At 39.6% G+C, this 136,103-nt stretch overlaps 1 protein-coding gene across 1 annotated transcript; it reads right to left on the bottom strand.

The window, feature by feature from the left end:
- Positions 1 to 20,526: 20,526 nt before the first annotated feature.
- Positions 20,527 to 135,540, bottom strand: LOC148522686 (uncharacterized). Its single transcript, XM_088473891.1, is given in 10 exon segments — positions 20,527 to 20,579; positions 42,552 to 42,699; positions 44,479 to 44,544; positions 46,136 to 46,185; positions 46,188 to 46,197; positions 48,493 to 48,564; positions 51,942 to 52,035; positions 52,085 to 52,275; positions 56,337 to 56,402; positions 135,508 to 135,540. Coding segments are annotated over 10 exon segments (783 nt in total).
- Positions 135,541 to 136,103: the final 563 nt, after the last annotated feature.

The following is a 136,103-nucleotide window of genomic DNA, read 5'->3' as shown; positions in this document are numbered from 1 at the left end:
GTTTCCTTTGTGTAGTATGTTTCTTTGTGTAGTGTGTCCTTTGTGTAGTGTGTCTCCTCTGTGTAGTATGTATCTTTGTGTAGTGTGTATCCTTTGTGTAGTGTGTGTCCTTTTTGGAGTATGTATCTTTGTGTAGTGTGTCCTTTTTGTAGTGTGTGTCCTTTTTGTAGTATGTATCTCTGTGTAGTGTGTGTCCTTTGTGTAGTATGTCTCCTTTGTGTAGTATGTGCCCTTTGTGTAGTGTATCTCCATTGTGTAGTTTGTATCTTTGTGTAGTGTGTATCCTTTGTGTAGTGTGTGTAGTATGACTCCTTTGTGTAGTGTGCATGCTTTGTGTAGTATGTATCTTTGTGTAGTGTGTGTCCTTTGTATAGTATGTGCCCTTTCTCTAGTGTGTCTCCTTTGTGTAGGATGTGTCCTTTGCGTAGTGTGTATCCTTTGTGTAGTGTGTGTCCTTTGTGTAGTATGTATATTTGTGTAGTGTGTGTCCTTTGTGTACTATGTGCCCTTTGTGTAGTGTGTCTCCTTTGTGTAGGATGTGTTCTTTTTGTACTGTGTATCCTTTGTGTAGTGTGTGTCCTTTGTGTAGTATATATCTTTGTGTAGGATGTGTCCTTTGTGTAGTGTGTATCCTTTGTGTAGTGTGTCCTTTGTGTAGTGTGTGTCCTTTGTGTAGTGTGCCCTTTGTGTAGTGTGTCTCCTTTGTGTAGTATGTATCTTTGTGTGGTGTGTATCCTTTGTGTAGTGTGTGTCCTTTGTGTAGTATGTTTCTTTGTGTAGTGTGTCCTTTGTGTAGTGTGTCTCCTTTGTGTAGTATGTATCTTTGTGTAGGATGTGTCCTTTGTGTAGTGTGTATCCTTTGTGTAGTGTGTGTCCTTTGTGTAGTATGTGCCCTTTGTGTAGTGTGTCTCCTTTGTGTAGTATGTATCTTTGTGTAGTGTGTGCCCTTTGTGTAGTATGTCTCCTTTGTGTAGTGTGTGTCCTTTGTGTAGTGTGTATCCTTTGTGTAGTATGTGCCCTTTGTGTAGTGTCTCCTTTGTGTAGTATATATCTTTGTGTAGTGTGTATCCTTTGTGTAGTGTGTATCCTTTTTGTAGCGTGTACTTTGTGTAGTGTGTGTCCTTTGTGTAGTTTGTACTTTGTGTAGTATGTATCTTGGTGCAGTGTGTGTCCTTTGTGTAGTTTGTCTCCTTTGTGTAGTATGTATCTTTGTGTAGGATGTGTCCTTTGTGTAGTGTGTATTCTTTGTGTACTGTGTATCCTCTGTGTAGTGTGTGTCCTTTGTGTAGTATCTGTGTAGTGTTTGTCCTTTGTGTAGTGTATCTCATTTGTGTAATATGTATATTTGTGTAGGATGTGTCCTTTGTGTAGTGTGTATCCTTTGTGTAGTGTGTGTCCTTTGTGTAGTATGTATCTTTGTGTAGAGTGTGTAATTTGTGTAGTGTGCCCTTTGTGTAGTGTGTCTCCTTTGTGTAGTAAGTATCTTTGTGTAGGATGTGTCCTTTGTGTAGTGTGTATCCTTTATGTAGTATGTGCCATTTGTGTAGTTTGTGTCCTTTGTGTAGTGTGTTCTTTGTGTAATATATGCCCTTTGTGTAGTGTGTCTCCTTTGTGTAGTATGTATCTTTGTGTAGTGTGTGTCCTTTGTATAGTGTGTGTCCTTTGTGTGGTGTGTATCTTTGAGTAGTGTATGTTCTTTGTGTAGTATCTGCCCTTTGTGTAGTGTGTCTCCTTTGTGTAGTATGTATCTTTGTGTAGGATGTGTCCTTTGTGTAGTGTGTGTCCTTTGTGTAGTATGTATCTTTGTGTAGGATGTGTCCTTTTTGTAGTGTGTGTCCTTTGTGTAGTGTGTATCTTTTGTGTAGTGTGTCTCCTTTGTGTAGTATGTATCTTTGTGTAGGATGTGTCCATTGTGTAGTGTGTATCCTTTGTGTAGTGTGTGTCCTTTGTGTAGTGTGTGTCCTTTGTGTAGTGTGCCCTTTGTGTGGTGTGTCTCCTTTGTGTAGTATGTATCTTTGAGTAGTGTGTGTCCTTTGTGTAGTATGTATCTTTGTGTAGTGTGTCCTTTGTGTAGGATGTATCCTTTGTGTAGTGTGTAACTTTTGTGTAGTGTGTCTTTGTGTAATGTATCTTTTGTAGCGTGTATCCTTTGTGTAGTGTGTGTCCTTTGTGTAGTATATCTCCTTTGTGTAGTGTGTGTCCTTTGTGTAGTATGTATCTTTGTGTAGTGTATGTCCTTTGTGTATTGTGTCTCCTTTGTGTAGTATGTATCTTTGTGTAGGATGTGTCCTTTGTGTAGTGTGTCCTTTGTGTAGTATGTCTCCTTTGTGTAGTGTGTATCCTTTGTGTAGTGTGTCCTTTGTGTAGTATGTCTCCTTTGTGTAGTGTGTATCCTTTGTGTAGTGTGTCCTTTGTGTAGTATGTGCCCTTTTTGTAGTGTGTCTCCTTTGTGTAGTATGTGTCTTTGTGTAGTGTATGTCCTTTGTGTAGTATGTGCCATTTGTGTAATGTCACTCCTTTGTGTAGTATGTATCTTTGTATAATGTGTATCCTTTGTGTAGTAAGTGTCCTTTGTGTAGTATGTATTCTTTGTGTATTGTGTGTCCTTTGTGTAGTATGTCTCCTTTGTGTAGTGTGTGTCCTTTGTGTAGTATGTCTCCTATGTGTAGTGTGTCCTTTGTGTAGTGTGTTTCCTTTGTGTACTGTGTCTCCTCTGTGTAGTATTTTTCTTTGTGTAGTGTGTATCCTTTGTGTAGTGTGTGTCCTTTTTGTAGTATTTATCTTCGTGTAGTGTGTCCTTTTTGTAGTGTGTGTCATTTTTGTAGTGTGTGTCCTTTGTGTAGTATGTGCCCTTTGTGTAGTGTGTCACCTTTGTGTAGTATGTATCTCTGTGTAGTGTGTGTCCTTTGTGTAGTATATCTCTTTTGTGTAGTATGTGCCCTTTGTGTAGTGTATCTCCTTTGTGTAGTTTGTATCTTTGTGTAGTGTGTATCCTTTGTGTAGTGTGTGTAGTATGACTCCTTTGTGTAGTGTGCATCCTTTGTGTAGTATGTATCTTTGTGTAGTGTGTGTCCTTTGTGTAGTATGTACCATTTGTGTATTGTGTCTCCTTTGTGTAGTAGGTATCTTTGTGTTGTGTGCGTCCTTTGTGTAGTGTGCATCCTTTGTGTAGTGTGTATCCTTTGTGTAGTGTGTACTTTGTGTAGTATGTATCTTTGTGTAGTGTGTGTCCTTTGTGTAGTGTGCCCACTGTGCAGTGTGTCTCCTTTGTGTAGTGTGTATCCTTTGTGTAGTATGTATCTTTGTGTAGTGTGTGCCCTTTGTGTAGTATGTGCCCTTTGTGTAGTGTGTCTCCTTTGTGTAGGATGTGTCCTTTGTGTAGTGTGTGTCCTTTGTGTAGTGTGTGCTTTGTGTAGTATGAATCGTTGTGTGGTGTGTCTTTTGTGTAGTATGTGCCCTTTGTGTAATGTGTCTCCTTTGTGTAGTATGTATCTTTGTGTAGGATGTGTCCTTTGTGTAGTGTATCCTTTGTGTAGTGTGTGTCCTTTGTGTAGTAAGTTCCCTTTGTGTAGTGTGTCTCCTTTGTGTAGTATGTATCTTTGTATAGGATGTGTCCTTTGTGTAGTGTGTCCTTTGTATAGTGTGTCCTTTGTGTATTATGTATCTTTGTGTAGTGTGTGTCCTTTGTATAGTATGTGCCCTTTCTGTAGTGTGTCTCCTTTGTGTAGGATGTGTCCTTTGCGTAGTGTGTATCCTTTGTGTAGTGTGTGTCCTTTGTGTAGTATGTATATTTGTGTAGTGTGTGTCCTTTGTGTACTATGTGCCCTTTGTGTAGTGTGTCTCCTTTGTGTAGGATGTGTCCTTTTTGTACTGTGTATCCTTTGTGTAGTGTGTATCCTTTGTGTAGTGTGTGTCCTTTGTGTAGTATATATCTTTGTGTAGGATGTGTCCTTTGTGTAGTGTGTATCCTTTTTGTAGTGTGTCCTTTGTATAGTGTGTCCTTTGTGCCGTTTGTGTAATGTGTCTCCTTTGTGTAGTATGTATCTTTGTGTGGTGTGTATCCTTTGTGTAGTGTGTGTCCTTTGTGTAGTATGTTTCTTTGTGTACTGTGTCCTTTGTGTAGTGTGTATCCTTTGTGTAGTGTGTGTCCTTTGTATAGTATGTGCCCTTTGTGTAGTGTGTCTCCTTTGTGTAGTATGTTTCTTTGTGTAGTGTGTATCCTTTGTGTAGTGTGCGCCCTTTGTGTAGTATGTCTCCTTTGTGTAGTGTGTTCTTTGTGTAGTGTGTATCCTTTGTGTAGTATGTGCCCTTTGTGTAGTGTCTCCTTTGTGTATTATGTATCTTTATGTAGTGTGTATCCTTTGTGTAGTGTGTCCTTTGTGTAGGATGTGTCCTTTGTGTAGTGTGTGCCCTTTGTGTAGTATGTATCTTTATGTAGTGTGTGTCCTTTGTGTAGTTTGTCCTTTGTGTAGTATGTATCTTTGTGTAGTGTGTGTCCTTTGTGTAGTATGTATCTTTGTGTAGTGTGTCTCCTTTGAGTAGGATGTGTCCTTTGTGTAGTGTGTTTCCTTTGTGTATTGTGTTTCCTTTGTGAAGTGTGTATCCTTTGTGCAGTGTGTGTCCTTTCTGTAGTGTGTGTCCTTTGTGTATTATGTATCTTTGTGTAGTGTGTGTCCTTTGTGTAGTATGTCTCCTTTCTGTAGTGTGTGTCCTTTGTGTAGTTTGTGTTCTTTGTGTAGTATGTGCCCTTTGTGTAGTGTGTCTCCTTTGTGTAGTATGTATCTTTGTGTAGTGTGTATCCTTTGTGTAGTGTGTGCCCTTTGTGTAGTATGTCTCCTTTGTGTAGTGTGTATCCTTTGTGTAGTATGTGCCCTTTGTGTAGTGTCTCCTTTGTGTAGTATGTATCTTTGTGTAGTGTGTATCCTTTGTGTAGTGTGTATCCTTTTTGTAGCGTGTACTTTGTGTAGTGTGTGTCCTTTGTGTAGTGTGTACTTTGTGTAGTATGTATCTTTGTGTAGTGTGTGTCCTTTGTGTAGTTTGTCTCCTTTGTGTAGTATGTAACTTTGTGTAGGATGTGTCCTTTGTGTAGTGTGTATCCTTTGTGTACTGTGTATCCTCTGTGTAGTGTGTGTCCTTTGTGTTGTATCTGTGTAGTGCTTGTCCTTTGTGTAGTGTATCTCATTTGTGTAATATGTATATTTGTGTAGGATGTGTCCTTTGTGTAGTGTGTATCCTTTGTGTAGTGTGTGTCCTTTGTTTAGTATGTATCTTTGTTTGGTGTGTTTCCTTTGTGTAGTATGTTTCTTTGTGTAGTGTGTCCTTTGTGTAGTGTGTCTCCTCTGTGTAGTATGTATCTTTGTGTAGTTTGTGTCCTTTGTGTAGTATGTCTCCTTTGTGTAGTATGTGCCCTTTGTGTAGTGTATCTCCTTTGTGTAGTTTGTATCTTTGTGTAGTGTGTATCCTTTGTGTAGTGTGTGTAGTATGACTCCTTTGTGTAGTGTGCATCCTTTGTGTAGTATGTATCTTTGTGTAGTGTGTGTCCTTTGTGTAGTATGTACCATTTGTGTATTGTGTCTCCTTTGTGTAGTAGGTATCTTTGTGTTGTGTGCGTCCTTTGTGTAGTGTGCATCCTTTGTGTAGTGTGTATCCTTTGCGTAGTGTGTACTTTGTGTAGTATGTATCTTTGTGTAGTGTGTGTCCTTTGTGTAGTGTGCCCACTGTGCAGTGTGTCTCCTTTGTGTAGTGTGTATCCTTTGTGTAGTATGTATCTTTGTGTAGTGTGTGCCCTTTGTGTAGTATGTGCCCTTTGTGTAGTGTGTCTCCTTTGTGTAGGATGTGTCCTTTGTGTAGTGTGTGTCCTTTGTGTAGTGTGTGCTTTGTGTAGTATGAATTGTTGTGTGGTGTGTATTTTGTGTAGTATGTGCCCTTTGTGTAATGTGTCTCCTTTGTGTAGTATGTATCTTTGTGTAGGATGTGTCCTTTGTGTAGTGTGTGTCCTTTGTGTAGTAAGTTCCCTTTGTGTAGTGTGTCTCCTTTGTGTAGTATGTATCTTTGTATAGGATGTGTCCTTTGTGTAGTGTGTCCTTTGTATAGTGTGTCCTTTGTGTATTATGTATTTTTGTGTAGTGTGTGTCCTTTGTATAGTATGTGCCCTTTCTGTAGTGTGTCTCTTTTGTGTAGGATGTGTCCTTTGCGTAGTGTGTATCCTTTGTGTAGTGTGTGTCCTTTGTGTAGTATGTATATTTGTGTAGTGTGTGTCCTTTGTGTACTATGTGCCCTTTGTGTAGTGTGTCTCCTTTGTGTAGGATGTGTCCTTTTTGTACTGTGTATCCTTTGTGTAGTGTGTATCCTTTGTGTAGTGTGTGTCCTTTGTGTAGTATATATCTTTGTGTAGGATGTGTCCTTTGTGTAGTGTGTATCCTTTGTGTAGTGTGTCCTTTGTATAGTGTGTCCTTTGTGTAGTGTGCCGTTTGTGTAGTGTGTCTCCTTTGTGTAGTATGTATCTTTGTGTGGTGTGTATCCTTTGTGTAGTGTGTGTCCTTTGTGTAGTATGTTTCTTTGTGTACTGTGTCCTTTGTGTAGTGTGTATCCTTTGTGTAGTGTGTGTCCTTTGTATAGTATGTGCCCTTTGTGTAGTGTGTCTCCTTTGTGTAGTATGTTTCTTTGTGTAGTGTGTATCCTTTGTGTAGTGTGTATCCTTTGTGTAGTATGTGCCCTTTGTGTAGTGTCTCCTTTGTGTATTATGTATCTTTATGTAGTGTGTATCCTTTGTGTAGTGTGTCCTTTGTGTAGGATGTGTCCTTTGTGTAGTGTGTGCCCTTTGTGTAGTATGTATCTTTATGTAGTGTGTGTCCTTTGTGTAGTTTGTCCTTTGTGTAGTATGTATCTTTGTGTAGTGTGTGTCCTTTGTGTAGTATGTATCTTTGTGTAGTGTGTCTCCTTTGAGTAGGATGTGTCCTTTGTGTAGTCTGTTTCCTTTGTGTATTGTGTTTCCTTTGTGAAGTGTGTATCCTTTGTGCAGTGTGTGTCCTTTCTGTAGTGTGTGTCCTTTGTGTATTATGTATCTTTGTGTAGTGTGTGTCCTTTGTGTAGTATGTCTCCTTTCTGTAGTGTGTGTCCTTTGTGTAGTTTGTGTTCTTTGTGTAGTATGTGCCCTTTGTGTAGTGTGTCTCCTTTGTGTAGTATGTATCTTTGTGTAGTGTGTATCCTTTGTGTAGTGTGTGCCCTTTGTGTAGTATGTCTCCTTTGTGTAGTGTGTATCCTTTGTGTAGTATGTGCCCTTTGTGTAGTGTCTCCTTTGTGTAGTATGTATCTTTGTGTAGTGTGTATCCTTTGTGTAGTGTGTATCCTTTTTGTAGCGTGTACTTTGTGTAGTGTGTGTCCTTTGTGTAGTGTGTACTTTGTGTAGTATGTATCTTTGTGTAGTGTGTGTCCTTTGTGTAGTTTGTCTCCTTTGTGTAGTATGTAACTTTGTGTAGGATGTGTCCTTTGTGTAGTGTGTATCCTTTGTGTACTGTGTATCCTCTGTGTAGTGTGTGTCCTTTGTGTAATATCTGTGTAGTGCTTGTCCTTTGTGTAGTGTATCTCATTTGTGTAATATGTATATTTGTGTAGGATGTGTCCTTTGTGTAGTGTGTATCCTTTGTGTAGTGTGTGTCCTTTGTTTAGTATGTATCTTTGTTTGGTGTGTTTCCTTTGTGTAGTATGTTTCTTTGTGGAGTGTGTCCTTTGTGTAGTGTGTCTCCTCTGTGTAGTATGTATCTTTGTGTAGTGTGTATCCTTTGTGTAGTGTGTGTCCTTTTTGGAGTATGTATCTTTGTGTAGTGTGTCCTTTTTGTAGTGTGTGTCCTTTTTGTAGTATGTATCTCTGTGTAGTGTGTGTCCTTTGTGTAGTATGTCTCCTTTGTGTAGTATGTGCCCTTTGTGTAGTGTATCTCCATTGTGTAGTTTGTATCTTTGTGTAGTGTGTATCCTTTGTGTAGTGTGTGTAGTATGACTCCTTTGTGTAGTGTGCATGCTTTGTGTAGTATGTATCTTTGTGTAGTGTGTGTCCTTTGTATAGTATGTGCCCTTTCTGTAGTGTGTCTCCTTTGTGTAGGATGTGTCCTTTGCGTAGTGTGTATCCTTTGTGTAGTGTGTATCCTTTGTGTAGTATGTATATTTTGTGTAGTGTGTGTCCTTTGTGTACTATGTGCCCTTTGTGTAGTGTGTCTCCTTTGTGTAGGATGTGTTCTTTTTGTACTGTGTATCCTTTGTGTAGTGTGTGTCCTTTGTGTAGTATATATCTTTGTGTAGGATGTGTCCTTTGTGTAGTGTGTATCCTTTGTGTAGTGTGTCCTTTGTGTAGTGTGTGTCCTTTGTGTAGTGTGCCCTTTGTGTAGTGTGTCTCCTTTGTGTAGTATGTATCTTTGTGTGGTGTGTATCCTTTGTGTAGTATGTTTCTTTGTGTAGTGTGTCCTTTGTGTAGTGTGTCTCCTTTGTGTAGTATGTATCTTTGTGTAGGATGTGTCCTTTGTGTAGTGTGTATCATTTGTGTAGTGTGTCTCCTTTGTGTAGTATGTATCTTTGTGTAGGATGTGTCCTTTGTGTAGTGTGTATCCTTTGTGTAGTGTGTGTCCTTTGTGAAGTATGTGCCCTTTGTGTAGTGTGTCTCCTTTGTGTAGTATGTATCTTTGTGTAGTGTGTATCCTTTGTGTAGTGTGTGCCCTTTGTGTAGTATGTCTCCTTTGTGTAGTGTGTGTCCTTTGTGTAGTGTGTATCCTTTGTGTAGTATGTGCCCTTTGTGTAGTGTCTCCTTTGTGTAGTATATATCTTTGTGTAGTGTGTATCCTTTGTGTAGTGTGTATCCTTTTTGTAGCGTGTACTTTGTGTAGTGTGTGTCCTTTGTGTAGTGTGTACTTTGTGTAGTATGTATCTGTGTGCAGTGTGTGTCCTTTGTGTAGTTTGTCTCCTTTGTGTAGTATGTATCTTTGTGTAGGATGTGTCCTTTGTGTAGTGTGTATTCTTTGTGTACTGTGTATCCTCTGTGTAGTGTGTGTCCTTTGTGTAGTATCTGTGTAGTGTTTGTCCTTTGTGTAGTGTATCTCATTTGTGTAATATGTATATTTGTGTAGGATGTGTCCTTTGTGTAGTGTGTATCCTTTGTGTAGTGTGTGTCCTTTGTGTAGTATGTATCTTTGTGTAGAGTGTGTAATTTGTGTAGTGTGCCCTTTGTGTAGTGTGTCTCCTTTGTGTAGTAAGTATCTTTGTGTAGGATGTGTCCTTTGTGTAGTGTGTATCCTTTGTGTAGTGTCCTTTGTGTAGTGTGTGTCCTTTATGTAGTATGTGCCATTTGTGTAGTTTGTGTCCTTTGTGTAGTGTGTTCTTTGTGTAATATATGCCCTTTGTGTAGTGTGTCTCCTTTGTGTAGTATGTATCTTTGTGTAGTGTGTGTCCTTTGTATAGTGTGTGTCCTTTGTGTTGTGTGTATCTTTGAGTAGTGTATGTTCTTTGTGTAGTATCTGCCCTTTGTGTAGTGTGTCTCCTTTGTGTAGTATGTATCTTTGTGTAGGATGTGTCCTTTGTGTAGTGTGTGTCCTTTGTGTAGTATGTATCTTTGTGTAGGATGTGTCCTTTTTGTAGTGTGTGTCCTTTGTGTAGTGTGTATCTTTTGTGTAGTGTGTCTCCTTTGTGTAGTATGTATCTTTGTGTAGGATGTGTCCATTGTGTAGTGTGTATCCTTTGTGTAGTGTGTGTCCTTTGTGTAGTGTGTGTCCTTTGTGTAGTGTGCCCTTTGTGTGGTGTGTCTCCTTTGTGTAGTATGTATCTTTGAGTAGTGTGTGTCCTTTGTGTAGTATGTATCTTTGTGTAGTGTGTCCTTTGTGTATGATGTGTCCTTTGTGTAGTGTGTAACTTTTGTGTAGTGTGTCTTTGTGTAATGTATCTTTTGTAGTGTGTATCCTTTGTGTAGTGTGTGTCCTTTGTGTAGTATATCTCCTTTGTGTAGTGTGTGTCCTTTGTGTAGTATGTATCTTTGTGTAGGATGTGTCCTTTGTGTAGTGTGTCCTTTGTGTAGTATGTCTCCTTTGTGTAGTGTGTATCCTTTGTGTAGTGTGTCCTTTGTGTAGTATGTCTCCTTTGTGTAGTGTGTATCCTTTGTGTAGTGTGTCCTTTGTGTAGTATGTGCCCTTTTTGTAGTGTGTCTCCTTTGTGTAGTATGTATCTTTGTGTAGTGTATGTCCTTTGTGTAGTATGTGCCATTTGTGTAATGTCACTCCTTTGTGTAGTATGTATCTTTGTATAATGTGTATCCTTTGTGTAGTAAGTGTCCTTTGTGTAGTATGTCTTCTTTGTGTATTGTGTGTCCTTTGTGTAGTATGTCTCCTTTGTGTAGTGTGTGTCCTTTGTGTAGTATGTCTCCTTTGTGTAGTGTGTCGTTTGTGTAGTGTGTTTCCTTTGTGTACTGTGTCTCCTCTGTGTAGTATTTTTCTTTGTGTAGTGTGTATCCTTTGTGTAGTGTGTGTCCTTTCTGTAGTATTTATCTTCGTGTAATGTGTCCTTTTTGTAGTGTGTGTCATTTTTGTAGTGTGTGTCCTTTGTGTACTATGTGCCCTTTGTGTAGTGAGTCTCCTTTGTGTAGTATGTATCTCTGTGTAGTGTGTGTTCTTTGTGTAGTATGTCTCCTTTGTGTAGTATGTGCCCTTTGTGTAGTGTATCTCCTTTGTGTAGTTTGTATCTTTGTGTAGTGTGTATCCTTTGTGTAGTGTGTGTAGTATGACTCCTTTGTGTAGTGTGCATCCTTTGTGTAGTATGTATCTTTGTGTAGTGTGTGTCCTTTGTGTAGTATGTACCATTTGTGTATTGTGTCTCCTTTGTGTAGTAGGTATCTTTGTGTAGTGTGCGTCCTTTGTGTAGTGTGCATCCTTTGTGTAGTGTGTATCCTTTGCGTAGTGTGTACTTTGTGTAGTATGTATCTTTGTGTAGTGTGTGTCCTTTGTGTAGTGTGCCCACTGTGCAGTGTGTCTCCTTTGTGTAGTGTGTATCCTTTGTGTAGTATGTATCTTTGTGTAGTGTGTGCCCTTTGTGTAGTATGTGCCCTTTGTGTAGTGTGTCTCCTTTGTGTAGGATGTGTCCTTTGTGTAGTGTGTGTCCTTTGTGTAGTATGAATCGTTGTGTGGTGTGTCTTTTGTGTAGTATGTGCCCTTTGTGTAATGTGTCTCCTTTGTGTAGTATGTATCTTTGTGTAGGATGTGTCCTTTGTGTAGTGTATCCTTTGTGCAGTGTGTGTCCTTTGTGTAGTAAGTTCCCTTTGTGTAGTGTGTCTCCTTTGTGTAGTATGTATCTTTGTAGAGGATGTGTCCTTTGTGTAGTGTTTCCTTTGTATAGTGTGTCCTTTGTGTATTATGTATCTTTGTGTAGTGTGTGTCCTTTGTATAGTATGGGCCCTTTCTGTAGTGTGTCTCCTTTGTGTAGGATGTGTCCTTTGCGTAGTGTGTATCCTTTGTGTAGTGTGTGTCCTTTGTGTAGTATGTATATTTGTGTAGTGTGTGTCCTTTGTGTACTATGTGCCCTTTGTGTAGTGTGTCTCCTTTGTGTAGGATGTGTCCTTTTTGTACTGTGTATCCTTTGTGTAGTGTGTATACTTTGTGTAGTGTGTGTCCTTTGTGTAGTATATATCTTTGTGTAGGATGTGTCCTTTGTGTAGTGTGTATCCTTTGTGTAGTGTGTTCTTTGTGTAGTGTGTCCTTTGTGTAGTGTGCCGTTTGTGTAGTGTGTCTCCTTTGTGTAGTATGTATCTTTGTGTGGTGTGTATCCTTTGTGTAGTGTGTGTCCTTTGAGTAGTATGTTTCTTTGTGTACTGTGTCCTTTGTGTAGTGTGTATCCTTTGTGTAGTGTGTGTCCTTTGTATAGTATGTGCCCTTTGTGTAGTGGTTCTTCTTTGTGTAGTATGTTTCTTTGTGTAGTGTGTATCCTTTGTGTAGTGTGTGCCCTTTGTGTAGTATGTCTCCTTTGTGTAGTGTGTGTCCTTTGTGTAGTGTGTATCCTTTGTGTAGTATGTGCCCTTTGTGTAGTGTCTCCTTTGTGTATTATGTATCTTTATGTAGTGTGTATCCTTTGTGTAGTGTGTCCTTTGTGTAGGATGTGTCCTTTGTGTAGTGTGTGCCCTTTGTGTAGTATGTATCTTTATGTAGTGTGTGTCCTTTGTGTAGTTTGTCCTTTGTGTAGTATGTATCTTTGTGTAGTGTGTGTCCTTTGTGTAGTATGTATCTATGTGTAGTGTGTCTCCTTTGAGTAGGATGTGTCCTTTGTGTAGTGTGTTTCCTTTGTGTATTGTGTTTCCTTTGTGAAGTGTGTATCCTTTGTGCATTGTGTGTCCTTTCTGTAGTGTGTGTCCTTTGTGTATTATGTATCTTTGTGTAGTGTGTGTCCTTTGTGTAGTATGTCTCCTTTCTGTAGTGTGTGTCCTTTGTGTAGTTTGTGTTCTTTGTGTAGTATGTGCCCTTTGTGTAGAGTGTCTCCTTTGTGTAGTATGTATTTTTGTGTAGGATGTCCTTTGTGTAGTGTGTCTTTTGTATAGAATGTGCCATTTGTGTAGTGTGTCTCCTTTGTGTAGTACCTTTGCGGAGTGGGTATCCTTAGTGTAGTGTGTGTCCTTTGTGTAGTACGTCTCCTTTGTGTACTGTGTCTCTTTTGTGTAGTATGTATTTTTGTGTAGTGTATCCTTTGTGTACTGTGTCCTTTGTGTAGTGTGTGTCCTTTGTGTAGTATTTATCTTTCTGTAGTATGTCTCCTTTGTGTAGTATGTGCCCTTCGTGTAGTGTGTCTCCTTTGTGTAGTATGTATCTTTGTGTAGTGTGTGTCCTTTGTGTAGTGTGTATCCTCTGTGTAGCGTGTACTTTGTGTAGTGTGTGTCCTTTGTGTAGTGTGTATCCTTTGTGTAGTGTGTACATTGTGTAGTATGTATCTTTGTGTAGTGTGTGTCCTTTGTGTAGTATATATCTTTGTGTAGGATGTGTCCTTTTTGTAGTGTGTATCCTTTGTGTAGTGTGTCCTTTGTGTAGTGTGTGCCCTTTGAGTAGTGTGTCTCCTTTGTGTAGTATGTATCTTTGTGTAGGATGTGTCCTTTGTGTAGTGTGTATCCTTTGTGTAGTGTGGGTACTTTGGCCCTCATTCAGAGCCGCTCGTTAGCGGCAGTACGCTCGTTCCGAGCGATGTTTGCACATCTGCGCATGCGTACGGTTTTTAGTACGCATGCGCGAACCAGTCAGTGCGGCCGAAAATCGTTGGTACGCAATATAGCGAGTGCCTGCTATTTTGAGTGACAGAATGAGGCGTATGTGGGTGGTAACAGGGGAAGGTGCTTGAAAATGGGGAGTGGAGATCCGAACGCAGTCGTGCTTAAAGGTCAAAACGGGCGTTTTATGGGTGTGCATATTTAAAACAGCAGCGTCAGTGACCACGTCACTGGGTTATTTTATAGCCAGAACTGCTCGCAAATTTGTGGTAGCAAACACCAACCACAAGAATAGCGAGCAGTTCATACGCTGGTCGATGTACTCGATTAATCTAATAAATAGCGGACATGACGTAGGATGCGAGCGGCCAGGGGGCGTTTTTAACAAATAAACGAGCGTATGTTTTGCTCGCTCGTTCAGACTTAGAGGTGTGAACAGACTGCAATGTGCGTACGGATCATTTGAATAGCCACCCCTTGTTTTTAAACGAGCGACCACAAATAGCGAACGGCTCTGAATGAGGGCCTTTGTGCAGTATGTGCCCTTTGTGTAGTGTGTCTCCTTTGTGTAGTATGTATCTTTGTGTAGTGTGTATCCTTTGTGTAGTGTGTGTAGTATGACTCCTTTGTGTAGTGTGCATGCTTTGTGTAGTATGTATCTTTGTGTAGTGTGTGTCCTTTGTATAGTATGTGCCCTTTCTGTAGTGTGTCTTCTTTGTGTAGGATGTGTCCTTTGCGTAGTGTGTATCCTTTGTGTAGTGTGTGTCCTTTGTGTAGTATGTATATTTGTGTAGTGTGTGTCCTTTGTGTACTATGTGCCCTTTGTGTAGTGTGTCTCCTTTGTGTAGGATGTGTCCTTTTTGTACTGTGTATCCTTTGTGTAGTGTGTGTCCTTTGTGTAGTATATATCTTTGTGTAGGATGTGTCCTTTGTGTAGTGTGTATCCTTTGTGTAGTGTGTCCTTTGTGTAGTGTGTGTCCTTTATGTAGTGTGCCCTTTGTGTAGTGTGTCTCCTTTGTGTAGTATGTATCTTTGTGTGGTGTGTATCCTTTGTGTAGTGTGTGCCCTTTGTGTAGTATGTTTCTTTGTGTAGTGTGTCCTTTGTGTAGTGTGTGCCCTTTTTGTAGTGTGTCTCCTTTGTGTAGTATGTATCTTAGTGTAGGATGTGTCCTTTGTGTAGTGTGTATCCTTTGTGTAGTGTGTGTCCTTTGTGTAGTATGTGCCCTTTGTGTAGTGTGTCTCATTTGTGTAGTATGTATCTTTGTGTAGTGTGTATCCTTTGTGTAGTGTGTGCCCTTTGTGTAGTATGTCTCCTTTGTGTAGTGTGTATCCTTTGTGTAGTATGTGCCCTTTGTGTAGTGTCTCCTTTGTGTAGTATGTATCTTTGTGTAGTGTGTATCCTTTGTGTAGTGTGTATCCTTTTTGTAGCGTGTACTTTGTGTAGTGTGTGTCCTTTGTGTAGTGTGTACTTTGTGTAGTATGTATCTTTGTGTAGTGTGTGTCCTTTGTGTAGTTTGTCTCCTTTGTGTAGTATGTATCTTTGTGTAGGATGTGTCCTTTGTGCAGTGTGTATCCTTTGTGTACTGTGTATCCTCTGTGTAGTGTGTGTCCTTTGTGTAGTATCTGTGTAGTGCTTGTCCTTTGTGTAGTGTATCTCATTTGTGTAATATGTATATTTGTGTAGGATGTGTCCTTTGTGTAGTGTTTATCCTTTGTGTAGTGTGTGTCCTTTGTGTAGTGTGTATCCTTTTTGTAGCGTGTACTTTGTGTAGTGTGTCTCCTTTGTGTAGTATGTATCTTTGTGTAGGATGTGTCCTTTGTGTAGTGTGTATCCTTTGTGTAGTGTGTGTCCTTTGTGTAGTATGTGCCCTTTGTGTAGTGTGTCTCCTTTGTGTAGTATGTATCTTTGTGTAGTGTGTATCCTTTGTGTAGTGGGGGCCCTTTGTGTAGTATGTCTCCTTTGTGTAGTGTGTGTCCTTTGTGTAGTGTGTATCCTTTGTGTAGTATGTGCCCTTTGTGTAGTGTCTCCTTTGTGTAGTATATATCTTTGTGTAGTGTGTATCCTTTGTGTAGTGTGTATCCTTTTTGTAGCGTGTACTTTGTGTAGTGTGTGTCCTTTGTGTAGTGTGTACTTTGTGTATTATGTATCTTTGTGCAGTGTGTGTCCTTTGTGTAGTTTGTCTCCTTTGTGTAGTATGTATCTTTGTGTAGGATGTGTCCTCTGTGTAGTGTGTATTCTTTGTGTACTGTGTATCCTCTGTGTAGTGTGTGTCCTTTGTGTAGTATCTGTGTAGTGTTTGTCCTTTGTGTAGTGTATCTCATTTGTGTAATATGTATATTTGTGTAGGATGTGTCCTTTGTGAAGTGTGTATCCTTTGTGTAGTGTGTGTCCTTTGTGTAGTATGTATCTTTGTGTAGAGTGTGTAATTTGTGTAGTGTGCCATTTGTGTAGTGTGTCTCCTTTGTGTAGTAAGTATCTTTGTGTAGGATGTGTCCTTTGTGTAGTGTGTATCCTTTGTGTAGTGTCCTTTGTGTAGTGTGTGTCCTTTATGTAGTATGTGCCATTTGTGTAGTTTGTGTCCTTTGTGTAGTGTGTTCTTTGTGTAATATATGCCCTTTGTGTAGTGTGTCTCCTTTGTGTAGTATGTATCTTTGTGTAGTGTGTGTCCTTTGTATAGTGTGTGTCCTTTGTGTGGTGTGTATCTTTGAGTAGTGTATGTTCTTTGTGTAGTATCTGCCCTTTGTGTAGTGTGTCTCCTTTGTGTAGTATGTATCTTTGTGTAGGATGTGTCCTTTGTGTAGTGTGTGTCCTTTGTGTAGTATGTATCTTTGTGTAGGATGTGTCCTTTTTGTAGTGTGTGTCCTTTGTGTAGTGTGTATCTTTTGTGTAGTGTGTCTCCTTTGTGTAGTATGTATCTTTGTGTAGGATGTGTCCATTGTGTAGTGTGTGTCCTTTGTGTAGTGTGTGTCCTTTGTGTAGTGTGTGTCCTTTGTGTAGTGTGCCCTTTGTGTGGTGTGTCTCCTTTGTGTAGTATGTATCTTTGAGTAGTGTGTGTCCTTTGTGTAGTATGTATCTTTGTGTAGTGTGTCCTTTGTGTAGGATGTGTCCTTTGGGTAGTGTGTAACTTTTGTGTAGTGTGTCTTTGTGTAATGTATCTTTTGTAGTGTGTATCCTTTGTGTAGTGTGTGTCCTTTGTGTAGTATATCTCCTTTGTGTAGTGTGTGTCCTTTGTGTAGTATGTATCTTTGTGTAGTGTTTGTCCTTTGTGTATTGTGTCTCCTTTGTGTAGTATGTATCTTTGTGTAGGATGTGTCCTTTGTGTAGTGTGTCCTTTGTGTAGTATGTCTCCTTTGTGTAGTGTGTATCCTTTGTGTAGTATGTCCTTTGTGTAGTATGTCTCCTTTGTGTAGTGTGTATCCTTTGTGTAGTGTGTCCTTTGTGTAGTATGTGCCCTTTTGTAGTGTGTCTCCTTTGTGTAGTATGTATCTTTGTGTAGTGTATGTCCTTTGTGTAGTATGTGCCATTTGTGTAATGTCACTCCTTTGTGTAGTATGTGTCTTTGTATAATGTGTATCCTTTGTGTAGTAAGTGTCCTTTGTGTAGTTTGTCTTCTTTGTGTATTGTGTGTCCTTTGTGTAGTATGTCTCCTTTGTGTAGTGTGTGTCCTTTGTGTAGTATGTCTCCTTTGTGTAGTGTGTCCTTTGTGTAGTGTGTTTCCTTTGTGTACTGTGTCTCCTCTGTGTAGTATTTTTCTTTGTGTAGTGTGTATCCTTTGTGTAGTGTGTGTCCTTTTTGTAGTATTTATCTTCGTGTAGTGTGTCCTTTTTGTAGTGTGTGTCATTTTTGTAGTGTGTGTCCTTTGTGTAGTATGCGCCCTTTGTGTAGTGTGTCTCCTTTGTGTAGTATGTATCTCTGTGTAGTGTGTGTCCTTTGTGTAGTATGTCTCCTTTGTGTAGTATGTGCCCTTTGTGTAGTGTATCTCCTTTGTGTAGTTTGTATCTTTGTGTAGTGTGTATCCTTTGTGTAGTGTGTGTAGTATGACTCCTTTGTGTAGTGTGCATCCTTTGTGTAGTATGTATCTTTGTGTAGTGTGTGTCCTTTGTGTAGTATGTACCATTTGTGTATTGTGTCTCCTTTGTGTAGTAGGTATCTTTGTGTAGTGTGCGTCCTTTGTGTAGTGTGCATCCTTTGTGTAGTGTGTATCCTTTGCGTAGTGTGTACTTTGTGTAGTATGTATCTTTGTGTAGTGTGTGTCCTTTGTGTAGTGTGCCCACTGTGCAGTGTGTCTCCTTTGTGTAGTGTGAATCCTTTGTGTAGTATGTATCTTTGTGTAGTGTGTGCCCTTTGTGTAGTATGTGCCCTTTGTGTAGTGTGTCTCCTTTGTGTAGGATGTGTCCTTTGTGTAGTGTGTGTCCTTTGTGTAGTGTGTGCTTTGTGTAGTATGAATCGTTGTGTGGTGTGTCTTTTGTGTAGTATGTGCCCTTTGTGTAATGTGTCTCCTTTGTGTAGTATGTATCTTTGTGTAGGATGTGTCCTTTGTGTAGTGTATCCTTTGTGTAGTGTGTGTCCTTTGTGTATTGTGTCTCCTTTGTGTAGTATGTATCTTTTGTGTAGTGTTTGTCCTTTGTGTATTGTGTCTCCTTTGTGTAGTATGTATCTTTGTGTAGGATGTGTCCTTTGTGTAGTGTGTCCTTTGTGTAGTATGTCTCCTTTGTGTAGTGTGTATCCTTTGTGTAGTATGTCCTTTGTGTAGTATGTCTCCTTTGTGTAGTGTGTATCCTTTGTGTAGTGTGTCCTTTGTGTAGTATGTGCCCTTTTGTAGTGTGTCTCCTTTGTGTAGTATGTATCTTTGTGTAGTGTATGTCCTTTGTGTAGTATGTGCCATTTGTGTAATGTCACTCCTTTGTGTAGTATGTGTCTTTGTATAATGTGTATCCTTTGTGTAGTAAGTGTCCTTTGTGTAGTTTGTCTTCTTTGTGTATTGTGTGTCCTTTGTGTAGTATGTCTCCTTTGTGTAGTGTGTGTCCTTTGTGTAGTATGTCTCCTTTGTGTAGTGTGTCCTTTGTGTAGTGTGTTTCCTTTGTGTACTGTGTCTCCTCTGTGTAGTATTTTTCTTTGTGTAGTGTGTATCCTTTGTGTAGTGTGTGTCCTTTTTGTAGTATTTATCTTCGTGTAGTGTGTCCTTTTTGTAGTGTGTGTCATTTTTGTAGTGTGTGTCCTTTGTGTAGTATGCGCCCTTTGTGTAGTGTGTCTCCTTTGTGTAGTATGTATCTCTGTGTAGTGTGTGTCCTTTGTGTAGTATGTCTCCTTTGTGTAGTATGTGCCCTTTGTGTAGTGTATCTCCTTTGTGTAGTTTGTATCTTTGTGTAGTGTGTATCCTTTGTGTAGTGTGTGTAGTATGACTCCTTTGTGTAGTGTGCATCCTTTGTGTAGTATGTATCTTTGTGTAGTGTGTGTCCTTTGTGTAGTATGTACCATTTGTGTATTGTGTCTCCTTTGTGTAGTAGGTATCTTTGTGTAGTGTGCGTCCTTTGTGTAGTGTGCATCCTTTGTGTAGTGTGTATCCTTTGCGTAGTGTGTACTTTGTGTAGTATGTATCTTTGTGTAGTGTGTGTCCTTTGTGTAGTGTGCCCACTGTGCAGTGTGTCTCCTTTGTGTAGTGTGAATCCTTTGTGTAGTATGTATCTTTGTGTAGTGTGTGCCCTTTGTGTAGTATGTGCCCTTTGTGTAGTGTGTCTCCTTTGTGTAGGATGTGTCCTTTGTGTAGTGTGTGTCCTTTGTGTAGTGTGTGCTTTGTGTAGTATGAATCGTTGTGTGGTGTGTCTTTTGTGTAGTATGTGCCCTTTGTGTAATGTGTCTCCTTTGTGTAGTATGTATCTTTGTGTAGGATGTGTCCTTTGTGTAGTGTATCCTTTGTGTAGTGTGTGTCCTTTGTGTAGTAAGTTCCCTTTGTGTAGTGTGTCTCCTTTGTGTAGTATGTATCTTTGTATAGGATGTGTCCTTTGTGTAGTGTGTCCTTTGTATAGTGTGTCCTTTGTGTATTATGTATCTTTGTGTAGTGTGTGTCCTTTGTATAGTATGTGCCCTTTCTGTAGTGTGTCTCCTTTGTGTAGGATGTGTCCTTTGCGTAGTGTGTATCCTTTGTGTAGTGTGTGTCCTTTGTGTAGTATGTATATTTGTGTAGTGTGTGTCCTTTGTGTACTATGTGCCCTTTGTGTAGTGTGTCTCCTTTGTGTAGGATGTGTCCTTTTTGTACTGTGTATCCTTTGTGTAGTGTGTATCCTTTGTGTAGTGTGTGTCCTTTGTGTAGTATATATCTTTGTGTAGGATGTGTCCTTTGTGTAGTGTGTATCCTTTGTGTAGTGTGTCCTTTGTGTAGTGTGTCCTTTGTGTAGTGTGCCGTTTGTGTAGTGTGTCTCCTTTGTGTAGTATGTATCTTTGTGTGGTGTGTATCCTTTGTGTAGTGTGTGTCCTTTGTGTAGTATGTTTCTTTGTGAACTGTGTCCTTTGTGTGGTGTGTATCCTTTGTGTAGTGTGTGTCCATTGTATAGTATGTGCCCTTTGTGTAGTATGTCTCCTTTGTGTAGTGTGTGTCCTTTGTGTAGTGTGTATCCTTTGTGTAGTATGTTTCTTTGTGTAGTGTGTATCCTTTGTGTAGTGTGTGCCCTTTGTGTAGTATGTCTCCTTTGTGTAGTGTGTGTCCTTTGTGTAGTGTGTATCCTTTGTGTAGTATGTGCCCTTTGTGTAGTGTCTCCTTTGTGTATTATGTATCTTTATGTAGTGTGTATCCTTTGTGTAGTGTGTCCTTTGTGTAGGATGTGTCCTTTGTGTAGTGTGTGCCCTTTGTGTAATATGTATCTTTATGTAGTGTGTGTCCTTTGTGTAGTTTGTCCTTTGTGTAGTATGTATCTTTGTGTAGTGTGTGTCCTTTGTGAAGTATGTATCTTTGTGTAGTGTGTCTCCTTTGAGTAGGATGTGTCCTTTGTGTAGTGTGTTTCCTTTGTGTATTGTGTTTCCTTTGTGAAGTGTGTATCCTTTGTGCAGTGTGTGTCCTTTCTGTAGTGTGTGTCCTTTGTGTATTATGTATCTTTGTGTAGTGTGTGTCCTTTGTGTAGTATGTCTCCTTTCTGTAGTGTGTGTCCTTTGTGTAGTTTGTGTTCTTTGTGTAGTATGTGCCCTTTGTGTAGAGTTTCTCCTTTGTGTAGTATGTATTTTTGTGTAGGATGTCCTTTGTGTAGTGTGTCTTTTGTATAGAATGTGCCATTTGTGTAGTGTGTCTCCTTTGTGTAGTACCTTTGCGGAGTGGGTATCCTTAGTGTAGTGTGTGTCCTTTGTGTAGTACGTCTCCTTTGTGTACTGTGTCTCCTTTGTGGAGTATGTATTTTTGTGTAGTGTATCCTTTGTGTACTGTATCCTTTGTTTAGTGTGTGTCCTTTGTGTAGTATTTATCTTTCTGTAGTATGTCTCCTTTGTGTAGTATGTGCCCTTCGTTTAGTGTGTCTCCTTTGTGTAGTATGTATCTTTGTGTAGTGTGTGTCCTTTGTGTAGTGTGTATCCTCTGTGTAGCATGTACTTTGTGTAGTGTGTGTCCTTTGTGTAGTGTGTATCCTTTGTGTAGTGTGTACATTGTGTAGTATGTATCTTTGTGTAGTGTGTGTCCTTTGTGTAGTGTGTCTCCTTTGTGTAGTATATATCTTTGTGTAGGATGTGTCCTTTTTGTAGTGTGTATCCTTTGTGTAGTGTGTATCCTCTGTGTAGTGTGTGTCCTTTGTGTAGTATGTATCTGTGTAGTGTTTGTCCTTTGTGTAGTGTATCTCATTTGTGTAATATGTATCTTTGTGTAGGATGTGTCCTTTGTGTAGTATGTATCTTTGTGTAGAGTGTGTCATTTGTGTAGTGTGCCCTTTGTGTAGTGTGTCTCCTTTGTGTAGTATGTATCTTTGTGTAGGATGTGTCCTTTGTGTAGTGTGTATCCTTTGTGTAGTGTGTGTCCTTTGTGTAGCATGTATCTTTGTGTAGTGTGTGCCCTTTGTGTAGTGTGTCTCCTTTCTGTAGTATGTATCTTTGTGTGGTGTGTATCCTTTGTGTAGTGTGTGTCCTTTGTGTAGTATGTTTCTTTGAGTAGTGTGTCCTTTGTGTAGTATGTCTCCTCTGTGTAGTATGTATCTTTGTGTAGTGTGTATCCTTTGTGTAGTATGTGTCCTTTTTGTAGTATGTATCTTTGTGTAGTGTGTCCTTTTTGTAGTGTGTGTCCTTTGTGTAGTGTGTCTCCTTTGTGTAGTATGTATCTCTGTGTAGTGTGTGTCCTTTGTGTAGCATGTATCTTTGTGTAGTGTGTGCCCTTTGTGTAGTGTGTCTCCTTTGTGTAGTATGCATCTTTGTGTGGTGTGTATCCTTTGTGTAGTGTGTGTCCTTTGTGTAGTATGTTTCTTTGAGTAGAGTGTCCTTTGTGTAGTGTGTCTCCTCTGTGTAGTATGTACCTTTGTGTGGTGTGTATCCTTTGTGTAGTGTGTGTCCTTTGTGTAGTATGTTTCTTTGTGTAGTGTGTCCTTTGTGTAGTGTGTGCCCTTTGAGTAGTGTGTCTCCTTTGTGTAGTATGTATCTTTGTGTAGGATGTGTCCTTTGTGTAGTGTGTATCCTTTTTGTAATATGGGTACTTTGTGCAGTATGTGCCCTTTGTGTATTGTGTCTCCTTTGTGTAGTATGTATCTTTGTGTAGTGTGTATCCTTTGTGTAGTGTGTGTAGTATGACTCCTTTGTGTAGTGTGCATGCTTTGTGTAGTATGTATCTTTGTGTAGTGTGTGTCCTTTGTATAGTATGTGCCCTTTCTGTAGTGTGTCTTCTTTGTGTAGGATGTGTCCTTTGCGTAGTGTGTATCCTTTGTGTAGTGTGTGTCCTTTGTGTAGTATGTATATTTGTGTAGTGTGTGTCCTTTGTGTACTATGTGCCCTTTGTGTAGTGTGTCTCCTTTGTGTAGGATGTGTCCTTTTTGTACTGTGTATCCTTTGTGTAGTGTGTGTCCTTTGTGTAGTATATATCTTTGTGTAGGATGTGTCCTTTGTGTAGTGTGTATCCTTTGTGTAGTGTGTCCTTTGTGTAGTGTGTGTCCTTTGTGTAGTGTGCCCTTTGTGTAATGTGTCTCCTTTGTGTAGTATGTATCTTTGTGTGGTGTGTATCCTTTGTGTAGTGTGTGCCCTTTGTGTAGTATGTTTCTTTGTGTAGTGTGTCCTTTGTGTAGTGTGTGCCCTTTGTGTAGTGTGTCTCCTTTGTGTAGTATGTATCTTAGTGTAGGATGTGTCCTTTGTGTAGTGTGTATCCTTTGTGTAGTGTGTGTCCTTTGTGTAGTATGTGCCCTTTGTGTAGTGTGTCTCCTTTGTGTAGTATGTATCTTTGTGTAGTGTGTATCCTTTGTGTAGTGTGTGCCCTTTGTGTAGTATGTCTCCTTTGTGTAGTGTGTATCCTTTGTGTAGTATGTGCCCTTTGTGTAGTGTCTCCTTTGTGTAGTATGTATCTTTGTGTAGTGTGTATCCTTTGTGTAGTGTGTATCCTTTTTGTAGCGTGTACTTTGTGTAGTGTGTGTCCTTTGTGTAGTGTGTACTTTGTGTAGTATGTATCTTTGTGTAGTGTGTGTCCTTTGTGTAGTTTGTCTCCTTTGTGTAGTATGTATCTTTGTGTAGGATGTGTCCTTTGTGCAGTGTGTATCCTTTGTGTACTGTGTATCCTCTGTGTAGTGTGTGTCCTTTGTGTAGTATCTGTGTAGTGCTTGTCCTTTGTGTAGTGTATCTCATTTGTGTAATATGTATATTTGTGTAGGATGTGTCCTTTGTGTAGTGTGTATCCTTTGTGTAGTGTGTGTCCTTTGTTTAGTATGTATCTTTGTGTGGTGTGTATCCTTTGTGTAGTATGTTTCTTTGTGTAGTGTGTCCTTTGTGTAGTGTGTCTCCTCTGTGTAGTATGTTTCTTTGTGTAGTGTGTATCCTTTGTGTAGTGTGTGTCCTTTTTGGAGTATGTATCTTTGTGTAGTGTGTCCTTTTTGTAGTGTGTGTCCTTTTTGTAGTATGTATCTCTGTGTAGTGTGTGTCCTTTGTGTAGTATGTCTCCTTTGTGTAGTATGTGCCCTTTGTGTAGTGTATCTCCATTGTGTAGTTTGTATCTTTGTGTAGTGGGTATCCTTTGTGTAGTGTGTGTAGTATGACTCCTTTGTGTAGTGTGCATGCTTTGTGTAGTATGTATCTTTGTGTAGTGTGTGTCCTTTGTATAGTATGTGCCCTTTCTGTAGTGTGTCTCCTTTGTGTAGGATGTGTCCTTTGCGTAGTGTGTATCCTTTGTGTAGTGTGTGTCCTTTGTGTAGTATGTATATTTGTGTAGTGTGTGTCCTTTGTGTACTATGTGCCCTTTGTGTAGTGTGTCTCCTTTGTGTAGGATGTGTTCTTTTTGTACTGTGTATCCTTTGTGTAGTGTGTGTCCTTTGTGTAGTATATATCTTTGTGTAGAATGTGTCCTTTGTGTAGTGTGTATCCTTTGTGTAGTGTGTCCTTTGTGTAGTGTGTGTCCTTTGTGTAGTGTGCCCTTTGTGTAGTGTGTCTCCTTTGTGTAGTATGTATCTTTGTGTGGTGTGTATCCTTTGTGTAGTGTGTGTCCTTTGTGTAGTATGTTTCTTTGTGTAGTGTGTCCTTTGTGTAGTGTGTCTCCTTTGTGTAGTATGTATCTTTGTGTAGGATGTGTCCTTTGTGTAGTGTGTATCCTTTGTGTAGTGTGTGTCCTTTGTGTAGTATGTGCCCTTTGTGTAGTGTGTCTCCTTTGTGTAGTATGTATCTTTGTGTAGTGTGTATCCTTTGTGTAGTGTGTGCCCTTTGTGTAGTATGTCTCCTTTGTGTAGTGTGTGTCCTTTGTGTAGTGTGTATCCTTTGTGTAGTATGTGCCCTTTGTGTAGTCTCCTTTGTGTAGTATATATCTTTGTGTAGTGTGTATCCTTTGTGTAGTGTGTATCCTTTTTGTAGCGTGTACTTTGTGTAGTGTGTGTCCTTTGTGTAGTGTGTACTTTGTGTAGTATGTATCTTTGTGCAGTGTGTGTCCTTTGTGTAGTTTGTCTCCTTTGTGTAGTATGTATCTTTGTGTAGGATGTGTCCTTTGTGTAGTGTGTATTCTTTGTGTACTGTGTATCCTCTGTGTAGTGTGTGTCCTTTGTGTAGTATCTGTGTAGTGTTTGTCCTTTGTGTAGTGTATCTCATTTGTGTAATATGTATATTTGTGTAGGATGTGTCCTTTGTGTAGTGTGTATCCTTTGTGTAGTGTGTGTCCTTTGTGTAGTATGTATCTTTGTGTAGAGTGTGTAATTTGTGTAGTGTGCCCTTTGTGTAGTGTGTCTCCTTTGTGTAGTAAGTATCTTTGTGTAGGATGTGTCCTTTGTGTAGTGTGTATCCTTTGTGTAGTGTCCTTTGTGTAGTGTTTGTCCTTTATGTAGTATGTGCCATTTGTGTAGTTTGTGTCCTTTGTGTAGTGTGTTCTTTGTGTAATATATGCCCTTTGTGTAGTGTGTCTCCTTTGTGTAGTATGTATCTTTGTGTAGTGTGTGTCCTTTGTATAGGGTGTGTCCTTTGTGTGGTGTGTATCTTTGAGTAGTGTATGTTCTTTGTGTAGTATCTGCCCTTTGTGTAGTGTGTCTCCTTTGTGTAGTATGTATCTTTGTGTAGGATGTGTCCTTTGTGTAGTGTGTGTCCTTTGTGTAGTATGTATCTTTGTGTAGGATGTGTCTTTTTGTAGTGTGTGTCCTTTGTGTAGTGTGTATCTTTTGTGTAGTGTGTCTCCTTTGTGTAGTATGTATCTTTGTGTAGGATATGCCCATTGTGTAGTGTGTATCCTTTGTGTAGTGTGTGTCCTTTGTGTAGTGTGTGTCCTTTGTGTAGTGTGCCCTTTGTGTGGTGTGTCTCCTTTGTGTAGTATGTATCTTTGAGTAGTGTGTGTCCTTTGTGTAGTATGTATCTTTGTGTAGTGTGTCCTTTGTGTAGGATGTGTCCTTTGTGTAGTGTGTAACTTTTGTGTAGTGTGTCTTTGTGTAATGTATCTTTTGTAGTGTGTATCCTTTGTGTAGTGTGTGTCCTTTGTGTAGTATATCTCCTTTGTGTAGTGTGTGTCCTTTGTGTAGTATGTATCTTTGTGTAGTGTATGTCATTTGTGTATTGTGTCTCCTTTGTGTAGTATGTATCTTTGTGTAGGATGTGCCCTTTGTGTGGTGTGTCTCCTTTGTGTAGTATGTATCTTTGAGTAGTGTGTGTCCTTTGTGTAGTATGTATCTTTGTGTAGTGTGTCCTTTGTGTAGGATGTGTCCTTTGTGTAGTGTGTATCCTTTGTGTAGTGTGTCCTTTGTGTAGTATGTCTCCTTTGTGTAGTGTGTATCCTTTGTGTAGTGTGTCCTTTGTGTAGTATGTGCCCTTTTTGTAGTGTGTCTCCTTTGTGTAGTATGTATCTTTGTGTAGTGTATGTCCTTTGTGTAGTATGTGCCATTTGTGTAATGTCACTCCTTTGTGTAGTATGTATCTTTGTATAATGTGTATCCTTTGTGTAGTAAGTGTCCTTTGTGTAGTATGTCTTCTTTGTTTATTGTGTGTCCTTTGTGTAGTATGTCTCCTTTGTGTAGTGTGTGTCCTTTGTGTAGTGTGTGCCCTTTGTGTAGTATGTATCTTTATGTAGTGTGTGTCCTTTGTGTAGTATGTATCTTTGTGTAGTGTGTGTCCTTTGTGTAGTATGTCTCCTTTGTGTAGTGTGTGTCCTTTGTGTAGTGTGTATCCTTTGTCCAGTGTGTTCTTTGTGTAGTATATGCCCTTTGTGTAGTGTGTCTCCTGTGTTTAGTATGTATCGTTGTGTAGTGTGTCCTTTGTGTAGTGTGTCCTTTGTGTAGTGTGTCTCTTTTGTGTAGGATGTATCCTTTGTGTAGTGTGTATCCTTTGTGTAATATGTATCTTTTGTAGTGTGTATCCTTTGTGTAGTGTCTCCTTTGTGTAGTATGTATCTTTGTGTAGTATGTGCCCTTTGTGTAGTGTCTCCTTTGTGTAGTATGTATCTTTGTGTAGTGTGTGTCCTTTGTGTAGTGTGTCCTTTGTGTAGTATGTCTCCTTTGTGTAGTGTGTATCCTTTGTGTAGTGTGTCCTTTGTGTAGTATGTGCCCTTTTTTGTAGTGTGTCTCCTTAGTGTAGTATGTATCTTTGTGTAGTGTGTATCCTTTGTGTAGTGTGTGTCCTTTATGTAGTGTGTGTAGTATGTATCTTTGTGTAGTGTGTGTCCTTTGTGTTGTATGTGCCCTTTGTGTATTGTGTCTCCTTTGTGTAGTATGTATCTTTGTGTAGGATGTGTCCTTTGTGTAGTGTGTATCCTTTGTGTAGTGTGTCCTTTGTGTAGTGTGTCTCCTTTGTGTAGTGTGTGTCCTTTGTGTAGTATGTGCCATTTGTGTAGTGTCTCTCCTTTGTGTAGTATGTATCTTTGTATAGTGTGTATCCTTTGTGTAGTGTGTCCTTTGTGTAGTATGTCTTCTTTGTGTAGTGTGTCCTTATGTAGTATGTCTCCTTTGTGTAGTGTGTGCCCTTTGTGTAGTATGTATCTTCATGTAGTGTGTGTCCTTTGTGTAGTGTGTGTCCTTTGTGTAGTATGTATCTTTGTGTAGTGTGTGTCCTTTGTGTCTTTTGTATCTTTGTGTAGGATGTCCTTTGTGTAGTTTGTATCCTTTGTGTAGTGTGTGTCCTTTGTATAGTGTGTGTACTTTGTGTAGTATGTATCTTTGTGTAGTGTGTGTCCTTTGTGTAGTATGTGCCCTTCGCGTAGTGTGTCTCCTTTGTGTAGTATGTATCTTTGTGTACGATGTGTCCTTTGTGTAGGATGTATCCTTTGTGTAGTGTGTCATTTGTGTAGTATGTATCTTTGTGTAGTGTGTCTCCTTTGTGTAGTATGTATCTTTGTGTAGTCTGTGTCCCTTGTGTAGTGTGTGTCATTTGTGTGGTGTGTCCTTTGTGTAGAATGTGCCCTTTGTGTAGTGTGTCTCCTTTGTGTAGTATGTATCTTTGTGTAGTGTGTCCTTTGTGTAGGATGTGTCCTTTGTGTAGTGTGTAACTTTTGTGTAGTGTGTCTTTGTGTAATGTATCTTTTGTAGCGTGTATCCTTTGTGTAGTGTGTGTCCTTTGTGTAGTATATCTCCTTTGTGTAGTGTGTGTCCTTTGTGTAGTATGTATCTTTGTGTAGTGTATGTCCTTTGTGTATTGTGTCTCCTTTGTGTAGTATGTATCTTTGTGTAGGATGTGTCCTTTGTGTAGTGTGTCCTTTGTGTAGTATGTCTCCTTTGTGTAGTGTGTATCCTTTGTGTAGTGTGTCCTTTGTGTAGTATGTCTCCTTTGTGTAGTGTGTATCCTTTGTGTAGTGTGTCCTTTGTGTAGTTTGTGCCCTTTTTGTAGTGTGTCTCCTTTGTGTAGTATGTATCTTTGTGTATTGTATGTCCTTAGTGTAGTATGTGCCATTTGTGTAATGTCACTCCTTTGTGTAGTATGTATCTTTGTATAATGTGTATCCTTTGTGTAGTAAGTGTCCTTTGTGTAGTATGTCTTCTTTGTGTATTGTGTGTCCTTTGTGTAGTATGTCTCCTTTGTGTAGTGTGTGTCCTTTGTGTAGTGTGTGCCCTTTGTGTAGTATGTATCTTTATGTAGTGTGTGTCCTTTGTGTAGTATGTATCTTTGTGTAGTGTGTGTCCTTTGTGTAGTATGTCTCCTTTGTGTAGTGTGTGTCCTTTTTGTAGTGTGTATCCTTTGTGTAGTGTGTTCTTTGTGTAGTATATGCCCTTTGTGTAGTGTGTCTCCTGTGTTTAGTATGTATCATTGTGTAGTGTGTCCTTTGTGTAGTGTGTCCTTTGTGTAGTGTGTCTCCTTTGTGTAGGATGTGTCCTTTGTGTAGTGTGTATCCTTTGTGTAATATGTATCTTTTGTAGTGTGTATCCTTTGTGTAGTGTCTCCTTTGTGTAGTATGTATCTTTGTGTAGTATGTGCCCTTTGTGTAGTGTCTCCTTTGTGTAGTATGTATCTTTGTGTAGTGTGTATCCTTTGTGTAGTGTGTCCTTTGTGTAGTATGTCTCCTTTGTGTAGTGTGTATCCTTTGTGTAGTGTGTCCTTTGTGTATTATGTGCCCTTTTTTGTAGTGTGTCTCCTTAGTGTAGTATGTATCTTTGTGTAGTGTGTATCCTTTGTGTAGTGTGTGTCCTTTGTGTAGTGTGTGTAGTATGTATCTTTGTGTAGTGTGTGTCCTTTGTGTTGTATGTGCCCTTTGTGTATTGTGTCTCCTTTGTGTAGTATGTATCTTTGTGTAGGATGTGTCCTTTGTGTAGTGTGTATCCTTTGTGTAGTGTGTGTCCTTTGTGTAGTGTCTCCTTTGTGTAGTGTGTTTGTCTTTGTGTAGTATGTGCCATTTGTGTAGTGTCTCTCCTTTGTGTAGTATGTATCTTTGTATAGTGTGTATCCTTTGGGTAGTGTGTCCTTTGTGTAGTATGTCTTCTTTGTGTAGTGTGTCCTTATGTAGTATGTCTCCTTTGTGTAGTGTGTGCCCTTTGTGTAGTATGTATCTTCATGTAGTGTGTGTCCTTTGTGTAGTGTGTGTCCTTTGTGTAGTATGTATCTTTGTGTAGTGTTTGTCCTTTGTGTCGTATGTATCTTTGTGTAGTATGTATCTTTGTGTAGTGTGTGTCCTTTGTATAGTGTGTGTCCTTTGTGTAGTATGTATCTTTGTGTAGTGTGTGTCCTTTGTGTAGTATGTGCCCTTTGTGTAGTGTGTCTCCTTTGTGTAGTATGTATCTTTGTGTAGGATGTATCCTTTGTGTAGTGTGTCATTTGTGTAGTATGTATCTTTGTGTAGTGTGTGTCCTTTGTGTAGTATGTATCTTTGTGTAGTCTGTGTCTCTTGTGTAGTGTGTGTCCTTTGTGTGGTGTGTCCTTTGTGTAGAATGTGCCCTTTGTGTAGTGTGTCTCCTTTGTGTAGTATTTATCTTTGTGTAGGATGTGTCCTTTGTGTAGTGTGTATCCTTTGTGTAGTGTGTGTCCTTTTTGTAGTGACCTTTGTGTAGTGTGTGTCCTTTATGTAGTATGTGCCCTTTGTGTAGTTTGTGTCCTTTGTGTAGTATGTATCTTTGTGTAGTATGCCCTTTGTGTAGTGTGTCTCCTTTGTGTAGTATGTATCTTTGTGTAGTATGTATCCTTTGTGTAGTGTGTGTCCTTTGTATAGTGTGTCCTTTGTGTAGTGTGTATCTTTGAGTAGTGTGTGTCCTTTGTGTAGTGTGTCTCCTTTGTGTAGTATGTATCTTTGTGTAGGATGTGTCCTTTGTGTAGTGTGTGTACTTTGTGTAGTATGTATCTTTGTGTAGGATGTGTCCTTTTGTAGTGTGTGTCCTTTGTGTAGTGTGTATCTTTTGTGTGGTGTGGGTCCTTTGTGTAGTATGTGCCCTTTGTGTAGTGTGTCTCCTTTGTGTAGTATTTATCTTTGTGTAGGATGTGTCCTTTGTGTAGTGTGTCTCCTTTGTGTAGTGTGCCCTTTGTGTAGTATGTATATTTGTGTAGTTTGTGTCCTTTGTGTAGTGTGTATCTTTTGTGTGGTGTGGGTCCTTTGTGTAGTATGTGCCCTTTGTGTAGTGTGTCTCCTTTGTGTAGAATTTATCTTTGTGTGGGATGTGTCCTTTGTGTAGTGTGTCTCCTTTGTGTAGTGTGCCCTTTGTGTAGTATGTATCTTTGTGTAGTTTGTGTCCTTTGTGTAGTATGTATCTTTGTGGTGTGTCTCCTTTGTGTAGGATGTGTCCTTTGTGTAGTGTGTATCCTTTGTATAGTGTGTCTTTGTATAATATGTATCTTTTGTAGTGTGTGTCCTTTGGGTAGTGTGTCTCCTTTGTGTAGTATTTATCTTTGTGTAGGATGTGTCCTTTGTGTAGTGTGTATCCTCTGTGTAGTGTGTGTCCTTTGTGTAGTGTGTGTCCTTTGTGTAGTATGTATCTGTGCAGTGTGTGTCCTTTGTGTACTGTGTCTCCTTTGTGTAGTGTGTCCTTTGAGTAGTGTGTCTCCTTTGTGTAGTGTGTCCTTTGTGTAGTGCGTCTCCTTTGTGTAGTATGTATCTTTGTGTAGGATGTGTCCTTTGTGTTGTGTGTATCCTTTGTGTAGTGTGTGTCCTTTGTGTAGTATGTCTCCTTTGTGTAGTGTGTCCTTTGAGTAGTGTGTCCTTTGTGTAGTATGTACCCTTTGTGTAGTGTTTCTCCTTTGTGTAGTATGTATCTTTCTGTAGTGTGCGTCATTTGTGTAGTATGTCTCCTTTGTGTAGTGTGTCCTTTGTGTAGTGTGTTCCCTTTGTGTACTGTGTCTCCTCTGTGTAGTATTTTTCTTTGTGTAGTGTGTATCCTTTGTGTAGTGTGTGTCCTTTTTGTAGTATTTATCTTCGTGTAGTGTGTCCTTTTTGTTGTGTGTGTCCTTTGTGTAGTATGTGCCCTTTGTGTAGTGTGTCTCCTTTGTGTAGTATGTATCTCTGTGTAGTGTGTGTCCTTTGTGTAGTATGTCTCCTTTGTGTAGTATGTGCCCTTTGTGTAGTGTATCTCCTTTGTGTAGTTTGTATCTTTGTGTAGTGTGTATCCTTTGTGTAGTGTGTGTAATATGACTCCTTTGTGTAGTGTGTATCCTTTGTGTAGTGTGTGTAGTATGACTCCTTTGTGTAGAGTGCATCCTTTGTGTAGTATGTATCTTTGTGTAGTGTGTGTCCTTTGTGTAGTATGTACCATTTGTGTATTGTGTCTCCTTTGTGTAGTAGGTATCTTTGTGTAGTGTGCGTCCTTTGTGTAGTGTGCATCCTTTGTGTAGTGTGTATCCTTTGCGTAGTGTGTACTTTGTGTAGTATGTATCTTTGTGTAGTGTGTATCCTTTGTGTAGTGTGTGTCCTTTGTGTAGTGTGTGTAGTATGTATCTTTGTGTAGTGTGTGTCCTTTGTGTTGTATGTGCCCTTTGTGTATTGTGTCTCGTTTGTGTAGTATGTATCTTTGTGTAGGATGTGTCCTTTGTGTAGTGTGTATCCTTTGTGTAGTGTGTGTCCTTTGTGTAGTGTCTGCTTTGTGTAGTGTGTGTCCTTTGTGTAGTATGTGCCATTTGTGTAGTGTCTCTCCTTTGTGTAGTATGTATCTTTGTATAGTGTGTATCCTTTGGGTAGTGTGTCCTTTGTGTAGTATGTCTTCTTTGTGTAGTGTGTGCCCTTTGTGTAGTATGTATCTTCATGTAGTGTGTGTCATTTGTGTAGTGTGTGTCCTTTGTGTAGTATGTATCTTTGTGTAGTGTTTGTCCTTTGTGTCGTATGTATCTTTGTGTAGGATGTCCTTTGTGTAGTTTGTATCCTTTGTGTAGTGTGTGTCCTTTGTATAGTGTGTGTCCTTTTTGTAGTATGTATCTTTGTGTAGTGTGTGTCCTTTGTGTAGTATGTGCCCTTTGTGTAGTGTGTCTCCTTTGTGTAGGATGTGTCCTTTGTGTAGGATGTATCCTTTGTGTAGTGTGTCATTTGTGTAGTATGTATCTTTGTGTAGTGTGTGTCCTTTGTGTAGTATGTATCTTTGTGTAGTCTGTGTCTCTTGTGTAGTGTGTGTCCTTTGTGTGGTGTGTCCTTTGTGTAGAATGTGCCCTTTGTGTAGTGTGTCTCCTTTGTGTAGTATGTATCTTTGTGTAGGATGTGTCCTTTGTGTAGTGTGTATCCTTTGTGTAGTGTGTGTCCTTTTTGTAGTGACCTTTGTGTAGTGTGTATCCTTTATGTAGTATGTGCCCTTTGTGTAGTTTGTGTCCTTTGTGTAGTATGTATCTTTGTGTAGTATGCCCTTTGTGTAGTGTGTCTCCTTTGTGTAGTATGTATCTTTGTGTAGTATTTATCATTTGTGTAGTGTGTGTCCTTTGTATAGTGTGTCCTTTGTGTAGTGTGTATCTTTGAGTAGTGTGTGTCCTTTGTGTAGTGTGTCTCCTTTGTGTAGTATGTATCTTTGTGTAGGATGTGTCCTTTGTGTTGTGTGTGTACTTTGTGTAGTATGTATCTTTGTGTAGGATGTGTCCTTTTTGTAGTGTGTGTCCTTTGTGTAGTGTGTATCTTTTGTGTGGTGTGGGTCCTTTGTGTAGTATGTGCCCTTTGTGTAGTGTGTCTCCTTTGTGTAGTATTTATCTTTGTGTAGGATGTGTCCTTTGTGTAGTGTGTCTCCTTTGTGTAGTGTGCCCTTTGTGTAGTATGTATCTTTGTGTAGTTTGTTTCCATTGTTTAGTGTGTATCTTTTGTGTGGTGTGGGTCCTTTGTGTAGTATGTGCCCTTTGTGTAGTGTGTCTCCTTTGTGTAGTATTTATCTTTGTGTAGGATGTGTCCTTTGTGTAGTGTGTCTCCTTTGTGTAGTGTGCCCTTTGTGTAGTATGTATCTTTGTGTAGTTTGTGTCCTTTGTGTAGTGTGTATCTTTTGTGTGGTGTGGGTCCTTTGTGTAGTATGTGCCCTTTGTGTAGTGTGTCTCCTTTGTGTAGTATTTATCTTTGTGTAGGATGTGTCCTTTGTGTAGTGTGTCTCCTTTGTGTAGTGTGCCCTTTGTGTAGTATGTATCTTTGTGTAGTTTGTGTCCTTTGTGTAGTATGTATCTTTGTGGTGTGTCTCCTTTGTGTAGGATGTGTCCTTTGTGTACTCTGTCTCCTTTGTGTAGTGTGTCCTTTGAGTAGTGTGTCTCCTTTGTGTAGTGTGTCCTTTGTGTAGTGCGTCTCCTTTGTGTGGTATGTATCTTTGTGTAGGATGTGTCCTTTGTGTTATGTGTATCCTTTGTGTAGTGTGTGTCCTTTGTGTAGTATGTCTCCTTTGTGTAGTGTGTCCTTTGAGTAGTGTGTCCTTTGTGTAGTATGTACCCTTTGTGTAGTGTTTCTCCTTTGTGTAGTATGTATCTTTCTGTAGTGTGTGTCATTTGTGTAGTATGTCTCCTTTGTGTAGTGTATCCTTTGTGTAGTGTGTTCCCTTTGTGTACTGTCTCCTCTGTGTAGTATTTTTCTTTGTGTAGTGTGTATCCTTTGTGTAGTGTGTGTCCTTTTTGTAGTATTTATCTTCGTGTAGTGTGTCCTTTTTGTTGTGTGTGTCATTTTTGTAGTGTGTGTCCTTTGTGTAGTATGTGCCCTTTGTGTAGTGTGTCTCCTTTGTGTAGTATGTATCTCTGTGTAGTGTGTGTCCTTTGTGTAGTATGTCTCCTTTGTGTAGTATGTGCCCTTTGTGTAGTGTATCTCCTTTGTGTAGTTTGTATCTTTGTGTAGTGTGTATCCTTTGTGTAGTGTGTGTAGTATGACTCCTTTGTGTAGTGTGCATCCGTTGTGTAGTATGTATCTTTGTGTAGTGTGTGTCCTTTGTGTAGTATGTACTATTTGTGTATTGTGTCTCCTTTGTGTAGTAGGTATCTTTGTGTAGTGTGCGTCCTTTGTGTAGTGTGCATCCTTTGTGTAGTGTGTATCCTTTGCGTAGTGTGTACTTTGTGTAGTATGTATCTTTGTGTAGTGTGTGTCCTTTGTGTAGTGTGCCCACTGTGCAGTGTGTCTCCTTTGTGTACTGTGTATCCTTTGTGTAGTATGTATCTTTGTGTAGTGTGTTCCCTTTGTGTAGTATGTGCCCTTTGTGTAGTGTGTCTCCTTTGTGTAGGATGTGTCCTTTGTGTAGTGTGTATCCTTTGTGTAGTGTGTGTCCTTTGTGTAGTGTGTGCTTTGTGTAGTATGAATCGTGTGGTGTGTCTTTTGTGTAGTATGTGCCCTTTGTGTAGTGTGTCTCCTTTGTGTAGTATGTATCTTTGTGTAGGATGTGTCCTTTGTGTAGTGTATCCTTTGTGTAGTGTGTGTCCTTTGTGTAGTAAGTTCCCTTTGTGTAGTGTGTCTCCTTTGTGTAGTATGTTTCTTTGTATAGGATGTGTCCTTTGTGTAGTGTGTCCTTTGTATAGTGTGTCCTTTGTGTATTATGTATCTTTGTGTAGTGTGTGTCCTTTGTATAGTATGTGCCCTTTCTGTAGTGTGTCTCCTTTGTGTAGGATGTGTCCTTTGCGTAGTCTGTATCCTTTGTGTAGTGTGTGTCCTTTGTGTAGTATGTATATTTGTGTAGTGTGTGTCCTTTGTGTACTATGTGCCCTTTGTTTAGTGTGTCTCCTTTGTGTAGGATGTGTCCTTTTTGTACTGTGTATCCTTTGTGTAGTGTGTATCCTTTGTGTAGTGTGTGTCCTTTGTGTAGTATATATCTTTGTGTAGGATGTGTCCTTTGTGTAGTGTGTATCCTTTGTGTAGTGTGTCCTTTGTGTAGTGTGTGTCCTTTGTGTAGTGTGCCGTTTGTGTAGTGTGTCTCCTTTGTGTAGTATGTATCTTTGTGTGGTGTGTATCCTTTGTGTAGTGTGTGTCCTTTGTGTAGTATGTTTCTTTGTGTAGTGTGTCCTTTGTGTAGTGTGTGCCCTTTGTGTAGTGTGTCTCCTTTGTGTAGTATGTATCTTTGTGTAGGATGTGTCCTTTGTGTAGTGTGTATCCTTTGTGTAGTGTGTGTCCTTTGTGTAGTATGTGCCCTTTGTGTAGTGTGTCTCCTTTGTGTAGTATGTTTCTTTGTGTAGTGTGTATCCTTTGTGTAGTGTGTGCCCTTTGTGTAGTATGTCTCCTTTGTGTAGTGTGTGTCCTTTGTGTAGTGTGTATCCTTTGTGTAGTATGTGCCCTTTGTGTAGTGTCTCCTTTGTGTAGTATGTATCTTTATGTAGTGTGTATCCTTTGTGTAGTGTGTCCTTTGTGTAGGATGTGTCCTTTGTGTAGTGTGTGCCCTTTGTGTAGTATGTATCTTTATGTAGTGTGTGTCCTTTGTGTAGTTTGTCCTTTGTGTAGTATGTATCTTTGTGTAGTGTGTGTCCTTTTTGTAGTATGTATCTTTGTGTAGTGTGTCTCCTTTGAGTAGGATGTGTCCTTTGTGTAGTGTGTTTCCTTTGTGTATTGTGTTTCCTTTGTGAAGTGTGTATCCTTTGTGCAGTGTGTGTCCTTTCTGTAGTGTGTTTCCTTTGTGTATTATGTATCTTTGTGTAGTGTGTGTCCTTTGTGTAGTATGTCTCCTTTCTGTAGTGTGTGTCCTTTGTGTAGTTTGTGTTCTTTGTGTAGTATGTGCCCTTTGTGTAGTGTGTCTCCTTTGTGTAGTATGTATTTTTGTGTAGGATGTCCTTTGTGTAGTGTGTCTTTTGTATAGAATGTGCCATTTGTGTAGTGTGTCTCCTTTGTGTAGTACCTTTGCGGAGTGGGTATCCTTTGTGTAGTGTGTGTCCTTTGTGTAGTACGTCTCCTTTGTGTACTGTGTCTCCTATGTGTTGTATGTTGTTTTGTGTAGTGTATCCTTTGTGTACTGTGTCCTTTGTGTAGTGTGTGTCCTTTGTGTAGTATGTATCTTTCTGTAGTGTGTGTCCTTTGTGTAGTATGTCTCCTTTGTGTAGTATGTGCCCTTCGTGTAGTGTGTCTCCTTTGTGTAGTATGTATCTTTGTGTAGTGTGTGTCCTTTGTGTAGTGTGTATCCTTTGTGTAGCATGTAATTTGTGTAGTGTGTACTTTGTGTAGTATGTATCTTTGTGTAGTGTGTGTCCTTTGTGTAGTGTGTCTCCTTTGTGTAGTATGTATCTTTGTGTAGGATGTGTTCTTTGTGTAGTGTGTATCCTTTGTGTAGTGTGTATCCTCTGTGTAGTGTGTGTCTTTTGTGTAGTATCTGTGTAGTGTTTGTCCTTTGTGTAGTGTATCTCATTTGTGTAATATGTATATTTGTGTAGGATGTGTCCTTCGTGTAGTGTGTATCCTTTGTGTAGTGTGTGTCCTTTGTGTAGTATGTATCTTTGGGTAGAGTGTGTCATTTGTGTAGTGTGCCCTTTGTGTAGTGTGTCTCCTTTATGTAGTATGTATCTTTGTGTAGGATGTGTCCTTTGTGTAGTGTGTATCCTTTGTGTAGCATGTATCTTTGTGTAGTGTGTGCCCTTTGTGTAGTGTGTCTCCTTTGTGTAGTATGTATCTTTGTGTAGAATGTGTCCTTTGTGTAGTTTGTATCCTTTGTGTAGTGTCCTTTGTATAGTGTGTCCTTTATGTAGTATGTGCCATTTGTATAGTTTGTGTCCTTTGTGTAGTGTGTTCTTTGTGTAATATATGCCCTTTGTGTAGTGTGTCTCCTTTGTGTAGTATGTATCTTTGTGTAGTGTGTGTCCTTTGTATAGTGTGTGTCCTTTGTGTAGTGTGTATCTTTGAGTAGTGTGTGTCCTTTGTGTAGTATCTGCCCTTTGTGTAGTGTGTCTCCATTGTGTAGTATGTATCTTTGTGTAGGATGTGTCCTTTGTGTAGTATGTATCTTTGTGTAGGATGTGTCCTTTTTGTAGTGTGTGTCCTTTGTGTAGTGTGTATCTTTTGTGTGGTGTATGTCCTTTGTGTAGTTTGTGCCCTTTGTGTAGTGTGTCTCCTTTGCGTAGTATGTATCTTTGTGTAGGATGTGTCCTTTGTGTAGTGTGTCCTTTGTATAGTGTGTCTTTTGTGTATTATGTATCTTTGTGTAGTGTGTGTCCTTTGTATAGTATGTGCCTTTCTGTAGTGTGTCTCCTTTGTGTAGGATGTGTCCTTTGCGTAGTGTGTATCCTTTGTGTAGTGTGTGTCCTTTGTGTAATATGTATATTTGTGTAGTGTAAGTCCTTTGTGTACTATGTGCCCTTTGTGTAGTGTGTTTCCTTTGTGTAGGATGTGTCCTTTTTGTACTGTGTATCCTTTGTGTAGTGTGTCTCCTTTGTGTAGTATGTATCTTTGTGTGGTGTGTATCCTTTGTGTAGTGTGTGTCCTTTGTGTAGTATATATCTTTGTGTAGGATGTGTCCTTTGTGTAGTGTGTATCCTTTGTGTAGTGTGTCCTTTGTGTAGTGTGTGTATCCTTTGTGTAGTGTGCCCTTTGTGTAGTGTGTCTCCTTTGTGTAGTATGTATCTTTGTGTGGTGTGTATCCTTTGTGTAGTGTGTGTCCTTTGTGTAGTATGTTTCTTTGTGTAGTGTGTCCTTTGTGTAGTGTGTGCCCTTTGTGTAGTGTGTCTCCTTTGTGTAGTATGTATCTTTGTGTAGGATGTGTCCTTTGTGTAGTGTGTATCCTTTGTGTAGTGTGTGTTCTTTGTGTTGTATGTGCCCTTTGTGTAGTGTGTCTCCTTTGTGTAGTATGTATCTTTGTGTAGTGTGAATCCTTTGTGTAGTGTGTGCCCTTTGTGTAGTATGTCTCCTTTGTGTAGTGTGTGTCCTTTGTGTAGTTTGTATCCTTTGTGTAGTATTTGCCCTTTGTGTAGTGTCACCTTTGTGTAGTATGTATCTTTGTGTAGTGTGTATCCTTTGTGTAGTGTGTCCTTTGTGTAGGATGTGTCCTTTGTGTAGTGTGTGCCCTTTGTGTAGTATGTATCTTTATGTAGTGTGTCCTTTGTGTAGTGTGTGTCCTTTGTGTAGTATGTATCTTTGTGTAGTGTGTGTCTCTTTTGTGTAGGATGTTTCCTTTGTGTAGTGTGTTTCCTTTGTGTATTGTTTCCTTTGTGAAGTGTGTATCCTTTGTGCAGGGTGTATCCTTTGTGTAGTGTGTGTCCTTTGTGTATTATGTATCTTTGTGTAGTGTGTGTCCTTTGTGTAGTATGTCTCCTTTGTGTAGTGTGTGTCCTTTGTGTAGTGTGTGTTCTTTGTGTAGTATGGGCCCTTTGTGTAGTGTGTCTCCTTTGTGGAGTATGTATTTTTGTGTAGGATGTCCTTTGTATAGTATGTGCCATTTGTGTAGTGTGTCTCCTTTGTGTAGTACCTTTGTGTAGTGTGTATCCTTTGTGTAGTGTGTTTCCTTTGTGTAGTATGTCTCCTTTGTGTAGTGTGTGTCCTTTGTGTAGTGTGTGCCCTTTGTGTACTGTGTCTCCTTTGTGTAGTATGTATTTTTGTGTAGTGTATCCTTTCTGTAGTGTGTCCTTTGTGTAGTATGTGTCTTTGTGTAGTGTGTGTCCTTTGTATAGTGTGTGTCCTTTGTGTAGTATGTTCCCTTCGTGTAGTGTGTCTCCTTTGTGTAGTATGTATCTTTGTGTAGTGTGTGTCCTTTGTGTAGTGTGTATCCTTTGTGTAGCGTGTACTTTGTGTAGTGTGTGTCCTTTGTGTAGTGTGTACTTTGTGTAGTATGTATTTTTGTGTAGGATGTGTTCTTTGTGTAGTGTGTATCCTTTGTGTAGTGTGTATCCTCTGTGAAGTGTGTGTCCTTTGTGTAGTATCTGTGTAGTGTTTGTCCTTTGTGTAGTGTATCTCATTTGTGTAATATGTATATTTGTGTAGGATGTGTCCTTTGTGTAGTGTGTGTCCTTTGTGTAGTATGTATCTTTGTGTAGTGTGTCATTTGTGTAGTGTGCCCTTTGTGTAGTGTGTCTCCTTTATGTAGTATGTATCTTTGTGTAGGATGTGTCCTTTGTGTAGTGTGTATCCTTTGTGTACCATGTATCTTTGTGTAGTGTGTGCCCTTTGTGTAGTGTGTCTCCTTTGTGTAGTATGTATCTTTGTGTAGGATGTGTCCTTTGTGTAGTGTGTATCCTATGTGTAGTGTCCTTTGTGTAGTGTGTGTCCTTTATGTAGTATGTGCCATTTGTGTAGTTTGTGTGCTTTGTGTAGTGTGTTCTTTGTGTAGTATCTGCCCTTTGTGTTGTGTGTCTCCTTTGTGTAGTTTGTATCTTTGTGTAGGATGTGTCCTTTGTGTAGTGTGTGTCCTTTGTGTAGTATGTATCTTTGTGTAGGATGTGTCCTTTTTGTAGTGTGTGTCCTTTGTGTAGTGTGTATCTTTTGTGTGGTGTGTGTCCTTTGTGTAGTATGTTCCCTTTGTGTAGTGTGTCTCCTTTGTGTAGTATGTATCTTTGTGTAGGATGTGTCCATTGTGTAGTGTGTATCCTTTGTGTAGTGTGTGTCCTTTGTGTAGTGTGTGTCCTTTGTGTAGTGTGCCCTTTGTGTGGTGTGTCTACTTTGTGTAGTATGTATCTTTGTGTAGTGTGTGTCCTTTGTGTAGGATGTGTCCTTTGTGTAGTGTTTAACCTTTGTGTAGTGTGTCTTTGTGTAATGTATCTTTTGTAGTGTGTATCCTTTGTGTAGTGTGTGTCCTTTGTGTAGTGTGTCTCCTTTGTGTAGAATGTGTCCTTTGTGTAGAGTGTATCCTTTGTGTAATATGTATATTTTGTAGTGTGTATCCTTTGTGTAGTATGTGCCCTTTGTGTAGTGTCTCCTTTGTGTAGTATGTATCTTTGTGTAGTATGTGCCCTTTGTGTAGTGTCTCCTTTGTGTAGTATGTATCTTTGTGTAGTGTGTATCCTTTGTGTAGTGTGTCCTTTGTGTAGTATGTGTCCTTAGTGTAGTGTGTATCCTTTGTGTAGTGTGTCCTTTGTGTAGTATGTGCCCTTTTTTGTAGTGTGTCTCCTTAGTGTAGTATGTATCTTTGTGTAGTGTGTATCCTTTGTGTAGTGTGTGTCCTTTGTGTAGTGTGTGTAGTATGTATCTTTGTGTAGTGTGTGTCCTTTGTGTAGTATGTGCCCTTTGTGTATTGTGTCTCCTTTGTGTAGTATGTATCTTTGTGTAGGATGTGTCCTTTGTGTAGTGTGTCCTTTGTGTAGTGTGTCTCCTTTGTGTAGTGTGTGTCCTTTGTGTAGTATGTGCCATTTGTGTAGTGTCTCTCCTTTGTATAGTATGTATCTTTGTATAGTGTGTATACTTTGTGTAGTGTGTCCTTTGTGTAGTATGTCTTCTTTGTGTAGTGTGTCCTTTGTGTAGTATGTCTTCTTTGTGTAGTGTGTCCTTTGTGTAGTATGTCTCCTTTTTGTAGTGTGTGCCCTTTGTGTAGTATGTATCTTCATGTAGTGTGTGTCCTTTGTGTAGTGTGTCCTTTGTGTAGTATGTATCTTTGTGTAGTGTGTGTCCTTTGTGTCGTATGTATCTTTGTGTAGGATGTCCTTGGTGTAGTTTGTATCCTTTGTGTAGTGTGTGTCCTTTGTGTAGTATGTGCCCTTTGTGTAGTGTGTCTCCTTTGTGTAGTATGTATCTTTGTGTAGGATGTGTCCTTTGTGTAGTGTGTCATTTGTGTAGTATGTATCTTTGTGTAGTGTGTGTCCTTTGTGTAGTATGTATCTTTGTGTAGTCTGTGTCCCTTGTGTAGTGTGTGTCCTTTGTGTGGTGTGTCCTTTGTGTAGAATGTGCCCTTTGTGTAGTCTGTCTCCTTTGTGTAGTATGTATCTTTGTGTAGTGTGTGTCCTTTGTGTAGTATGTCTCCTTTGTGTATTGTGTGTCCTTTGTGTAGTGTGTGTTCTTTGTGTAGTATGGGCCCTTTGTGTAGTGTGTCTCCTTTGTGGAGTATGTATTTTTGTGTAGGATGTCCTTTGTATAGTATGTGCCATTTGTGTAGTGTGTCTCCTTTGTGTAGTACCTTTGTGTAGTGTGTATCCTTTGTGTAGTGTGTTTCCTTTGTGTAGTATGTCTCCTTTGTGTAGTGTGTGTCCTTTGTGTAGTGTGTGCCCTTTCTGTACTGTGTCTCCTTTGTGTAGTATGTATTTTTGTGTAGTGTATCCTTTCTGTAGTGTGTCCTTTGTGTAGTATGTGTCTTTGTGTAGTGTGTGTCCTTTGTATAGTGTGTGTCCTTTGTGTAGTATGTTCCCTTCGTGTAGTGTGTCTCCTTTGTGTAGTATGTATCTTTGTGTAGTGTGTGTCCTTTGTGTAATGTGTATCCTTTGTGTAGCGTGTACTTTGTGTAGTGTGTATCCTTTGTGTAGTGTGTACTTTGTGTAGTATGTATCTTTGTGTAGGATGTGTTCTTTGTGTAGTGTGTATCCTTTGTGTAGTGTGTATCCTCTGTGTAGTGTGTGTCCTTTGTGTAGTATCTGTGTAGTGTTTGTCCTTTGTGTAGTATGTATCTTTGTGTAGTGTGTCATTTGTGTAGTGTGCCCTTTGTGTAGTGTGTCTCCTTTATGTAGTATGTATCTTTGTGTAGTGTGTCATTTGTGTAGTGTGCCCTTTGTGTAGTGTGTCTCCTTTATGTAGTATGTATCTTTGTGTAGGATGTGTCCTTTGTGTAGTGTGTATCCTTTGTGTACCATGTATCTTTGTGTAGTGTGTGCCCTTTGTGTAGTGTGTCTCCTTTGTGTAGTATGTATCTTTGTGTAGGATGTGTCCTTTGTGTAGTGTGTATCCTATGTGTAGTGTCCTTTGTGTAGTGTGTGTCCTTTATGTAGTATGTGCCATTTGTGTAGTTTGTGTCCTTTGTGTAGTGTGTTCTTTGTGTAGTATCTGCCCTTTGTGTTGTGTGTCTCCTTTGTGTAGTTTGTATCTTTGTGTAGGATGTGTCCTTTGTGTAGTGTGTGTCCTTTGTGTAGTATGTATCTTTGTGTAGGATGTGTCCTTTTTGTAGTGTGTGTCCTTTGTGTAGTGTGTATCTTTTGTGTGGTGTGTGTCCTTTTTGTAGTATGTTACCTTTGTGTAGTGTGTCTCCTTTGTGTAGTATGTATCTTTGTGTAGGATGTGTCCATTGTGTAGTGTGTATCCTATGTGTAGTGTCCTTTGTGTAGTGTGTGTCCTTTATGTAGTATGTGCCATTTGTGTAGTTTGTGTCCTTTGTGTAGTGTGTTCTTTGTGTAGTATCTGCCCTTTGTGTTGTGTGTCTCCTTTGTGTAGTATGTATCTTTGTGTAGGATGTGTCCATTGTGTAGTGTGTATCCTATGTGTAGTGTCCTTTGTGTAGTGTGTGTCCTTTGTGTAGTGTGTGTCCTTTGTGTAGTGTGTGTCCTTTGTGTAGTGTGCCCTTTGTGTGGTGTGTTGACTTTGTGTAGTATGTATCTTTGTGTAGTGTGTGTCCTTTGTGTAGGATGTGTCCTTTGTGTAGTGTGTAACCTTTGTGTAGTGTGTCTTTGTGTAATGTATCTTTTGTAGTGTGTATCCTTTGTGTAGTGTGTGTCCTTTGTGTAGTATGTCTCCTTTGTGTAGTGTGTGTCCTTTGTGTAGTGTATGACCTTTGTGTATTGTATCTCCTTTGTGTAGTATGTATCTTTGTGTAAGATGTGTCCTTTGTGTAGTGTGTCCTTTGTGTAGTATGTGCCCTTTTTGTAGTGTGTCTCCTTTGTGTAGTATGTATCTTTGTGTAGTGTATGTCCTTTGTGTAGTATGTGCCATTTGTGTAATGTCACTCCTATGTGTAGTATGTATCTTTGTATAGTGTGTATCCTTTGTGTAGTAAGTGTCCTTTGTGTAGTATGTCTTCTTTGTGTATTGTGTGTCCTTTGTGTAGTATGTCTCTTTTGTGTAGTGTGTGCCCTTTGTGTAGTATGTATCTTTATGTAGTGTGTGTCCTTTGTGTAGTATGTATCTTTGTGTAGTGTGTGTCCTTTGTGTAGTATATCTCCTTTGTGTAGTGTGTGTTCTTTGTGTAGTGTGTATCCTTTGTGTAGTGTGTTCTTTGTGTAGTATATGCCTTTTGTGCAGTGTGTCTCCTGTGTTTAGTATGTATCGTTGTGTAGTGTGTCCTTTGTGTAGTGTGTCCTTTGTGTAGTGTGTCTCCTTTGTGTAGAATGTGTCCTTTGTGTAGAGTGTATCCTTTGTGTAATATGTATATTTTGTAGTGTGTATCCTTTGTGTAGTATGTGCCCTTTTTGTAGTGTCTCCTTTGTGTAGTATGTATCTTTGTGTAGTATGTGCCCTTTGTGTAGTGTCTCCTTTGTGTAGTATGTATCTTTGTGTAGTGTGTATCCTTTGTGTAGTGTGTCCTTTGTGTAGTATGTCTCCTTAGTGTAGTGTGTATCCTTTGTGTAGTGTGTCCTTTGTGTAGTATGTGCCCTTTTTTGTAGTGTGTCTCCTTAGTGTAGTATGTATCTTTGTGTAGTGTGTATCCTTTGTGTAGTGTGTGTCCTTTGTGTAGTGTGTGTAGTATGTATCTTTGTGTAGTGTGTGTCCTTTGTGTAGTATGTGCCCTTTGTGTATTGTGTCTCCTTTGTGTAGTATGTATCTTTGTGTAGGATGTGTCCTTTGTGTAGTGTGTCCTTTGTGTAGTGTGTCTCCTTTGTGTAGTGTGTGTCCTTTGTGTAGTATGTGCCATTTGTGTAGTGTCTCTCCTTTGTATAGTATGTATCTTTGTATAGTGTGTATACTTTGTGTAGTGTGTCCTTTGTGTAGTATGTCTTCTTTGTGTAGTGTGTCCTTTGTGTAGTATGTCTCCTTTGTGTAGTGTGTGCCCTTTGTGTAGTATGTATCTTCATGTAGTGTGTGTCCTTTGTGTAGTGTGCCCTTTGTGTAGTATGTATCTTTATGTAGTGTGTGTCCTTTGTGTAGTGTGTCCTTTGTGTAGTATGTCCTTGGTGTAGTTTGTATCCTTTGTGTAGTGTGTGTCCTTTGTGTAGTATGTGCCCTTTGTGTAGTGTGTCTCCTTTGTGTAGTATGTATCTTTGTGTAGGATATGTCATTTGTGTAGGATGTGTCCTTTGTGTAGTGTGTCATTTGTGTAGTATGTATCTTTGTGTAGTGTGTGTCCTTTGTGTAGTATGTATCTTTGTGTAGTCTGTGTCCCTTGTGTAGTGTGTGTCCTTTGTGTGGTGTGTCCTTTGTGTAGAATGTGCCCTTTGTGTAGTCTGTCTCCTTTGTGTAGTATGTATCTTAGTGTAGTATGTGTCCTTTGTGTAGTGTGTATCCTTTGTGTAGTGTGTCCTTTTTGTAGTGTCCTTTGTGTAGTGTGTGTCCTTTATGTAGTATGTGCCCTTTGTGTAGTTTGTGTCCTTTGTGTAGTATGTATCTTTGTGTAGTGTGCCCTTTGTGTAGTGTGTCTCCTTTGTGTAGTATGTATCCTTTGTGTAGTGTGTGTTGTTTGTATAGTGTGTCCTTTGTGTAGTGTGTATCTTTGAGTAGTGTGTGTCCTTTGTGTAGTGTGTCTCCTTTGTGTAGTATGTATCTTTGAGTAGGATGTGTCCTTTGTGTAGTGTGTGTCCTTTGTGTAATATGTATCTTTGTGTAGGATGTGTCCTTTATGTTGTGTGTGTCCTTTGTGTAGTGTGTGTCCTTTGTGTAGTATGTGCCCTTTGTGTATTGTGTCTCCTTTGTGTAGTATGTATCTTTGTGTAGGATGTGTCCTTTGTGTAGTGTGTGTCCTTTGTGTAGTGTGCCCTTTGTGTGGTGTGTCTCCTTTGTGTAGTATGTATCTTTGTGTAGTGTGTGTCCTTTGTGTACTATGTATCTTTGTGTAGTGTGTCTCCTTTGTGTAGGATGTGTCCTTTGTGTAGTGTATATCCTTTGTGTAGTGTGTCTTTGTGTAATATGTATCTTTTGTAGTGTGGGTCCTCTGTGTAGTATGTCTCCTTTGTGTAGTGTGTGTCCTTTGTGTAGTATGTATCTTTGTGTAGTGTATGTCCTTTGTGTAGTATGTGCCCTTTGTGTAGGATATGTCCTTTGTGTAGTGTGTCCTTTGTGTAGTATGTCTCCTTTGTGTAGTGTGTATCCTTTGTGTAGTGTGTCCTTTGTGTAGTATGTGCCCTTTTTGTAGTGTGTCTCCTTTGTGTAGTATGTATCTTTGTGTAGTGTGTATCCTTTGTGTAGTGTGTGTAGTATGCATCTTTGTGTAGGATGCGTCCTTTGTGTAGTGTGTCTCCTTTGTGTAGTATGTGCCATTTGTGTAATGTCACTCCTTTGTGTAGTATGTATCTTTGTATAGTGTGTATCCTTTGTGTAGTAAGTGTCCTTTGTGTAGTAAGTCTTCTTTGTGTAGTGTGTGTCCTTTGTGTAGTATGTCTCCTTTGTGTAGTGTGTGTCCTTTGTGTAGTGTGCCCTTTGTGAAGTATGTATCTTTATGTAGTGTGTGTCCTTTGTGTAGTGTGTCCTTTGTGTAGTATGTATCTTTGTGTAGTGTGTGTCCTTTGTGTAGTATGTCTCCTTTGTGTAGTGTGTGTCCTTTGTGTAGTGTGAGTCCTTTGTGTAGTGTGTATCCTTTGTGTAGTGTGTTCTTTGTGTAGTAAATGCCCTTTGTGTAGTGTGTCTCCTTTGTGTAGTATGTATCTTTGTGTAGTGTGTCCTTTGTGTAGTGTGTCGCCTTTGTGTAGTATGTTTCTTTGTGTAGGATGTGTCCTTTGTGTAGTGTGTCCTTTGTGTAGTATGTCTCATTTGTGTAGTGTGTATCCGTTGTGTAGTGTGTCCTTTGTGTAGTATGTGCCCTTTTTGTAGTGTGTGTCCTTTGTGTAGTATGTATCTTTGTGTAGTGTATGTCCTTTGTGTAGTATGTGCCATTTGTGTAATGAAACTCCTTTGTGTAGTATGTATCTTTGTGTAGTGTGTGTCCTTTGTGTAGTATGTATCTTTGTGTAGTGTGTGTACTTTGTGTTGTATGTCTCCTTTGTGTAGTGTGTGTCCTTTATGTATTGTGTATCCTTTGTTAGTGTGTTCTTTGTGTAGTATATGCACTTTGTGTAGTGTGTCTCCTGTGTTTAGTATGTATCATTGTGTAGTGTGTCCTTTGTGTAGTGGGTCCTTTGTGTAGTGTGTCTCCTTTGTGTTGGATGTGTCCTTTGTGTAGTGTGTATCCTTTGTGTAATATGTATCTTTTGTAGTGTGTATCCTTTGTGTAGTATGTGCCCTTTGTGTAGTGTCTCCTTTGTGTAGTATGTATCTTTGTGTAGTATGTGCCCTTTGTGTAGTGTCTCCTTTGTGTAGTATGTATCTTTGTGTAGTGTGTATCCTTTGTGTTGTGTGTCCTTTGTGTAGTGTGTATCCTTTGTGTAGTATGTCCTTTGTGTAGTATGTGACCTTTTTTGTAGTGTGTCTCCTTAGTGTAGTATGTATCTTTGTGTAGTGTGTATCCTTTGTGTAGTGTGTGTCCTTTGTGTAGTGTGTGTAGTATGTATCTTTGTGTAGGATGCGTCCTTTGTGTAGTGTGTGTCCTTTGTGTAGTGTCTCTCCTTTGTGTAGTATGTATCTTTGTGTAGTCTGTGTCCCTTGTGTAGTGTGTGTCCTTTGTGTGGTGTGTCCTTTGTGTAGAATGTGCCCTTTGTGTAGTGTGTCTCCTTTGTGTAGTATGTATCTTTGTGTAGGATGTGTCCTTTGTGTAGTGTGTATCCTTTGTGTAGTGTGTGTCCTTTTTGTAGTGTCCTTTGTGTAGTGTGTGTCCTTTATGTAGTATGTGCCCTTTGTGTGGTTTGTCTTCTTTGTGTAGTTTGTATCCTTTGTGTAGTGTGTCCTTTGTGCAGTATGTGCCCTTTTTTGTAGTGTGTCTCCTTAGTGTAGTATGTATCTTTGTGTAGTGTGTATCCTTTGTGTGGTTTGTCTCCTTTGTGTAGTGTGTCCTTTGTGTAGTATATCTTCTTTGTGTAGTGTGTCCTTTGTGTAGTGTGTCTCCTTTGTGTAGTATGTATCTTTGTGTAGTGTGTGTCCTTTATGTAGTATGTGCCCTTTGTGTAGTTTGTGTCCTTTGTGTAGTATGTATCTTTGTGTAGTGTGCCCTTTGTGTAGTATGTATCTTTGTGTAGTATGTATCCTTTGAGTAGTGTGTCCTTTGTATAGTGTGTCCTTTGTGTAGTGTGTATCTTTGAGTAGTGTGTGTCCTTTGTGTAGTGTGTCTCCTTTGTGTAGTATGTATCTTTGTGTAGTGTGTCCTTTGTGTAGTGTGTCGCCTTTGTGTAGTATGTTTCTTTGTGTAGGATGTGTCCTTTGTGTAGTGTGTCCTTTGTGTAGTATGTCTCATTTGTGTAGTGTGTATCCTTTGTGTAGTGTGTCCTTTGTGTAGTATGTGCCCTTTTTGTAGTGTGTGTCCTTTGTGTAGTATGTATCTTTGTGTAGTGTATGTCCTTTGTGTAGTATGTGCCATTTGTGTAATGAAACTCCTTTGTGTAGTATGTATCTTTGTGTAGTGTGTGTCCTTTGTGTAGTATGTATCTTTGTGTAGTGTGTGTACTTTGTGTTGTATGTCTCCTTTGTGTAGTGTGTGTCCTTTATGTATTGTGTATCCTTTGTTAGTGTGTTCTTTGTGTAGTATATGCACTTTGTGTAGTGTGTCTCCTGTGTTTAGTATGTATCATTGTGTAGTGTGTCCTTTGTGTAGTGGGTCCTTTGTGTAGTGTGTCTCCTTTGTGTTGGATGTGTCCTTTGTGTAGTGTGTATCCTTTGTGTAATATGTATCTTTTGTAGTGTGTATCCTTTGTGTAGTATGTGCCCTTTGTGTAGTGTCTCCTTTGTGTAGTATGTATCTTTGTGTAGTATGTGCCCTTTGTGTAGTGTCTCCTTTGTGTAGTATGTATCTTTGTGTAGTGTGTATCCTTTGTGTTGTGTGTCCTTTGTGTAGTGTGTATCCTTTGTGTAGTATGTCCTTTGTGTAGTATGTGACCTTTTTTGTAGTGTGTCTCCTTAGTGTAGTATGTATCTTTGTGTAGTGTGTATCCTTTGTGTAGTGTGTGTCCTTTGTGTAGTGTGTGTAGTATGTATCTTTGTGTAGGATGCGTCCTTTGTGTAGTGTGTGTCCTTTGTGTAGTGTCTCTCCTTTGTGTAGTATGTATCTTTGTGTAGTCTGTGTCCCTTGTGTAGTGTGTGTCCTTTGTGTGGTGTGTCCTTTGTGTAGAATGTGCCCTTTGTGTAGTGTGTCTCCTTTGTGTAGTATGTATCTTTGTGTAGGATGTGTCCTTTGTGTAGTGTGTATCCTTTGTGTAGTGTGTGTTCTTTTTGTAGTGTCCTTTGTGTAGTGTGTGTCCTTTATGTAGTATGTGCCCTTTGTGTGGTTTGTCTTCTTTGTGTAGTTTGTATCCTTTGTGTAGTGTGTCCTTTGTGCAGTATGTGCCCTTTTTTGTAGTGTGTCTCCTTAGTGTAGTATGTATCTTTGTGTAGTGTGTATCCTTTGTGTGGTTTGTCTCCTTTGTGTAGTGTGTCCTTTGTGTAGTATATCTTCTTTGTGTAGTGTGTCCTTTGTGTAGTGTGTCTCCTTTGTGTAGTATGTATCTTTGTGTAGTGTGTGTCCTTTATGTAGTATGTGCCCTTTGTGTAGTTTGTGTCCTTTGTGTAGTATGTATCTTTGTGTAGTGTGCCCTTTGTGTAGTATGTATCTTTGTGTAGTATGTATCCTTTGAGTAGTGTGTCCTTTGTATAGTGTGTCCTTTGTGTAGTGTGTATCTTTGAGTAGTGTGTGTCCTTTGTGTAGTGTGTCTCCTTTGTGTAGTATGTATCTTTGTGTAGGATGTGTCCTTTGTGTAGTGTGTGTCCTTTGTGTAGTATGTATCTTTGTGGAGGATGTGTCCTTTTTGTAGTGTGTATCTTTTGTGTGGTGTGTGTCCTTTGTGTAGTATGTGCCCTTTGTGTAGTGTGTCTCCTTTGTGTAGTATGTATCTTTGTGTAGTGTGTGTCCTTTGTGTAGTATGTATCTTTGTGTAGTGTGTCTCCTTTGTGTAGGATGTGTCCTTTGTGTAGTGTGTATCCTTCTTTGTGTAGTGTGTCTTTGTGTAATATGTATCTTTTGAAGTGTTTGTCCTTTGTGTAGTATGTCTCCTTTGTGTAGTGTGTGTCCTTTGTGTAGTATGTATCTTTGTGTAGTATGTGCCCTTTGTGTAGGTTGTGTCCTTTGTGTAGTGTGTCCTTTGTGTAGTATGTCTCCTTTGTGTAGTGTGTATCCTTTGTGTAGTGTGTATCCTTTGTGTAGTATGTGCCCTTTTTGTAGTGTGTCTCCTTTGTGTAGTATGTATCTTTGTGTAGTGTGTATCCTTTGTGTAGTGTGTGTCCTTTGTGTAGTGTGTGTAGTATGTATCTTTGTGTAGGATGCATCCTTTGTGTAGTGTGTGTCCTTTGTGTAGTGTGTCTCCTTTGTGTAGTATGTTCCATTTATGTAATGTCACTCCTTTGTGTAGTATGTATCTTTGTATAGTGTGTATCCTTTGTGTAGTAAGTGTCCTTTGTGTAGTAAGTCTTCTTTGTGTAGTGTGTGTCCTTTGTGTAGTATGTCTCCTTTGTGTAGTGTGTGTCCTTTGTGTAGTGTGCCCTTTGTGTAGTATGTATCTTTATGTAGTGTGTGTCCTTTGTGTAGTGTGTCCTTTGTGTAGTATGTATCTTTGTGTAGTGTGTGTCCTTTGTGTAGTATGTCTCCTTTGTGTAGTGTGTGTCCTTTGTGTAGTGTGTGTCCTTTGTGTAGTGTGTATCCTTTGTGTAGTGTGTTCTTTGTGTAGTATATGCCCTTTGTGTAGTGTGTCTCCTTTGTGTAGTATGTATCTTTGTGTAGTGTGTCCTTTGTGTAGTGTGTCGCCTTTGTGTAGGATGTGTCCTTTGTGTAGTGTGTCTTTGTGTAATATGTATCTTTTGTAGTGTGTATCCTTTGTGTAGTGTGTGTCCTTTGTGTAGTATGTGCCCTTTGTTTAGTGTCTCCTTTGTGTAGTTTGTATCTTTGTGTAGTGTGTGTCCTTTGTGTAGTGTGTCCTTTGTGTAGTATGTGCCCTTTCTGTAGTATGTATCTTTGTGTAGTGTGTATCCTTTGTGTAGTGTATGTCCTTTGTGTAGTATGTGCCCTTTGTGTAGTATGTATCTTTGTGTAGGATGTGTCCTTTGTGTAGTGTGTCCTTTGTGTAGTATGTCTCCTTTGTGTAGTGTGTATCCTTTGTGTAGTGTGTCCTTTGTGTAGTATGTGCCCTTTTTGTAGTGTGTCTCCTTTGTGTAGTATGTATCTTTGTGTAGTGTGGATCCTTTGTGTAGTGTGTGTCCTTTGTGTAGTGTTTGTAGTATGTATCTTTGTGTAGGATGTGTCCTTTGTGTAGTGTGTGTCTTTTGTGTAGTGTGTCTCCTTTGTGTAGTATGTGCCATTTGTGTAATGTCACTCCTTTGTGTAGTATGTATCTTTGTATAGTGTGTATCCTTTGTGTAGTAAGTGTGCTTTGTGTAGTAAGTCTTCTTTGTGTAGTGTGTGTCCTTTGTGTAGTGTGTGTCCTTTGTGTAGTGTGCCCTTTGTGTAGTATGTATCTTTATGTAGTGTGTGTCCTTTGTGTAGTGTGTCCTTTTTGTAGTATGTATCTTTGTGTATTGTGTCCTTTGTGTAGTATGTGTCTTTCTGTAGTGTGTGTCCTTTGTGTAGTATGTCTACTTTGTGTAGTATGTGCCGTTCCTGTAGTGTGTCTCCTTTGTGTAGTATGTATCTTTGTGTAGTGTGTGTCCTTTGTGTAGTGTGTATCCTTTGTGTAGCGTGTACTTTGTGTAGTGTGTATCCTTTGTGTAGTGTGTACTTTGTGTAGTATGTATCTTTGTGTAGTGTGTGTCCTTTGTGTAGTGTGTCTCCTTTGTGTAGTATGTATCTTTGTGTAGGATGTGTTCTTTGTGTAGTGTGTATCCTTTGTGTAGTGTGTATCCTCGGTGTAGTGTGTGTCCTTTGTGTAGTATCTGTGTAGTGTTTGTCCTTTGTGTAGTGTATCTCATTTGTGTAATATGTATATTTGTGTAGCATGTGTCCTTTGTGTAGTGTGTATCCTTTGTGTAGTGTGTGTCCTTTGTGTAGTATGTATCTTTGGGTAGAGTGTGTCATTTGTGTAGTGTGCCCTTTGTGTAGTGTGTCTCCTTTATGTAGTATGTATCTTTGTGTAGGATGTGTCCTTTGTGTAGTGTGTATCCTTTGTGTAGCATTTATCTTTGTGTAGTGTGTGCCCTTTGTGTAGTGTGTCTCCATTGTGTAGTATGTATCTTTGTGTAGAATGTGTCCTTTGTGTAGTGTGTATCCTTTGTGTAGTGTCCTTTGTGTAGTGTGTGTCCTTTATGTAGTATGTGCCATTTGTGTAGTTTGTGTCCTTTGTGTAGTGTGTTCTTTGTGTAATATATGCCCTTTGTGTAGTGTGTCTCCATTGTGTAGTATGTATCTTTGTGTAGGATGTGTCCTTTGTGTAGTGTGTGTCCTTTGTGTAGTATGTATCTTTGTGTAGGATGTGTCTTTTTTGTAGTGTGTGTCCTTTGTGTGGTGTGTGTACTTTGTGTAGTATGTGCCCTTTGTGTAGTGTGTCTCCTTTGTGTAGTATGTATCTTTGTGTAGGATGTGTCCTTTGTGTAGTGTGTCCTTTGTATAGTGTGTCTTTTGTGTATTAGGTATCTTTGTGTAGTGTGTGTCCTTTGTATAGTATGTCTTCTTTCTGTAGTGTGTCTCCTTTGTGTTGGATGTGTCCTTTGCGTAGTGTGTATCCTTTGTGTAGTGTGTGTCCTTTGTGTAATATGTATATTTGTGTAGTGTAAGTCCTTTGTGTACTATGTGCCCTTTGTGTAGTGTGTCTCCTTTGTGTAGGATGTATCTTTGTGTGGTGTGTATCCTTTGTGTAGTGTGTGTCCTTTGTGTAGTATATATCTTTGTGTAGGATGTGTCCTTTGTGTAGTGTGTATCCTTTGTGTAGTGTGTCCTTTGGGTAGTGTGTGTCCTTTGTGTAGTGTGCCCTTTGTGTAGTGTGTCTCCTTTGTGTAGTATGTATCTTTGTGTGGTGTGTATCCTTTGTGTAGTGTGTGTCCTTTGTGTAGTATGTTTCTTTGTGTAGTGTGTCCTTTGTGTAGTGTGTGCCCTTTGTGTAGTGTGTCTCCTTTGTGTAGTATGTATCTTTGTGTAGGATGTGTCCTTTGTGTAGTGTGTATCCTTTGTGTAGTGTGTGTTCTTTGTGTTGTATGTGCCCTTTGTGTAGTGTGTCTCCTTTGTGTAGTATGTATCTTTGTGTAGTGTGAATACTTTGTGTAGTGTGTGCCCTTTGTGTAGTATGTCTCCTTTGTGTAGAGTGTGTCCTTTGTGTAGTTTGTATCCTTTGTGTAGTATGTGCCCTTTGTGTAGTGTCACCTTTGTGTAGTATGTATCTTTGTGTAGTGTGTATCCTTTGTGTAGTGTGTCCTTTGTGTAGGATGTGTCCTTTGTGTAATGTGTGCCCTTTGTGTAGTATGTATCTTTATATAGTGTGTGTCCTTTGTGTAGTATGTATATTTGTGTAGTGTGTGTCCTTTGTGTAGTATGTATCTTTGTGTAGTGTGTCTCTTTTGTGTAGGATGTTTCCTTTGTGTAGTCTGTTTCCTTTGAGTATTGTTTCCTTTGTGAAGTGTGTATCCTTTGTGCAGTGTGTATCCTTTGTGTAGTGTGTGTCCTTTGTGTATTATGTATCTTTGTGTAGTGTGTGTCCTTTGTGTAGTATGTCTCCTTTGTGTAGTGTGTGTCCTTTGTGCAGTGTGTGTTCTTTGTGTAGTATGTGCCCTTTGTGTAGTGTGTCTCCTTTGTGGAGTATGTATTTTTGTGTAGGATGTCCTTTGTATAGTATGTGCCATTTGTGTAGTACCTTTGTGTAGTGTGTATCCTTTGTGTAGTGTGTGTCCTTTGTGTAGTATGTCTCCTTTGTGTAGTGTGTGTCCTTTGTGTAGTGTGTGCCCTTTGTATACTGTGTCTCCTTTGTGTAGTATGTATTTTTGTGTAGTGTATCCTTTGTGTAGTGTGTCTCCTTTGTGTAGTATGTATCTTTGTGTAGTGTGTGTCCTTTGTGTAGTGTGTATCCTTTGTGTAGCGTGTACTTTGTGTAGTGTGTGTCCTTTGTGTAGTGTGTACTTTGTGTAGTATGTATCTTTGTGTAGTGTGTGTCCTTTGTGTAGTGTGTCTCCTTTGTGTAGTATGTATCTTTGTGTAGGATGTATTCTTTGTGTAGTGTGTATCCTTTGTGTAGTGTGTATCCTCTGTGTAGTGTGTGTCCTTTGTGTAGTATCTGTGTAGTGTTTGTCCTTTGTGTAGTGTATCTCATTTGTGTAATATGTATATTTGTGTAGGATGTGTCCTTTGTGTAGTGTGTGTCCTTTGTGTAGTATGTATCTTTGTGTAGAGTGTGTCATTCGTGTAGTGTGCCCTTTGCGTAGTGTGTCTCCTTTATGTAGTATGTATCTTTGTGTAGGATGTGTCCTTTGTGTAGTGTGTATCCTTTGTGTAGCATGTATCTTTGTGTAGTGTGAGCCCTTTGTGTAGTGTGTCTCCTTTGTGTAGTATGTAACTTTGTGTAGGATGTGTCCTTTGTGTAGTGTGTATCCTTTGTGTAGTGTCCTTTGTGTAGTGTGTGTCCTTTATGTAGTATGTGCCATTTGTGTAGTTTGTGTCCTTTGTGTAGTGTGTTCTTTGTGTAATATATGCCCTTTGTGTAGTGTGTCTCCTTTGTGTAGTATGTATCTGTGTGTATTGTGTGTCCTTTGTATAGTGTGTGTCCTTTGTGTAGTGTGTATCTTTGAGTAGTGTGTGTCCTTTGTGTAGTATCTGCCCTTTGTGTAATGTGTCTTCTTTGTGTAGTATGTATCTTTGTGTAGGATGTGTCCTTTGTGTAGTGTGTGTCCTTTGTGTAGTATGTATCTTTGTGTAGGATGTGTCCATTGTGTAGTGTGTATCCTTTGTGTAGTGTGTGTCCTTTGTGTAGTGTGCCCTTTGTGTGTTGTGTCTACTTTGTGTAGTATGTATCTTTGTGTAGTGTGTGTCCTTTGTGTAGGATGTGTCCTTTGTGTAGTGTGTAACCTTTGTGTAGTGTGTCTTTGTGTAATGTATCTTTTGTAGTGTGTATCCTTTGTGTAGTGTGTGTCCTTTGTGTAGTATGTCTCCTTTGTGTAGTGTGTGTCATTTGTGTAGTGTATGTCCTTTGTGTATTGTATCTCCTTTGTGTAGTATGTATCTTTGTGTAGGATGTGTCCTTTGTGTAGTGTGTCCTTTGTGTAGTATGCCTCCTTTGTGTAGTGTGTATCCTTTGTGTAGTGTGTCCTTTGTGTAGTATGTGCCCTTGTTTGTAGTGTGTCTCCTTAGTGTAGTATGTAACTTTGTGTAGTGTGTATCCTTTGTGTAGTGTGTGTCCTTTGTGTAGTGTGTGTAGTATGTATCTTTCTGTAGTGTATGTCCTTTGTGTAGTATGTGCCATTTGTGTAATGTCACTCCTTTGTGTAGTATGTATCTTTGTATAGTGTGTATCCTTTGTGTAGTAAGTGTGCTTTGTGTAGTAAGTCTTCTTTGTGTAGTGTGTGTCCTTTGTGTAGTGTGTGTCCTTTGTGTAGTGTGCCCTTTGTGTAGTATGTATCTTTATGTAGTGTGTGTCCTTTGTGTAGTGTGTCCTTTTTGTAGTATGTATCTTTGTGTATTGTGTCCTTTGTGTAGTATGTGTCTTTCTGTAGTGTGTGTCCTTTGTGTAGTATGTCTACTTTGTGTAGTATGTGCCGTTCCTGTAGTGTGTCTCCTTTGTGTAGTATGTATCTTTGTGTAGTGTGTGTCCTTTGTGTAGTGTGTATCCTTTGTGTAGCGTGTACTTTGTGTAGTGTGTATCCTTTGTGTAGTGTGTACTTTGTGTAGTATGTATCTTTGTGTAGTGTGTGTCCTTTGTGTAGTGTGTCTCCTTTGTGTAGTATGTATCTTTGTGTAGGATGTGTTCTTTGTGTAGTGTGTATCCTTTGTGTAGTGTGTATCCTCGGTGTAGTGTGTGTCCTTTGTGTAGTATCTGTGTAGTGTTTGTCCTTTGTGTAGTGTATCTCATTTGTGTAATATGTATATTTGTGTAGCATGTGTCCTTTGTGTAGTGTGTATCCTTTGTGTAGTGTGTGTCCTTTGTGTAGTATGTATCTTTGGGTAGAGTGTGTCATTTGTGTAGTGTGCCCTTTGTGTAGTGTGTCTCCTTTATGTAGTATGTATCTTTGTGTAGGATGTGTCCTTTGTGTAGTGTGTAGCCTTTGTGTAGCATTTATCTTTGTGTAGTGTGTGCCCTTTGTGTAGTGTGTCTCCTTTGTGTAGTATGTATCTTTGTGTAGAATGTGTCCTTTGTGTAGTGTGTATCCTTTGTGTAGTGTCCTTTGTGTAGTGTGTGTCCTTTATGTAGTATGTGCCATTTGTGTAGTTTGTGTCCTTTGTGTAGTGTGTTCTTTGTGTAATATATGCCCTTTGTGTAGTGTGTCTCCTTTGTGTAGTATGTATCTTTGTGTAGGATGTGTCCTTTGTGTAGTGTGTGTCCTTTGTGTAGTATGTATCTTTGTGTAGGATGTGTCTTTTTTGTAGTGTGTGTCCTTTGTGTGGTGTGTGTCCTTTGTGTAGTATGTGCCCTTTGTGTAGTGTGTCTCCTTTGTGTAGTATGTATCTTTGTGTAGGATGTGTCCTTTGTGTAGTGTGTCCTTTGTATAGTGTGTCTTTTGTGTATTAGGTATCTTTGTGTAGTGTGTGTCCTTTGTATAGTATGTCTTCTTTCTGTAGTGTGTCTCCTTTGTGTTGGATGTGTCCTTTGCGTAGTGTGTATCCTTTGTGTAGTGTGTGTCCTTTGTGTAATATGTATATTTGTGTAGTGTAAGTCCTTTGTGTACTATGTGCCCTTTGTGTAGTGTGTCTCCTTTGTGTAGGATGTATCTTTGTGTGGTGTGTATCCTTTGTGTAGTGTGTGTCCTTTGTGTAGTATATATCTTTGTGTAGGATGTGTCCTTTGTGTAGTGTGTATCCTTTGTGTAGTGTGTCCTTTGGGTAGTGTGTGTCCTTTGTGTAGTGTGCCCTTTGTGTAGTGTGTCTCCTTTGTGTAGTATGTATCTTTGTGTGGTGTGTATCCTTTGTGTAGTGTGTGTCCTTTGTGTAGTATGTTTCTTTGTGTAGTGTGTCCTTTGTGTAGTGTGTGCCCTTTGTGTAGTGTGTCTCCTTTGTGTAGTATGTATCTTTGTGTAGGATGTGTCCTTTGTGTAGTGTGTATCCTTTGTGTAGTGTGTGTTCTTTGTGTTGTATGTGCCCTTTGTGTAGTGTTTCTCCTTTGTGTAGTATGTATCTTTGTGTAGTGTGAATACTTTGTGTAGTGTGTGCCCTTTGTGTAGTATGTCTCCTTTGTGTAGAGTTTGTCCTTTGTGTAGTTTGTATCCTTTGTGTAGTATGTATCTTTGTGTAGTGTGCCCTTTGTGTAGTGTGTCTCCTTTGTGTAGTATGTATCCTTTGTGTAGTGTGTGTTGTTTGTATAGTGTGTCCTTTGTGTAGTGTGTATCTTTGAGTAGTGTGTGTCCTTTGTGTAGTGTGTCTCCTTTGTGTAGTATGTATCTTTGAGTAGGATGTGTCCTTTGTGTAGTGTGTGTCCTTTGTGTAATATGTATCTTTGTGTAGGATGTGTCCTTTATGTTGTGTGTGTCCTTTGTGTAGTGTGTGTCCTTTGTGTAGTATGTGCCCTTTGTGTATTGTGTCTCCTTTGTGTAGTATGTATCTTTGTGTAGGATGTGTCCTTTGTGTAGTGTGTGTCCTTTGTGTAGTGTGCCCTTTGTGTGGTGTGTCTCCTTTGTGTAGTATGTATCTTTGTGTAGTGTGTGTCCTTTGTGTACTATGTATCTTTGTGTAGTGTGTCTCCTTTGTGTAGGATGTGTCCTTTGTGTAGTGTATATCCTTTGTGTAGTGTGTCTTTGTGTAATATGTATCTTTTGTAGTGTGGGTCCTCTGTGTAGTATGTCTCCTTTGTGTAGTGTGTGTCCTTTGTGTAGTATGTATCTTTGTGTAGTGTATGTCCTTTGTGTAGTATGTGCCCTTTGTGTAGGATATGTCCTTTGTGTAGTGTGTCCTTTGTGTAGTATGTCTCCTTTGTGTAGTGTGTATCCTTTGTGTAGTGTGTCCTTTGTGTAGTATGTGCCCTTTTTGTAGTGTGTCTCCTTTGTGTAGTATGTATCTTTGTGTAGTGTGTATCCTTTGTGTAGTGTGTGTAGTATGCATCTTTGTGTAGGATGCGTCCTTTGTGTAGTGTGTCTCCTTTGTGTAGTATGTGCCATTTGTGTAATGTCACTCCTTTGTGTTGTATGTATCTTTGTATAGTGTGTATCCTTTGTGTAGTAAGTGTCCTTTGTGTAGTAAGTCTTCTTTGTGTAGTGTGTGTCCTTTGTGTAGTATGTCTCCTTTGTGTAGTGTGTGTCCTTTGTGTAGTGTGCCCTTTGTGAAGTATGTATCTTTATGTAGTGTGTGTCCTTTGTGTAGTGTGTCCTTTGTGTAGTATGTATCTTTGTGTAGTGTGTGTCCTTTGTGTAGTATGTCTCCTTTGTGTAGTGTGTGTCCTTTGTGTAGTGTGAGTCCTTTGTGTAGTGTGTATCCCTTGTGTAGTGTGTTCTTTGTGTAGTAAATGCCCTTTGTGTAGTGTGTCTCCTTTGTGTAGTATGTATCTTTGTGTAGTGTGTCCTTTGTGTAGTGTGTCGCCTTTGTGTAGTATGTTTCTTTGTGTAGGATGTGTCCTTTGTGTAGTGTGTCCTTTGTGTAGTATTTCTCATTTGTGTAGTGTGTATCCTTTGTGTAGTGTGTCCTTTGTGTAGTATGTGCCCTTTTTGTAGTGTGTCTCCTTTGTGTAGTATGTATCTTTGTGTAGTGTATGTCCTTTGTGTAGTATGTGCCATTTGTGTAATGAAACTCCTTTGTGTAGTATGTATCTTTGTGTAGTGTGTGTCCTTTGTGTAGTATGTATCTTTGTGTAGTGTGTGTACTTTGTGTAGTATGTCTCCTTTGTGTAGTGTGTGTCCTTTATGTATTGTGTATCCTTTGTTAGTGTGTTCTTTGTGTAGTATATGCCCTTTGTGTAGTGTGTCTCCTGTGTTTAGTATGTATCATTGTGTAGTGTGTCCTTTGTGTAGTGGGTCCTTTGTGTAGTGTGTCTCCTTTGTGTTGGATGTGTCCTTTGTGTAGTGTGTATCCTTTGTGTAATATGTATCTTTTGTAGTGTGTATCCTTTGTGTAGTATGTGCCCTTTGTGTAGTGTCTCCTTTGTGTAGTATGTATCTTTGTGTAGTATGTGCCCTTTGTGTAGTGTCTCCTTTGTGTAGTATGTATCTTTGTGTAGTGTGTATCCTTTGTGTTGTGTGTCCTTTGTGTAGTGTGTATCCTTTGTGTAGTATGTCCTTTGTGTAGTATGTGACCTTTTTTGTAGTGTGTCTCCTTAGTGTAGTATGTATCTTTGTGTAGTGTGTATCCTTTGTGTAGTGTGTGTCCTTTGTGTAGTGTGTGTAGTATGTATCTTTGTGTAGGATGCGTCCTTTGTGTAGTGTGTGTCCTTTGTGTAGTGTCTCTCCTTTGTGTAGTATGTATCTTTGTGTAGTCTGTGTCCCTTGTGTAGTGTGTGTCCTTTGTGTGGTGTGTCCTTTGTGTAGAATGTGCCCTTTGTGTAGTGTGTCTCCTTTGTGTAGTATGTATCTTTGTGTAGGATGTGTCCTTTGTGTAGTGTGTATCCTTTGTGTAGTGTGTGTCCTTTTTGTAGTGTCCTTTGTGTAGTGTGTGTCCTTTATGTAGTATGTGCCCTTTGTGTGGTTTGTCTCCTTTGTGTAGTTTGTATCCTTTGTGTAGTGTGTCCTTTGTGCAGTATGTGCCCTTTTTTGTAGTGTGTCTCCTTAGTGTAGTATGTATCTTTGTGTAGTGTGTATCCTTTGTGTGGTTTGTCTCCTTTGTGTAGTGTGTCCTTTGTGTAGTATATCTTCTTTGTGTAGTGTGTCCTTTGTGTAGTGTGTCTCCTTTGTGTAGTATGTATCTTTGTGTAGTGTGTGTCCTTTATGTAGTGCGTGCCCTTTGTGTAGTTTGTGTCCTTTGTGTAGTATGTATCTTTGTGTAGTGTGCCCTTTGTGTAGTATGTATCTTTGTGTAGTATGTATCCTTTGAGTAGTGTGTTCTTTGTATAGTGTGTCCTTTGTGTAGTGTGTATCTTTGAGTAGTGTGTGTCCTTTGTGTAGTGTGTCTCCTTTGTGTAGTATGTATCTTTGTGTAGGATGTGTCCTTTGTGTAGTGTGTGTCCTTTGTGTAGTATGTATCTTTGTGGAGGATGTGTCCTTTTTGTAGTGTGTATCTTTTGTGTGGTGTGTGTCCTTTGTGTAGTATGTGCCCTTTGTGTAGTGTGTCTCCTTTGTGTAGTATGTATCTTTGTGTAGTGTGTGTCCTTTGTGTAGTATGTATCTTTGTGTAGTGTGTCTCCTTTGTGTAGGATGTGTCCTTTGTGTAGTGTGTATCCTTTGTGTAGTGTGTCTTTGTGTAATATGTATCTTTTGAAGTGTTTGTCCTTTGTGTAGTATGTCTCCTTTGTGTAGTGTGTGTCCTTTGTGTAGTATGTATCTTTGTGTAGTATGTGCCCTTTGTGTAGGTTGTGTCCTTTGTGTAGTGTGTCCTTTGTGTAGTATGTCTCCTTTGTGTAGTGTGTATCCTTTGTGTAGTGTGTATCCTTTGTGTAGTATGTGCCCTTTTTGTAGTGTGTCTCCTTTGTGTAGTGTGTATCCTTTGTGTAGTGTGTGTCCTTTGTGTAGTGTGTGTAGTATGTATCTTTGTATAGGAGGAATCCTTTGTGTAGTGTGTGTCCTTTGTGTAGTGTGTCTCCTTTGTGTAGTATGTTCCATTTGTGTAATGTCACTCCTTTGTGTAGTATGTATCTTTGTATAGTGTGTATCCTTTGTGTAGTAAGTGTCCTTTGTGTAGTAAGTCTTCTTTGTGTAGTGTGTGTCCTTTGTGTAGTATGTCTCCTTTGTGTAGTGTGTGTCCTTTGTGTAGTGTGCCCTTTGTGTAGTATGTATCTTTATGTAGTGTGTGTCCTTTGTGTAGTGTGTCCTTTGTGTAGTATGTATCTTTGTATAGTGTGTGTCCTTTGTGTAGTATGTCTCCTTTGTGTAGTGTGTGTCCTTTGTGTAGTGTGTGTCCTTTGTGTAGTGTGTATCCTTTGTGTAGTGTGTTCTTTGTGTAGTATATGCCCTTTGTGTAGTGTGTCTCCTTTGTGTAGTATGTATCTTTGTGTAGTGTGTCCTTTGTGTAGTGTGTCGCCTTTGTGTAGGATGTGTCCTTTGTGTAGTGTGTCTTTGTGTAATATGTATCTTTTGTAGTGTGTATCCTTTGTGTAGTGTGTGTCCTTTGTGTAGTATGTGCCCTTTGTTTAGTGTCTCCTTTGTGTAGTTTGTATCTTTGTGTAGTGTGTGTCCTTTGTGTAGTGTGTCCTTTGTGTAGTATGTGCCCTTTCTGTAGTATGTATCTTTGTGTAGTGTGTATCCTTTGTGTAGTGTATGTCCTTTGTGTAGTATGTGCCCTTTGTGTAGTATGTATCTTTGTGTAGGATGTGTCCTTTGTGTAGTGTGTCCTTTGTGTAGTATGTCTCCTTTGTGTAGTGTGTATCCTTTGTGTAGTGTGTCCTTTGTGTAGTATGTGCCCTTTTTGTAGTGTGTCTCCTTTGTGTAGTATGTATCTTTGTGTAGTGTGGATCCTTTGTGTAGTGTGTGTCCTTTGTGTAGTGTTTGTAGTATGTATCTTTGTGTAGGATGTGTCCTTTGTGTAGTGTGTGTCTTTTGTGTAGTGTGTCTCCTTTGTGTAGTATGTGCCATTTGTGTAATGTCACTCCTTTGTGTAGTATGTATCTTTGTATAGTGTGTATCCTTTGTGTAGTAAGTGTGCTTTGTGTAGTAAGTCTTCTTTGTGTAGTGTGTGTCCTTTGTGTAGTGTGTGTCCTTTGTGTAGTGTGCCCTTTGTGTAGTATGTATCTTTATGTAGTGTGTGTCCTTTGTGTAGTGTGTCCTTTTTGTAGTATGTATCTTTGTGTATTGTGTCCTTTGTGTAGTATGTGTCTTTCTGTAGTGTTTGTCCTTTGTGTAGTATGTCTACTTTGTGTAGTATGTGCCGTTCCTGTAGTGTGTCTCCTTTGTGTAGTATGTATCTTTGTGTAGTGTGTGTCCTTTGTGTAGTGTGTATCCTTTGTGTAGCGTGTACTTTGTGTAGTGTGTATCCTTTGTGTAGTGTGTACTTTGTGTAGTATGTATCTTTGTGTAGTGTGTGTCCTTTGTGTAGTGTGTCTCCTTTGTGTAGTATGTATCTTTGTGTAGGATGTGTTCTTTGTGTAGTGTGTATCCTTTGTGTAGTGTGTATCCTCGGTGTAGTGTGTGTCCTTTGTGTAGTATCTGTGTAGTGTTTGTCCTTTGTGTAGTGTATCTCATTTGTGTAATATGTATATTTGTGTAGCATGTGTCCTTTGTGTAGTGTGTATCCTTTGTGTAGTGTGTGTCCTTTGTGTAGTATGTATCTTTGGGTAGAGTGTGTCATTTGTGTAGTGTGCCCTTTGTGTAGTGTGTCTCCTTTATGTAGTATGTATCTTTGTGTAGGATGTGTCCTTTGTGTAGTGTGTATCCTTTGTGTAGCATTTATCTTTGTGTAGTGTGTACCCTTTGTGTAGTGTGTCTCCTTTGTGTAGTATGTATCTTTGTGTAGAATGTGTCCTTTGTGTAGTGTGTATCCTTTGTGTAGTGTCCTTTGTGTAGTGTGTGTCCTTTATGTAGTATGTGCCATTTGTGTAGTTTGTGTCCTTTGTGTAGTGTGTTCTTTGTGTAATATATGCCCTTTGTGTAGTGTGTCTCCTTTGTGTAGTATGTATCTTTGTGTAGGATGTGTCCTTTGTGTAGTGTGTGTCCTTTGTGTAGTATGTATCTTTGTGTAGGATGTGTCTTTTTTGTAGTGTGTGTCCTTTGTGTGGTGTGTGTCCTTTGTGTAGTATGTGCCCTTTGTGTAGTGTGTCTCCTTTGTGTAGTATGTATCTTTGTGTAGGATGTGTCCTTTGTGTAGTGTGTCCTTTGTATAGTGTGTCTTTTGTGTATTAGGTATCTTTGTGTAGTGTGTGTCCTTTGTATAGTATGTCTTCTTTCTGTAGTGTGTCTCCTTTGTGTTGGATGTGTCCTTTGCGTAGTGTGTATCCTTTGTGTAGTGTGTGTCCTTTGTGTAATATGTATATTTGTGTAGTGTAAGTCCTTTGTGTACTATGTGCCCTTTGTGTAGTGTGTCTCCTTTGTGTAGGATGTATCTTTGTGTGGTGTGTATCCTTTGTGTAGTGTGTGTCCTTTGTGTAGTATATATCTTTGTGTAGGATGTGTCCTTTGTGTAGTGTGTATCCTTTGTGTAGTGTGTCCTTTGGGTAGTGTGTGTCCTTTGTGTAGTGTGCCCTTTGTGTAGTGTGTCTCCTTTGTGTAGTATGTATCTTTGTGTGGTGTGTATCCTTTGTGTAGTGTGTGTCCTTTGTGTAGTATGTTTCTTTGTGTAGTGTGTCCTTTGTGTAGTGTGTGCCCTTTGTGTAGTGTGTCTCCTTTGTGTAGTATGTATCTTTGTGTAGGATGTGTCCTTTGTGTAGTGTGTATCCTTTGTGTAGTGTGTGTTCTTTGTGTTGTATGTGCCCTTTGTGTAGTGTGTCTCCTTTGTGTAGTATGTATCTTTGTGTAGTGTGTATCCTTTGTGTAGTGTGTCCTTTGTGTAGGATGTGTCCTTTGTGTAATGTGTGCCCTTTGTGTAGTATGTATCTTTATATAGTGTGTGTCCTTTGTGTAGTATGTATATTTGTGTAGTGTGTGTCCTTTGTGTAGTATGTATCTTTGTGTAGTGTGTCTCTTTTGTGTAGGATGTTTCCTTTGTGTAGTCTGTTTCCTTTGAGTATTGTTTCCTTTGTGAAGTGTGTATCCTTTGTGCAGTGTGTATCCTTTGTGTAGTGTGTGTCCTTTGTGTATTATGTATCTTTGTGTAGTGTGTGTCCTTTGTGTAGTATGTCTCCTTTGTGTAGTGTGTGTCCTTTGTGCAGTGTGTGTTCTTTGTGTAGTATGTGCCCTTTGTGTAGTGTGTCTCCTTTGTGGAGTATGTATTTTTGTGTAGGATGTCCTTTGTATAGTATGTGCCATTTGTGTAGTACCTTTGTGTAGTGTGTATCCTTTGTGTAGTGTGTGTCCTTTGTGTAGTATGTCTCCTTTGTGTAGTGTGTGTCCTTTGTGTAGTGTGTGCCCTTTGTGTACTGTGTCTCCTTTGTGTAGTATGTATTTTTGTGTAGTGTATCCTTTGTGTAGTGTGTCTCCTTTGTGTAGTATGTATCTTTGTGTAGTGTGTGTCCTTTGTGTAGTGTGTATCCTTTGTGTAGCGTGTACTTTGTGTAGTGTGTGTCCTTTGTGTAGTGTGTACTTTGTGTAGTATGTATCTTTGTGTAGTGTGTGTCCTTTGTGTAGTGTGTCTCCTTTGTGTAGTATGTATCTTTGTGTAGGATGTATTCTTTGTGTAGTGTGTATCCTTTGTGTAGTGTGTATCCTCTGTGTAGTGTGTGTCCTTTGTGTAGTATCTGTGTAGTGTTTGTCCTTTGTGTAGTGTATCTCATTTGTGTAATATGTATATTTGTGTAGGATGTGTCCTTTGTGTAGTGTGTGTCCTTTGTGTAGTATGTATCTTTGTGTAGAGTGTGTCATTCGTGTAGTGTGCCCTTTGCGTAGTGTCTCCTTTATGTAGTATGTATCTTTGTGTAGGATGTGTCCTTTGTGTAGTGTGTATCCTTTGTGTAGCATGTATCTTTGTGTAGTGTGTGCCCTTTGTGTAGTGTGTCTCCTTTGTGTAGTATGTAACTTTGTGTAGGATGTGTCCTTTGTGTAGTGTGTATCCTTTGTGTAGTGTCCTTTGTGTAGTGTGTGTCCTTTATGTAGTATGTGCCATTTGTGTAGTTTGTGTCCTTTGTGTAGTGTGTTCTTTGTGTAATATATGCCCTTTGTGTAGTGTGTCTCCTTTGTGTAGTATGGATCTGTGTGTAGTGTGTGTCCTTTGTATAGTGTGTGTCCTTTGTGTAGTGTGTATCTTTGAGTAGTGTGTGTCCTTTGTGTAGTATCTGCCCTTTGTGTAATGTGTCTTCTTTGTGTAGTATGTATCTTTGTGTAGGATGTGTCCTTTGTGTAGTGTGTGTCCTTTGTGTAGTATGTATCTTTGTGTAGGATGTGTCCATTGTGTAGTGTGTATCCTTTGTGTAGTGTGTGTCCTTTGTGTAGTGTGCCCTTTGTGTGTTGTGTCTACTTTGTGTAGTATGTATCTTTGTGTAGTGTGTGTCCTTTGTGTAGGATGTGTCCTTTGTGTAGTGTGTAACCTTTGTGTAGTGTGTCTTTGTGTAATGTATCTTTTGTAGTGTGTATCCTTTGTGTAGTGTGTGTCCTTTGTGTAGTATGTCTCCTTTGTGTAGTGTGTGTCCTTTGTGTAGTGTATGTCCTTTGTGTATTGTATCTCCTTTGTGTAGTATGTATCTTTGTGTAGGATGTGTCCTTTGTGTAGTGTGTCCTTTGTGTAGTATGCCTCCTTTGTGTAGTGTGTATCCTTTGTGTAGTGTGTCCTTTGTGTAGTATGTGCCCTTGTTTGTAGTGTGTCTCCTTAGTGTAGTATGTAACTTTGTGTAGTGTGTATCCTTTGTGTAGTGTGTGTCCTTTGTGTAGTGTGTGTAGTATGTATCTTTCTGTAGTGTATGTCCTTTGTGTAGTATGTGCCATTTGTGTAATGTCACTCCTTTGTGTAGTATGTATCTTTGTATAGTGTGTATCCTTTGTGTAGTAAATGTCCTTTGTGTAGTATGTCTTCTTTGTGTATTGTGTGTCCTTTGTGTAGTATGTCTCCTTTGTGTAGTGTGTGCCCTTTGTGTAGTATGTATCTTTATGTAGTGTGTGTCCTTTGTGTTGTATGTCTCCTTTGTGTAGTGTGTGTCCTTTGTGTAGTGTGTATCCTTTGTGTAGTGTGTTCTTTGTGTAGTATATGCCCTTTGTGTAGTGTGTCTCCTGTGTTTAGCATGTATTATTGTGTAGTGTGTCCTTTGTGTAGTGTGTCCTTTGTGTAGTGTGTCTCCTTTGTGTAGGATGTGTCCTTTCTGTAGAGTGTATCCTTTGTGTAATATGTATATTTTGTAGTGTGTATCCTTTGTGTAGTATGTGCCCTTTGTGTAGTGTCTCCTTTGTGTAGTATGTATCTTTGTGTAGTATGTGCCCTTTGTGTAGTGTGTCCTTTGTGTAGTATGTCTCCTTTGTGTAGTGTGTATCCTTTGTGTAGTGTGTCCTTTGTGTAGTATGTGCCCTTGTTTGTAGTGTGTCTCCTTAGTGTAGTATGTATCTTTGTGTAGTGTGTATCCTTTGTGTAGTGTGTGTCTTTTGTGTAGTGTGTGTAGTATGTATCTTTGTGTAGTGTGTGTCCTTTGTGTAGTATGTGCCCTTTGTGTATTGTGTCTCCTTTGTGTAGTATGTATCTTTGTGTAGGATGTGTCCTTTGTGTAGTGTGTATCCTTTTGTAGTGTGTCCTTTGTGTAGTGTGTCTCCTTTGTGTAGTGTGTGTCCTTTGTGTAGTATGTGCCATTTGTGTAGTGTCTCTCCTTTGTATAGTATGTATCTTTGTATAGTGTGTATACTTTGTGTAGTGTGTCCTTTGTGTAGTATGTCTTCTTTGTGTAGTGTGTCCTTTGTGTAGTATGTCTCCTTTGTGTAGTGTGTGCCCTTTGTGTAGTATGTATATTCATGTAGTGTGTGTCCTTTTTGTAGTGTGTCCTTTGTGTAGTATGTATCTTTGTGTAGTGTGTGTCCTTTGTGTCATATGTATCTTTGTGTAGGATGTCCTTGGTGTAGTTTGTATCCTTTGTGTAGTGTGTGTCCTTTGTGTAGTATGTGCCCTTTTTGTAGTGTCTCTCCTTTGTGTAGTATGTATCTTTGTGTAGGATGTGTCCTTTGTGTAGGATGTATCCTTTGTGTAGTGTGTCATTTGAGTAGTATGTATCTTTGTGTAGTGTGTGTCCTTTGTGTAGTATGTATCTTTGTGTAGTCTGTGTCCCTTGTGTAGTGTGTGTCCTTTGTGTGGTGTGTCCTTTGTGTAGAATGTGCCCTTTGTGTAGTCTGTCTCCTTTGTGTAGTATGTATCTTTGTGTAGTATGTGTCCTTTGTGTAGTGTGTGTTGTTTGTATAGTGTGTCCTTTGTGTAGTGTGTATCTTTGAGTAGTGTATGTCCTTTTTGTAGTGTCCTTTGTGTAGTGTGTGTCCTTTTGTAGTATGTATCTTTGTGTAGTGTGTCTCCTTTGTGTAGTATGTATCTTTGTGTAGTATGTATCCTTTGTGTAGTGTGTGTTGTTTGTATAGTGTGTCCTTTGTGTAGTGTGTATCTTTGAGTAGTGTGTGTCCTTTGTGTAGTGTGTCTCCTTTGTGTAGTATGTATCTTTGTGTAGGATGTGTCCTTTGTGTAGTGTGTGTCCTTTGTGTAGAATGTATCTTTGTGTAGTGTGTGTCCTTTGTGTGGTGTGTGTCCTTTGTGTAGTATGTATCTTTGTGTAGGATGTGTCCTTTGTGTAGTGTGCCCTTTGTGTGGTGTGTCTCCTTTGTGTAGTATGTATCTTTGTGTAGTGTGTGTCCTTTGTGTACTATGTATCTTTGTGTAGTGTGTCTCCTTTGTGTAGGATGTGTCCTTTGTGTAGTGTGTATCCTTTATGTAGTGTGTCTTTGTGTAATATGTATCTTTTGTAGTGTGTGTCCTTTGTGTAGTATGTCTCCTTTGTGTAGTGTGTGTCCTTTCTGTAGTATGTATCTTTGTGTAGTGTATGTCCTTTGTGTAGTATGTGCCCTTTGTGTAGGATATGTCCTTTGTGTAGTGTGTCCTTTGTGTAGTATGTCTCCTTTGTGTAGTGTGTATCCTTTGTGTAGTGTGTCCTTTGTGTAGTATGTGCCCTTTTTGTAGTGTGTCTCCTTTGTGTAGTATGTATCTTTGTGTAGTGTGTATCCTTTGTGTAGTGTGTGTAGTATGTATCTTTGTGTAGGATGCGTCCTTTGTGTAGTGTGTGTCCTTTGTGTAGTGTGTCTCCTTTGTGTAGTATGTGCCATTTGTGTAATGTCACTCCTTTGTGTGGTAAGTATCTTTGTATAGTGTGTATCCTTTGTGTAGTAAGTGTCCTTTGTGTAGTGTGTGTCCTTTGTGTAGTATGTCTCCTTTGTGTAGTGTGTGTCCTTTGTGTAGTGTGCCCTTTGTGTAGTATGTATCTTTATGTAGTGTGTGTCCTTTGTGTAGTGTGTCCTTTGTGTAGTATGTATCTTTGTTTAGTGTGTGTCCTTTGTGTAGTATGTCTCCTTTGTGTAGTGTGTGTCCTTTGTGTAGTGTGTGTCCTTTGTGTAGTGTGTATCCTTTGTGTAGTGTGTTCTTTGTGTAGTATATGCCCTTTGTGTAGTGTGTCTCCTATGTGTTGTATGTATCTTTGTGTAGTGTGTCCTTTGTGTAGTGTGTCGCCTTTGTGTAGTATGTATCTTTGTGTAGGATGTGTTCTTTGTGTAGTGTGTCCTTTGTGTAGTATGTCTCATTTGTGTAGTGTGTATCCTTTGTGTAGTGTGTCCTTTGTGTAGTATGTGCCCTTTTTGTAGTGTGTCTCCTTTGTGTTGTATGTATCTTTGTGTAGTGTATGTCCTTTGTGTAGTATGTGCCATTTGTGTAATGAAACTCCTTTGTGTAGTATGTATCTTTGTGGTGTGTGTCCTTTGAGTAGTATGTATCTTTGTGTAGTGTGTGTCCTTTGTGTAGTATGTCTCCTTTGTGTAGTGTGTGTCCTTTGTGTATTGTGTATCCTTTGTGTCGTGTGTTCTTTGTGTAGTATATGCCCTTTGTGTAGTGTGTCTCCTGTGTTTAGTATGTAATATTGTGTAGTGTGTCCTTTGTGTAGTGTGTCCTTTGTGTAGTGTGTCTCCTTTGTGTTGGATGTGTCCTTTGTGTAGTGTGTATCCTTTGTGTAATATGTATCTTTTGTAGTGTGTATCCTTTGTGCAGTGTGTGCCCTTTGTGTAGTGTCTCCTTTGTGTAGTATGTATCTTTGTGTAGTATGTGCCCTTTGTGTAGTGTCTCCTTTGTGTAGTATGTATCTTTGTGTAGTATGTCTCCTTTGTGTAGTGTGTGTCCTTTGTGTAGTGTGTGTCCTTTGTGTAGTGTGTATCCTTTGTGTAGTGTGTTCTTTGTGTAGTATATGCCCTTTGTGTAGTGTGTCTCCTATGTGTTGTATGTATCTTTGTGTAGTGTGTCCTTTGTGTAGTGTGTCGCCTTTGTGTAGTATGTATCTTTGTGTAGGATGTGTTCTTTGTGTAGTGTGTCCTTTGTGTAGTATGTCTCATTTGTGTAGTGTGTATCCTTTGTGTAGTGTGTCCTTTGTGTAGTATGTGCCCTTTTTGTAGTGTGTCTCCTTTGTGTTGTATGTATCTTTGTGTAGTGTATGTCCTTTGTGTAGTATGTGCCATTTGTGTAATGAAACTCCTTTGTGTAGTATGTATCTTTGTGGTGTGTGTCCTTTGAGTAGTATGTATCTTTGTGTAGTGTGTGTCCTTTGTGTAGTATGTCTCCTTTGTGTAGTGTGTGTCCTTTGTGTATTGTGTATCCTTTGTGTCGTGTGTTCTTTGTGTAGTATATGCCCTTTGTGTAGTGTGTCTCCTGTGTTTAGTATGTAATATTGTGTAGTGTGTCCTTTGTGTAGTGTGTCCTTTGTGTAGTGTGTCTCCTTTGTGTTGGATGTGTCCTTTGTGTAGTGTGTATCCTTTGTGTAATATGTATCTTTTGTAGTGTGTATCCTTTGTGCAGTGTGTGCCCTTTGTGTAGTGTCTCCTTTGTGTAGTATGTATCTTTGTGTAGTATGTGCCCTTTGTGTAGTGTCTCCTTTGTGTAGTATGTATCTTTGTGTAGTGTGTATCCTTTGTGTAGTGTGTCCTTTGTGTAGTATGTCTCCTTTGTGTAGTGTGTATCCTTTGTGTAGTGTGTGTCCTTTTTGTAGTGTCCTTTGTGAAGTGTGTGTCCTTTATGTAGTATGTGCCCTTTGTGTAGTTTGTCTCCTTTGTGTAGTGTGTATCCTTTGTGTAGTGTGTACTTTGTGTAGTATGTGCCCTTATTTGTAGTGTGTCTCCTTAGTGTAGTATGTATCTTTGTGTATTGTGTATCCTTTGTGTAGTGTGTGTCCTTTGTGTAGTGTGTGTAGTATGTATCTTTGTGTATTGTGTCTCCTTTGTGTAGTATGTATCTTTGTGTAGGATGTGTCATTTATGTAGTGTGTATCCTTTGTGTAGTGTGTGTCCTTTGTGTAGTGTGTCTCCTTTGTGTAGTGTGTGTCCTTTGTGTAGTATGTGCCATTTGTGTAGTGTCTCTCCTTTGTGTAGTATGTATCTTTGTGTAGTGTGTCCTTTGTGTAGTATGTCTTCTTTGTGTAGTGTGTCCTTTGTGTAGTGTGTCTCCTTTGTGTAGTATGTATCTTTGTGTAGGATGTGTCCTTTGTTTATTGTGTATCCTTTGTGTAGTGTGTGTCCTTTTTGTAGTGTCCTTTGTGTAGTGTGTGTCCTTTATGTAGTATGTGCCCTTTGTGTAGTTTGTGTCCTTTGTGTAGTATGTATCTTTGTGTAGTGTGCCCTTTGTTTAGTGTGTCTCCTTTGTGTAGTATGTATCTTTGTGTAGTATGTATCCTTTATGTAGTGTGTCCTTTGTATTGTGTGTCCTTTGTGTAGTGTGTATCTTTGAGTAGTGTGTGTCCTTTGTGTAGTGTGTCTCCTTTGTGTAGTATGTATCTTTGTGTAGGATGTGTCCTTTGTGTAGTGTGTGTCCTTTGTGTAGTATGTATCTTTGTGTAGGATGTGTCCTTTTTGTAGTGTGTATCTTTTGTGTGGTGTGTGTCCTTTGTGTAGTATGTGCCCTTAGTGTAGTGTGTCTCCTTTGTGTAGTATGTATCTTTGTGTAGTGTGTGTCCTTTGTGTAGTATGTATCTTTGTGTAGTGTGTTTCCTTTGTGTAGGATGTGTCCTTTGTGTAGTGTGTATCCTTTGTGTAGTGTGTCTTTGTGTAATATGTATCTTTTGAAGTGTGTGTCCTTTGTGTAGTATGTCTCCTTTGTGTAGTGTGTGTCCTTTGTGTAGTATGTATCTTTGTGTAGTATGTGCCCTTTGTGTAGGATGTGTCCTTTGTGTAGTGTGTCCTTTGTGTAGTATGTCTCCTTTGTGTAGTGTGTATCCTTTGTGTAGTGTGTCCTTTGTGTAGTATGTGCCCTTTTTGTAGAGTGTCTCCTTTGTGTAGTATGTATATTTGTGTAGTGTGTATCATTTGTGTAGTGTGTGTCCTTTGTGTAGTGTGTGTAGTATGTATCTTTGTGTAGGATGCGTCCTTTGTGTAGTGTGTGTCCTTTGTGTAGTGTGTCTCCTTAGTGTAGTATGTGCCATTTGTGTAATGACACTCCTTTGTGTAGTATGTATCTTTGTATAGTGTGTATCCTTTGTGTAGTAAGTGTCCTTTGTGTAGTAAGTCTTCTTTGTGTAGTGTGTGTCCTTTGTGTAGTATGTCTCCTTTGTGTAGTGTGTGTCCTTTGTGTAGTGTGCCCTTTGTGTAGTATGTATCTTTATGTAGTGTGTGTCCTTTGTGTAGTGTGTCCTTTGTGTAGTATGTATCTTTGTGTAGTGTGTGTCCTTTTTGTAGTGTGTGTCCTTTGTGTAGTGTGTATCCTTTGTGTAGTGTGTTCTTTGTGTAGTATATGCCCTTTGTGTAGTTTGTCTCCTTTGTGTAGTGTGTATCCTTTGTGTAGTGTGTACTTTGTGTAGTATGTGCCCTTTTTTGTAGTGTGTCTCCTTAGTGTAGTATGTATCTTTGTGTAGTGTGTATCCTTTGTGTAGTGTGTGTCCTTTGTGTAGTGTGTGTAGTATGTATCTTTGTGTATTGTGTCTCCTTTGTGAAGTATGTATCTTTGTGTAGGATGTGTCATTTATGTAGTGTGTATCCTTTGTGTAGTGTGTGTCCTTTGTGTAGTGTGTCTCCTTTGTGTAGTGTGTCTCCTTTGTGTAGTATGTGCCATTTGTGTAGTGTCTCTCCTTTGTGTAGTATGTATCTTTGTGTAGTGTGTCCTTTGTGTAGTATGTCTTCTTTGTGTAGTGTGTCCTTTGTGTAGTGTGTCTCCTTTGTGTAGTATGTATCTTTGTGTAGTCTGTGTCCCTTGTGTAGTGCGTGTCCTTTGTGTGGTGTGTCCTTTGTGTAGAATGTGCCCTTTGTGTAGTGTGTCTCCTTTGTGTAGTATGTATCTTTGTGTAGGATGTGTCCTTTGTTTAGTGTGTATCCTTTGTGTAGTGTGTGTCCTTTTTGTAGTGTCCTTTGTGTAGTGTGTGTCCTTTATGTAGTATGTGCCCTTTGTGTAGTTTGTGTCCTTTGTGTAGTATGTATCTTTGTGTAGTGTGTCTCCTTTGTGTAGTATGTATCTTTGTGTAGTATGTATCCTTTATGTAGTGTGTCCTTTGTATAGTGTGTCCTTTGTGTAGTGTGTATCTTTGAGTAGTGTGTGTCCTTTGTGTAGTGTGTCTCCTTTGTGTAGTATGTATCTTTGTGTAGGATGTGTCCTTTGTGTAGTGTGTGTCCTTTGTGTAGTATGTATCTTTGTGTAGGATGTGTCCTTTTTGTAGTGTGTTTCTTTTGAGTGGTGTGTGTCCTTTGTGTAGTATGTGCCCTTAGTGTAGTGTGTCTCCTTTGTGTAGTATGTATCTTTGTGTAGTGTGTGTCCTTTGTGTAGTATGTATCTTTGTGTAGTGTGTCTCCTTTGTGTAGGATGTGTCCTTTGTGTAGTGTGTATACTTTGTGTAGTGTGTCTTTGTGTAATATGTATCTTTTGAAGTGTGTGTCCTTTGTGTAGTATGTCTCCTTTGTGTAGTGTGTGTCCTTTGTGTAGTATGTATCTTTGTGTAGTATGTGCCCTTTGTGTAGGATGTGTCCTTTGTGTAGTGTGTCCTTTGTGTAGTATGTCTCCTTTGTGTAGTGTGTATCCTTTGTGTAGTGTGTCCTTTGTGTAGTATGTGCCCTTTTTGTAGTGTGTCTCCTTTGTGTAGTATGTATCTTTGTGTAGTGTGTATCCTTTGTGTAGTGTGTGTCCTTTGTGTAGTGTGTGTAGTATGTATCTTTGTGTAGGATGCGTCCTTTGTGTATTGTGTGTCCTTTGTGTAGTGTGTCTCCTTAGTGTAGTATGTGCCATTTGTGTAATGACACTCCTTTGTGTAGTATGTATCTTTGTATAGTGTGTATCCTTTGTGTAGTAAGTGTCCTTTGTGTAGTAAGTCTTGTTTGTGTAGTGTGTGTCCTTTGTGTAGTATGTCTCCTTTGTGTAGTGTGTGTCCTTTGTGTAGTGTGCCCTTTGTGTAGTATGTATCTTTATGTAGTGTGTGTCCTTTGTGTAGTGTGTCCTTTGTGTAGTATGTATCTTTGTGTAGTGTGTGTCCTTTTGTAGTGTGTGTCCTTTGTGTAGTGTGTATCCTTTGTGTAGTGTGTTCTTTGTGTAGTATATGCCCTTTGTGTAGTGTGTCTCCTTTGTGTAGTATGTATCTTTGTGTAGTGTGTCGCCTTTGTGTAGGATGTGTCCTTTGTGTAGTGTGTCTTTGTGTAATATGTATCTTTTGTAGTGTGTATCCTTTGTGTAGTGTGTGTCCTTTGTGTAGTATGTGCCCTTTGTTTAGTGTCTCCTTTGTGTAGTATGTATCTTTGTGTAGTGTGTGTCCTTTGTGTAGTGTGTCCTTTGTGTAGTATGTGCCCTTTGTGTAGTATGTATCTTTGTGTAGTGTGTATCCTTTGTGTAGTGTGTGTCCTTTGTGTAGTATGTGCCCTTTGTGTAGTATGTATCTTTGTGTAGGATGTGTCCTTTGTGTAGTGTGTCCTTTGTGTAGTATGTCTCCTTTGTGTAGTGTGTATCCTTTGTGTACTGTGTCCTTTGTGTAGTGTGTCCTTTGTGTAGTATGTGCCCTTTTTGTAGTGTGTCTCCTTTGTGTAGTATGTATCTTTGTGAAGTGTGGATCCTTTGTGTAGTGTGTGAGTCTTTTGTGTAGTGTGTGTAGTATGTATCTTTGTGTAGGATGTGTCCTTTGTGTAGTGTGTGTCCTTTGTGTAGTGTGTCTCCTTTGTGTAGTATGTGCCATTTGTGTAATGTCACTCCTTTGTGTAGTATGTATCTTTGTATAGTGTGTATCCTTTGTGTAGTAAGTGTGCTTTGTGTAGTAAGTCTTCTTTGTGTAATGTATGTCCTTTGTGTAGTATGTGCCCTTTGTGTAGGATATGTCCTTTGTGTAGTGTGTCCATTGTGTAGTATGTCTCCTTTGTGTAGTGTGTATCCTTTGTGTAGTGTGTCCTTTGTGTAGTATGTGCCCTTTTTGTAGTGTGTCTCCTTTGTGTAGTATGTATCTTTGTGTAGTGTGTATCCTTTGTGTAGTGTGTGTAGTATGTATCTTTGTGTAGGATGCGTCCTTTGTGTAGTGTGTGTCCTTTGTGTAGTGTGTCTCCTTTGTGTAGTATGTGCCATTTGTGTAATGTCACTCCTTTGTGTGGTAAGTATCTTTGTATAGTGTGTATCCATTGTGTAGTAAGTTTCCTTTGTGTAGTAAGTCTTCTTTGTGTAGTGTGTGTCCTTTGTGTAGTATGTCTCCTTTGTGTAGTGTGTGTCCTTTGTGTAGTGTGCCCTTTGTGTAGTATGTATCTTTATGTAGTGTGTGTCCTTTGTGTAGTGTGTCCTTTGTGTAGTATGTATCTTTGTTTAGTGTGTGTCCTTTGTGTAGTATGTCTCCTTTGTGTAGTGTGTGTCCTTTGTGTAGTGTGTATCCTTTGTGTAGTGTGTTCTTTGTGTAGTATATGCCCTTTGTGTAGTGTGTCTCCTATGTGTTGTATGTATCTTTGTGTAGTGTGTCCTTTGTGTAGTGTGTCGCCTTTCTGTAGTATGTATCTTTGTGTAGGATGTGTTCTTTGTGTAGTGTGTCCTTTGTGTAGTATGTCTCATTTGTGTAGTGTGTATCCTTTGTGTAGTGTGTCCTTTGTGTAGTATGTGCCCTTTTTGTAGTGTGTCTCCTTTGTGTAGTATGTATCTTTGTGTAGTGTATGTCCTTTGTGTAGTATGTGCCATTTGTGTAATGAAACTCCTTTGTGTAGTATGTATCTTTGTGGTGTGTGTCCTTTGTGTAGTATGTATCTTTGTGTAGTGTGTGTCCTTTGTGTAGTATGTCTCCTTTGTGTAGTGTGTGTCCTTTGTGTATTGTGTATCCTTTGTGTCGTGTGTTCTTTGTGTAGTATATGCCCTTTGTGTAGTGTGTCTCCTGTGTTTAGTATGTATCATTGTGTAGTGTGTCCTTTGTGTAGTGTGTCCTTTGTGTAGTGTGTCTCCTTTGTGTTGGATGTGTCCTTTGTGTAGTGTGTATCCTTTGTGTAATATGTATCTTTTGTAGTGTGTATCCTTTGTGTAGTATGTGCCCTTTGTGTAGTGTCTCCTTTGTGTAGTATGTATCTTTGTGTAGTATGTGCCCTTTGTGTAGTGTCTCCTTTGTGTAGTATGTATCTTTGTGTAGTGTGTATCCTTTGTGTAGTGTGTCCTTTGTGTAGTATGTCTCCTTTGTGTAGTGTGTATCCTTTGTGTAGTGTGTGTCCTTTTTGTAGTGTCCTTTGTGAAGTGTGTGTCCTTTATGTAGTATGTGCCCTTTGTGTAGTTTGTCTCCTTTGTGTAGTGTGTATCCTTTGTGTAGTGTGTACTTTGTGTAGTATGTGCCCTTTTTTGTAGTGTGTCTCCTTAGTGTAGTATGTATCTTTGTGTAGTGTGTATCCTTTGTGTAGTGTGTGTCCTTTGTGTAGTGTGTGTAGTATGTATCTTTGTGTATTGTGTCTCCTTTGTGTAGTATGTATCTTTGTGTAGGATGTGTCATTTATGTAGTGTGTATCCTTTGTGTAGTGTGTGTCCTTTGTGTAGTGTGTCTCCTTTGTGTAGTGTGTGTCCTTTGTGTAGTATGTGCCATTTGTGTAGTGTCTCTCCTTTGTGTAGTATGTATCTTTGTGTAGTGTGTCCTTTGTGTAGTATGTCTTCTTTGTGTAGTGTGTCCTTTGTGTAGTGTGTCTCCTTTGTGTAGGATGTATCTTTGTGTAGGATGTGTCCTTTGTTTAGTGTGTATCCTTTGTGTAGTGTGTGTCCTTTTTGTAGTGTCCTTTGTGTAGTGTGTGTCCTTTATGTAGTATGTGCCCTTTGTGTAGTTTGTGTCCTTTGTGTAGTATGTATCTTTGTGTAGTGTGCCCTTTGTTTAGTGTGTCTCCTTTGTGTAGTATGTATCTTTGTGTAGTATGTATCCTTTATGTAGTGTGTCCTTTGTATAGTGTGTCCTTTGTGTAGTGTGTATCTTTGAGTAGTGTGTGTCCTTTGTGTAGTGTGTCTCCTTTGTGTAGTATGTATCTTTGTGTAGGATGTGTCCTTTGTGTAGTGTGTGTCCTTTGTGTAGTATGTATCTTTGTGTAGGATGTGTCCTTTTTGTAGTGTGTATCTTTTGTGTGGTGTGTGTCCTTTGTGTAGTATGTGCCCTTAGTGTAGTGTGTCTCCTTTGTGTAGTATGTATCTTTGTGTAGTGTGTGTCCTTTGTGTAGTATGTATCTTTGTGTAGTGTGTCTCCTTTGTGTAGGATGTGTCCTTTGTGTAGTGTGTATCCTTTGTGTAGTGTGTCTTTGTGTAATATGTATCTTTTGAAGTGTGTGTCCTTTGTGTAGTATGTCTCCTTTGTGTAGTGTGTGTCCTTTGTGTAGTATGTATCTTTGTGTAGTATGTGCCCTTTGTGTAGGATGTGTCCTTTGTGTAGTGTGTCCTTTGTGTAGTATGTCACCTTTGTGTAGTGTGTATCCTTTGTGTAGTGTGTCCTTTGTGTAGTATGTGCCCTTTTTGTAGTGTGTCTCCGTTGTGTAGTATGTATCTTTGTGTAGTGTGTATCCTTTGTGTAGTGTGTGTCCTTTGTGTAGTGTGTGTAGTATGTATCTTTGTGTAGGATGCGTCCTTTGTGTAGTGTGTGTCCTTTGTGTAGTGTGTCTCCTTAGTGTAGTATGTGCCATTTGTGTAATGACACTCCTTTGTGTAGTATGTTTCTTTGTATAGTGTGTATCCTTTGTGTAGTAAGTGTTCTTTGTGTAGTAAGTCTTCTTTGTGTAGTGTGTGTCCTTTGTGTAGTATGTCTCCTTTGTGTAGTGTGTGTCCTTTGTGTAGTGTGCCCTTTGTGTAGTATGTATCTTTATGTAGTGTGTGTCCTTTGTGTAGTGTGTCCTTTGTGTAGTATGTATCTTTGTGTAGTGTGTGTCCTTTTTGTAGTGTGTGTCCTTTGTGTAGTGTGTATCCTTTGTGTAGTGTGTTCTTTGTGTAGTATATGCCCTTTGTGTAGTTTGTCTCCTTTGTGTAGTGTGTATCCTTTGTGTAGTGTGTACTTTGTGTAGTATGTGCCCTTTTTTGTAGTGTGTCTCCTTAGTGTAGTATGTATCTTTGTGTAGTGTGTACCCTTTGTGTAGTGTGTGTCCTTTGTGTAGTGTGTGTAGTATGTATCTTTGTGTATTGTGTCTCCTTTGTGAAGTATGTATCTTTGTGTAGGATGTGTCATTTATGTAGTGTGTATCCTTTGTGTAGTGTGTGTCCTTTGTGTAGTGTGTCTCCTTTGTGTAGTGTGTGTCCTTTGTGTAGTATGTGCCATTTGTGTAGTGTCTCTCCTTTGTGTAGTATGTATCTTTGTGTAGTGTGTCCTTTGTGTAGTATGTCTTCTTTGTGTAGTGTGTCCTTTGTGTAGTGTGTCTCCTTTGTGTAGTATGTATCTTTGTGTAGTCTGTGTCCCTTGTGTAGTGCGTGTCCTTTGTGTGGTGTGTCCTTTGTGTAGAATGTGCCCTTTGTGTAGTGTGTCTCCTTTGTGTAGTATGTATCTTTGTGTATGATGTGTCCTTTGTTTAGTGTGTATCCTTTGTGTAGTGTGTGTCCTTTTTGTAGTGTCCTTTGTGTAGTGTGTGTCCTTTATGTAGTATGTGCCCTTTGTGTAGTTTGTGTCCTTTGTGTAGTATGTATCTTTGTGTAGTGTGCCCTTTGTGTAGTGTGTCTCCTTTGTGTAGTATGTATCTTTGTGTAGTATGTATCCTTTATGTAGTGTGTCCTTTGTATAGTGTGTCCTTTGTGTAGTGTGTATCTTTGAGTAGTGTGTGTCCTTTGTGTAGTGTGTCTCCTTTGTGTAGTATGTATCTTTGTGTAGGATGTGTCCTTTGTGTAGTGTGTGTCCTTTGTGTAGTATGTATCTTTGTGTAGGATGTATCTTTGTGTAGTGTGTGTCCTTTGTGTAGTATGTATCTTTGTGTAGTATGTCTCCTTTGTGTAGTGTGTGTCCTTTGTGTAGTATGTATCTTTGTGTAGTATGTGCCCTTTGTGTAGGATGTGTCCTTTGTGTAGTGTGTCCTTTGTGTAGTATGTCTCCTTTGTGTAGTTTGTATCCTTTGTGTAGTGTGTCCTTTGTGTAGTATGTGCCCTTTTTGTAGTGTGTCTCCTTTGTGTAGTATGTATCTTTGTGTAGTGTGTATCCTTTGTGTAGTGTGTGTCCTTTCTGTAGTGTGTGTAGTATGTATCTTTGTGTAGGATGCGTCCTTTGTGTAGTTTGTGTCCTTTGTGTAGTGTGTCTCCTTAGTGTAGTATGTGCCATTTGTGTAATGACACTTCTTTGTGTAGTATGTATCTTTGTATAGTGTGTATCCTTTGTGTAGTAAGTGTCCTTTGTGTAGTAAGTCTTCTTTGTGTAGTGTGTGTCCTTTGTGTAGTATGTCTCCTTTGTGTAGTGTGTGTCCTTTGTGTAGTGTGCCCTTTGTGTAGTATGTATCTTTATGTAGTGTGTGTCCTTTGTGTAGTGTGTCCTTTGTGTAGTATGTATCTTTGTGTAGTGTGTGTCCTTTGTGTAGTGTGTATCCTTTGTGTAGTGTGTTCTTTGTGTAGTATATGCCCTTTGTGTAGTGTGTCTCCTTTGTGTAGTATGTATCTTTGTGTAGTGTGTCGCCTTTGTGTAGGATGTGTCCTTTGTGTAGTGTGTCTTTGTGTAATATGTATCTTTTGTAGTGTGTATCCTTTGTGTAGTGTGTGTCCTTTGTGTAGTATGTGCCCTTTGTTTAGTGTCTCCTTTGTGTAGTATGTATCTTTGTGTAGTGTGTGTCCTTTGTGTAGTGTGTCCTTTGTGTAGTATGTGCCCTTTGTGTAGTATGTATCTTTGTGTAGTGTGTATCCTTTGTGTAGTGTGTGTCCTTTGTGTAGAATGTGCCCTTTGTGTAGTATGTATCTTTGTGTAGGATGTGTCCTTTGTGTAGTGTGTCCTTTGTGTAGTATGTCTTCTTTGTGTAGTGTGTATCCTTTGTGTACTGTGTCCTTTGTGTAGTGTGTCCTTTGTGTAGTATGTGCCCTTTTTGTAGTGTGTCTCCTTTGTGTAGTATGTATCTTTGTGAAGTGTGGATCCTTTGTGTAGTGTGTGAGTCTTTTGTGTAGTGTGTGTAGTATGTGTAGTGTGCCCTTTTTGTAGTATGTATCTTTATGTAGTGTGTGTGTTTTTTGTAGTGTGTCCTTTGTGTAGTATGTATCTTTGTGTAATGTGTCCTTTGTGTAGTATGTCTCCTTTATGTAGTGTGTGTCCTTTGTGTAGTGTGTTTCCTTTGTGTAGTGTGTATCCTTTGTGTAGTATGTATCTTTGTGTAGTGTGTCCTTTGTGTAGTGTGTCGCCTTTGTGTAGTGTGTGTCCTTTGTGTAGTGTGTATCCTTTCTGTAGTATGTATCTTTGTGTAGTGTGTCCTTTGTGTAGTGTGTCGCCTTTGTGTAGCATGTGTCCTTTGTGTAGTGTGCATCCTTTGTGTAGTGTGTCTTTGTGTAATATGTATGTTTTGTAGTGTGTATCCTTTGTGTAGTGTGTGTCCTTTGTGTAGTATGTGCCCTTGGTTTAGTGTCTCCTTTGTGTAGTATGTTTCTTTGTGTAGTGTGTGTCCTTTGTGTAGTATGTGCCCTTTGTGTAGTGTCTCCTTTGTGTAGTGTGTATCCTTTGTGTAGTGTGTGTCCTTTGTGTAGTATGTGCCCTTGGTTTAGTGTCTCCTTTGTGTAGTATGTATCTTTGTGTAGTGTGTGTCCTTTGTGTAGTATCTGCCCTTTGTGTAGTGTCTCCTTTGTGTAGTGTGTCCTTTGTGTAGCATGTATCTTTGTGTAGTGTGTGTTCTTTGTGTAGTATGTATCTTTGTGTAGGATGTGTTCTGTTTTGTAGTATGTATCCTTTGTGTAGTGTGTGTCTGTTGTGTGTGTGTCATTTTTGTAGTATGTATCTTTGTGTAGTGTGTGTCCTTTGTGTAGTATGTATCTTTGTGTAGTCTGTGTCCTTTGTGTAGTATGTCTCCTTTGTGTAGTGTGTGTCCTTTGTGTAGTGTGCATCCTTTGTGTAGTGTGTCTCCTTTGTGTAGTATGTGCCCTTCGTGTAGTGTGTCTACTTTGTGTAGTATGTATCTTTGTGTAGTGTGTGTCCTTTGTGTAGTGTGTATCCTTTGTGTAGCGTGTACTTTGTGTAGTGTGTGTCCTTTGTGTAGTGTGTACATTGTGTAGTATGTATCTTTGTGTAGGATGTGTCCTTTGTGTAGTATCTGTGTAGTGTTTGTCCTTTGTGTAGTGTATCTCATTTGTGTAATATGTATATTTGTGTAGGATGTGTCCTTTGTGTAGTGTGTATCCTTTGTGTAGTGTGTGTCCTTTGTGTAGTATGTATCTTTGTGTAGAGTGTGTCATTTGTGTAGTGTGTCTCCTTTGTGTAGTATGTATCTTTGTGTAGGATGTGTCCTTTGTGTAGTGTGTATCCTTTGTGTAGCACATATCTTTGTGTAGTGAGTGCCCTTTGTGTAGTGTGTCTCCTTTGTGTAGTATGTATCTTTGTGTAGGATGTGTCCTTTGTGTAGTGTGTATCCTTTGTGTAGTGTCCTTTGTGTAGTGTGTGTCCTTTATGTAGTATGTGCCATTTGTGTAGTTTGTGTCCTTTGTGTAGTGTGTTCTTTGTGTAATATATGCCCTTTGTGTAGTGTGTCTCCTTTGTGTAGTATGTATCTTTGTGTAGTGTGTGTCCTTTGTATAGTGTTTGTCCTTTGTGTAGTGTGTATCTTTGAGTAGTGTGTGTCCTTTGTGTTGTATCTGCCCTTTGTGTAGTGTGTCTCCTTTGTGTAGTATGTATCTTTGTGTAGGATGTGTCCTTTGTGTAGTGTGTGTCCTTTGTGTAGTATGTATCTTTGTGTAGGATGTTTCCTTTTTGTAGTGTTTGTCCTTTGTGTAGTGTGTATCTTTTGTGTGGTGTGTGTCCTTTGTGTAGTATGTGCCCTTTGTGTAGTGTGTCTCCTTTGTGTAGTATGTGTCTTTGTGTAGGATGTGTCCATTGTGTAGTGTGTATCCTTTGTGTAGTGTGTGTCCTTTGTGTAGTGTGCCCTTTGTGTGGTGTCTTCTTTGTGTAGTGTGTCCTTTGTGTAGTGTGTGTCCTTTGTGTAGTATGTCTCCTTTGTGTAGTGTGTGTCCTTTGTGTAGTATGTATCTTTGTGTAGTGTATGTCCTTTGTGTATTGTGTCTCCTTTGTGTAGTATGTTTCTTTGTGTAGGATGTGTCCTTTGTGTAGTGTGTCCTTTGTGAAGTATGTCTCCTTTGTGTAGTGTGTATCCTTTTTGTAGTGTGTCCTTTGTGTAGTATGTGCCCTTTTTGTAGTGTGTCTCCTTTGTGTAGTATGTATCTTTGTATAGTGTATGTCCTTTGTGTAGTATGTGCCATTTGTGTAATGTCACTCCTTTGTGTAGTATGTATCTTTGTATAGTGTGTATCCTTTGTGTAGTAAGTGTCCTTTGTGTATTATGTCTTCTTTGTGTATCCTTTGTGTAGTATGTCTCCTTTGTGTAGTGTGTGTCCTTTGTGTAGTGTGTGCCCTTTGTGTAGTATGTATCTTTATGTAGTGTGTGTCCTTTGTGTAGTATGTATCTTTGTGTAGTGTGTGTCCTTTGTGTAGTATGTCTCCTTTGTGTAGTGTGTGTCCTTTGTGTAGTGTGTATCCTTTGTGTAGTGTGTTCTTTGTGTAGTATATGCCCTTTGTGTAGTGTGTCTTCTGTGTTTAGTATGTATCATTGTGTAGTGTGTCCTTTGTGTAGTGTGTATCCTTTGTGTAATATGTATATTTTGTAGTGTGTATCCTTTGTGTAGTGTCTCCTTTGTGTAGTATGTATCTTTGTGTAGTGTGTATCCTTTGTGTAGTTTGTCCTTTGTGTGGTATGTCTCCTTTGTATAGTGTGTATCCTTTGTGTAGTGTGTCCTTTGTGTAGTATGTGCCCTTTTTTGTTGTGTGTCTCCTTAGTGTAGTATGTATCTTTGTGTAGTGTGTATCCTTTGTGTAGTGTGTGTCCTTTGTGTAGTGTGTGTAGTATGTATCTTTGTGTAGTGTGCGTCCTTTGTGTAGTATGTGCCCTTTGTGTATTGTGTCTCCTTTGTGTAGTATGTATCTTTTTGTAGTATGTATCTTTGTATAGTGTGTATCCTTTGTGTAGTGTGTCCTTTGTGTAGTATGTCTTCTTTGTGTAGTGTGTCCTTTGTGTAGTATGTCTCCTTTGTGTAGTGTGTGCCCTTTGTGTAGTATGTATCTTCATGTAGTGTGTGTCCTTTGTGTCGTGTGTGTCCTTTGTGTCGTATGTATCTTTGTGTAGGATGTCCTTTGTGTAGTGTGTGTCCTTTGTATAGTGTGTGTCCTTTGTGTAGTATGTATCTTTGTGTAGTGTGTGTCCTTTGTGTAGTATGTGCCCTTTGTGTAGTGTGTCTCCTTTGTGTAGTATGTATCTTTGTGTAGGATGTGTCCTTTGTGTAGGATGTATCCTTTGTATAGTTTGTCATTTGTGTAGTATGTATCTTTGTGTAGTGTGTGTCCTTTGTGTAGTATGTATCTTTGTGTAGTCTGTGTCCCTTGTGTAGTGTGTCCTTTGTGTGGTGTGTCCTTTGTGTAGAATGTGCCCTTTGTGTAGTGTGTCTCCATTGTGTAGTATGTATCTTTGTGTAGGATGTGTCCTTTGTGTAGTGTGTATCCTTTGTGTAGTGTGTGTCCTTTTTGTAGTGTCCGTTGTGTAGTGTGTGTCCTTTATTTAGTATGTGCCCTTTGTATAGTTTGTGTCCTTTGTGTAGTATGTATCTTTGTGTAGTGTGCCCATTGTGCAGTGTGTCTCCTTTTATGTATTATGTATCTTTGTGTAGTATGTATCCTTTGTGTAGTGTGTGTCCTTTGTATAGTGTGTCCTTTGTGTAGTGCGTATCTTTGAGTAGTGTGTGTCCTTTGTGTAGTGTGTCTCCTTTGTGTAGTATGTATCTTTGTGTAGGATGTGTCCTTTGTGTTGGATGTGTCCTTTTTGTAGTGTGTGTCCTTTGTGTAGTATGTGCCATTTGTGTAATGTCACTCCTTTGTGTAGAATGTATCTTTCTATAGTGTGTATCCTTTGTGTAGTAAGTGTCCTTTGTGTAGTAAGTCTTCTTTGTGTAGTGTGTGTCCTTTGTGTAGTATGTCTCCTTTGTGTAGTGTGTGTCCTTTGTGTAGTGTGCCCTTTGTGTAGTATGTATCTTTATGTAGTGTGTGTCCTTTGTGTAGTGTGTCCTTTGTGTAGTATGTATCTTTGTGTAGTGTGTGTCCTTTGTGTAGTATGTCTCCTTTGTGTAGTGTGTGTCCTTTGTGTAGTGTGTGTCCTTTGTGTAGTGTGTATCCTTTGTGTAGTGTGTTCTTTGTGTAGTATATGCCCTTTGTGTAGTATGTATCTTTGTGTAGTGTGTCCTTTGTGTAGTGTGTCGCCTTTGTGTAGGATGTGTCCTTTGTGTAGTGTGTATCCTTTGTGTAGTGTGTCTTTTTGTAATATGTATCTTTTGTAGTGTGTATCCTTTGTGTAGTGTGTGTCCTTTGTGTAGTATGTGCCCTTTGTTTAGTGTCTCCTTTGTGTAGTATGTATCTTTGTGTAGTGTGTGTTCCTTTGTGTAGTGTGTCCTTTGTGTAGTATGTGCCCTTTGTGTAGTGTGTATCTTTGTGTAGTGTGTATCCTTTGTGTAGTGTGTGTCCTTTGTGTAGTATGTGCCCTTTGTGTAGTATGTATCTTTGTGTAGGATGTGTCCTTTGTGTAGTGTGTCCTTTGTGTAGTATGGCTCCTTTGTGTAGTGTGTATCCTTTGTTTAGTGTGTCTTTGTGTAATATGTATCTTTTGTAGTGGTTATCCTTTGTGTAGTGTGTGTCCTTTGTGTAGTATGTATCTTTATGTAGTGTGTGTCCTTTGTGTAGTGTGTCCTTTGTGTAGTATGTATCTTTGTGTAGTGTGTGTCCTTTGTGTAGTATGTCTCCTTTGTGTAGTGTGTCCTTTGTGTAGTGTGTGTCCTTTGTGTAGTGTGTATACTTTGTGTAGTGTGTTCTTTGTGTAGTATATGCCCTTTGTGTAGTGTGTCTCCTTTGTGTAGTATGTATCTTTGTGTAGTGTGTCCTTTGTGTAGTGTGTCGCCTTTGTGTAGTATGTATCTTTGTGTAGGATGTGTCCTTTGTGTAGTGTGTCCTTTGTGTAGTATGTCTCCTTTGTGTAGTGTGTATCCTTTGTGTAGTGTGTCCTTTGTGTAGTATGTGCCCTTTTTGTAGTGTGTCTCCTTTGTGTAGTAAGTATCTTTGTGTAGTGTATGTCCTTTGTGTAGTATGTGCCATTTGTGTAATGTCACTCCTTTGTGTAGTATGTATCTTTGTATAGTGTGTATCCTTTGTGTATTAAGTGTCCTTTGTGTAGTATGTCTTCTTTGTGTATTGTGTGTCCTTTGTGTAGTATGTCTCCTTTGTGTAGTGTGTGTCCTTTGTGTAGTGTGTGCCCTTTGTGTAGTATGTATCTTTATGTAGTGTGTGTCCTTTGTGTAGTATGTATCTTTGTGTAGTGTGTGTCCTTTGTGTAGTATGTCTCCTTTGTGTGGTGTGTCTCCTTTGTGTAGTATGTATCTTTGTGTAGTATGTATCTTTGTGTAGTATGTCTCCTTTGTGTAGTGTGTGTCCTTTGTGTAGTGTGTGCCCTTTGTGTAGTATGTATCTTTATGTAGTGTGTGTCCTTTGTGTAGTATGTATCTTTGTGTAGTGTGTGTCCTTTGTGTAGTATGTCTCCTTTGTGTAGTGTGTGTCCTTTTTGTAGTGTGTATCCTTTGTGTAGTGTGTTCTTTGTGTAGTATATGCCCTTTGTGTAGTGTGTCTCCTGTGTTTAGTATGTATCATTGTGTAGTGTGTCCTTTGTGTAGTGTGTCTCCTTTGTGTAGGATGTGTCCTTTGTGTATTGTGTATCCTTTGTGTAATATGTATCTTTTGTAGTGGGTATCCTTTGTGTAGTATGTGCCCTTTGTGTAGTGTCTCCTTTGTGTAGTATCTTTGTGTAGTATGTGTCCTTTGTGTAGTATGTCTCCTTTGTGTAGTGTGTATCCTTTGTGTAGTGTGTCCTTTGTGTAGTATGTGCCCTTTTTTGTAGTGTGTCTCCTTAGTGTAGTATGTTTCTTTGTGTAGTGTGTATCCTTTGTGTAGTGTGTCCTTTGTGTAGTGTGTGTAGTATGTATCTTTGTGTAGTGTGTGTCCTTTGTGTAGTATGTGCCCTTTGTGTATTGTGTCTCCTTTGTGTAGTATGTATCTTTGTGTAGGATGTGTCCTTTGTGTAGTGTGTATCCTTTGTGTAGTGTGTGTCCTTTTTGTAGTGTCCTTTGTGTAGTGTGTGTCCTTTATGTAGTATGTGCCCTTTGTATAGTTTGTGTCCTTTGTGTAGTATGTATCTTTGTGTAGTGTGCCCATTGTGCAGTGTGTCTCCTTTTATGTAGTATGTATCTTTGTGTAGTATGTATCCTTTGTGTAGTGTGTGTCCTTTGTATAGTGTGACCTTTGTGTAGTGTGTATCTTTGAGTAGTGTGTGTCCTTTGTGTAGTGTGTCTCATTTGTGTAGTATGTATCTTTGTGTAGGATGTGTCCTTTGTGTAGTATGTATCTTTGTGTTGTTATGTCCTTTTTTTAGTGTGTCCTTTGTGTAGTGTGTATCTTTTGTGTGGTGTGTGTCCTTTGTGTAGTATGTGCCCTTTGTGTAGTGTGTCTCCTTTGTGTAGTATGTATCTTTGTGTAGGATGCGTCTTTTGTGTAGTGTGTGTCCTTTGTGTAGTGTGCCCTTTGTGTGGTGTGTCTCCTTTGTGTAGTATGTATCTTTGTGTAGTATGTATCTTTGTGTAGTGTGTCTCCTTTGTGTAGGATGTGTCATTTGTGTAGTGTGTATCCTTTGTGTAGTGTGTCTTTGTGTAGTATGTATCTTTTGTAGTGTGTCTCCTTTGTGTAGTGTGTGTCCTTTGTGTAGTGTGTGCCCTTTGTGTAGTATGTATCTTTATGTAGTGTGTGTCCTTTGTGTAGTATGTATCTTTGTGTAGTGTGTGTCCTTTGTGTAGTATGTCTCCTTTGTGTAGTGTGTGTCCTTTGTGTAGTGTGTATCCTTTGTGTAGTGTGTTCTTTGTGTAGTAAATGCCCTTTGTGTAGTGTGTCTCCTGTGTTTAGTATGTATCATTGTGTAGTGTGTCCTTTGTGTAGTGTGTCTCCTTTGTGTAGGATGTGTCCTTTGTGTAGTGTGTATCCTTTGTGTAATATGTATCTTTTGTAGTGGGTATCCTTTGTGTAGTATGTGCCCTTTGTGTAGTGTCTCCTTTGTGTAGAATCTTTGTGTAGTATGTGCCCTTTGTGTAGTATGTATCTTTGTGTAGTGTGTCCTTTGTGTAGTATGTCTCCTTTGTGTAGTGTGTATCCTTTGTGTAGTGTGTCCTTTGTGTAGTATGTGCGCTTTTTTGTAGTGTGTCTCCTTAGTGTAGTATGTTTCTTTGTGTAGTGTGTATCCTTTGTGTAGTGTGTCCTTTGTGTAGTGTGTGTAGTATGTATCTTTGTGTAGTGTGTGTCCTTTGTGTAGTATGTGCCCTTTGTGTATTGTGTCTCCTTTGTGTAGTGTGTCCTTTGTGTAGTGTGTATCCTTTGTGTAGTGTGTGTCCTTTTTGTAGTGTCCTTTGTGTAGTGTGTGTCCTTTATGTAGTATGTGCCCTTTGTATAGTTTGTGTCCTTTGTGTAGTATGTATCTTTGTGTAGTGTGCCCATTGTGCAGTGTGTCTCCTTTTATGTAGTATGTATCTTTGTGTAGTATGTATCCTTTGTGTAGTGTGTGTCCTTTGTATAGTGTGTCCTTTGTGTAGTGTGTATCTTTGAGTAGTGTGTGTCCTTTGTGTAGTGTGTCTCATTTGTGTAGTATGTATCTTTGTGTAGGATGTGTCCTTTGTGTAGTATGTATCTTTGTGTTGGATGTGTCCTTTTTGTAGTGTGTCCTTTGTGTAGTGTGTATCTTTTGTGTGGTGTGTGTCCTTTGTGTAGTATGTGCCCTTTGTGTAGTGTGTCTCCTTTGTGTAGTATGTATCTTTGTGTAGGATGTGTCTTTTGTGTAGTGTGTGTCCTTTGTGTAGTGTGCCTTTTGTGTGGTGTGTCTCCTTTGTGTAGTATGTATCTTTGTGTAGTATCTATCTTTGTGTAGTGTGTCTCCTTTGTGTAGGATGTGTCATTTGTGTAGTGTGTATCCTTTGTGTAGTGTGTCTTTGTGTAGTATGTTTCTTTTGTAGTGTGTGTCCTTTGTGTAGTGTGTGTCCTTTGTGTAGTATGTATCTTTGTGTAGTGTATGTCCTTTGTGTAGTATGTGCCCTTTGTGTAGGATGTGTCCTTTGTGTAGTGTGTCCTTTGTGTAGTATGTCTCCTTTGTGTAGTGTTTATCCTTTGTGTAGTGTGTCCTTTGTGTAGTATGTGCCCTTTTTGTAGTGTGTCTCCTTTGTGTAGTATGTATCTTTGTGTAGAGTGTATCCTTTGTGTAGTGTTTGTCCTTTGTGTAGTATGTGCCATTTGTGTAATGTCACTCCTTTGTGTAGAATGTATCTTTCTATAGTGTGTATCCTTTGTGTCGTAAGTGTCCTTTGTGTAGTAAGTCTTCTTTGTGTAGTGTGTGTCCTTTGTGTAGTATGTCTCCTTTGTGTAGTGTGTGTCCTTTGTGTAGTGTGTCCTTTGTGTAGTATGTATCTTTGTGTAGTGTGTGTCCTTTGTGTAGTATGTCTCCTTTGTGTAGTGTGTCCTTTGTGTAGTGTGTGTCCTTTGTGTAGTGTGTATCCTTTGTGTAGTGTGTTCTTTGTGTAGTATATGCCCTTTGTGTAGTATGTATCTTTGTGTAGTGTGTCCTTTGTGTAGTGTGTCGCCTTTGTGTAGGATGTGTCCTTTGTGTAGTGTGTCTTTTTGTAATATGTATCTTTTGTAGTGTGTATCCTTTGTGTAGTGTGTGTCCTTTGTGTAGTATGTGCCCTTTGTTTAGTGTCTCCTTTGTGTAGTATGTATCTTTGTGTAGTGTGTGTTCCTTTGTGTAGTGTGTCCTTTGTGTAGTATGTGCACTTTGTGTAGTGTGTATCTTTGTGTAGTGTGTATCCTTTGTGTAGTGTGTGTCCTTTGTGTAGTATGTGCCCTTTGTGTAGTATGTATCTTTGTGTAGGATGTGTCCTTTGTGTAGTGTGTCCTTTGTGTAGTATGTCTCCTTTGTGTAGTGTGTATCCTTTGTTTAGTGTGTCTTTGTGTAATATGTATCTTTTGTAGTGTGTATCCTTTGTGTAGTGTGTGTCCTTTGTGTAGTATGTATCTTTATGTAGTGTGTGTCCTTTGTGTAGTGTGTCCTTTGTGTAGTATGTATCTTTGTGTAGTGTGTGTCCTTTGTGTAGTATGTCTCCTTTGTGTAGTGTGTGTCCTTTGTGTAGTGTGTGTCCTTTGTGTAGTGTGTATCCTTTGTGTAGTGTGTTCTTTGTGTAGTATATGCCCTTTGTGTAGTGTGTCTCCTTTGTGTAGTATGTATCTTTGTGTAGTGTGTCCTTTGTGTAGTGTGTCGCCTTTGTGTAGTATGTATCTTTGTGTAGGATGTGTCCTTTGTGTAGTGTGTCCTTTGTGTAGTATGTCTCCTTTGTGTAGTGTGTATCCTTTGTGTAGTGTGTCCTTTGTGTAGTATGTGCCCTTTTTGTAGTGTGTCTCCTTTGTGTAGTGTATGTCCTTTGTCTAGTATGTGCCATTTGTGTAATGTCACTCCTTTGTGTAGTATGTATCTTTGTGTAGTGTGTCCTTTGTGTAGTGTGTCGCCTTTGTGTAGTATGTATCTTTGTGTAGGATGTGTCCTTTGTGTAGTGTGTCCTTTGTGTAGTATGTCTCCTTTGTGTAGTGTGTATCCTTTGTGTAGTGTGTCCTTTGTGTAGTATGTGCCCTTTTTGTAGTGTGTCTCCTTTGTGTAGTGTGTGTTCTTTGTGTAGTGTGTGCCCTTTGTGTAGTATGTATCTTTGTGTAGTGTGTGTCCTTTGTGTAGTATGTCTCCTTTGTGTAGTGTGTGTCCTTTGTGTAGTGTGTATCCTTTGTGTAGTGTGTTCATTGTGTAGTATATGCCCTTTGTGTAGTGTGTCTCCTGTGTTTAGTATGTATCGTTGTGTAGTGTGTCCTTTGTGTAGTGTGTGTCCTTTGTGTAGTGTGTATCCTTTGTGTAATATGTATCTTTTGTAGTGGGTATCCTTTGTGTAGTATGTGCCCTTTGTGTAGTGTCTCCTTTGTGTAGTATCTTTGTGTAGTATGTGCCCTTTGTGTAGTGTCTCCTTTGTGTAGTATGTATCTTTGTGTAGTGTGTCCTTTGTGTAGTATATCTCCTTTGTGTAGTGTGTATCCTTTGTGTAGTGTGTCCTTTGTGTAGTATGTGCCCTTTTTTGTAGTGTGTCTCCTTAGTGTAGTATGTTTCTTTGTGTAGTGTGTATCCTTTGTGTAGTGTGTCCTTTGTGTAGTGTGTGTAGTATGTATCTTTGTGTAGTGTGTGTCCTTTGTGTAGTATGTGCCCTTTGTGTATTGTGTCTCCTTTGTGTAGTATGTATCTTTGTGTAGGATGTCCTTTGTGTAGTGTGTATCCATTGTGTAGTGTGTCCTTTGTGTAGTGTTTCTCCTTTGTGTAGTGTGTCCTTTGTGTAGTGTGTGCCATTTGTGTAGTGTCTCTCCTTTGTGTAGTATGTATCTTTGTATAGTGTGTATCCTTTGTGTAGTGTGTCCTTTGTGTAGTATGTCTTCTTTGTGTAGTGTGTCCTTTGTGTAGTATGTCTCCTTTGTGTAGTGTGTGCCCTTTGTGTAGTATGTATCTTCATGTAGTGTGTGTCCTTTGTGTAGTATGTATCTTTGTGTAGTGTTTCCTTTGAGTCGTATGTATCTTTGTGTAGGATGTCCTTTGTGTAGTTTGTATCCTTTGTGTAGTGTGTGTCCTTTGTATAGTGTGTGTCCTTTGTGTAGTATGTATCTTTGTGTAGTGTGTGTCTTTGTGTAGTATGTGCCCTTTGTGTAGTGTGTCTCCTTTGTGTAGTATGTATCTTTGTGTAGGATGTGTCCTTTGTGTAGGATGTATCCTTTGTGTAGTGTGTCATTTGTGTAGTATGTATCTTTGTGTAGTGTGTGTCCTTTGTGTAGTCTGTGTCCCTTATGTAGTGTGTGTCCTTTGTGTGGTGTGTCCTTTGTGTAGAATGTGCCCTTTGTGTAGTGTGTCTCCTTTGTGTAGTATGTATCTTTGTGTAGGATGTGTCCTTTGTGTAGTGTGTATCCTTTGTGTAGTGTGTCCTTTTTGTAGTGTCCTTTATGTAGTATGTGCCCTTTGTGTAGTTTGTGTCCTTTGTGTAGTATGTATCTTTGTGTAGTGTGCCCTTTGTGTAGTGTGTCTCCTTTGTATAGTATGTATTTTTGTGTAGTATGTATCCTTTGTGTAGTGTGTGTCCTTTGTATAGTGTGTCCTTTGTGTAGTGTGTATCTTTGAGTAGTGTGTGTCCTTTGTGTAGGATGTGTCATTTGTGTAGTATGTATCTTTGTGTAGGATGTGCCCTTTGTGTAGTGTGTATCTTTTGTGTGGTGTGTGTCCTTTGTGTAGTATGTGCCCTTTGTGTAGTCTGTATCCTTTGTGTAGTATGTATCATTGTGTAGGATGTGTCCTTTGTGTAGTGTGTGTTCTTTGTGTAGTGTGCCCTTTGTGTGGTGTGTCTCCTTTGTGTAGTATGTATCTTTGTGTAGTGTATGTCCTTTGTGTAGTATGTGCCCTTTGTGTAGGATGTGTCCTTTGTGGAGTGTGTCCTTTGTGTAGTATGTCTCCTTTGTGTAGTGTGTCTCCTTTGTGTAGTATGTATCTTTGTGTAGTGTGTATCCTTTGTGTAGTGTGTGTCCTTTGTGTAGTGTGTGTAGTATGTATCTTTGTGAAGGATGCGTCCTTTGTGTAGTGTGTGTCCTTTGTGTAGTGTCTCCTTTGTGTAGTATGTGCCATTTGTGTAATGTCACTCCTTTGTGTAGTATGTATCTTTGTATAGTGTGTATCCTTTGTGTAGTAAGTGTCCTTTGTGTAGTATGTCTTCTTTGTGTAGTGTGTGTCCTTTGTGTAGTATGTCTCCTTTGTGTAGTGTGTGTCCTTTGTGTAGTGTGCCCTTTGTGTAGTATGTATCTTTATGTAGTGTGTGTCCTTTGTGTAGTGTGTCCATTGTGTAGTATGTATCTTTGTGTAGTGTGTCCTTTGTGTAGTATGTCTCCTTTGTGTAGTGTGTGTCCTTTGTGTAGTGTGTATCCTTTGTGTAGTGTGTTCTTTGTGTAGTATATGCCCTTTGTGTAGTATGTATCTTTGTGTAGTGTGTCGCCTTTGTGTAGGATGTGTCCTTTGTGTAGTGTGTATCCTTTGTGTAGTGTGTCTTTGTGTAATATGTATCTTTTGTAGTGTGTATCCTTTGTGTAGTGTGTGTCTTTTGTGTAGTATGTGCCCTTTGTTTAGTGTCTCCTTTGTGTAGTATGTATCTTTGTGTAGAGTGTGTCCTTTGTGTAGTGTGTCCTTTGTGTAGTGTGTCCTTTGTGTAGTATGTGCCCTTTGTGTAGTATGTATCTTTGTGTAGTGTGTATCCTTTGTGTAGTGTGTGTCCTTTGTGTAGTATGTTCCCTTTGTTTAGTGTCTCCTTTGTGTAGTATGTATCTTTGTGTAGGATGTGTCCTTTGTGTAGTGTGTCCTTTGTGTAGTATATCTCCTTTGTGTAGTGTGTATCCTTTGTGTAGTGTGTCCTTTGTGTAGTATGTGCCCTTTTTGTAGTGTGTCTCCTTTGTGTAGTATGTATCTTTGTGTAGTGTGTGTCCTTTGTGTAGTATGTATCTTTGTGTAGGATGCGTCCTTTGTGTAGTGTGTGTCCTTTGTGTAGTGTGTCTCCTTTGTGTAGTATGTGCCATTTGTGTAATGTCACTCCTTTGTGTAGTATGTATCTTTGTATAGTGTGTATCCTTTGTGTAGTAAGTGTCCTTTGTGTAGTAAGTCTTCTTTGTGTAGTGTGTGTCCTTTGTGTAGTGGGTGTCCTTTGTGTAGTGTGCCCTTTGTGTAGTATGTATCTTTATGTAGTGTGTGTCCTTTGTGTAGTGTGTCCTTTGTGTAGTATGTATCTTTGTGTAGGATGTGTCCTTTGTGTAGTATGTATCTTTGTGTAGTGTGTCCTTTGTGTAGTGTGTCGCCTTTGTGTAGGATGTGTCCTTTGTGTAGTGTGTATCCTTTGTGTAGTGTGTCTTTGTGTAATATGTATCTTTTGTAGTGTGTATCCTTTGTGTAGTGTGTCCTTTGTGTAGTATGTGCCCTTTGTTTAGTGTCTCCTTTGTGTAGTATGTATCTTTGTGTAGTGTGTGTCCTTTGTGTAGTATGTGCCCTTTGTGTAGTGTCTCCTTTGTGTAGTGTGTATCCTTTGTGTAGTGTGTCCTTTGTGTAGTATGTCTCCTTTGTGTAGTGTGTCCTTTGTGTAGTATGTATCTTTGTGTAGTGTGTGTCCTTTGTGTAGTATTTGCCCTTTGTGTAGTGTCTCCCCTTTGTGTAGTATGTATCCTTTGTGTAGTGTGTCCGTTGTGTGTGTGTCATTTGTGTAGTATGTATCTTTGTGTAGTGTGTGTCCTTTGTGTAGTCTGTGTCCTTTGTGTAGTATGTCTCCTTTGTGTAGTGTGTGTCCTTTGTGTAGTGTGTATCCTTTGTGTGGTGTGTCCTTTGTGTAGTATGTGCCCTTTGTGTAGTGTGTCTCCTTTTTGTAGTATGTATGTTTGTGTAGGATGTCCTTTGTGTAGTGTGTGTCCTTTGTGTAGTATGTATCTTTGTGTAGTGTGTGTCCTTTGTGTAGTATGTATCTTTGTGTAGTGTGTGTCCTTTGTGTAGTCTGTGCCCTTTGTGTAGTGTCTCCTTTGTGGAGGATGTGTATCCTTTGTGTAGTATGTATCGTTTGTAGTGTGTCCTTTGTGTAGTCTTTTTTCCTTTGTGTAGTGTGTATCCTTTGTGTAGTGTGTCTCCTTTGTGTAGTATGTATCTTTGTGTAGTCTGTGTTCTTTGTGTAGTGTGTATCCTTTGTGTAGTGTGTGTCCTTTGTGTAGTATGTATCTTTGTGTAGAGTGTGTCATTTGTGTAGTATATCTCCTTTGTGTAGTGTGTATCCTTTGTGTAGTGTGTCCTTTGTGTAGTATGTGCCCTTTTTGTAGTGTGTCTCCTTTGTGTAGTATGTATCTTTGTGTAGTGTGTGTCCTTTGTGTAGTATGTATCTTTGTGTAGGATGCGTCCTTTGTGTAGTGTGTGTCCTTTGTGTAGTGTGTCTCCTTTGTGTAGTATGTGCCATTTGTGTAATGTCACTCCTTTGTGTAGTATGTATCTTTGTATAGTGTGTATCCTTTGTGTAGTAAGTGTCCTTTGTGTAGTAAGTCTTCTTTGTGTAGTGTGTGTCCTTTGTGTAGTGGGTGTCCTTTGTGTAGTGTGCCCTTTGTGTAGTATGTATCTTTATGTAGTGTGTGTCCTTTGTGTAGTGTGTCCTTTGTGTAGTATGTATCTTTGTGTAGGATGTGTCCTTTGTGTAGTATGTATCTTTGTGTAGTGTGTCCTTTGTGTAGTGTGTCGCCTTTGTGTAGGATGTGTCCTTTGTGTAGTGTGTATCCTTTGTGTAGTGTGTCTTTGTGTAATATGTATCTTTTGTAGTGTGTATCCTTTGTGTAGTGTGTCCTTTGTGTAGTATGTGCCCTTTGTTTAGTGTCTCCTTTGTGTAGTATGTATCTTTGTGTAGTGTGTGTCCTTTGTGTAGTATGTGCCCTTTGTGTAGTGTCTCCTTTGTGTAGTGTGTATCCTTTGTGTAGTGTGTCCTTTGTGTAGTATGTCTCCTTTGTGTAGTGTGTCCTTTGTGTAGTATGTATCTTTGTGTAGTGTGTGTCCTTTGTGTAGTATTTGCCCTTTGTGTAGTGTCTCCCCTTTGTGTAGTATGTATCCTTTGTGTAGTGTGTCCGTTGTGTGTGTGTCATTTGTGTAGTATGTATCTTTGTGTAGTGTGTGTCCTTTGTGTAGTCTGTGTCCTTTGTGTAGTATGTCTCCTTTGTGTAGTGTGTGTCCTTTGTGTAGTGTGTATCCTTTGTGTGGTGTGTCCTTTGTGTAGTATGTGCCCTTTGTGTAGTGTGTCTCCTTTTTGTAGTATGTATGTTTGTGTAGGATGTCCTTTGTGTAGTGTGTGTCCTTTGTGTAGTATGTATCTTTGTGTAGTGTGTGTCCTTTGTGTAGTATGTATCTTTGTGTAGTGTGTGTCCTTTGTGTAGTCTGTGCCCTTTGTGTAGTGTCTCCTTTGTGGAGGATGTGTATCCTTTGTGTAGTATGTATCGTTTGTAGTGTGTCCTTTGTGTAGTCTTTTTTCCTTTGTGTAGTGTGTATCCTTTGTGTAGTGTGTCTCCTTTGTGTAGTATGTATCTTTGTGTAGTCTGTGTTCTTTGTGTAGTGTGTATCCTTTGTGTAGTGTGTGTCCTTTGTGTAGTATGTATCTTTGTGTAGAGTGTGTCATTTGTGTAGTGTGTCTCCTTTGTGTATTATGTATGTATCTTTGTGTAGGATGTGTCCTTTGTGTAGTGTGTATCCTTTGTGTAGCACATATCTTTGTGTAGTGAGTGCCCTTTGTGTAGTGTGTCTCCTTTGTGTAGTATGTATCTTTGTGTAGGATGTGTCCTTTGTGTAGTGTGTATCCTTTGTGTAGTGTCCTTTGTGTAGTGTGTGTCCTTTATGTAGTATGTGCCATTTGTGTAGTTTGTGTCCTTTGTGTAGTGTGTTCTTTGTGTAATATATGCCCTTTGTGTAGTATGTATCTTTGTGTAGTGTGTGTCCTTTGTATAGTGTTTGTCCTTTGTGTAGTGTGTATCTTTGAGTAGTGTGTGTCCTTTGTGTAGTATCTGCCCTTTGTGTAGTGTGTCTCCTTTGTGTAGTATGTATCTTTGTGTAGGATGTGTCCTTTGTGTAGTGTGTGTCCTTTGTGTAGTATGTATCTTTGTGTAGGATGTGTCCTTTTTGTAGTGTGTGTCCTTTGTGTAGTGTGTATCTTTTGTGTGGTGTGTGTCCTTTGTGTAGTATGTGCCCTTTGTGTAGTGTTTCTCCTTTGTGTAGTATGTATCTTTGTGTAGTGTGTGTCCTTTGTGTAGTCTGTGCCCTTTGTGTAGTGTCTCTTTTGTGGAGGATGTGTATCCTTTGTGTAGTATGTATCGTTTGTAGTGTGTCCTTTGTGTAGTCTTTTTTCCTTTGTGTAGTGTGTATCCTTTGTGTAGTGTGTCTCCTTTGTGTAGTATGTATCTTTGTGTAGTCTGTGTTCTTTGTGTAGTGTGTATCCTTTGTGTAGTGTGTGTCCTTTGTGTAGTATGTATCTTTGTGTAGAGTGTGTCATTTGTGTAGTGTGTCTCCTTTGTGTATTATGTATGTATCTTTGTGTAGGATGTGTCCTTTGTGTAGTGTGTATCCTTTGTGTAGCACATATCTTTGTGTAGTGAGTGCCCTTTGTGTAGTGTGTCTCCTTTGTGTAGTATGTATCTTTGTGTAGGATGTGTCCTTTGTGTAGTGTGTATCTTTTGTGTAGTGTCCTTTGTGTAGTGTGTGTCCTTTATGTAGTATGTGCCATTTGTGTAGTTTGTGTCCTTTGTGTAGTGTGTTCTTTGTGTAATATATGCCCTTTGTGTAGTGTGTCTCCTTTGTGTAGTATGTATCTTTGTGTAGTGTGTGTCCTTTGTATAGTGTTTGTCCTTTGTGTAGTGTGTATCTTTGAGTAGTGTGTGTCCTTTGTGTAGTATCTGCCCTTTGTGTAGTGTGTCTCCTTTGTGTAGTATGTATCTTTGTGTAGGATGTGTCCTTTGTGTAGTGTGTGTCCTTTGTGTAGTATGTATCTTTGTGTAGGATGTGTCCTTTTTGTAGTGTGTGTCCTTTGTGTAGTGTGTATCTTTGGTGTGGTGTGTGTCCTTTGTGTAGTATGTGCCCTTTGTGTAGTGTCTCCTTTGTGTAGTATGTGTCTTTGTGTAGGATGTGTCCATTGTGTAGTGTGTATCCTTTGTGTAGTGTGTGTCCTTTGTGTAGTGTGCCCTTTGTGTGGTGTCTTCTTTGTGTAGTATGTATCTTTGTGTAGTGTGTCCTTTGTGTAGTGTGTGTCCTTTGTGTAGTATGTCTCCTTTGTGTAGTGTGTGTCCTTTGTGTAGTATGTATCTTTGTGTAGGATGTGTCCTTTGTGTAGTGTGTCCTTTGTGTAGTATGTCTCTTTTGTGTAGTGTGTATCCTTTTTGTAGTGTGTCCTTTGTGTAGTATGTGCTCTTTTTGTAGTGTGTCTCCTTTGTGTAGTATGTATCTTTGTATAGTGTATGTCCTTTGTGTAGTATGTGCCATTTGTGTAATGTCACTCCTTTGTGTAGTATGTATCTTTGTATAGTGTGTATCCTTTGTGTAGTAAGTGTCCTTTGTGTATTATGTCTTCTTTGTGTATCCTTTGTGTAGTATGTCTCCTTTGTGTAGTGTGTGTCCTTTGTGTAGTGTGTGTCCTTTGTGTAGTGTGTATCCTTTGTTTAGTGTGTCTTTGTGTAATATGTATCTTTTGTAGTGTGTATCCTTTGTGTAGTGTGTCCTTTGTGTAGTATGTATCTTTATGTAGTGTGTGTCCTTTGTGTAGTGTGTGTCCTTTGTGTAGTATGTCTCCTTTGTGTAGTGTGTCCTTTGTGTAGTGTGTGTCCTTTGTGTAGTGTGTATACTTTGTGTAGTGTGTTCTTTGTGTAGTATATGCCCTTTGTGTAGTGTGTCTCCTTTGTGTAGTATGTATCTTTGTGTAGTGTGTCCTTTGTGTAGTGTGTCGCCTTTGTGTAGTATGTATCTTTGTGTAGGATGTGTCCTTTGTGTAGTGTGTCCTTTGTGTAGTATGTCTCCTTTGTGTAGTGTGTCCTTTGTGTAGTATGTGCCCTTTTTGTAGTGTGTCTCCTTTGTGTAGTATGTATCTTTGTGTAGTGTATGTCCTTTGTGTAGTATGTGCCATTTGTGTAATGTCACTCCTTTGTGTAGTATGTATCTTTGTATAGTGTGTATCCTTTGTGTATTAAGTGTCCTTTGTGTAGTATGTCTTCTTTGTGTATTGTGTGTCCTTTGTGTAGTATGTCTCCTTTGTGTAGTGTGTGTCCTTTGTGTAGTGTGTGCCCTTTGTGTAGTATGTATCTTTATGTAGTGTGTGTCCTATGTGTAGTATGTATCTTTGTGTAGTGTGTGTCCTTTGTGTAGTATGTCTCCTTTGTGCAGTGTGTGTCCTTTGTGTAGTGTGTATCCTTTGTGTAGTGTGTTCTTTGTGTAGTATATGCCCTTTGTGTAGTGTGTCTCCTGTGTTTAGTATGTATCGTTGTGTAGTGTGTCCTTTGTGTAGTGTGTCTCCTTTGTGTAGGATGTGTCCTTTGTGTAGTGTGTATCCTTTGTGTAATATGTATCTTTTGTAGTGGGTATCCTTTGTGTAGTATGTGCCCTTTGTGTAGTGTCTCCTTTGTGTAGTATCTTTGTGTAGTATGTGCCCTTTGTGTAGTGTCTCCTTTGTGTAGTATGTATCTTTGTGTAGTGTGTCCTTTGTGTAGTATGTCTCCTTTGTGTAGTGTGCATCCTTTGTGTAGTGTGTGCCCTTTTTTGTAGTGTGTCTCCTTAGTGTAGTATGTTTCTTTGTGTAGTGTGTATCCTTTGTGTAGTGTGTCCTTTGTGTAGTGTGTGTAGTATGTATCTTTGTGTAGTGTGTGTCCTTTGTGTAGTATGTGCCCTTTGTGTATTGTGTCTCCTTTGTGTAGTATGTATCTTTGTGTAGGATGTGTCCTTTGTGTAGTGTTTATCCTTTGTGTAGTGTGTGTCCTTTTTGTAGTGTCCTTTGTGTAGTGTGTGTCCTTTATGTAGTATGTGCCCTTTGTATAGTTTGTGTCCTTTGTGTAGTGTTTGTCCTTTGTGTAGTGTGTATCTTTGAGTAGTGTGTGTCCTTTGTGTAGTATCTGCCCTTTGTGTAGTGTGTCTCCTTTGTGTAGTATGTATCTTTGTGTAGGATGTGTCCTTTGTGTAGTGTGTGTCCTTTGTGTAGTATGTATCTTTGTGTAGGATGTGTCCTTTTTGTAGTGTGTGTCCTTTGTGTAGTGTGTATCTTTTGTGTGGTGTGTGTCCTTTGTGTAGTATGTGCCCTTTGTGTAGTGTGTCTCCTTTGTGTAGTATGTGTCTTTGTGTAGGATGTGTCCATTGTGTAGTGTGTATCCTTTGTGAAGTGTGTGTCCTTTGTGTAGTGTGCCCTTTGTGTGGTGTCTTCTTTGTTTAGTATGTATCTTTGTGTAGTGTGTCCTTTGTGTAGTGTGTGTCCTTTGTGTAGTGTGTCTCCTTTGTGTAGTGTGTGTCCTTTGTGTAGTATGTATCTTTGTGTAGTGTATGTCCTTTGTGTATTGTGTCTCCTTTGTGTAGTATGTTTCTTTGTGTAGGATGTGTCCTTTGTGTAGTGTGTCCTTTGTGTAGTATGTCTCCTTTGTGTAGTGTGTATCCTTTTTGTAGTGTGTCCTTTGTGTAGTATGTGCCCTTTTTGTAGTGTGTCTCCTTTGTGTAGTATGTATCTTTGTATAGTGTATGTCCTTTGTGTAGTATGTGCCATTTGTGTAATGTCACTCCTTTGTGTAGTATGTATCTTTGTATAGTGTGTATCCTTTGTGTAGTAAGTGTCCTTTGTGTATTATGTCTTCTTTGTGTATCCTTTGTGTAGTATGTCTCCTTTGTGTAGTGTGTGTCCTTTGTGTAGTGTGTGCCCTTTGTGTAGTATGTATCTTTATGTAGTGTGTGTCCTTTGTGTAGTATGTATCTTTGTGTAGTGTGTGTCCTTTGTGTAGTATGTCTCCTTTGTGTAGTGTGTGTCCTTTGTGTAGTGTGTATCCTTTGTGTAGTGTGTTCTTTGTGTAGTATATGCCCTTTGTGTAGTGTGTCTTCTGTGTTTAGTATGTATCATTGTGTAGTGTGTCCTTTGTGTAGTGTGTATCCTTTGTGTAATATGTATATTTTGTAGTGTGTATCCTTTGTGTAGTGTCTCCTTTGTGTAGTATATATCTTTGTGTAGTGTGTATCCTTTGTGTAGTGTGTCCTTTGTGTGGTATGTCTCCTTTGTATAGTGTGTATCCTTTGTGTAGTGTGTCCTTTGTGTAGTATGTGCCCTTTTTTGTTGTGTGTCTCCTTAGTGTAGTATGTATCTTTGTGTAGTGTGTATCCTTTGTGTAGTGTGTGTCCTTTGTGTAGTGTGTGTAGTATGTATCTTTGTGTAGTGTGCGTCCTTTGTGTAGTATGTGCCCTTTGTGTATTGTGTCTCCTTTGTGTAGTATGTATCTTTTTGTAGTATGTATCTTTGTATAGTGTGTATCTTTTGTGTAGTGTGTCCTTTGTGTAGTATGTCTTCTTTGTGTAGTGTGTCCTTTGTGTAGTATGTCTCCTTTGTGTAGTGTGTGCCCTTTGTGTAGTATGTATCTTCATGTAGTGTGTGTCCTTTGTGTCGTGTGTGTCCTTTGTGTCGTATGTATCTTTGTGTAGGATGTCCTTTGTGTAGTGTGTGTCCTTTGTATAGTGTGTGTCCTTTGTGTAGTATGTATCTTTGTGTAGTGTGTGTCCTTTGTGTAGTATGTGCCCTTTGTGTAGTGTGTCTCCTTTGTGTAGTATGTATCTTTGTGTAGGATGTGTCCTTTGTGTAGGATGTATCCTTTGTGTAGTGTGTCATTTGTGTAGTATGTATCTTTGTGTAGTGTGTGTCCTTTGTGTAGTATGTATCTTTGTGTAGTCTGTGTCCCTTGTGTAGTGTGTCCTTTGTGTGGTGTGTCCTTTGTGTAGAATGTGCCCTTTGTGTAGTGTGTCTCCATTGTGTAGTATGTATCTTTGTGTAGGATGTGTCCTTTGTGTAGTGTGTATCCTTTGTGTAGTGTGTGTCCTTTTTGTAGTGTCCGTTGTGTAGTGTGTGTCCTTTATTTAGTATGTGCCCTTTGTATAGTTTGTGTCCTTTGTGTAGTATGTATCTTTGTGTAGTGTGCCCATTGTGCAGTGTGTCTCCTTTTATGTATTATGTATCTTTGTGTAGTATGTATCCTTTGTGTAGTGTGTGTCCTTTGTATAGTGTGTCCTTTGTGTAGTGCGTATCTTTGAGTAGTGTGTGTCCTTTGTGTAGTGTGTCTCCTTTGTGTAGTATGTATATTTGTGTAGGATGTGTCCTTTGTGTTGGATGTGTCCTTTTTGTAGTGTGTCCTTTGTGTAGTGTGTATCTTTTGTGTGGTGTGTGTCCTTTGTGTAGTATGTGCCCTTTGTGTAGTGTGTCTCCTTTGTGTAGTATGTATCTTTGTGTAGGATGTGTCTTTTGTGTAGTGTGTGTCCTTTGTGTAGTGTGCCCTTTGTGTGGTGTGTCTCCTTTGTGTAGTATGTATCTTTGTGTAGTGTGTGTCCTTTGTGTAGTATGTATCATTGTGTAGTGTGTCTCCTTTGTGTAGGATGTGTCTTTTGTGTAGTGTGTATCCTTTGTGTAGTGTGTCTTTGTGTAGTATGTATCTTTTGTAGTGTGTGTCCTTTCTGTAGTGTGTGTCCTTTGTGTAGTATGTATCTGTGTAGTGTATGTCCTTTGTGTAGTATGTGCCCTTTGTGTAGGATGTGTCCTTTGTGTAGTGTGTCCTTTGTGTAGTATGTCTCCTTTGTGTAGTGTGTATCCTTTGTGTAGTGTGTCCTTTGTGTAGTATGTGCCCTTTTTGTAGTGTGTCTCCTTTGTGTAGTATGTATCTTTGTGTAGTGTGTATCCTTTGTGTAGTGTTTGTCCTTTGTGTAGTGTGTGTAGTATGTATCTTTGTGTAGGATGCATCCTTTGTGTAGTGTGTGTCCTTTGTGTAGTATGTGCCATTTGTGTAATGTCACTCCTTTGTGTAGAATGTATCTTTCTATAGTGTGTATCCTTTGTGTAGTAAGTGTCTTTTGTGTAGTAAGTCTTCTTTGTGTAGTGTGTGTCCTTTGTGTAGTATGTCTCCTTTGTGTAGTGTGTGTCCTTTGTGTAGTGTGCCCTTTGTGTAGTATGTATCTTTATGTAGTGTGTGTCATTTGTGTAGTGTGTCCTTTGTGTAGTATGTATCTTTGTGTAGTGTGTGTCCTTTGTGTAGTATGTCTCCTTTGTGTAGTGTGTGTCCTTTGTGTAGTGTGTGTCCTTTGTGTAGTGTGTATCCTTTGTGTAGTGTGTTCTTTGTGTAGTATATGCCCTTTGTGTAGTATGTATCTTTGTGTAGTGTGTCCTTTGTGTAGTGTGTCGCCTTTGTGTAGGATGTGTCCTTTGTGTAGTGTGTATCCTTTGTGCAGTGTGTCTTTTTGTAATATGTATCTTTTGTAGTGTGTATCCTTTGTGTAGTGTGTGTCCTTTGTGTAGTATGTGCCCTTTGTTTAGTGTCTCCTTTGTGTAGTATGTATCTTTCTGTAGTGTGTGTTCCTTTGTGTAGTGTGTCCTTTGTGTAGTATGTGCCCTTTGTGTAGTGTGTATCTTTGAGTAGTGTGTATCCTTTGTGTAGTGTGTGTCCTTTGTGTAGTATGTGCCCTTTGTGTAGTATGTATCTTTGTGTAGGATGTGTCCTTTGTGTAGTGTGTCCTTTGTGTAGTATGTCTCCTTTGTGTAGTGTGTATCCTTTGTTTAGTGTGTCTTTGTGTAATATGTATCTTTTGTAGTGTGTATCCTTTGTGTAGTGTGTGTCCTTTGTGTAGTATGTATCTTTATGTAGTGTGTGTCCTTTGTGTAGTGTGTCCTTTGTGTAGTATGTATCTTTGTGTAGTGTGTGTCCTTTGTGTAGTATGTCTCCTTTGTGTAGTGTGTCCTTTGTGTAGTGTGTGTCCTTTGTGTAGTGTGTATACTTTGTGTAGTGTGTTCTTTGTGTAGTATATGCCCTTTGTGTAGTGTGTCTCCTTTGTGTAGTATGTATCTTTGTGTAGTGTGTCCTTTGTGTAGTGTGTCGCCTTTGTGTAGTATGTATCTTTGTGTAGGATGTGTCCTTTGTGTAGTGTGTCCTTTGTGTAGTATGTCTCCTTTGTGTAGTGTGTATCCTTTGTGTAGTGTGTCCTTTGTGTAGTATGTGCCCTTTTTGTAGTGTGTCTCCTTTGTGTAGTATGTATCTTTGTGTAGTGTATGTCCTTTGTGTAGTATGTGCCATTTGTGTAATGTCACTCCTTTGTGTAGTATGTATCTTTGTATAGTGTGTATCCTTTGTGTATTAAGTGTCCTTTGTGTAGTATGTCTTCTTTGTGTATTGTGTGTCCTTTGTGTAGTATGTCTCCTTTGTGTAGTGTGTGTCCTTTGTGTAGTGTGTGCCCTTTGTGTAGTATGTATCTTTATGTAGTGTGTGTCCTTTGTGTAGTATGTATCTTTGTGTAGTGTGTGTCCTTTGTGTAGTATGTCTCCTTTGTGTAGTGTGTGTCCTTTTTGTAGTGTGTATCCTTTGTGTAGTGTGTTCTTTGTGTAGTATATGCCCTTTTTGTAGTGTGTCTCCTGTGTTTAGTATGTATCATTGTGTAGTGTGTCCTTTGTGTAGTGTGTCTCCTTTGTGTAGGATGTGTCCTTTGTGTAGTGTGTATCCTTTGTGTAATATGTATCTTTTGTAGTGGGTATCCTTTGTGTAGTATGTGCCCTTTGTGTAGTGTCTCCTTTGTGTAGTATCTTTGTGTAGTATGTGTCCTTTGTGTAGTATGTCTCCTTTGTGTAGTGTGTATCCGTTGTGTAGTGTGTCCTTTGTGTAGTATGTGCCCTTTTTTGTAGTGTGTCTCCTTAGTGTAGTATGTTTCTTTGTGTAGTGTGTATCCTTTGTGTAGTGTGTCCTTTGTGTAGTGTGTGTAGTATGTATCTTTGTGTAGTGTGTGTCCTTTGTGTAGTATGTGCCCTTTGTGTATTGTGTCTCCTTTGTGTAGTATGTATCTTTGTGTAGGATGTGTCCTTTGTGTAGTGTGTATCCTTTGTGTAGTGTGTGTCCTTTTTGTAGTGTCCTTTGTGTAGTGTGTGTCCTTTATGTAGTATGTGCCCTTTGTATAGTTTGTGTCCTTTGTGTAGTATGTATCTTTGTGTAGTGTGCCCATTGTGCAGTGTGTCTCCTTTTATGTAGTATGTATCTTTGTGTAGTATGTATCCTTTGTGTAGTGTGTGTCCTTTGTATAGTGTGACCTTTGTGTAGTGTGTCTCATTTGTGTAGTATGTATCTTTCTGTAGGATGTGTCCTTTGTGTAGTATGTATCTTTGTGTTGGATGTGTCCTTTTTTTAGTGTGTCCTTTGTGTAGTGTGTATCTTTTGTGTGGTGTGTGTCCTTTGTGTAGTATGTGCCCTTTGTGTAGTGTGTCTCCTTTGTGTAGTATGTATCTTTGTGTAGGATGTGTCTTTTGTGTAGTGTGTGTCCTTTGTGTAGTGTGCCCTTTGTGTAGTGTGTCTCCTTTGTGTAGTATGTATCTTTGTGTAGTATGTATCTTTGTGTAGTGTGTCTCCTTTGTGTAGGATGTGTCATTTGTGTAGTGTGTATCCTTTGTGTAGTGTGTCTGTGTAGTATGTATCTTTTGTAGTGTGTCTCCTTTGTGTAGTGTGTGTCCTTTGTGTAGTGTGTGCCCTTTGTGTAGTATGTATCTTTATGTAGTGTGTGTCCTTTGTGTAGTATGTATCTTTGTGTAGTGTGTGTCCTTTGTGTAGTATGTCTCCTTTGTGTAGTGTGTGTCCTTTGTGTAGTGTGTATCCTTTGTGTAGTGTGTTCTTTGTGTAGTATATGCCCTTTGTGTAGTGTGTCTCCTGTGTTTAGTATGTATCATTGTGTAGTGTGTCCTTTGTGTAGTGTGTCTCCTTTGTGTAGGATGTGTCCTTTGTGTAGTGTGTATCCTTTGTGTAATATGTATCTTTTGTAGTGGGTATCCTTTGTGTAGTATGTGCCCTTTGTGTAGTGTCTCCTTTGTGTAGTATCTTTGTGTAGTATGTGCCCTTTGTGTAGTATGTATCTTTGTGTAGTGTGTCCTTTGTGTAGTATGTCTCCTTTGTGTAGTGTGTATCCTTTGTGTAGTGTGTCCTTTGTGTAGTATGTGCGCTTTTTTGTAGTGTGTCTCCTTAGTGTAGTATGTTTCTTTGTGTAGTGTGTCCTTTGTGTAGTGTGTGTAGTATGTATCTTTGTGTAGTGTGTGTCCTTTGTGTAGTATGTGCCATTTGTGTATTGTGTCTCCTTTGTGTAGTGTTTCCTTTGTGTAGTGTGTATCCTTTGTGTAGTGTGTGTCCTTTTTGTAGTGTCCTTTGTGTAGTGTGTGTCCTTTATGTAGTATGTGCCCTTTGTATAGTTTGTGTCCTTTGTGTAGTATGTATCTTTGTGTAGTGTGCCCATTGTGCAGTGTGTCTCCTTTTATGTAGTATGTATCTTTGTGTAGTATGTATCCTTTGTGTAGTGTGTGTCCTTTGTATAGTGTGTCCTTTGTGTAGTGTGTATCTTTGAGTAGTGTGTGTCCTTTGTGTAGTGTGTCTCATTTGTGTAGTATGTATCTTTGTGTAGGATGTGTCCTTTGTGTAGTATGTATCTTTGTGTTGGATGTGTCCTTTTTGTAGTGTGTCCTTTGTGTAGTGTGTATCTTTTGTGTGGTGTGTGTCCTTTGTGTAGTATGTGCCCTTTGTGTAGTGTGTCTCCTTTGTGTAGTATGTATCTTTGTGTAGGATGTGTCTTTTGTGTAGTGTGTGTCCTTTGTGTAGTGTGCCTTTTGTGTGGTGTGTCTCCTTTGTGTAGTATGTATCTTTGTGTAGTATGTATCTTTGTGTAGTGTGTCTCCTTTGTGTAGGATGTGTCATTTGTGTAGTGTGTATCCTTTGTGTAGTGTGTCTTTGTGTAGTATGTTTCTTTTGTGTAGTGTGTCCTTTGTGTAGTGTGTGTCCTTTGTGTAGTGTGTATCCTTTGTGTAGTGCGTTCTTTGTGTAGTATATGCCCTTTGTGTAGTATGTATCTTTGTGTAGTGTGTCCTTTGTGTAGTGTGTCACCTTTGTGTAGGATGTGTCCTTTGTGTAGTGTGTCTTTTTGTAATATGTATCTTTTGTAGTGTGTATCCTTTGTGTAGTGTGTGTCCTTTGTGTAGTATGTATCTTTGTGTAGTGTATGTCCTTTGTGTAGTATGTGCCCTTTGTGTAGGATGTGTCCTTTGTGTAGTGTGTCCTTTGTGTAGTATGTCTCCTTTGTGTAGTGTTTATCCTTTGTGTAGTGTGTGTAGTATGTATCTTTGTGTAGGATGCGTCCTTTGTGTAGTGTGTGTCCTTTGTGTACTATGTGCCATTTGTGTAATGTCACTCCTTTGTGTAGAATGTATCTTTCTATAGTGTGTATCCTTTGTGTCGTAAGTGTCCTTTGTGTAGTATGTCTTCTTTGTGTAGTGTGTGTCCTTTGTGTAGTATGTCTCCTTTGTGTAGTGTGTGTCCTTTGTGTAGTGTGCCCTTTGTGTAGTATGTATCTTTATGTAGTGTGTGTCCTTTGTGTAGTGTGTCCTTTGTGTAGTATGTATATTTGTGTAGTGTGTGTCCTTTGTGTAGTATGTCTCCTTTGTGTAGTATGTCTCCTTTGTGTAGTGTGTCCTTTGTGTAGTGTGTGTCCTTTGTGTAGTGTGTATCCTTTGTGTAGTGTGTTCTTTGTGTAGTATATGCCCTTTGTGTAGTATGTATCTTTGTGTAGTGTGTCCTTTGTGTAGTGTGTCGCCTTTGTGTAGGATGTGTCCTTTGTGTAGTGTGTCTTTTTGTAATATGTATCTTTTGTAGTGTGTATCCTTTGTGTAGTGTGTGTCCTTTGTGTAGTATGTGCCCTTTGTTTAGTGTCTCCTTTGTGTAGTATGTATCTTTGTGTAGTGTGTGTTCCTTTGTGTAGTGTGTCCTTTGTGTAGTATGTGCACTTTGTGTAGTGTGTATCTTTGTGTAGTGTGTATCCTTTGTGTAGTGTGTGTCCTTTGTGTAGTATGTGCCCTTTGTGTAGTATGTATCTTTGTGTAGGATGTGTCCTTTGTGTAGTGTGTCCTTTGTGTAGTATGTCTCCTTTGTGTAGTGTGTATCCTTTGTTTAGTGTGTCTTTGTGTAATATGTATCTTTTGTAGTGTGTATCCTTTGTGTAGTGTGTGTCCTTTGTGTAGTATGTATCTTTATGTAGTGTGTGTCCTTTGTGTAGTGTGTCCTTTGTGTAGTATGTATCTTTGTGTAGTGTGTGTCCTTTGTGTAGTATGTCTCCTTTGTGTAGTGTGTGTCCTTTGTGTAGTGTGTGTCCTTTGTGTAGTGTGTATCCTTTGTGTAGTGTGTTCTTTGTGTAGTATATGCCCTTCGTGTAGTGTGTCTCCTTTGTGTAGTATGTATCTTTGTGTAGTGTGTCCTTTGTGTAGTGTGTCGCCTTTGTGTAGTATGTATCTTTGTGTAGGATGTGTCCTTTGTGTAGTGTGTCCTTTGTGTAGTATGTCTCCTTTGTGTAGTGTGTATCCTTTGTGTAGTGTGTCCTTTGTGTAGTATGTGCCCTTTTTGTAGTGTGTCTCCTTTGTGTAGTGTATGTCCTTTGTCTAGTATGTGCCATTTGTGTAATGTCACTCCTTTGTATAGTATGTATCTTTGTATAGTGTGTATCCTTTGTGTATTAAGTGTCCTTTGTGTAGTATGTCTTCTTTGTGTATTGTGTGTCCTTTGTGTAGTGTGTCTCCTTTGTGTAGTGTGTGTTCTTTGTGTAGTGTGTGCCCTTTGTGTAGTATGTATATTTGTGTAGTGTGTGTCCTTTGTGTAGTATGTCTCCTTTGTGTAGTGTGTGTCCTTTGTGTAGTGTGTATCCTTTGTGTAGTGTGTTCATTGTGTAGTATATGCCCTTTGTGTAGTGTGTCTCCTGTGTTTAGTATGTATCGTTGTGTAGTGTGTCCTTTGTGTAGTGTGTCTCCTTTGTGTAGGATGTGTCCTTTGTGTAGTGTGTATCCTTTGTGTAATATGTATCTTTTGTAGTGGGTATCCTTTGTGTAGTATGTGCCCTTTGTGTAATGTCTCCTTTGTGTAGTATCTTTGTGTAGTATGTGCCCTTTGTGTAGTGTCTCCTTTGTGTAGTATGTATCTTTGTGTAGTGTGTCCTTTGTGTAGTATGTCTCCTTTGTGTAGTGTGTATCCTTTGTGTAGTGTGTCCTTTGTGTAGTATGTGCCCTTTTTTGTAGTGTGTCTCCTTAGTGTAGTATGTTTCTTTGTGTAGTGTGTATCCTTTGTGTAGTGTGTCCTTTGTGTAGTGTGTGTAGTATGTATCTTTGTGTAGTGTGTGTCCTTTGTGTAGTATGTGCCCTTTGTGTATTGTGTCTCCTTTGTGTAGTATGTATCTTTGTGTAGGATGTCCTTTGTGTAGTGTGTATCCATTGTGTAGTGTGTCCTTTGTGTAGTGTTTCTCCTTTGTGTAGTGTGTCCTTTGTGTAGTGTGTGCCATTTGTGTAGTGTCTCTCCTTTGTGTAGTATGTATCTTTGTATAGTGTGTATCCTTTGTGTAGTGTGTCCTTTGTGTAGTATGTCTTCTTTGTGTAGTGTGTCCTTTGTGTAGTATGTCTCCTTTGTGTAGTGTGTGCCCTTTGTGTAGTATGTATCTTCATGTAGTGTGTGTCCTTTGTGTAGTATGTATCTTTGTGTAGTGTTTCCTTTGAGTCGTATGTATCTTTGTGTAGGATGTCCTTTGTGTAGTTTGTATCCTTTGTGTAGTGTGTGTCCTTTGTATAGTGTGTGTCCTTTGTGCAGTATGTATCTTTGTGTAGTGTGTGTCCTTTGTGTAGTATGTGCCCTTTGTGTAGTGTGTCTCCTTTGTGTAGTATGTATCTTTGTGTAGGATGTGTCCTTTGTGTAGGATGTATCCTTTGTGTAGTGTGTCATTTGTGTAGTATGTATCTTTGTGTAGTGTGTGTCCTTTGTGTAGTCTGTGTCCCTTATGTAGTGTGTGTCCTTTGTGTGGTGTGTCCTTTGTGTAGAATGTGCCCTTTGTGTAGTGTGTCTCCTTTGTGTAGTATGTATCTTTGTGTAGGATGTGTCCTTTGTGTAGTGTGTATCCTTTGTGTAGTGTGTCCTTTTTGTAGTGTCCTTTATGTAGTATGTGCCCTTTGTGTAGTTTGTGTCCTTTGTGTAGTATGTATCTTTGTGTAGTGTGCCCTTTGTGTAGTGTGTCTCCTTTGTGTAGTATGTATTTTTGTGTAGTATGTATCCTTTGTGTAGTGTGTGTCCTTTGTATAGTGTGTCCTTTGTGTAGTGTGTATCTTTGAGTAGTGTGTGTCCTTTGTGTAGGATGTCATTTGTGTAGTATGTATCTTTGTGTAGGATGTGCCCTTTGTGTAGTGTGTATCTTTTGTGTGGTGTGTGTCCTTTGTGTAGTATGTGCCCTTTGTGTAGTCTGTATCCTTTGTGTAGTATGTATCATTGTGTAGGATGTGTCCTTTGTGTAGTGTGTGTTCTTTGTGTAGTGTGCCCTTTGTGTGGTGTGTCTCCTTTGTGTAGTATGTATCTTTGTGTAGTGTATGTCCTTTGTGTAGTATGTGCCCTTTGTGTAGGATGTGTCCTTTGTGGAGTGTGTCCTTTGTGTAGTATGTCTCTTTTGTGTAGTGTGTCTCCTTTGTGTAGTATGTATCTTTGTGTAGTGTGTATCCTTTGTGTAGTGTGTGTCCTTTGTGTAGTGTGTGTAGTATGTATCTTTGTGAAGGATGCGTCCTTTGTGTAGTGTGTGTCCTTTGTGTAGTGTCTCCTTTGTGTAGTATGTGCCATTTGTGTAATGTCACTCCTTTGTGTAGTATGTATCTTTGTATAGTGTGTATCCTTTGTGTAGTAAGTGTACTTTGTGTAGTATGTCTTCTTTGTGTAGTGTGTGTCCTTTGTGTAGTATGTCTCCTTTGTGTAGTGTGTGTCCTTTGTGTAGTGTGCCCTTTGTGTAGTATGTATCTTTATGTAGTGTGTGTCCTTTGTGTAGTGTGTCCTTTGTGTAGTATGTATCTTTGTGTAGTGTGTCCTTTGTGTAGTATGTCTCCTTTGTGTAGTGTGTGTCCTGTGTAGTGTGTATCCTTTGTGTAGTGTGTTCTTTGTGTAGTATATGCCCTTTGTGTAGTATATATCTTTGTGTAGTGTGTCGCCTTTGTGTAGGATGTGTCCTTTGTGTAGTGTGTATCCTTTGTGTAGTGTGTCTTTGTGTAATATGTATCTTTTGTAGTGTGTATCCTTTGTGTAGTGTGTGTCTTTTGTGTAGTATGTGCCCTTTGTTTAGTGTCTCCTTTGTGTAGTATGTATCTTTGTGTAGAGTGTGTCCTTTGTGTAGTGTGTCCTTTGTGTAGTATGTGCCCTTTGTGTAGTATGTATCTTTGTGTAGTGTGTATCCTTTGTGTAGTGTGTATCCTTTGTGTAGTATGTGCCCTTTGTGTAGTATGTATCTTTGTGTAGGATGTGTCCTTTGTGTAGTGTGTCCTTTGTGTAGTATATCTCCTTTGTGTAGTGTGTATCCTTTGTGTAGTGTGTCCTTTGTGTAGTATGTGCCCTTTTTGTAGTGTGTCTCCTTTGTGTAGTATGTATCTTTGTGTAGTGTGTGTCCTTTGTGTAGTATGTATCTTTGTGTAGGATGCGTCCTTTGTGTAGTGTGTGTCCTTTGTGTAGTGTGTCTCCTTTGTGTAGTATGTGCCATTTGTGTAATGTCACTCCTTTGTGTAGTATGTATCTTTGTATAGTGTGTATCCTTTGTGTAGTAAGTGTCCTTTGTGTAGTAAGTCTTCTTTGTGTAGTGTGTGTCCTTTGTGTAGTGGGTGTCCTTTGTGTAGTGTGCCCTTTGTGTAGTATGTATCTTTATGTAGTGTGTGTCCTTTGTGTAGTGTGTCCTTTGTGTAGTATGTATCTTTGTGTAGGATGTGTCCTTTGTGTAGTATGTATCTTTGTGTAGTGTGTCCTTTGTGTAGTGTGTCGCCTTTGTGTAGGATGTGTCCTTTGTGTAGTGTGTATCCTTTGTGTAGTGTGTCTTTGTGTAATATGTATCTTTTGTAGTGTGTATCCTTTGTGTAGTGTGTCCTTTGTGTAGTATGTGCCCTTTGTTTAGTGTCTCCTTTGTGTAGTATGTATCTTTGTGTAGTGTGTGTCCTTTGTGTAGTATGTGCCCTTTGTGTAGTGTCTCCTTTGTGTAGTGTGTATCCTTTGTGTAGTGTGTCCTTTGTGTAGTATGTCTCCTTTGTGTAGTGTGTCCTTTGTGTAGTATGTATCTTTGTGTAGTGTGTGTCCTTTGTGTAGTATTTGCCCTTTGTGTAGTGTCTCCCCTTTGTGTAGTATGTATCCTTTGTGTAGTGTGTCCGTTGTGTGTGTGTCATTTGTGTAGTATGTATCCTTGTGTAGTGTGTGTCCTTTGTGTAGTCTGTGTCCTTTGTGTAGTATGTCTCCTTTGTGTAGTGTGTGTCCTTTGTGTAGTGTGTATCCTTTGTGTGGTGTGTCCTTTGTGTAGTATGTGCCCTTTGTGTAGTGTGTCTCCTTTTTGTAGTATGTTTGTGTAGGATGTCCTTTGTGTAGTGTGTGTCCTTTGTGTAGTATGTATCTTTGTGTAGTGTGTGTCCTTTGTGTAGTATGTATCTTTGTGTAGTGTGTGTCCTTTGTGTAGTCTGTGCCCTTTGTGTAGTGTCTCCTTTGTGGAGGATGTGTATCCTTTGTGTAGTATGTATCGTTTGTAGTGTGTCCTTTGTGTAGTCTTTTTTCCTTTGTGTAGTGTGTATCCTTTGTGTAGTGTGTCTCCTTTGTGTAGTATGTATCTTTGTGTAGTCTGTGTTCTTTGTGTAGTGTGTATCCTTTGTGTAGTGTGTGTCCTTTGTGTAGTATGTATCTTTGTGTAGAGTGTGTCATTTGTGTAGTGTGTCTCCTTTGTGTATTATGTATGTATCTTTGTGTAGGATGTTTCCTTTGTGTAGTGTGTATCCTTTGTGTAGCACATATCTTTGTGTAGTGAGTGCCCTTTGTGTAGTGTGTCTCCTTTGTGTAGTATGTATCTTTGTGTAGGATGTGTCCTTTGTGTAGTGTGTATCCTTTGTGTAGTGTCCTTTGTGTAGTGTGTGTCCTTTATGTAGTATGTGCCATTTGTGTAGTTTGTGTCCTTTGTGTAGTGTGTTCTTTGTGTAATATATGCCCTTTGTGTAGTATGTATCTTTGTGTAGTGTGTGTCCTTTGTATAGTGTTTGTCCTTTGTGTAGTGTGTATCTTTGAGTAGTGTGTGTCCTTTGTGTAGTATCTGCCCTTTGTGTAGTGTGTCTCCTTTGTGTAGTATGTATCTTTGTGTAGGATGTGTCCTTTGTGTAGTGTGTGTCCTTTGTGTAGTATGTATCTTTGTGTAGGATGTGTCCTTTTTGTAGTGTGTGTCCTTTGTGTAGTGTGTATCTTTTGTGTGGTGTGTGTCCTTTGTGTAGTATGTGCCCTTTGTGTAGTGTTTCTCCTTTGTGTAGTATGTATCTTTGTGTAGTGTGTGTCCTTTGTGTAGTCTGTGCCCTTTGTGTAGTGTCTCCTTTGTGGAGGATGTGTATCCTTTGTGTAGTATGTATCGTTTGTAGTGTGTCCTTTGTGTAGTCTTTTTTCCTTTGTGTAGTGTGTATCCTTTGTGTAGTGTGTCTCCTTTGTGTAGTATGTATCTTTGTGTAGTCTGTGTTCTTTGTGTAGTGTGTATCCTTTGTGTAGTGTGTGTCCTTTGTGTAGTATGTATCTTTGTGTAGAGTGTGTCATTTGTGTAGTGTGTCTCCTTTGTGTATTATGTATGTATCTTTGTGTAGGATGTGTCCTTTGTGTAGTGTGTATCCTTTGTGTAGCACATATCTTTGTGTAGTGAGTGCCCTTTGTGTAGTGTGTCTCCTTTGTGTAGTATGTATCTTTGTGTAGGATGTGTCCTTTGTGTAGTGTGTATCCTTTGTGTAGTGTCCTTTGTGTAGTGTGTGTCCTTTATGTAGTATGTGCCATTTGTGTAGTTTGTGTCCTTTGTGTAGTGTGTTCTTTGTGTAATATATGCCCTTTGTGTAGTGTGTCTCCTTTGTGTAGTATGTATCTTTGTGTAGTGTGTGTCCTTTGTATAGTGTTTGTCCTTTGTGTAGTGTGTATCTTTGAGTAGTGTGTGTCCTTTGTGTAGTATCTGCCCTTTGTGTAGTGTGTCTCCTTTGTGTAGTATGTATCTTTGTGTAGGATGTGTCCTTTGTGTAGTGTGTGTCCTTTGTGTAGTATGTATCTTTGTGTAGGATGTGTCCTTTTTGTAGTGTGTGTCCTTTGTGTAGTGTGTATCTTTTGTGTGGTGTGTGTCCTTTGTGTAGTATGTGCCCTTTGTGTAGTGTGTCTCCTTTGTGTAGTATGTGTCTTTGTGTAGGATGTGTCCATTGTGTAGTGTGTATCCTTTGTGTAGTGTGTGTCCTTTGTGTAGTGTGCCCTTTGTGTGGTGTCTTCTTTGTGTAGTATGTATCTATGTGTAGTGTGTCCTTTGTGTAGTGTGTGTCCTTTGTGTAGTATGTCTCCTTTGTGTAGTGTGTGTCCTTTGTGTAGTATGTATCTTTGTGTAGTGTGTCCTTTGTGTATTGTGTCTCCTTTGTGTATGTTTCTTTGTGTAGGATGTGTCCTTTGTGTAGTGTGTCCTTTGTGTAGTATGTCTCTTTTGTGTAGTGTGTATCCTTTTGTAGTGTGTCCTTTGTGTAGTATGTGCTCTTTTTGTAGTGTGTCTCCTTTGTGTAGTATGTATCTTTCTATAGTGTATGTCCTTTGTGTAGTATGTGCCATTTGTGTAATGTCACTCCTTTGTGTAGTATGTATCTTTGTATAGTGTGTATCCTTTGTGTAGTAAGTGTCCTTTGTGTATTATGTCTTCTTTGTGTATCCTTTGTGTAGTATGTCTCCTTTGTGTAGTGTGTGTCCTTTGTGTAGTGTGTGTCCTTTGTGTAGTGTGTATCCTTTGTTTAGTGTGTCTTTGTGTAATATGTATCTTTTGTAGTGTGTATCCTTTGTGTAGTGTGTCCTTTGTGTAGTATGTATCTTTATGTAGTGTGTGTCCTTTGTGTAGTGTGTGTCCTTTGTGTAGTATGTCTCCTTTGTGTAGTGTGTCCTTTGTGTAGTGTGTGTCCTTTGTGTAGTGTGTATACTTTGTGTAGTGTGTTCTTTGTGTAGTATATGCCCTTTGTGTAGTGTGTCTCCTTTGTGTAGTATGTATCTTTGTGTAGTGTGTCCTTTGTGTAGTGTGTCGCCTTTGTGTAGTATGTATCTTTGTGTAGGATGTGTCCTTTGTGTAGTGTGTCCTTTGTGTAGTATGTCTCCTTTGTGTAGTGTGTCCTTTGTGTAGTATGTGCCCTTTTTGTAGTGTGTCTCCTTTGTGTAGTATGTATCTTTGTGTAGTGTATGTCCTTTGTGTAGTATGTGCCATTTGTGTAATGTCACTCCTTTGTGTAGTATGTATCTTTGTATAGTGTGTATCCTTTGTGTATTAAGTGTCCTTTGTGTAGTATGTCTTCTTTGTGTATTGTGTGTCCTTTGTGTAGTATGTCTCCTTTGTGTAGTGTGTGTCCTTTGTGTAGTGTGTGCCCTTTGTGTAGTATGTATCTTTATGTAGTGTGTGTCCTTTGTGTAGTATGTATCTTTGTGTAGTGTGTGTCCTTTGTGTAGTATGTCTCCTTTGTGCAGTGTGTGTCCTTTGTGTAGTGTGTATCCTTTGTGTAGTGTGTTCTTTGTGTAGTATATGCCCTTTGTGTAGTGTGTCTCCTGTGTTTAGTATGTATCGTTGTGTAGTGTGTCCTTTGTGTAGTGTGTCTCCTTTGTGTAGGATGTGTCCTTTGTGTAGTGTGTATCCTTTGTGTAATATGTATCTTTTGTAGTGGGTATCCTTTGTGTAGTATGTGCCCTTTGTGTAGTGTCTCCTTTGTGTAGTATCTTTGTGTAGTATGTGCCCTTTGTGTAGTGTCTCCTTTGTGTAGTATGTATCTTTGTGTAGTGTGTCCTTTGTGTAGTATGTCTCCTTTGTGTAGTGTGTATCCTTTGTGTAGTGTGTGCCCTTTTTTGTAGTGTGTCTCCTTAGTGTAGTATGTTTCTTTGTGTAGTGTGTATCCTTTGTGTAGTGTGTCCTTTGTGTAGTGTGTGTAGTATGTATCTTTGTGTAGTGTGTGTCCTTTGTGTAGTATGTGCCCTTTGTGTATTGTGTCTCCTTTGTGTAGTATGTATCTTTGTGTAGGATGTGTCCTTTGTGTAGTGTTTATCCTTTGTGTAGTGTGTGTCCTTTTTGTAGTGTCCTTTGTGTAGTGTGTGTCCTTTATGTAGTATGTGCCCTTTGTATAGTTTGTGTCCTTTGTGTAGTATGTATCTTTGTGTAGTGTGCCCATTGTGCAGTGTGTCTCCTTTTATGTAGTATGTATCTTTGTGTAGTATGTATCCTTTGTGTAGTGTGTGTCCTTTGTATAGTGTGTCCTTTGTGTAGTGTGTATCTTTGAGTAGTGTGTGTCCTTTGTGTAGTGTGTCTCATTTGTGTAGTATGTATCTTTGTGTAGGATGTGTCCTTTGTGTAGTATGTATCTTTGTGTTGGATGTGTCCTTTTTGTAGTGTGTCCTTTGTGTAGTGTGTATCTTTTGTGTGGTGTGTGTCCTTTGTGTAGTATGTGCCCTTTGTGTAGTGTCTCCTTTGTGTAGTATGTATCTTTGTGTAGGATGTGTCTTTTGTGTAGTGTGTGTCCTTTGTGTAGTGTGCCCTTTGTGTGGTGTGTCTCCTTTGTGTAGTGTGTCTCCTTTGTGTAGGATGTGTCATTTGTGTAGTGTGTCTTTGTGTAGTATGTATCTTTTGTAGTGTGTGTCCTTTGTGTAGTGTGTGTCCTTTGTGTAGTATGTATCTTTGTGTAATTTATGTCCTTTGTGTAGTATGTGCCCTTTGTGTAGGATGTGTTCTTTGTGTAGTGTGTCCTTTGTGTAGTATGTCTCCTTTGTGTAGTGTGTATCCTTTGTGTAGTGTGTCCTTTGTGTAGTATGTGCCCTTTTTGTAGAGTGTCTCCTTTGTGTAGTATGTATCTTTGTGTAGTGTGTATCCATTGTGTAGTGTTTGTCCTTTGTGTGTAGTATGTATCTTTGTGTAGGATGCGTCCTTTGTGTAGTGTGTGTCCTTTGTGTAGTATGTGCCATTTGTGTAATGTCACTCCTTTGTGTAGAATGTATCTTTCTATAGTGTGTATCCTTTGTGTAGTAAGTGTCCTTTGTGTAGTAAGTCTTCTTTGTGTAGTGTGTGTCCTTTGTGTAGTGTGTGTCCTTTGTGTAGTGTGCCCTTTGTGTAGTATGTATCTTTATGTAGTGTGTGTCCTTTGTGTAGTGTGTCCTTTGTGTAGTATGTATCTTTGTGTAGTGTGTGTCCTTTGTGTAGTATGTCTCCTTTGTGTAGTGTGTCCTTTGTGTAGTGTGTGTCCATTGTGTAGTGTGTATCCTTTGTGTAGTGTGTTCTTTGTGTAGTATATGCCCTTTGTGTAGTATGTATCTTTGTGTAGTGTGTATCCTTTGTGTTGTGTGTCCTTTGTGTAGTATGTCTCCTTTGTGTAGTGTGTATCCTTTGTGTAGTGTGTCCTTTGTGTAGTATGTGCCCTTTTTTGTAGTGTGTCTCCTTAGTGTAGTATGTATCTTTGTGTAGTGTGTATCCTTTGTGTAGTGTGTGTCCTTTGTGTAGTGTGTGTAGTATGTATCTTTGTGTAGTGTGCGTCCTTTGTGTAGTATGTGCCCTTTGTGTATTGTGTCTCCTTTGTGTAGTATGTATCTTTTTGTAGTATGTATCTTTGTATAGTGTGTATCCTTTGTGTAGTGTGTCCTTTGTGTAGTATGTCTTCTTTGTGTAGTGTGTCCTTTGTGTAGTATGTCTCCTTTGTGTAGAGTGTGCCCTTTGTGTAGTATGTATCTTCATGTAGTGTGTGTCCTTTGTGTAGTGTGTGTCCTTTGTGTCGTATGTATCTTTGTGTAGGATGTCCTTTGTGTAGTGTGTGTCCTTTGTATAGTGTGTGTCCTTTGTGTAGTATGTATCTTTGTGTAGTGTGTGTCCTTTGTGTAGTATCTGCCCTTTGTGTAGTGTGTCTCCTTTGTGTAGTATGTATCTTTGTGTAGGATGTGTCCTTTGTGTAGGATGTATCCTTTGTGTAGTGTGTCATTTGTGTAGTATGTATCTTTGTGTAGTCTGTGTCCCTTGTGTAGTGTGTCCTTTGTGTGGTGTGTCCTTTGTGTAGAATGTGCCCTTTGTGTAGTGTGTCTCCATTGTGTAGTATGTATCTTTGTGTAGGATGTGTCCTTTGTGTAGTGTGTATCCTTTGTGTAGTGTGTGTCCTTTTTGTAGTGTCCTTTGTGTAGTGTGTGTCCTTTATTTAGTATGTGCCCTTTGTATAGTTTGTGTCCTTTGTGTAGTATGTATCTTTGTGTAGTGTGCCCATTGTGCAGTGTGTCTCCTTTTATGTAGTATGTATCTTTGTGTAGTATGTATCCTTTGTGTAGTGTGTGTCCTTTGTATAGTGTGTCCTTTGTGTAGTGCTTATCTTTGAGTAGTGTGTGTCCTTTGTGTAGTGTGTCTCCTTTGTGTAGTATGTATCTTTGTGTAGGATGTGTCCTTTGTGTTGGATGTGTCCTTTTTGTAGTGTGTCCTTTGTGTAGTGTGTATCTTTTGTGTGGTGTGTGTCCTTTGTGTAGTATGTGCCCTTTATGTAGTGTGTCTCCTTTGTGTAGTATGTATCTTTGTGTAGGATGTGTCTTTTGTGTAGTGTGTGTCCTTTGTGTAGTGTGCCCTTTGTGTGGTGTGTCTCCTTTGTGTAGTATGTATCTTTGTGTAGTGTGTGTCCTTTGTGTAGTATCTATCCTTGTGTAGTGTGTCTCCTTTGTGTAGGATGTGTCATTTGTGTAGTGTGTATCCTTTGTGTAGTGTGTCTTTGTGTAGTATGTATCTTTTGTAGTGTGTGTCCTTTCTGTAGTGTGTGTCCTTTGTGTAGTATGTATCTGTGTAGTGTATGTCCTTTGTGTAGTATGTGCCCTTTGTGTAGGATGTGTCCTTTGTGTAGTGTGTCCTTTGTGTAGTATGTCTCCTTTGTGTAGTGTGTATCCTTTGTGTAGTGTGTCCTTTGTGTAGTATGTGCCCTTTTTGTAGTGTGTCTCCTTTGTGTAGTATGTATCTTTGTGTAGTGTGTATCCTTTGTGTAGTGTTTGTCCTTTGTGTAGTGTGTGTAGTATGTATCTTTGTGTAGGATGCATCCTTTGTGTAGTATGTGTCCTTTGTGTAGTATGTGCCATTTGTGTAATGTCACTCCTTTGTGTAGAATGTATCTTTCTATAGTGTGTATCCTTTGTGTAGTAAGTGTCCTTTGTGTAGTAAGTCTTCTTTGTGTAGTGTGTGTCCTTTGTGTAGTATGTCTCCTTTGTGTAGTGTGTCCTTTGTGTAGTGTGCCCTTTGTGTAGTATGTATCTTTATGTAGTGTGTGTCCTTTGTGTAGTGTGTCCTTTGTGTAGTATGTATCTTTGTGTAGTGTGTGTCCTTTGTGTAGTATGTCTCCTTTGTGTAGTGTGTGTCCTATGTGTAGTGTGTGTCCTTTGTGTAGTGTGTATCCTTTGTGTAGTGTGTTCTTTGTGTAGTATATGCCCTTTGTGTAGTATGTATCTTTGTGTAGAGTGTCCTTTGTGTAGTGTGTCGCCTTTGTGTAGGATGTGTCCTTTGTGTAGTGTGTATCCTTTGTGTAGTGTGTCTTTTTGTAATATGTATCTTTTGTAGTGTGTGTTCTTTGTGTAGTGTGTCCTTTGTGTAGTATGTATCTTTGTGTAGTGTGTGTTCCTTTGTGTAGTGTGTCCTTTGTGTAGTATGTGCCCTTTGTGTAGTGTGTATCTTTGTGTAGTGTGTATCCTTTGTGTAGTGTGTGTCCTTTGTGTAGTATGTGCCCTTTGTGTAGTATGTATCTTTGTGTAGGATGTGTCCTTTGTGTAGTGTCCTTTGTTTAGTGTGTCTTTGTGTAATATGTATCTTTTGTAGTGTGTATCCTTTGTGTAGTGTGTCCTTTGTGTAGTATGTATCTTTATGTAGTGTGTGTCCTTTGTGTAGTGTGTCCTTTGTGTAGTATGTATCTTTGTGTAGTGTGTGTCCTTTGTGTAGTATGTCTCCTTTGTGTAGTGTGTCCTTTGTGTAGTGTGTGTCCTTTGTGTAGTGTGTATACTTTGTGTAGTATATGCCCTTTGTGTAGTGTGTCTCCTTTGTGTAGTATGTATCTTTGTGTAGTGTGTCCTTTGTGTAGTGTGTCGCCTTTGTGTAGTATGTATCTTTGTGTAGGATGTGTCCTTTGTGTAGTGTGTCCTTTGTGTAGTATGTCTCCTTTGTGTAGTGTGTCCTTTGTGTAGTATGTGCCCTTTTTGTAGTGTGTCTCCTTTGTGTAGTATGTATCTTTGTGTAGTGTATGTCCTTTGTGTAGTATGTGCCTTTTGTGTAATGTCACTCCTTTGTGTAGTATGTATCTTTGTATAGTGTGTATCCTTTGTGTATTAAGTGTCCTTTGTGTAGTATGTCTTCTTTGTGTATTGTGTGTCCTTTGTGTAGTGTGTGCCCTTTGTGTAGTATGTATCTTTATGTAGTGTGTGTCCTTTGTGTAGTATGTATCTTTGTGTAGTGTGTGTCCTTTGTGTAGTATGTCTCCTTTCTGCAGTGTGTGTCCTTTGTGTAGTGTGTATCCTTTGTGTAGTGTGTTCTTTGTGTAGTATATGCCCTTTGTGTAGTGTGTCTCCTGTGTTTAGTATGTATCGTTGTGTAGTGTGTCCTTTGTGTAGTGTGTCTCCTTTGTGTAGGATGTGTCCTTTGTGTAGTGTGTATCCTTTGTGTAATATGTATCTTTTGTAGTGGGTATCCTTTGTGTAGTATGTGCCCTTTGTGTAGTGTCTCCTTTGTGTAGTATCTTTGTGTAGTATGTGCCCTTTGTGTAGTGTCTCCTTTGTGTAGTATGTATCTTTGTGTAGTGTGTCCTTTGTGTAGTATGTCTCCTTTGTGTAGTGTGTATCCTTTGTGTAGTGTGTGCCCTTTTTTGTAGTGTGTCTCCTTAGTGTAGTATGTTTCTTTGTGTAGTGTGTATCCTTTGTGTAGTGTGTCCTTTGTGTAGTGTGTGTAGTATGTATCTTTGTGTAGTGTGTCTCCTTTGTGTAGTATGTATCTTTGTGTAGGATGTGTCCTTTGTGTAGTGTGTATCCTTTGTGTAGTGTGTGTCCTTTTTGTAGTGTCCTTTGTGTAGTGTGTGTCCTTTATGTAGTATGTGCCCTTTGTTTAGTTTGTGTCCTTTGTGTAGTATGTATCTTTGTGTAGTGTGCCCATTGTGCAGTGTGTCTCCTTTTATGTAGTATGTATCTTTGTGTAGTATGTATCCTTTGTGTAGTGTGTGTCCTTTGTATAGTGTGTCCTTTGTGTAGTGTGTATCTTTGAGTAGTGTGTGTCCTTTGTGTAGTGTGTCTCATTTGTGTAGTATGTATCTGTGTAGGATGTGTCCTTTGTGTAGTATGTATCTTTGTGTTGGATGTGTCCTTTTTGTAGTGTGTCCTTTGTGTAGTGTGTATCTTTTGTGTGGTGTGTGTCCTTTGTGTAGTATGTGCCCTTTGTGTAGTATGTATCTTTGTGTAGGATGTGTCTTTTGTGTAGTGTGTGTCCTTTGTGTAGTGTGCCCTTTGTGTGGTGTGTCTCCTTTGTGTAGTATGTATCTTTGTGTAGTGTGTCTCCTTTGTGTAGGATGTGTCATTTGTGTAGTGTGTATCCTTTGTGTAGTGTGTCTTTGTGTAGTATGTATCTTTTGTAGTGTGTGTCCTTTGTGTAGTGTGTGTCCTTTGTGTAGTATGTATCTTTGTGTAGTGTATGTCCTTTGTGTAGTATGTGCCCTTTGTGTAGGATGTGTTCTTTGTGTAGTGTCATTTGTGTAGTATGTCTCCTTTGTGTAGTGTGTATCCTTTGTGTAGTGTGTCCTTTGTGTAGTATGTGCCCTTTTTGTAGTGTGTCTCCTTTGTGTAGTATGTATCTTTGTGTAGTGTGTATCCATTGTGTAGTGTTTGTCCTTTGTGTGTAGTATGTATCTTTGTGTAGGATGCGTCCTTTGTGTAGTGTGTGTCCTTTGTGTAGTATGTGCCATTTGTGTAATGTCACTCCTTTGTGTAGAATGTATCTTTCTATAGTGTGTATCCTTTGTGTAGTAAGTGTCCTTTGTGTAGTAAGTCTTCTTTGTGTAGTGTGTGTCCTTTGTGTAGTATGTCTCCTTTGTGTAGTGTGTGTCCTTTGTGTAGTGTGCCCTTTGTGTAGTATGTATCTTTATGTAGTGTGTGTCCTTTGTGTAGTGTGTCCTTTGTGTAGTATGTATCTTTGTGTAGTGTGTGTCCTTTGTGTAGTATGTCTCCTTTGTGTAGTGTGTCCTTTGTGTAGTGTGTGTCCTTTGTGTAGTGTGTATCCTTTGTGTAGTGTGTTCTTTGTGTAGTATATGCCCTTTGTGTAGTATGTATCTTTGTGTAGTGTGTCCTTTGTGTAGTGTGTCGCCTTTGTGTAGGATGTGTCCTTTGTGTAGTGTCTTTTTGTAATATGTATCTTTTGTAGTGTGTATCCTTTGTGTAGTGTGTGTCCTTTGTGTAGTATGTGCCCTTTGTTTAGTGTCTCCTTTGTGTAGTATGTATCTTTGTGTAGTGTGTGTTCCTTTGTGTAGTGTGTCCTTTGTGAAGTATGTGCACTTTGTGTAGTGTGTATCTTTGTGTAGTGTGTATCCTTTGTGTAGTGTGTGTCCTTTATGTAGTATGTGCCCTTTGTGTAGTATGTATCTTTGTGTAGGATGTGTCCTTTGTGTAGTGTGTCCTTTGTGTAGTATGTCTCCTTTGTGTAGTGTGTATCCTTTGTTTAGTGTGTCTTTGTGTAATATGTATCTTTTGTAGTGTGTATCCTTTGTGTAGTGTGTGTCCTTTGTGTAGTACGTATCTTTATGTAGTGTGTGTCCTTTGTGTAGTGTGTCCTTTGTGTAGTATGTATCTTTGTGTAGTGTGTGTCCTTTGTGTAGTATGTCTCCTTTGTGTAGTGTGTGTCCTTTGTGTAGTGTGTGTCCTTTGTGTAGTGTGTATCCTTTGTGTAGTGTGTTCTTTGTGTAGTATATGCCCTTTGTGTAGTGTGTCTCCTTTGTGTAGTATGTATCTTTCTGTAGTGTGTCCTTTGTGTAGTGTGTCGCCTTTGTGTAGTATGTATCTTTGTGTAGGATGTGTCCTTTGTGTAGTGTGTCCTTTGTGTAGTATGTCTCCTTTGTGTAGTGTGTATCCTTTGTGTAGTGTGTCCTTTGTGTAGTATGTGCCCTTTTTGTAGTGTGTCTCCTTTGTGTAGTATGTATCTTTGTGTAGTGTATGTCCTTTGTGTAGTATGTGCCATTTGTGTAATGTCACTCCTTTGTGTAGTATGTATCTTTGTATAGTGTGTATCCTTTGTGTATTAAGTGTCCTTTGTGTAGTATGTCTTCTTTGTGTATTGTGTGTCCTTTGTGTAGTGTGTCTCCTTTGTGTAGTGTGTGTCCTTTGTGTAGTGTGTGCCCTTTGTGTAGTATGTATCTGTGTAGTGTGTGTCCTTTGTGTAGTATGTCTCCTTTGTGTAGTGTGTGTCCTTTGTGTAGTGTGTATCCTTTGTGTAGTGTGTTCATTGTGTAGTATATGCCCTTTGTGTAGTGTGTCTCCTGTGTTTAGTATGTATCGTTGTGTAGTGTGTCCTTTGTGTAGTGTGTCTCCTTTGTGTAGGATGTGTCCTTTGTGTAGTGTGTATCCTTTGTGTAATATGTAGTGGGTATCCTTTGTGTAGGATGTCCTTTGTGTAGTTTGTACCCTTTGTGTAGTGTCTCCTTTGTGTAGTATCTTTGTGTAGTATGTGCCCTTTGTGTAGTGTCTCCTTTGTGTAGTATGTATCTTTGTGTAGTGTGTCCTTTGTGTAGTATGTCTCCTTTGTGTAGTGTGTATCCTTTGTGTAGTGTGTCCTTTGTGTAGTATGTGCCCTTTTTTGTAGTGTGTCTCCTTAGTGTAGTATGTTTCTTTGTGTAGTGTGTCCTTTGTGTAGTGTGTGTAGTATGTATCTTTGTGTAGTGTGTGTCCTTTGTGTATTGTGTCTCCTTTGTGTAGTATGTATCTTTGTGTAGGATGTCCTTTGTGTAGTGTGTATCCTTTGTGCAGTGTGTGTCCTTTGTGTAGTGTTTCTCCTTTGTGTAGTGTGTGTCCTTTGTGTAGTGTGCCATTTGTGTAGTGTCTCTCCTTTGTGTAGTATGTATCTTTGTATAGTGTGTATCCTTTGTGTAGTGTGTCCTTTGTGTAGTATGTCTTCTTTGTGTAGTGTGTCCTTTGTGTAGTATGTCTCCTTTGTGTAGTGTGTGCCCTTTGTGTAGTATGTATCTTCATGTAGTGTGTGTCCTTTGTGTAGTATGTATCTTTGTGTAGTGTGTCCTTTGAGTCGTATGTATTTTTGTGTAGGATGTCCTTTGTGTAGTTTGTATCCTTTGTGTAGTGTGTGTCCTTTGTATAGTGTGTGTCCTTTGTGTAGTATGTATCTTTGTGTAGTGTGTGTCCTTTGTGTAGTATGTGCCCTTTGTGTAGTGTGTCTCCTTTGTGTAGTATGTATCTTTGTGTAGGATGTGTCCTTTGTGTAGTGTGTCAATTGTGTAGTATGTATCTTTGTGTAGTGTGTGTCCTTTGTGTAGTCTGTGTCCCTTGTGTAGTGTGTGTCCTTTGTGTGGTGTGTCCTTTGTGTAGAATGTGCCCTTTGTGTAGTGTGTCTCCTTTGTGTAGTATGTATCTTTGTGTAGGATGTGTCCTTTGTGTAGTGTGTATCCTTTGTGTAGTGTGTCCTTTTTGTAGTGTCCTTTATGTAGTATGTGCCCTTCGTGTAGTTTGTGTCCATTGTGTAGTATGTATCTTTGTGTAGTGTGCCCTTTGTGTAGTGTGTCTCCTTTGTGTAGTATGTCTTTTTGTGTAGTATGTATCCTTTGTGTAGTGTGTGTCCTTTGTATAGTGTGTCCTTTGTGTAGTGTGTATCTTTGAGTAGTGTGTCCTTTGTGTAGTGTGTCTCCTTTGTGTAGTCTGTATCCTTTGTGTAGTATGTATCTTTGTGTAGGATGTGTCCTTTGTGTAGTGTGTATCCTTTGTGTAGTGTGTCCTTTTTGTAGTGTCCTTTATGTAGTATGTGCCCTTTGTGTAGTTTGTGTCCATTGTGTAGTATGTATCTTTGTGTAGTGTGCCCTTTGTGTAGTGTGTCTCCTTTGTGTAGTATGTCTTTTTGTGTAGTATGTATCCTTTGTGTAGTGTGTCCTTTGTATAGTGTGTCCTTTGTGTAGTGTGTATCTTTGAGTAGTGTGTCCTTTGTGTAGTGTGTCTCCTTTGTGTAGTCTGTATCCTTTGTGTAGTATGTATCATTGTGTAGGATGTGTCCTTTGTGTAGTGTGTGTTCTTTGTGTAGTGTGCCCTTTGTGTGGTGTCTCCTTTGTGTAGTATGTATCTTTGTGTAGTGTATGTCCTTTGTGTAGTATGTGCCCTTTGTGTAGTGTGTGTCCTTTGTGTAGTATGTATCTTTGTGTAGTGTGTGTCCTTTGTGTAGTATGTATCTTTGTGTAGTGTGTGTCCTTTGTGTAGTCTGTGCCCTTTGTGTAGTGTCTCCTTTGTGGAGGATGTGTATCCTTTGTGTAGTATGTATTGTTTGTAGTGTGTCCTTTGTGTAGTCTTTTTTCCTTTGTGTAGTGTGTATCCTTTGTGTAGTGTGTCTCCTTTGTGTAGTATGTATCTTTGTGTAGTCTGTGTTCTTTGTGTAGTGTGTATCCTTTGTGTAGTGTGTGTCCTTTGTGTAGTATGTCTCCTTTGTGTAGTATGTATCTTTGTGTAGTCTGTGTTCTTTGTGTAGTGTGTATCTTTTGTGTGGTGTGTGTCCTTTGTGTAGTATGTGCCCTTTATGTAGTGTGTCTCCTTTGTGTAGTATGTATCTTTGTGTAGGATGTGTCTTTTGTGTAGTGTGTGTCCTTTGTGTAGTGTGCCCTTTGTGTGGTGTGTCTCCTTTGTGTAGTATGTATCTTTGTGTAGTGTGTGTCCTTTGTGTAGTATGTATCCTTGTGTAGTGTGTCTCCTTTGTGTAGGATGTGTCATTTGTGTAGTGTGTATCCTTTGTGTAGTGTGTCTTTGTGTAGTATGTATCTTTTGTAGTGTGTGTCCTTTCTGTAGTGTGTGTCCTTTGTGTAGTATGTATCTGTGTAGTGTATGTCCTTTGTGTAGTATGTGCCCTTTGTGTAGGATGTGTCCTTTGTGTAGTGTGTCCTTTGTGTAGTATGTCTCCTTTGTGTAGTGTGTATCCTTTGTGTAGTGTGTCCTTTGTGTAGTATGTGCCCTTTTTGTAGTGTGTCTCCTTTGTGTAGTATGTATCTTTGTGTAGTGTGTATCCTTTGTGTAGTGTTTGTCCTTTGTGTAGTGTGTGTAGTATGTATCTTTGTGTAGGATGCATCCTTTGTGTAGTATGTGTCCTTTGTGTAGTATGTGCCATTTGTGTAATGTCACTCCTTTGTGTAGAATGTATCTTTCTATAGTGTGTATCCTTTGTGTAGTAAGTGTCCTTTGTGTAGTAAGTCTTCTTTGTGTAGTGTGTGTCCTTTGTGTAGTATGTCTCCTTTGTGTAGTGTGTCCTTTGTGTAGTGTGCCCTTTGTGTAGTATGTATCTTTATGTAGTGTGTGTCCTTTGTGTAGTGTGTCCTTTGTGTAGTATGTATCTTTGTGTAGTGTGTGTCCTTTGTGTAGTATGTCTCCTTTGTGTAGTGTGTGTCCTTTGTGTAGTGTGTGTCCTTTGTGTAGTGTGTATCCTTTGTGTAGTGTGTTCTTTGTGTAGTATATGCCCTTTGTGTAGTATGTATCTTTGTGTAGAGTGTCCTTTGTGTAGTGTGTCGCCTTTGTGTAGGATGTGTCCTTTGTGTAGTGTGTATCCTTTGTGTAGTGTGTCTTTTTGTAATATGTATCTTTTGTAGTGTGTGTTCTTTGTGTAGTGTGTCCTTTGTGTAGTATGTATCTTTGTGTAGTGTGTGTTCCTTTGTGTAGTGTGTCCTTTGTGTAGTATGTGCCCTTTGTGTAGTGTGTATCTTTGTGTAGTGTGTATCCTTTGTGTAGTGTGTGTCCTTTGTGTAGTATGTGCCCTTTGTGTAGTATGTATCTTTGTGTAGGATGTGTCCTTTGTGTAGTGTGTCCTTTGTTTAGTGTGTCTTTGTGTAATATGTATCTTTTGTAGTGTGTATCCTTTGTGTAGTGTGTCCTTTGTGTAGTATGTATCTTTATGTAGTGTGTGTCCTTTGTGTAGTGTGTCCTTTGTGTAGTATGTATCTTTGTGTAGTGTGTGTCCTTTGTGTAGTATGTCTCCTTTGTGTAGTGTGTCCTTTGTGTAGTGTGTGTCCTTTGTGTAGTGTGTATACTTTGTGTAGTATATGCCCTTTGTGTAGTGTGTCTCCTTTGTGTAGTATGTATCTTTGTGTAGTGTGTCCATTGTGTAGTGTGTCGCCTTTGTGTAGTATGTATCTTTGTGTAGGATGTGTCCTTTGTGTAGTATGTCTCCTTTGTGTAGTGTGTCCTTTGTGTAGTATGTGCCCTTTTTGTAGTGTGTCTCCTTTGTGTAGTATGTATCTTTGTGTAGTGTATGTCCTTTGTGTAGTATGTGCCTTTTGTGTAATGTCACTCCTTTGTGTAGTATGTATCTTTGTATAGTGTGTATCCTTTGTGTATTAAGTGTCCTTTGTGTAGTATGTCTTCTTTGTGTATTGTGTGTCCTTTGTGTAGTGTGTGCCCTTTCTGTAGTATGTATCTTTATGTAGTGTGTGTCCTTTGTGTAGTATGTATCTTTGTGTAGTGTGTGTCCTTTGTGTAGTATGTCTCCTTTCTGCAGTGTGTGTCCTTTGTGTAGTGTGTATCCTTTGTGTAGTGTGTTCTTTGTGTAGTATATGCCCTTTGTGTAGTGTGTCTCCTGTGTTTAGTATGTATCGTTGTGTAGTGTGTCCTTTGTGTAGTGTGTCTCCTTTGTGTAGGATGTGTCCTTTGTGTAGTGTGTATCCTTTGTGTAATATGTATCTTTTGTAGTGGGTATCCTTTGTGTAGTATGTGCCCTTTGTGTAGTGTCTCCTTTGTGTAGTATCTTTGTGTAGTATGTGCCCTTTGTGTAGTGTCTCCTTTGTGTAGTATGTATCTTTGTGTAGTGTGTCCTTTGTGTAGTATGTCTCCTTTGTGTAGTGTGTATCCTTTGTGTAGTGTGTGCCCTTTTTTGTAGTGTGTCTCCTTAGTGTAGTATGTTTCTTTGTGTAGTGTGTATCCTTTGTGTAGTGTGTCCTTTGTGTAGTGTGTGTAGTATGTATCTTTGTGTAGTGTGTCTCCTTTGTGTAGTATGTATCTTTGTGTAGGATGTGTCCTTTGTGTAGTGTGTATCCTTTGTGTAGTGTGTGTCCTTTTTGTAGTGTCCTTTGTGTAGTGTGTGTCCTTTATGTAGTATGTGCCCTTTGTTTAGTTTGTGTCCTTTGTGTAGTATGTATCTTTGTGTAGTGTGCCCATTGTGCAGTGTGTCTCCTTTTATGTAGTATGTATCTTTGTGTAGTATGTATCCTTTGTGTAGTGTGTGTCCTTTGTATAGTGTGTCCTTTGTGTAGTGTGTATCTTTGAGTAGTGTGTGTCCTTTGTGTAGTGTGTCTCATTTGTGTAGTATGTATCTGTGTAGGATGTGTCCTTTGTGTAGTATGTATCTTTGTGTTGGATGTGTCCTTTTTGTAGTGTGTCCTTTGTGTAGTGTGTATCTTTTGTGTGGTGTGTGTCCTTTGTGTAGTATGTGCCCTTTGTGTAGTATGTATCTTTGTGTAGGATGTGTCTTTTGTGTAGTGTGTGTCCTTTGTGTAGTGTGCCCTTTGTGTGGTGTGTCTCCTTTGTGTAGTATGTATCTTTGTGTAGTATGTATCTTTGTGTAGTGTGTCTCCTTTGTGTAGGATGTGTCATTTGTGTAGTGTGTATCCTTTGTGTAGTGTGTCTTTGTGTAGTATGTATCTTTTGTAGTGTGTGTCCTTTGTGTAGTGTGTGTCCTTTGTGTAGTATGTATCTTTGTGTAGTGTATGTCCTTTGTGTAGTATGTGCCCTTTGTGTAGGATGTGTTCTTTGTGTAGTGTCATTTGTGTAGTATGTCTCCTTTGTGTAGTGTGTATCCTTTGTGTAGTGTGTCCTTTGTGTAGTATGTGCCCTTTTTGTAGTGTGTCTCCTTTGTGTAGTATGTATCTTTGTGTAGTGTGTATCCATTGTGTAGTGTTTGTCCTTTGTGTGTAGTATGTATCTTTGTGTAGGATGCGTCCTTTGTGTAGTGTGTGTCCTTTGTGTAGTATGTGCCATTTGTGTAATGTCACTCCTTTGTGTAGAATGTATCTTTCTATAGTGTGTATCCTTTGTGTAGTAAGTGTCCTTTGTGTAGTAAGTCTTCTTTGTGTAGTGTGTGTCCTTTGTGTAGTATGTCTCCTTTGTGTAGTGTGTGTCCTTTGTGTAGTGTGCCCTTTGTGTAGTATGTATCTTTATGTAGTGTGTGTCCTTTGTGTAGTGTGTCCTTTGTGTAGTATGTATCTTTGTGTAGTGTGTGTCCTTTGTGTAGTATGTCTCCTTTGTGTAGTGTGTCCTTTGTGTAGTGTGTGTCCTTTGTGTAGTGTGTATCCTTTGTGTAGTGTGTTCTTTGTGTAGTATATGCCCTTTGTGTAGTATGTATCTTTGTGTAGTGTGTCCTTTGTGTAGTGTGTCGCCTTTGTGTAGGATGTGTCCTTTGTGTAGTGTCTTTTTGTAATATGTATCTTTTGTAGTGTGTATCCTTTGTGTAGTGTGTGTCCTTTGTGTAGTATGTGCCCTTTGTTTAGTGTCTCCTTTGTGTAGTATGTATCTTTGTGTAGTGTGTGTTCCTTTGTGTAGTATGTCCTTTGTGTAGTATGTGCACTTTGTGTAGTGTGTATCTTTGTGTAGTGTGTATCCTTTGTGTAGTGTGTGTCCTTTATGTAGTATGTGCCCTTTGTGTAGTATGTATCTTTGTGTAGGATGTGTCCTTTGTGTAGTGTGTCCTTTGTGTAGTATGTCTCCTTTGTGTAGTGTGTATCCTTTGTTTAGTGTGTCTTTGTGTAATATGTATCTTTTGTAGTGTGTATCCTTTGTGTAGTGTGTGTCCTTTGTGTAGTACGTATCTTTATGTAGTGTGTGTCCTTTGTGTAGTGTGTCCTTTGTGTAGTATGTATCTTTGTGTAGTGTGTGTCCTTTGTGTAGTATGTCTCCTTTGTGTAGTGTGTGTCCTTTGTGTAGTGTGTGTCCTTTGTGTAGTGTGTATCCTTTGTGTAGTGTGTTCTTTGTGTAGTATATGCCCTTTGTGTAGTGTGTCTCCTTTGTGTAGTATGTATCTTTCTGTAGTGTGTCCTTTGTGTAGTGTGTCGCCTTTGTGTAGTATGTATCTTTGTGTAGGATGTGTCCTTTGTGTAGTGTGTCCTTTGTGTAGTATGTCTCCTTTGTGTAGTGTGTATCCTTTGTGTAGTGTGTCCTTTGTGTAGTATGTGCCCTTTTTGTAGTGTGTCTCCTTTGTGTAGTATGTATCTTTGTGTAGTGTATGTCCTTTGTGTAGTATGTGCCATTTGTGTAATGTCACTCCTTTGTGTAGTATGTATCTTTGTATAGTGTGTATCCTTTGTGTATTAAGTGTCCTTTGTGTAGTATGTCTTCTTTGTGTATTGTGTGTCCTTTGTGTAGTGTCTCCTTTGTGTAGTGTGTGTCCTTTGTGTAGTGTGTATCCTTTGTGTAGTGTGTTCATTGTGTAGTATATGCCCTTTGTGTAGTGTGTCTCCTGTGTTTAGTATGTATCGTTGTGTAGTGTGTCCTTTGTGTAGTGTGTCTCCTTTGTGTAGGATGTGTCCTTTGTGTAGTGTGTATCCTTTGTGTAATATGTAGTGGGTATCCTTTGTGTAGGATGTCCTTTGTGTAGTTTGTACCCTTTGTGTAGTGTCTCCTTTGTGTAGTATCTTTGTGTAGTATGTGCCCTTTGTGTAGTGTCTCCTTTGTGTAGTATGTATCTTTGTGTAGTGTGTCCTTTGTGTAGTATGTCTCCTTTGTGTAGTGTGTATCCTTTGTGTAGTGTGTCCTTTGTGTAGTATGTGCCCTTTTTTGTAGTGTGTCTCCTTAGTGTAGTATGTTTCTTTGTGTAGTGTGTCCTTTGTGTAGTGTGTGTAGTATGTATCTTTGTGTAGTGTGTGTCCTTTGTGTATTGTGTCTCCTTTGTGTAGTATGTATCTTTGTGTAGGATGTCCTTTGTGTAGTGTGTATCCTTTGTGCAGTGTGTGTCCTTTGTGTAGTGTTTCTCCTTTGTGTAGTGTGTGTCCTTTGTGTAGTGTGCCATTTGTGTAGTGTCTCTCCTTTGTGTAGTATGTATCTTTGTATAGTGTGTATCCTTTGTGTAGTGTGTCCTTTGTGTAGTATGTCTTCTTTGTGTAGTGTGTCCTTTGTGTAGTATGTCTCCTTTGTGTAGTGTGTGCCCTTTGTGTAGTATGTATCTTCATGTAGTGTGTGTCCTTTGTGTAGTATGTATCTTTGTGTAGTGTGTCCTTTGAGTCGTATGTATTTTTGTGTAGGATGTCCTTTGTGTAGTTTGTATCCTTTGTGTAGTGTGTGTCCTTTGTATAGTGTGTGTCCTTTGTGTAGTATGTATCTTTGTGTAGTGTGTGTCCTTTGTGTAGTATGTGCCCTTTGTGTAGTGTGTCTCCTTTGTGTAGTATGTATCTTTGTGTAGGATGTGTCCTTTGTGTAGTGTGTCAATTGTGTAGTATGTATCTTTGTGTAGTGTGTGTCCTTTGTGTAGTCTGTGTCCCTTGTGTAGTGTGTGTCCTTTGTGTGGTGTGTCCTTTGTGTAGAATGTGCCCTTTGTGTAGTGTGTCTCCTTTGTGTAGTATGTATCTTTGTGTAGGATGTGTCCTTTGTGTAGTGTGTATCCTTTGTGTAGTGTGTCCTTTTTGTAGTGTCCTTTATGTAGTATGTGCCCTTTGTGTAGTTTGTGTCCATTGTGTAGTATGTATCTTTGTGTAGTGTGCCCTTTGTGTAGTGTGTCTCCTTTGTGTAGTATGTCTTTTTGTGTAGTATGTATCCTTTGTGTAGTGTGTGTCCTTTGTATAGTGTGTCCTTTGTGTAGTGTGTATCTTTGAGTAGTGTGTCCTTTGTGTAGTGTGTCTCCTTTGTGTAGTCTGTATCCTTTGTGTAGTATGTATCTTTGTGTAGGATGTGTCCTTTGTGTAGTGTGTATCCTTTGTGTAGTGTGTCCTTTTTGTAGTGTCCTTTATGTAGTATGTGCCCTTTGTGTAGTTTGTGTCCATTGTGTAGTATGTATCTTTGTGTAGTGTGCCCTTTGTGTAGTGTGTCTCCTTTGTGTAGTATGTCTTTTTGTGTAGTATGTATCCTTTGTGTAGTGTGTGTCCTTTGTATAGTGTGTCCTTTGTGTAGTGTGTATCTTTGAGTAGTGTGTCCTTTGTGTAGTGTGTCTCCTTTGTGTAGTCTGTATCCTTTGTGTAGTATGTATCATTGTGTAGGATGTGTCCTTTGTGTAGTGTGTGTTCTTTGTGTAGTGTGCCCTTTGTGTGGTGTGTCTCCTTTGTGTAGTATGTATCTTTGTGTAGTGTATGTCCTTTGTGTAGTATGTGCCCTTTGTGTAGTGTGTGTCCTTTGTGTAGTATGTATCTTTGTGTAGTGTGTGTCCTTTGTGTAGTATGTATCTTTGTGTAGTGTGTGTCCTTTGTGTAGTCTGTGCCCTTTGTGTAGTGTCTCCTTTGTGGAGGATGTGTATCCTTTGTGTAGTATGTATTGTTTGTAGTGTGTCCTTTGTGTAGTCTTTTTTCCTTTGTGTAGTGTGTATCCTTTGTGTAGTGTGTCTCCTTTGTGTAGTATGTATCTTTGTGTAGTCTGTGTTCTTTGTGTAGTGTGTATCCTTTGTGTAGTGTGTGTCCTTTGTGTAGTATGTCTCCTTTGTGTAGTATGTGTCCTTTGTGTAGTATCTGTCCTTTGTGTAGTATGTGCCTTTTGTGTAGTGTGTCTCCTTTGTGTAGTATGTATCTTTGTGTAGTGTGTATCCTTTGTGTAGTGTGTGTTCTTTGTGTAGTATGTCTCCTTTGTGTAGTATGTGTCCTTTGTGTAGTGTGTCTTCTTTGTGTAGTATGTATCTTTGTGTAGTGTGTATTCTTTGTGTAGTATGTATCTTTGTGTAGTGTGTCCTTTGTGTAGTATGTCTTTGTGTAATGTGTCTCCTTTGTGTAGTGTGTCTCCTTTGTGTAGTGTGTCCTTTGTGTAGTGTGTATCCTTTGTGTAGTGTGTCTCCTTTGTGTAGTATGTATCTTTGTGTAGTCTGTGTTCTTTGTGTAGTGTGTATCCTTTGTGTAGTGTGTGTCCTTTGTGTAGTATGTGTCCTTTGTGTAGTATCTGTCCTTTGTGTAGTATGTGCCTTTTGTGTAGTGTGTCTCCTTTGTGTAATATGTATCTTTGTGTAGTGTGTATCCTTTGTGTAGTGTGTGTTCTTTGTGTAGTATGTCTCCTTTGTGTAGTATGTGTCCTTTGTGTAGTGTGTCTTCTTTGTGTAGTATGTATCTTTGTGTAGTGTGTATCTTTGTGTAGTGTGTCCTTTGTGTAGTATGTCTCCTTTGTCTAGTATGTCTTTGTGTAGTGTGTCTCCTTTGTGTAGTGTGTATCCTTTGTGTAGTGTGTCCTTTGTGTAGTATGTCTCCTTTGTGTAGTCTCCTTTGTGTAGTATGTATCCTTTGTGTAGTATGTCTCCTTTGTGTAGTGTGTCTCCTTTGTGTAGTTTGTATCCTTTGTGTAGTTTGTGTTCTTTGTGTAGTATGTCTCCTTTGTGTAGTGTGTCTCCTTTGTGTAGTATGTGTTCTTTGGGAATTTACCAATATGATAGTAAAGTACTATTTCCGGCAGTGACATGTTCTCCATATAATACATCAGAGGTGTAAGAACACTGCGCTGACTCCGCAAGGATCGCACGTAGCCGGTCGATGTTTGCAATCTGCGCATGTATATGTATCATAGTTCGCGTGCGGAAACCGGCTGCTGTGATCGGGAAGCGACCACAGTGATTGGCAGGAAGTGTCCCTTTGGGGGTGGTCAGTGAAATGTAGGCATGGCGGGGCGTGTAAACGCTGTTACAGGGGGCGTGTATAAATAAGCCCCTGCGATTGTGTACACTGGCAGAAGTCTAGATGGTGACAGGAAGTTTAGCAGTTTCTGCGGTAGGGTCAGGTCACCCACAACTGTGCGCATGGTTCCGATTTTACCGCTGCCTTGTGGATGCATGTTATGGGAAGGGGGCGGCTTTATACAGTGATGGGCGTCTTGGTATCGAGCTGCGGTTGCCATGCGATTGCATTCATTAGCTTATTCTCGCAGTGTGTTTATAGAGACATGTAATCAGGTAAGTTGGGGCACCTGTAGGAATTGTTTGCATCGACTTCCAGGACTTATTTTCCTTCCAGTGGAGCAGCTATAAGCTATATGTTATATGCTATAATCTATATGTTATATGCTATATGTTATATGCTATATGTTATAAGCTATGTTATATGTTATAATCTATATGTTATATGCTATATGTTATAAGCTATGTTATATGTTATAAGCTATGTTATATGTTATATGCTATAAGCTATATGTTATATGCTATATGTTATATGCTATAATCTATGTTATATGCTATATGTTATAAGCTGTTATATGTTATAAGCTATGTTATATGTTATATGCTATAAGCTATATGTTATATGCTATAAGCTATATGTTATATGCTATAAGCTATATGCTATGTTATATGCTATAAGCTATATGTTATATGCTATATGTTATAAGCTATGTTATATGTTATAAGCTATATGTTATGTGCTATATGTTATATGCTATATGTTATAAGCTATGGGGTATATACAATTAGCCGCTGGGTTTACCCCGCGACTAATTGTTGCGCTGGTGGTGAGTCAATGGGGACTCCACACGCGGGTGTCCACGAGACCCCGTGCGCGAGTCCCCCGCTGTCGTGCTTTACCTCGCACCTCATGTAGGTGCGAGATAACAGCTGCACGAAGCAGCCCTTGTCGGCCTCGCGCGCTTCAGAAAAACACAATGTTTCCGCACTTCTCGCGGAAACAGTGTGTTCCCGTGAGCGAGGGCACATTTACCGATGCGGTGAAAAAACAATTTTATTGAATAGCTTAACCCCGCGCCGCGGGACTTTCGAGCCCCAATTACTCGCGGGAGAAGTCCCACGGGTAATTGTATATACCCCTATATGTTATAAGCTATATGTTATATATGTTATATGCTATAAGCTATATGTTATAAGCTATGTTATATGCTATAAGCTATGTTATATGTTATAAGCTATATGTTATATGCTATATGTTATGTTTTCTATTCATTGTAAGTTCCCTGAAAATCAAATTTTTTTAAAGTCTGAAATTTAGTTTTTTCTAATATAAACTTTTTCCTTATCCTCTGAGTTTCCTGCATAGCGACCGATGCGCCATATCCGGTTCCTCACTATAACTCCATGGCTTCAACGTCAATAATAACTAGAACAGTGGGGATGATCTAACACTTGTGGCTGGAAGTATATATGGAAAATGGGCAACAAGGTATTGAAAGAGGTGTAAGAAATAAAGTCTGTAGGGTAACAATTCCTATGTATGAAATAGAACAGGGATTCTCAAACTATTTTGCTCTGGGACCCCGTCTGAAAATAAAAATGGTTACAGGACCCCAGCAGTTACCACACCATGACCACTACACACGTGTGTGCACAGTAGCACTGCGGAGGCTTCATACAGAAGTGACGTGACCACTAATGAGACCACACGTCGCAGGGATGAGCCCTTTTCTGAGCCCCTGTCCCTGTATGTTTTCTATAATACAGTCATGCTATTTTTTTTATGCCCCCTGTATAAAATTATGCTTTGGGGGTGGCAGGGAGAGGCAGAAGGTGTCTGGTAGGCAGATGTGTATTGGGAGAGCAATATGGCTACTGACAGCCATTTTCATTCATGGGTCTTATGTGTGTATCAGGCATGAAGCAGACAGGCCTTAAATCCACAAGGCGTTGTCTACTGCGATGTACGCTTACGTTAAGTTTTAGAAAGTCCTTATCAGTAGTTAACCAATAAAGTAGTTTGAAGTAGGTTTATGCCCATATTAGTAAGAGTTAGATGGGTATGCAAGTAGTATACTATATAAACAGGAGACAAAGGAGATTCCAGTGGCCTGCCCTAAGCCTGGACCAGAGACTGCAGTTGGTGGCCAGGATATTGTTCATTCCAGCTCTCCATTCTGAGAGACGAGGCTCCTGGATCGTGTAACCATTTATATTCTGAAGCTAAGTAGCTATTATTCTTTTATATCTTGTCATTTGTTGTAATAAAGTGCATTTTTTTCAAGATACTGGTTTGTGTGGCTTAATTAACCTTCTCTATCCAAGTACCTTATTTAGTTCCACCGGGATGACAGGGGAGGCAGTGGGTAATAGGGAGGTAGTGAGTGGCAGAGGGTGGAGGTGAGAGACTGGGTAGGTAGTGGATGACAGGGTGAGGCAGTAGGTAACAGGTAGGTAGTGAGTGGCAAAGGGTGGTGAGAGACTAGGTAGGTAGTGGATGACAGGGGGAGGCAGTGGGTAATAGGGAGGTAGTGAATGGCAGAGGGTGGAGGTGAGAGACTGGGTAGGTAGTGGGTGACAGGGGGAGGCAGTGGGTAACAGGTAGGTAGTGAGTGTTAGAGGGTGGAGGTGAGAGACTGGGTAGGTAGTGGGTGACAGGGGGAGGCAGTGGGTAATAGGGAGGTAGTGAGTGACAGAGGGTGGAGGTGAGAGACTGGGTAGGTAGTGGATGACGGGGAGGCAGTGGGTAACAGGTAGGTAATGAGTGGCAGAGGGTGGAGGTGAGAGACTGGGTAGGTAGTGGATGACAGGGGGAGGCAGTGGGTAATAGGGAGGTAGTGAGTGGCAGAGGGTGGATGTGAGAGACTGGGTAGGTAGTGGGTGACAGGGGGAGGCAGTGGGTAATAGGGAGGTAGTGAGTGGCAGAGGGTGGAGGTGAGAGACTGGGTAGGTAGTGGATGACGGGGAGGCAGTGGGTAACAGGTAGGCAGAGGATGACAGGGGAAGGCAGAGGGTGATTAGGGAGATGCAGTGGGTGACACAGGGTGATAGAGGAGGGTAGAGGGTGACACCATGCAAGCCGGGACCCCAAGCTGATATGGTCGCAACCCACAGTGTGGGAAATACTGACAGAATTGAACCCGAGGTAATAGAGCAATATGCTGCAATTAAGAGCCAGGATATTGAAGATAATGGTTTAAACTTACAGGGGAAGAAAAGAAACATCATAGAGACACCTGTACTGACCATTTGTATTATGTCTCCTCCGATATGATGGTTGTCACTATCAGAGGGTGAACTGATCATGAAATCGAGAAAAGTGGGAAATTCAATTGATAGTGATCACTCCATCATTACAATGCACGAATTAGTGTTTTTCCCCAATATTTCTCATAACTGGTTTTTCTTTAATAAATGCATAAAACCGTCATCTTTACATGTAATATATTTTGCTAACCGAAATCTTTTTAAAGACAAACACTTATCGTGGCAATGAAAGGTTCTGTGATGACCATATGGAAAGGTCCTATGTTTCCATCGACACTACCCATCAGTAATTTATTACACGTCCCCACAAGGAGACCTAGGACAATGTATTCAATATGGCTAACGATTATATTAACAGCTCGACAAACTTTAAAACACACAAATTGTTTCCTGGCTATTGGCCCATTCTACAAACAAGTGACATCATCTACAGTAATGACATATCCAAGGAAGACCAGGAGCATCCAGTCGGGTGTTGTAACATTTGATTCCCATGCCTTGGACCTGTATGACACGCACTGCTGTCCATTCCTCCATCCCCTATTGTTTTATTGGGTATATAAGCTTGCTCTACCTGCATCCTGGATTGAAGAATTAGGTGCTGATATTTTGCCTGCAAACAATCACATGGACCTTGCGTCTTATGTTGAATTACTGCAGGTATGCGTGCACCCGATACCCAAACAATCACATGGACCTTGCGTCTTATGTTGAATTACTGCAGGTATGCGTGCACCCGATACCCAAACAATCACATGGACCTTGCGTCTTATGTTGAATTACTGCAGGTATGCATGCACCCGATACCCAAACAATCACATGGACCTTGCGTCTTATGTTGAATTACTGCAGGTATGCGTGCACCCGATACCCAAACAAAACAAAAATGGACGCAAAATCACGCAGGTGACCAAAAAGATGCAGCACTGAACACCGGGCACTTACCGATGTGTTCCGTCCGCTTCTTTGATCTCTCATCCTTCCTGTCAGTCCCCCTCCTGTTGGTTCCAGGCTCAATTGTTGGTACAGTTGCAGAGGAGGATGCTGGGAGGAAGGGGCTTATGGGAGATGTAGTTCTTACTGCTGACAATGACACACACACGGGGGTCACACACACCTGATGGGATCCTCACACACACGGGGTCACACACGATCTCACACACACAGCTGCAGATGAGGATCAATATGTCAGGGAATCGGAGGGTTAGAGAGGGTGTGTTAGGGTTAGGGAGGGTGTGCTAGGGTTAGGAAGGGTGTGTTAGGGTTAGGGAGGATGTGTTAGGGTTAGGGAGGATGTGTTAGGGTTAGGAAGGGTGTGTTAGGGTTAGGGAGGGTGTGTTAGGGTTAGGGAGGGTGTGTTAGGGAGGGTGTGCTAGGGTTAGGGAGAGTGTGTTAGGGTTAGGAAGGGTGTGTTAGGGTTAGGAAGGGTGTGTTAGGGTTAGGGAGGGTGCGCTAGGGTTAGGAAGGGTGTGCTAGGGTTCGGAAGGGTGTGTTAGGGTTAGGGAGGGTGTGTTAGGGTTAGGGAGGGTGTGTTAGGGAGG

This window comes from Taudactylus pleione, unplaced genomic scaffold (genome assembly GCF_031769625.1).
Source record: "Taudactylus pleione unplaced genomic scaffold, aTauple2 ptg000144l, whole genome shotgun sequence".
Taxonomy (NCBI): domain Eukaryota; kingdom Metazoa; phylum Chordata; class Amphibia; order Anura; family Myobatrachidae; genus Taudactylus; species Taudactylus pleione.
Note: the sequence above shows the minus strand (reverse complement) of the source record. Positions and strands in the feature narration are given on the sequence as shown.